Genomic DNA, 116,918 nt, shown 5'->3' with positions numbered 1-116,918 from the left:
GCCCGGTCATATTAAACCTGTGTCGTGTTTCTACATCAAGTCTTTTATAGAGCTTGAAATGAAGTTCAGTTGGAAGGAAAATGAAAGAAATGTATCCAACTAATTTGAGTGACTGCAGTTTCATCTCTTGATCACAGAAAAAGTTCATGACAAAAAAAAAAACTGTCTGAAATGTTTGGTAAGACTTTTGTAACTCCGCCTGTTAAGCACACGGTTGTATTGCTGATGTACTGAAAGTGTAAACTAGTTTATTTACTAACCACAACTCATATACATCGTCTCATAGTTTTTGCACTAACCTGCTGGAAGACAAACAAGTGTCAATAATACCGCTAACCACTAATAACGGAGTTGTAAAATTACCTGTCAATGCTTTGTACATAAACAAGTTACTAAAGTTTGACGAGAAAAATCAAATATATGAATTAAAAAATAAGGGGACAAGAAAATGGTGGAAGCATCATAAATGCCTGTTACTATACAGCAACTACTGTGTATTCAAGTGCAGTTGTTTAGTGGCCAGTGCAAATAATAGTGAATAACTGACAGAGTTGGACATGTTGCATAAGAGTATTTCTCATGAACAAACGCTGCCCAGATAAATGATGGTAAGAACAAACTAGTTAATTGTTAAGTACAATGGTGCTTTTCACTAATCCAGTGTGCAGACATGCTGGAAGAACAGCAGCTTCACATTGGCAGCAAAGCCACTGTTCCAAACCACCTCATGTTCCCTCCCAGGCTGGTTACCATACACCTATGCTAGTTTTGGACAACACAAACTCTAGAATAAGACTCCATAATTCTCTCTCACTTTCTCTATGTCGCTCATGTATATTAGCCCACACATACTGATTTGCACAGATGAAAATGTTCAAGGGCAGACCACCTGGCTATTCCACGCATGGTCTGAGGAAAATCCTCCCGTTTTCATCAATGACATGCAGTGTGCAGAGCGAGCCCTGCTCCGCTCACATATCACAGCCATTAGACAGGTATGTGCTGGGCTGGATCCAGGGCAGCGGCAGCCGCTCCACTCACTGAAGTCCCATTCAAGGTAATCTGCTCCAATCCAACCAACTTCACAGGTGTAAAAATGTGTAACAAGTAAAACCTGAACCATTATTACACTGCTTAGATGGTCCACGTGTGAATTCAGCAGCTTCGAGAGGTTTATTTTACAAGAGCTTTAGTGTCGCACCTGAGGAAGCTTTCAACTTCAAAACATTTTCTCACAATACCTTGACACTCAGCCTCATTCAAATACACTTTCATATTTAAGTAAAAATTAAGTTTTGGTAACCCAAACACATATTTGTTGTTTTAAAATTAAATCTGTTTTTGTCATTGCAGTATCCTTGATTTTTTTTTTAAATTTAGTTCTGTAGAAAGCACAATTTTATCTTCATAGTTGGATGAACAAACAGTGTGCATATGAGGCATTTATCTGGGAAAAAAGAAAATAGCGACAGTTAAAACCTCTTTGTTTGCATAAAATAGCTTTTTGTGGATCAAAATGACATATTCAGACAACGCAGACACTCAAACTACAGTAACACATAATTTTTGAAGAACTAAATGCAAACTGTTGTGTATTGTCATGCCGACACAAACCCGGAGACTTGAGGCTTTACGTATAGGGCTCATAAGTTTTGGTTGCCCATGCATACGATGGCTGAGGAAAACAGTGTGCTCCCTCATTGCTCCTCCTCTCTTCCATTCTCTCTGACAGCTCAGGCTTCATTTTTGGCATTAACAGTCCGATAATGGTTTATTTATGGACATTTACAGGAAATTTGGCAGCAAAAGTCCACAGTTTTTCATCTCATTACAAACTCAATAATAAAAAAATACATGGTCACCCTTGGCATCTACACTTGTTTCCACTTTCTTAATCACTTCAGGCCTTCCTTCCAAACTCACACCAGACTTGAGACTTGGTAAGTTTGCACAGGAATCTACTTTTATCTCTGAAATCTCCAAAATGTAACGATCTGCTATTGCGTGCTTCTCTGGATTTGCACTCTGCCTGTATCTATAACCCCAGGCCATGCTTCTCTTTCAACTCCCATGACTTATCATCTTCATGTTGCTGAATGGAATCCCCGGACATTCCTTACTTTCCATCCATCCACTCACCTGTTCATCATTTCTTAACCAGCTCCCCTGACCCCATTCTCAGTTTTGGATTTACAGATTGTGTAGTTTTCTGTGTTTTGCCATCAACAGCAACCCCTTTCACTGCCCAAAATAGCTTCTCTTCATAAAGCATTCTGAGGGTTTCTTCCCGGCATGAGCCAACTACATTTGCTTGTGCATTTCCTGAACATGAGGGGCTAAGTATGGAACCAGCGACGAGCCACCCCACTGTCCAGAGGTCACAGGACTTGCCTTGATATTTTCAGGGAGGAGACCTAGTTTGTCCCCACCTAGATATCTACTTATGTACTTGTTCCATGATGATAAAGATACCTTAACTTATCTAATCTTATCTTGGTCTGGGTTTATCATGTGTCTGAGATTGATAGTTGTAAACCAGTCCCAGGGCTGATAGCGTTCCTGCAGCTGCAGAAGAATCCATATTTTGAAGCTGTAAGTTTGCTTGCATTTGTTTTCGACTCACAGAGCCTTTGGTTATAGCTTGGTTGGTTATAGTCAAAAGTGCATTTTAATATATTGAGATGGGACTGTGCTTGGGATACGTTATTTACAGTAGCCCAGTGCCTCTGAACAAAACATGTACAAGGCCTTTTTAGCACCAACAAATGAGTTTTTCCCTGCTTCAGGAGCCTCCCTGTTGAATTCCAGAGCTAGGAAGAGTGTAGTTTCTTCTTCCTGAGCACTGAACTCCACTGAGTTTTCAAAGGTAAGGCTGTTAAGCTAACCTCAAGCAGAGGAAGGCTAACCCCAAAATGAGCTTAGGGCACAATATTAAGCAAGGAAATCAACCCTAACAGCATTGCTTAATTTGTAAATCATAAGGTGCTAAGTACATATGACAGCTCAGGGGTGAGAGAGGGGCACAGGTCCCGGAACGTATACAAAAAACAACATACAAATGCCCACTTGCCATGATGTGGGACTTACAAGCCTCCATTTCAAATAATATCCATTGTATCAATGTTATGACGACAATTCACAGTCATTTAGCCTCCTCTGCGCAGCACAGGTGAATGCCCACATCACCACAGGTGGGACTTAGAGTCTACAGTCAGCAATTTGTTTCTCAACAGGTCCAACTTGTAAAACAAACAAAAAAGAGCTCACAATAAATCACTCAAATCTTCCATTATTATTATTACGGTATTAAAAGACTGGCACGGCGGCCTATTATTAGACGGTATGCTCACCATTTAGTTGTCCGAGACACCCCGCATCACGTTAGACCCGGCTTGGCTAGCTGGAGGTGAACCTGGCTAGCTGTGGCGGCGCTAGCCTCCTGCTGCAGCCAATTTTGATCGTCAACATGACCGCTGCAGCTGCCCTCGTCGCCTCTTGTGGAGGCTTTTCTGACTCGTTTTAAGAGTCATGCGACTCTGTCTTCTTTTTGAAAAAACAGCAAATTTAACTGTCTTTTTGACATGTTGGCGTTGAAATAGTAACTGTTTATTTCCTTTCTGCTTGCTCCTCAGAGGCGGCGAATTTTGAAAGGTTATTTGTTTGTGTCAGGGGCGTGGTTGTTGGCATCAGTGCATCAACAGATCTCCGACTCTTTCAAATGACGTTGAATCTTAATAAACAACATGAAATTCTAAGGATTTGGTCTGTAAATTTATCTATACACATTATTGTTGTATTTTAAATATTTTTGAAACGTTTTCATATTTTCTTTTAATACAAGAGGTACCGGATCTGCCCAAATAAGTACCGGAACACAGGGAGGCCAAAATTCAGAGGTGCTGGATCTTGTTCCGGCAGGATCCGGCTCAAATTAACCCCTGCCTAACAGGGCCTTCAAGCGGTTAGGAAGCCAGGGAAGGATTCCACTCAACCTTCAGGGTATAGGCTCATAGCCCTTACGTCCAACCTGGGTATGGTTATGGAGCGGTTAGTGTGTGATAGGTTAACGGATGTGTTGGAGAGGGGAGGGGGGTTAGCTGGGTATCAGAGTGGCTTTAGGAAGGGTAGGAGCACTATGGATGCAGTGGTGAGGTTGGAGAATGAGGTTAGGAAGGCACAGGTAAATAAGGAGTCAGTTGTGGTGGTGTTTTTTAATATTGAGAAGGCATATGATATGATGTGGAGGGAGGGGGGTGTTAATTAAGCTGCACATGCTGGGGGTAGGAGGTAGGGTGTTTAACTGGGTGAAAGATTTCCTGTCCGAGAGGGTAATACAGGTTAGGATAGGGTCTGAGGTGTCAGGTGAATACACAGTGAGTAATGACACACCACAGGGTAGGGTAATTAGTCCACTGTTGTATAGTGTTATGATTAATGATGTGTTTTCACAGGTAGGTGGGGATGTAGGGAGAGCACTGTTTGCTGATGATGGGGCGCTATGGAAGAGGGGTAGGGAATTAGCACATGTAGTGGATAAAGTACAGGAGGCTATAGATGTGGTTGAGTGGGGCTATGAGTGGGGGAGCAGGTTCTCAGTAGATAAGACGCAGACTGTTCTTTACTAGGAAGAGGGATGTGGGTGGTGAAAAGCTTAGGATTTACGGGAAGGAGTTAGAGAGAGTGGGGTCCTTTAAGTATTTGGGAGTAGTTTTTGATAGTAAGTTGACTTGGGTGGAGCACATTAGGAGGGTTGAGGGCAGGTGTAGGAAAGTGATAAATGTGATGAGGTGTTTGTCAGGTAGGGACTGGGGGGCTAGCTGCGCGGCACTGAAGACGATTTGTATTTCGATGGTGAGGGCGGCACTAGATTATGGGTGTATAGTGTATGGGTCGGCTGCTAAGTGTCACTTGCAGGTTCTGGATGTGGTATACAATAAGGCACTGAGGGTGTGTTGTGGGGCACTAGGGACGACACCGGTGGCAGCACTGCAGGTGGAGATAGGTGAGATGCCCCTGGAGCTAAGAAGGAAGCAGTTAATGGTGAGGTATTGGGCTAACCTGTAGGGACACTCAAGGGTGCATCCAACCAAGAGTGTGTTGGATGAGTGTTGGGAGTACAACAGGTGTATGAGAAGTGTGTATGGTGGATGGGAGAAGGTATATAGTGATGGATCAAGGGCGGAGTCTGGGGAGACAGGATTTGGGGTGGCAGTACCGGGGACAGGGGTAGGGATTAGTAGGCGCACGACAGATGGGCTGGGGGTTTACACAGTGGAGATGGTAGCGGTGCTGGTGGCACTGAGGTGGGTGCAGTGTACACAGGTGGGGAGGATGGTGGTCTGCTCAGATTCAGCAGCAGTCCTAACCAGCATCAGGTCATTTCACTCGGGTAGTCGTCAGGATGTTTTGTACCAGGTTCTTCAGGCAGTCACGAGGATAGTTCGGGGGGGGGGGGGGGGGTCAGGTTAGGTTTTTATGGGTGCCAGCACATGTGGGGGTGGAGGGGGATGAGAAGGCGGATGAGTTGGCAAAGGGGGCGTTGGTGAAGAGGACAGTGGAGATGAATGTGAGGGTGAGTAGGGCTGAGGTGAAGGTGATAGTGAGGGAGAGGGTGATGGACATGTGGCAGGGAAGATGGGACAAGGAGAAGAAGGGTAGGCACTTTTATAGGGTTCAGAGGAGTGTGCGGGCTAGAGGGTGTAGGGGTGGAGGTGGGCAGAGGAGGGAGGAAGTAGTGAAGGTGAGGCTGAGGATGGGACACTGGGCTGAGCGGGACTTTGAAGGTGTTAGGGAAGCACGATACTGGGCTGTGTGAGAGCTGTGGTGAGGAAGAGTCTGTAGAACACGTACTCCTGAAGTGTGGCAGGTATGAGGTGGAGAGGAGGGTGATGAGGGACAGGTGGAGGAACATGGGGAGGGGTGAGATCAGTCTGGAGGGAGTTCTGAGGATGGAGGATAGGGAGAGTGTTAGGGTTCTTTTAGATTATTTGAGGGATACAGGACTGTATGATAGGATTAAGTTTAGGGATTATGTTTAGGATTTAGAGGTAGGATTTAGTTGTAGGGGTTAGAAGTAGGGAAAGATGGTGGGACAGAAGAGGGCAGTAATGCTCCATCTTGTTGGTTGCCAACCGCCGTAAAAACTGAAGAGAAGAAGAAGAAGGGCCTTCAAGCTATCTCAGAGCTGGCGGTTGCAAGCTTAAATTCAGCGTAGTGCTTTACCGGTAAAATGAACGCTAACACATACAGGGACAGCTAGCAGTAGGCTTTGAAACTAAAACAGAGCTAATTAGCAGACGCTAGGATAGTCTGGTGTTCTCAGCAAGTTGGAGGATTTATTTCACAGACCTTAAAGCATAAATTAAGACGTTCTTAGCAGTTCATCACCAAAATGTGATATTGCTTAATTCTGTGTTGTACCAAATAAATCGACTGACAAGGAACAACCTGAGCATGTGTGGTCCCTCTACAATTCAGTCCCTGCAAAGCCTCAAAGATCGTACATTATGGGCTGTTTGGATAGAAGACAACAATGCTTCTATTGTGTTATTGCTGGCAATTCTCAGACAAATGTTTTATGTCTCCTTCTCCTTCTCTCTGTACAATGTCATTTTAAGTTAGCATGCTAAATTCAGTATAGACTGTAATTAATCAAATACATCCAGATGACGTTCGGTGTCAGTACAAGGAAGAGTTATGTACGTATGAAATCCTTTGGGTGTTTTTCTCTCATGCTTCCTCTTGTTTATTCTGGTAACAGAAGGAGTGTCCGCCTCCTGACAGCAGGTTTGGAGGACAAGCTCTGAATCACAAGACAGCTGTTCTTCTCTTTCCATCTTTTCATGTTTGTTCTGGGTACTGAATGATTTTCTCTCTGCATCTCTGTATCTTTCTCTGTTGGCAGTTGCTCATGTGATCTTCCTCCTCACCTTTACCCCTGACTCAATCGCTCTCTCGTTGTCTGTCTCACTGCTCATTTCTCAGGTCGCCATGTGGTACAATCCCACAAAGCTTACTTTATTCCTGTAACTGAATGCTGTCATCTCACATTTTATTTATTTTTTGAAAAGTTGTTTCAATTGGATATGGTTCACAACAGGTCTATTAGCCCCAGTAGAGCTATGAACATCAGGGATGGGAAGTAACTTAGGACTTTTAGTATTCATTGTCACTGTACTTAAGTGGATTTTTAAGGTATCTGTACTTTACTTGACATTTTACTTTTCTGAAAGCAGTCAACTATTAATCACCTTTATTTCAGAACAATTATCTGTAGTTCCTAGTCTTAACATTTTAAAAACAGAGGAAAACACAAATAAATCAGTAATAACAGTGTAATAACACTATCATGAATATTATTTCTATTATACTTTTTAGAACATTCAGTTGTCGATACTTCATCACTTGAGTAAATAAGTTGAATCAGTGCTTGTGCTTCTTTCTTTTTTTTTTAAAACAAATATCTGTCGTGTATTTACCACCTGTGATGAACTAGAAAGCAGGTTGTCCACAAATCTGTATTTTCTTCACAAACACACGAAGAGGCAAAACACGAATTAATTAATGGTGAACAAAAAGCCACCTGGAAATTTTGTTGTGTTCCGTATTCATGTTTGTTTGTCAGGATTTTACCTCTCTCTGGAGCACCTCATCAGTGAAAATCGATATGGAACCAATCGCCTCTCATACTTTCACAGACCTTTAGAGTGAAATCTTAGATGAGAGCAGATCCCTGCAAACTCCTTGTCATATTAGAAGAAACGGTCTCACTTTTGGCTCTTGCAGCTGACCCATCCCACATTATCCTCGTACTTTGGGCCATCAAATGCAAAACAGCTTTTCTAATTGGACTGTAAGGCTGTTCTGCCAAAAACATTGCAGAGCGAATCTGTTCCCCCCTCACGTTGCAGCTTTTCTTGCCATCTCATTCCCACTGTGGTTTCTTTTCCTTTCGTCCCTGAAAATGTCAAATCGAGTTTTTCTTACAGCTGACAAGCACGCTAGTTTGTCTCCTTCACAGTTAGGGAGGTGATGGGACGTTTGGAGGACAGTTCAAGCTCATGTTGCTTTGAGTCAGAGAACTGGAGAAGGTGCAATTTCCTGAGTCCAAGACCCAGGTGGGCTCTAAAAATAATCTGGGCTTGCTCTTTCAGTTTGGAAAATGGTTGATTAAATGTACGTGAGCCAAGATATTCTTTGATCCGGTCTTGGGCCACCCTGTGTAGCGTGGTGGGTAGTCCATGGCACTAGCAGAGGACTGGTTGAGGGATCGTAATAATAATAATACTAGTGCCACCGCTGATAAACTCCCTATGTAGGCAGGCTGTTCACCGTATTCTGATGTTGCAATGTTGGTAAGTTAAAATACCCTGCTGTTTGACTGACAGGAAAATATGATGTAATTAGGCATAGCAAGGGAAGAGAAATGATGATCAAACACATGTGCAGCTATATGCACGCACACACACACACACACACACACACACACACACACACAGACTCTCTCTCTCTCTCTCTCTCTCTCTCTCTGGTGTAATTAGCGGCATTTCTTTGTATGGACCTTCATTGTCAGGCCCCAGCCAGAGCTTAGTCAAGAGCAGCATGGCTGTCTGAATGTGGAAAAGCACTTCAAAGCAAGAGAAGACTGGCAACGACAGCAAGATGGCTGGGGAGATAGAGAGGGAGAGGCAGCACATGGAGAGAAACAGGGGAAGAGGAACATCTCTCCAAATTGCACTCCAGAGAGATTGTCAGGAAGGAAGAAAAGAGAGGAGACAGGACCAGGGAGGAAAATTGGAGTTATTATCTCATTTTTACTCCTATAACCCCATCATCTTTCTTCATGTTATAATTTATATTCATTCATTAGGGAAAGATGGGGAGGGGGGAATTAGTGTCTTGTGTCCATACAAATTTTTATGATGAAAGGGTTAGGTAAGATAATCTTGATTCAAGTAGCCAGCGTTTCAAGGAAGACTTGTTTTTCTGTGTATGGTTCCAAGTGGCTGTGATAATACAAACCTTCTGTGTGTACATGCAGTTATTGTTTGTGTGCACATTTTCATCCCTTCATTCATGCTGACTAGTGTGTGTGTGTGTGTGTGTGTGTGTGTGTGCACCTCTGTGTGTAATGAGGCCTGACGTTCGCCATCTTACCCAGAGTGCAGCAGTATGTTCATGATTTCTATCTTAATGCCAAACCTCACCCAAAAAGTATACTTTGTCTTTCAAGTAGTCACAAAGAGTTGTGTTTTCACAGTGCATTGCTTCTTTGTGACTGCAGAGTGCAGAAAGAGCCAGCCATGTATATTTAGTTCGATGCTAATGTCGCTCCATTGCTACAACTATAAACAGTAGGGAAATTGTCAAAAAATGGCATTTTGCAAACTCTAAAGAGCATCATTCAGTATAATCCATGTTCACAAACACTTACATTTGAGCAAAAAACAAATTAACTACAACACTCTCAGTTCACGCGACGGTGAACTAGCACAAGCTATTGTTTTCCTGTAGCTATTCACTTGTTTCCGTTAGCTTCAGGCTAAATATTACTGATATTATTATTTGTAATATCTTTCTGCATTCTGGAGTCAGAAAGAAGTGATGCAGGAGGGAAAAAAAAGCATCCTTGTGAGCTCAAGACACCTATTTGTGAGCACTTGAAAGGCAAAATACACTTTAAAGGAGTTGTCAAGAGTTGCAGCTATTTCATGTGTCATGTTTAATTGCTTGTTTGTGTATTTATTCCAATCTTCTTCAACAAATCTGACGGATATGACAAGAGCTTCCTGAGGGTGGAGTGGTACCTCTTTGAATTAAGTTCTGATGGTATAAACAAGTGTACTCTGGCTTCTGCTATCCCAGGTTCCTCCACGTGCTGATTTTTCAAACCATCTATTCAGTATTCTTTGACTTACAAACTCACGATTTCCTCGTAGAAGTGAGGTCTTTTTTCCCTTTAATTATCTAAAATGTATGTTATAATTACATAATTAAACACTATTTATGGCAAAGAAATGTAAGAGAGCAATTTATTTAAACCGGCCGTGTTGGATATATCAAGTCTGTTCTGCATATTTGTCCATATGATGGAATAATATGAGCCCATCTGTTCTGCTCCATTGTTGGTTTCACATACTGCTGTGTGTTTTTGTTGTTTATTTCCTAAATGCTGTTGCAAGGAAAAAGAATTATTGTGTATCAGATAGTCATCAGATCATTGATTATGGTCTTCTTTATCAAAACCATGTTTTCCCTGCATCGCCAAAACCACACTGCTCTAAATGTTAATTTTGCTGAGGAAAAAAAGATAAACTACCATCGCAGTATCCACGTTTTTTTTTTTTTGAACTTGTCAATTGTCATTATATGCATTGTGAATGTCCACTGGAGGGAGCAGTACACACAGCTGCTCTTTGGCCTCGGATGACCCTGGACCATCCTTACAGTGGTAAATCAGCATCATAGTAGTGTAATAGTTTTACTGAAACCTGCCTGCTGCTCATTTATATGAACTGATCTTCATCTGCCTGTTGATTAACACCTTGTGAAAACATCTTTTACTGAATGTAAGCAATGCTAAGTCATACCTGCTAACACTCCATGATGAGGAAGTGAGCGCTGCTGATGAGGGGTTGGATGACAGACTCCACTGTTGACTCTCACGCCGCCACCATCTGCTCTGCCATCTGAAGACAGGAAACTGGCTGGCTTCATTTTATCTTCAACGTTGGACCAGCCAGCTCAGTTGTTCAGCCCAACAGCCTGAAATGCTGCTCTGATCATGGGTGCAATGAGGCACAGTTGGCGTATGGCCTGAACTCACTGTCATTTATAATTAGTCGTTTTTATAGCAAGAGCGAGGTGTCAGGTTTTACAGTCTGATTTAAAGTGGGACTCTTTATTTGACTTTCAACATATTCCTTGTAGTTACAGGGCTCATTAGTTAATGTTAAAGAAAATGACTGTGACGATAGTGCAGAAACGTCACCAAGAATTACAGCGAAAACTGTTTGCAATTACTTTGTCTCCTTGACTGATTCCAGATGTTGATAAGCTATAACACTGAATGCATTGTCCTTTCTGTTGATGAAAGGGGGCAAGACTAAAATATTCAACAGCTGTTGGACATCCAGAATACATGGATTCACTGCAACAAGTTTTCAACCCTTACCGCTACATACTGTAACTCCTTTGTTCTGACCTTCAATTCACCATATTTGAATTGGTCTGGTTAAGTTTAGGCACAAAACACGTGGTTATGTATAGAAAAAGCTCATGATCCCAGCGCTAATCCCAAGCAGGATTAGGGCTCTCCATTGATGGTTTTTACCTTAACTTTGGCTTACAATCCATATTGTCTGGGAGAGAAGCTGTCAAGACCTTGGATTAATTGTGCTTCCTCCCTCCAGTGGTCAATCATTTCTGGCGGGGCTCACAGCATGACTTATGTCCCAGGCTCCCTGGACCGGCCAACCCGCAACGGGAGCAAGAGGCCTGAGGAAATCTCGGAGGTACCCCACACGTGAGGCACCAGTTGAAGAAAGGTACATTTGTTTGCCAACTGATGCTAACTGATCAGTGTCCTAGTATACCCAACTCATTCAAGTTCTCTATTTCTTCAATATATAGTCAGTGCCAATCTGTTGCTTTCCATCTGGTATTTTTATCAGTCATAACTGAACCTTGGCTCAGAGAGTAGAAAATCATTGTCTTGTTTGAAAAACGTGTGTCTGCAAGGGGCGTCATCACACCCATATATTGTGCGGTTATCTTTTCAGCTCCGTTGTGTAAAAAAAACCTGTCGACCATCTGTATTAAATTAATATTATACATCATTGTGTTCTTCCCTTTCTTTTGCCAGCCACAAACAAAACGCAGCCCTGGAAATGGCTGGCACGCAAGATACAGATCAACCAAGAGATCAGACAATCACATTAACTCAACTTTAGCCTACTCATATTTCCTAAGAACTATTCAAATACCAACACAAATGGGAGTGAGCACACATTTGAATGACTGCTGTTCCTGCGGTAACCTAACTTGGCCCTTATTTTTTTTTCATTTCACGATCAGACAGTTCCCCTTGATCTTCTCATTGAAGTTGTAAACACCGACACTCACTTTGACACAAGTGGGAAGGTCAGTTGCGTAATTTCCAAATTGCTGTGAAACTTGTGTATATAGAGAACATATTGGGCCGTCCAGCTCTGTTCCGAACCACCCTGTTTCATCCTCAAAAAGAAAAATCAGCCAGTTAACTGACATGCTGCTCTGCTGGAGTTTAATGGAATAAGTGTATTTTAAGCTGTGCAGATACATGTCTGTGAAAAACAGATCTCCAGCCAAAATGCACATCAGAACTTTGAGGGGGGATTTTTTTTTCTTTATTCTGTCTTCTTTTCTCTCTTTCTCTCTCTGACAGGCTAATTTTTCTGCTTTTAGTAGGGCAGCTGCTGGTAGTGGTGTCATTACACGCCACTATAGCACAGAGCCCTCTATCACGAGGCTCAGTCGAACAGCTTTCACGCTTGTTGCTGTCAGTATCACTGACAGGGCTTCACTGTGCAAAGTCCTGAAGGCTCATAAATTTTATGTTTAACAAGTCAACCTTTTGTGTCTCATGCCACACTGTGCACTGCCAATATTTGTAGAACTTAGCACAAGCACGGGACTGTCATGATATGAGGAAGAAATATTGTTTCAGTATTGATGTCCTCTTCTGACCCCTGCTTACATTCAAAGATGGAGTGGGCATAAGTGCCCGGAGTCTTAAAAATCACCCATTATGGAGAAGGAGTAGAGTCTTTACTCTCTTTCTCCCTCTCTGTCTTCCACGATCGCTGTTTGCTGCCAGTGAAGACTAATGCAATGCCATCTGCCTCTCGGCAGGACATTCTTTTTTATTTGGAGTGAGGCCCATTTTTCCTGACGCTTCCACTGCACTTAGTGGAGCTGTACACATAAAGGTGTGTACCAGGTATCCCTGTATGTAATGTAGCAGTAACATAAGTCAGTCACATTGTGAGGAGTTGATATGTCATAATGTGTTTGGGTGAAAACCTCATTGACATTTCACTTATGTTCCACAATTTCTCAGATTTGAATTCACACAATTTTTACAACACAAATTGTCAGCTAATACAGAATTAGAAAACATTTATTGATTTATTCTTGCTCAAGCAGAGGCAGGAAATAAGAAACACTTCTCCAGTCGGACACGATTGAGGTCTGCAGGGATCATGAGGAAATCACAAAATTAGCCTGTGAATAGATCATTGTACCCCATCATGGCTCAGAAAAATAGGTAAATATGTATGTCGTCATGGCGGCGTTGGTTTGTTTGTCTGGCAGCAAGATTATGGTTAAACGTTTCCGATTTTCACCAAACTAGGTGGAAAGATGTGGAACCAGTTATATTTTTAGGAACATTAGTCAGTGGCAACAGATATTACATGAGGGAGATGTGTCTGGCACGTCCACCTGGGAGGAGATCGCAGGGCAGACTGAGACCCAGTTGGAAGGGTTATATCTCCATGTTGGCCTGGGAACACCTCAGGATCCCTCAGTCAGGGGCGGTCGATGTTGCCAAGGAATGGGAATTTTGGTGTTCCTTGCTGGAGCTGCTACCACTGTGACCCAACAGATGGATGGATGGAATCAACGGTGTTACCATGATGAAGCACCGAATTTTGGTCTTTCACCATAGAACAGGGAACTGTTGTAGCTGGACTCCACGTGATAAGAACGTTTTCAAACTTCCCACATTTGATGAGAGTCCTGGCCTGAAGAAATCTACAAGCTGATTTTAAGTCATTGTGCTTGCACCACCTAGTGGTTACAGGAAGTAAGTCTCATGCAACAAATTGTCGTCATGCGTTGTACAGCAACATTATATGTAGTAACTGTGTTCCATAAGTAGTGATATTTTTTGGATGCAGGAAGTGATATTTACACCGCATTGCATCCATTTTTGTGTCATTAGACAAAAACAAACTCTAGGTAAACGCTTGGGGCAGATTGAGCTGATATCAGCTGAGCAGACAACAGCAAGAAGCAGATAATTAGCAGAATGGATTCTGTTAACCAGAGAGCATACATTATAGCCATTAAAGTAGCCTTTTGTGAGCTTGTACTCGCTGTTTCAATAAAAATGCACAGTGGTTTTGGTACTTGACTCAGAGATGTTTGTGTTTCATTTGATCAAGCAGCTCTAGACAAGCTCAGGCACTGTGGACACAAAGTATTTACTTCTCCTGTCTCTGATCAAACTGTGCTGAAAATAGAATAACACAATTGACAGAGAAACTGTACGGTCACTGAGCAGCGCAGGAGTGCATGTTTGTCTATATCTGAGAACTTTGCTCATTGACTATTCATAAATGTTGTTGCACAGGAACAGGAAGTCATTTTAAAAGGGAAGATTTCCTCTTAGTTTTATTTTGGGGACTGTTTCATTTGTTTACAACGAACAGTAGCAAGGTGAGAGAAACCATGGCAACAAACCAGACATATACGTATGCAAATGTGCTGTGAGTTCCTCAAGCTCAGTGGGAAGAAATGCCAGTCTCACACCTACAGCTCATAGGGGATGTTCTGTCACTGCAATGAAAGTCTTCCCACGTGTTGATCTCAAACCTGAAGAAGCTCCCAGATCTCTCGACTATTTTACCGACCAGTTTATTAATAAAATCAGGGGAGAGAGAATGAATATCTAGTCATCTTTGCAGTAATAGCAATGTGAGCTTAAAAGAAAACCAAGCTCGTGAGATCCTGGGTTGTACTGTAATTTAAATCTTTTTTTTTTACTTTGACATGGTCACCAGGGGAAGTGAGAATTGAACCAGCAACCCTTCGGCTGCTAGGCTGCCACTCTACCTCAGTGCCATGCTGCCTCTCTTCATAACATAACGCTTAGAGATTAAAGCTTGAAAATGTTGAGTCAGCTTGTTAACATGGTGGATGTTTGTTTCAATGGGGAGGGACAGCTTCTCTTGTCTTTGCCTCTTGAGCTGAATGTGTCTTTATATGGCAGTGCAGCAGTGTGCATACGCGCCATCGAGGCAGGGATCTGATGTCTCATCTCATGTCTCTCATTCCCTTCCCCCTGGCAGTGGGTAACACTGAAGGTCCGCAATTGTCATCACAATAAAAAAATTATTTAGTAAGACAGTAAAAAAGCCTGTAAACCGTCATTTTAATGGGATTGCAAGAAATACAGTGGGTGGCTGTTAAAGTGGGGATGTGATAAAATGCTTGTGTCAGTCTGTCTCACGATATATAGTCATCACCATCGTTAGTCATTATTACTGCGAGAATGTCAAGTGTTTGAATTATACCGTCATGGACGAATGCTACACTACAGAAATACTCTATTACTCAGGTCAGTTCTCATTCTGAATCTGTTCCTACAAAAAATATGTTCGTCACTGTCTCCTGCAAACTACATGTGTCAGATTGTCATGCGCTGTGTGTAATAACTTCCTCTGTGTTAAATTAACAATATTATTGCACACAAGGGACTGCATGTACAGATCTTCTGTCTATTTCTGCTTTTACCCTTCCCCTCCCCTCTTTCTTCTTGCCTTGCGACCCCTTCGTCTCATAGCTCAAGGGAGATAAATCCTGCTGATGTCTCTCGCTTGATCTGGAATTTATTAGAGGAAGATCGTTTTTGCCTGCAGCGTGTCATTCTGCCATTCCAGCTGTCCTTTTCACTTTGCGTTGTAATATTTTTAGCCTTGGTTGGAATGAATTCATCTATACACTTGAATTAATGCACAATTCAGTTAATATTGTGGAGTGCGTTTGTCTTATCAGCTGCTACTGTTGAACATTCACGACAGTGTGAGAGTTGTAAGAGAGTTTTCCTCACTCCTAATTGAGGTTTAGAATGGGTTTTTGTGTGTGTGTGTGTGTGTGTCTCTGTCCACTCTGCGGCCAGCTCTTCCCTGTGTTTTTTTTGCTCATTAAGTACGAACAAGGATCCGAATGATCAGTTTCCCTTTTATGTAACTATAAAACACCAGTATTCCTCTTCTCTGCTGGTGTCCAGCCCTTTTCTTCCACGCATTTGTTTTCATGGTTTACCATTCATTGAGCTCTGAAATAGCCCTTTGCCTTTATGTTGCATATGCTTATCTAATAATATTCAAAGACGACAGCACAATTACCTGGCATCCCAGCCGATACCCCTCATTCTGCTCTTTACTATAGTGCACTTCAAAAAACATCAGTGGACCGAAAGGCTTACAAGCATTTACAAAATGGACAGCTCATGAAAACAAAAACACACACACGGATGCAATATCAAGCATTGACCGAGGCATCGGATAAAATAGTGTATAATAACACCGCGTAAACAGGGATAAAAGAACAAAATAAATGCAGTGCTTTATACACAAATACCGAGATTTTATGGGAACCAATCAAAAGTTTTGCGGTAGCATTCTTCACGTAGTGCAGATGTCGACCAATTTACATCCATAATTAATATTAGTAAGTATTAGCCCCCCGGGGGAGGGACAGAGATGGTTCCTTAAAAGTGTATGAAACCTCTGAGACTGCCCTGCGCTCCTGTCTAAGGGGTCATATTTTGCTACTTTCCTCGTTCAATTACTTCATCATGGTGGTGTGTTTAAAGTAGCAAGTATTTGTCGTAAAAAGCTCCAAGTTGCAGCTCTACAGGTCATGAGTCCAGTCGATACTGACAAGAAGAAACAGGATGTTTGTACGTACCTATTTTTGCACATTGCTCTTTTGCACTTGTATATAGTCTTCTCTGTCATTATGGGCACTATGTGCATTGCCTTGTTCTCTCTCATTCCCTATTTATTGCTGTTGAGTGGCGCACTGTTACGAACAGAATTTCCCTTGGGGATGAATAAAGTATTCTGATTCTGATTCTGATTCTGATTCTGATTCTCCCGCCCCTCCTCCAAAAAAGGATACTCTGTTGTGATTGGCCAGCTGTTTCAGAAACACCGAACCCCTCACCTTAACCGAATCTTGCCTCCCATTGTCCAAAATGGAAACGCCATAGTTGGTGAGGCGTGCCTCAAGACCGACACGGATTCAAATTAAGCCCTTTGTGATGTGTTTAGGGGTGTCAAACATGAACGGCTCATCAAATCACAAGAACAAAGATCAAGCCAGCTCTCCTTAAATAGGCAAGGTTTCTTATTTCACTGTTTGTGTGTAAGTAGGCACATCAGAGACACAAAAATATATATACCGTATACACAAGCACTGAAAAATGTGAGGTTTTTTTAATGTGACCCCTCTGAAATGTGATGTTCTTCAAAAGTTCCATATTCATTCATGCATGTTATCCTTTCCTTTTACACGTTTTTCTTTTCTATTCATCGAAAATTCAGTTACACTTTATTCAACGTTGTTGTCAGCATTTTAGCAGTATTTTGACATTTTGTGTTAGTACATTTGAGAACCACTTCAAATGAAAGGCATTTCCTTGTGTGTTTGTGTGCGAGCACGTACTTGTCATTAAAGCTCATTTTGACTTTTTTTTTCCGGTGATGATGTTAGTATGATGGAGTTGCTTCAACATCTTGTGCCAAAAGAACTGCAGTCTTATGAAACTGTTTAGGCAGAACTAATATCACACACACAAGATCATCTGATGGCTCTGAAACCAAAAAGTTTTTAATCTGATGGGGACCGATCAAGATTAGGACCAGCAAGCGACATGCCGAACTATGGAAGGCCACACACAGACTGTATCACCCTTTTTGACAGACGTTACCAAGTGTAGGCTCACTTAAGAGAGTTTTATTTAGTTTGACTTTGGCGTCCAAAATGTTGGGAGGCATTTGAGAAAATGTTTATTCGCTTTTAAAACTTCCCAAGTTATTATGATTGTTATTTTTTGGTTTGAGAGCTCTCATTTCCTGTGATGTTGGAAGAAAACGAGCTGTCTTTTCATGTGTTTCTCTGACAGTATTTGTGTATTTGTGTGAGAGAAGTACACAGCTTGCGGTTTAGTCAATGGGAGAAGCGTGTTTGTCATAGCTGCGCATGGACAGCATGGTGAACATTAATCTCATGCGTCCTCTACAGATTACATGTACGCGTTAAAGTAAAGGCTAGTGATGCAGCATAGTCACACACACAAACACACAACATGACGACAAGATGACAGGCAAACGCATTACGTCGTTAAATAATTAAAATGATTGAAAATTACAATTATTAAATAATACACACGTACACAGAGACACAAGAGTGCTTTCATGACTATACTGTTTACTCATGTTGGATTTCTCCCACCATGTGATTGGTTTGGGCAGGTGTGAACGCAGCAATCATCCTCACAATTGGACTGAGACCTCGTTGAACAGGGAGGTCTCAGTCCACTTCCAAACAAACCCTGGTGTGGTTTATTTGGAGTGAACGGCATTGGGAAAAGCGTATTACAAGTATAATGTAGGTCGTTTTAGAAGTAACATGATAGTGTAATGAAGGAATTGAATCTGTTTGCTATGAAAGTAACCTGACGTTAAACTATGTTACCGTCCAAAGGGTGAAGTGCGGCGCCAATCCTCTGCTGCATTGATGGCTGAGATGGCGGCACCCCAGTGGCATTACGTGACTTTGTGTTTGTCAAATAATAGGAGAGGAAAATGAGGGAACTCTCTAAGTTGAAAACAGTGCAAGCAACTTCAAGTAACACCTGGACAGAACTCACGCCGACACTGAAGTCACAGAGATGTTGCTAGCTGGCAGAAGACAAAGTCAGAGGACGAGTGCGTGAACAAGCAACAGAGATCAACGTTCTCTGGATCAGTCGCGCTGATCGAATCCAAAGAAATGAATTCACTCATAACGGAGTGTGTTGCTGATGTTACGCAGCCTCTGTCAACAGTAGCTAATGTTGCCATAGCGACCACGTTCATAGATGGATCAGTGGGTCATAGTGACGCTAGGAACTGCAATGAATTAACGGCAATCAGCCGTTAATATCAAAAGATGTTCCTGCTCATGAAATGTAGTCAGTGACAAACTGATACTGACAATATGAACATATTTATAGTTTTACTCACACTAAAACAAAACACACAGTCCAAATCCTCAGACATGTAATAGTTATTTATTGTTTAAGATGATCCATCGTGTCAGAATTACCACAGTTACTTCTATTTATTGCCTGTTTTTACTGACATAACCAAACGATGGCAACAAGAAAGTGAGAGGGAATGTTTTATGAAGTGAATGCACCGCTGAGGTGAATGATGTTCCACTGCAAAAGTGATGATTTGATCAACTTGACAAGTCCAAACCACATAAACCACCAAACACTGAGAAAATGCTTAACACAACTTCCTAACACTGTTGTGCAACTAAGTAGGGACATGACACCCTTACTGGTGGGTCCGAAACACCATCTTCATCATTTTACAGCTCAAGCTGCAAATAGAAACTGTCAGTTTTGGAGTGATGCGAAAACCAGGAATGTTTGCTATAAAAAAAAAAAAAATCATAAAGTATGAAATGTGAAAAGGTATTGACTTGTGGTGTGTGTGTGTGGGGGGCATACAGTCCTATGTGTTATTATGATAATTTAAGGCTGAAGCAACATTATTATTTTCTGCTGAGATGCAGATTCAGAAACACTGGGAGACCAGAATGAGCTGGAATGTTAAAGCGTCTTCTTTCATTACATTCTCAATATGAAGAGGAACGTTCAGCTATGAACCCAAATTTGACTGTAAGAACCCAATAATTCCCTTCAGTCTGCTAACACCCTAGCTCGTTGCCTTAAAGACAGTCAACCTTTTTCCTATCCAAGTCAACTTGTATAATGTTTCAATCATCGTACATTTAAGTCAAAACCCACAAGGATAGCGATGGTAAAATCTTGGATGTGACTGCTGTGAAATTTGGAACTGACTTTCAAGGAATCCAGAGAGTAAATCCCGGTGAGTCCAAAGCGAGTTTCATCGACCAACAGTACTGAAGTTTACTCGGAAATATCTGAATTGTTGAACACACCAACGTAAAATACAGTAGTGAAATGGGCGGCAAGTGAGTTCTGACACTTGCCCGCTGAGGCCTTCCTCATCTGTCACACACCCAGAGAAGCCGGCCAGTCTGTCAGAAAACCGAGAAAGCAATAAACCAGATCTCCTCACAATAGCAAATGCTGTCTCATTAACTGAGGATCAACAAGGGTTTCCTGAGCGTAAAGGACTTCACAATAGAAACAGATTCTACTGTAAATGTGAATGTAGCACGTTAAGAATTTTCTATTCCTTGCTAAGGCCTACTAAAATCCTTAAGGTAGCAGGCTAAGTCCAGCAAAGGCTAATGATATTCAACTGATGAAATATGTGTCATGGAGTTGAGCCTGAAAAAAACGGAGTCTGAATAAAAGCAAAACACAAAAAAAACAACTATTCTGACTGCAGATCAGAAAAGGTGTTCATTCAAGTTTTGGAAGGGAACAAAAAGAGGTGCTCTCCAACCAGTCAGAGTAAATCCTCCCATCCTGTACAGCTGAGCTCAGGTTGTTTAATTGACTATTTCTTTTGTTATTTTATTTTCTGTCTTAGTGCAAAGAAAGGACCTGAATGTAGAGATTAGCCAACAGACGCAGGCAGGAACTGATGATGCTATGATATATTTATATTGTGAATACAAAAAAACAAAAGAAAAACATGCAGGAACAAACAAACTAAACTGAAAGTCTGGCTGGAGACTACCAAAAGATCCATCTTGGCTTTTCTCGTGGACGCGGTAAACACAACCTCAAGAAAAGACAGGAAGTAAACAAACACAAGCGGGAAGTGATTTAGTCATTTAAACAGAAACGGACTACAACACGGAAAAAACACAAAACAGGGGAATCTACCAGCGCACCGTGGAGAAACAATGAATAATATGAATATAAAAACTCAAAAAGTCCCAACTTTAAAGTACATGATTAAAATAATAATAATACTCAACTCAAAATCAACAGCACACCTTAGTGTTATTGGGATATAACGGTTTTTAAAGGCGACTCGTCCACTTGAGACTTTGTTATAACCTTTTCCTTTCTGTCTGTAGTTTTTCAGTTGCTTCCTCCTGGAGGGAGGGTCATCTAGGTAATATGGAGGTGTCTGGACAGGTCTCTACTGAGGCTATTAAGATCATTCTGTTCGCGCTGGATCCACGTAGGCAGGTTTTCTCTCTCATTTTTTTCCCTTTTTCTGACACAGACACATTTCCTCATCTTACGTGAGTTTCTTAGGTTTGTTTATTTCCGGTAAATGACTACATTTCCCACTTGCGTCCTCTCTTTGTCTCATATTGTGACAAGGTTGAGTTCTGAGACACTGTTCACATCAAACAAGCATTTCCATGACTCACATCGGCTAAATGATAATAATAACGCTGTTGGATGGATGGATGGATGTTGAGGTTTGTGGGTGTGTAGGCTACTGTAACTTTACGTATGTGTGACTGAGAACACAAGAGAATACTGCAGGGGGGGGACACACAAACCCACATTCGCACACATTCATATGCCTATGTGAATGCGTATATAAATACACTCTCCCTGAAGGAATCTGTGCCAAGGTGTGATTAGATACGCATCTTTTCAAGCAATCTGGCGCGAGCAGCAGGATTCTGGCAAATAATATTAGTTCTGCATAATTCGTATTTTGTTAAAGCTTTTCCATCTTTTTTGGATTCTGTTTCCATTCATAAGAGCGCAGCCATGTGTTTGTGGTGGTGTGTGTTTACATGCCTGTGTGGAAATCAAATACTGTCTTTGGCAGGGGTGCCATCCAAGCGTACCTCGGGGAATGTGTGTTGTAGCGATAGAGAAAGCGTCTAATTTCGGTTAATGCCATGACACATGATGTCTAACAAGGAAGGGAAAAAAGGTTGGTTTTTTTTGTTTTGTTTTTTTTTATTTTACCCCAAGATAGCAAATTTCGCCCACTGATTTCCTAATCTCTTTTATCTAATCAACGTTTTCCTGTCCTTCAGAGCCTCAAACTGGCGAGCCTTTGTTTTTTTAGATGCAATATTCGTAACTCATATTTTAAGTCACGCTTCTGGGCGGCATGGCTCAGGGGTGGAGTGGCCGTCTAGCAACCGAAGGGTCGCTGGTTCAATCCTCGACCCCGGTGACCATGTCGAAGTGTCCTTGAGCAAGATACTGAACCCATAATTGCTCCTGATGAGTAGGTTGGCACCTTGCATGGCAGCCTCCACCATCAGTGTGTGAGTGTGTGTGTGAACGGGTGAATGAGATGACACTGTAAAGCGCTTTGAGTGCCGCTAAGGTAGAAAAGCGCTATATAAATTGAGTCCATTCTAAAAAATTCAAAACATAGAGCATGAACTGGAAGAATTGTTTGAATAAGTGGTTATATAGAGTACATCAAAAAGGGCTTGAATAAATGTTTGATAAGAGCACTTTCCAATGTTACGGTAAACACAGGGTTGGGGGCGTTGGGGGTGTTGGTGGCGTGCGTACCTTTTACACCAACCTGTCCTAGTTGGGAAGAGCAGCAATGCTTGGGGCAAAAACGTGAACATGAAAATAGATTTCAGTGTGAATAAATGAAAGCTTGTATGCAGTGACAGGTGATCACAGGGATATTCTTTGTTTTCCACCACAGACCGTCACTGTGACTTCGAATGATCGCACGTGTTCGTCTCGCACATCTGTATTCTCACTGCGTATCACACGAACCGCACTTCTTTTAACGCTGCTAATGTGTTTAGGTCTTTTGGGGTTCGTATTTGCCTATAGATAATTAGAACATTTATTTGTACACCCGTTTGGAGAAGAGGTTAAATGTATGAAAAAGTAGCTTAATATTGGTCATTTAAAATACATGTAAATGCTGTGGTCCAACTGATATCCCCCTTTTTTTTTGTTGCAGTGAACTACATACTTGGGTTCTATTGTTGGGGATTCATTCATTTATATATGTGCTTCAATCAGCCTCGCACTGGCTTGTTCTGTAGGTCCTGCTGCAGAAGTCCAAAAGCAAACAGTGGAGGGAGTTACAACATTGTGAGTGAATTCAACACATTTCTGGACGGACGAAGTGACGAGGTTTATGATGTCTCAGCTGAAGGAATTGTCCGTTTTAATGTTCTTCGCCTTTAAGTTTGGCTTTTGACAAGGGCAAACTGGAATAAAGTCTGATTGGAACCATGTTTTTAAGGGGATATACTGCTACCTATGGTACTGATTCATTTCTTTCCGTCAATAAATCAATATTTGCCTGGTTCTTGTTTGCTGGGCAAAAAAAACAGGGGTCGAATTAAATACCCTTATGGAGTCAATTGCTTGACTTTGAACAACAGGAGCGAAAGAGGCTGCGCTAAATAATACTGCATGATGAGGGAAACCTTCCTCCAAACGAACACATTAAAAAGATTAATCATTATTAATCATAGACTATAAAAGTATCAGCACTGGAAGGTGCTACATAGCTTACATTTAGCAGCTGGAAGGAGGTGATTCTGGTCTTCACTATGCCTCGTGGAGCCTTTTCTCTCCTGGTTTCGTGTCTCTTTAATACACCATAATCTAATATGGGAATATGGGAAACTCTACACTGTCTTACAGCTGTTTTGAAATGTTGGATGAGTTCATCAGACTTGACCCGTGACTTGTTGGACTTGCAGCAGGAACTAGAATAGATGTGACCTGGTTGATCCTCACCACAACGACTTGTAACCAGCGTGACTTCCTCCCACCTCGGTTCTTATCAGACCTCTGAGAGGAGGCACAGCCGACGCACTCACCCGCTTTTTGCTGTCAGACATTCTCACGCATTCTCATGTGTGCACTCTGACACACACACCTCCGTGTCACGCTCACGAGCCCGCCAACCTGCTGGCAGCAGTCGCGTTGTCCCGCTCAGCGCGAGCAGCAGAAGGTGGTCGTCTTCAGCACGGGACAGCTCCTGCACCCGCTGGCTGCAACATGGCGACAGAGGTAAGACATGTGTCTTCTTCGCTTGTACGGTGTCTCACTCTCTCACGAGCTGAACCCGAGAGGATTTATTGTTTTTATAATTATTATCTTAAATTACATTTATCATCGGAGATTCCGGTTGAATGAGCAGTAACGTCTGTTTCTGGTCGCACTTGTGTGATGATGATGCCGACTGGACGAGCCTTGTTCTGTATGGGCAGAAGCAGATACTGTTACAATGTCTTCAGTGAGACATGCATGAGCTAATAGAGCTGAGTCTTTTTTCTCTCTCCATTATTTTGTGTTTTAATTTATGTCTTTACCAGTCATTTTATTGTCATGCATGCTTCCCTGTCAATTAGCTGAGATGGACGCTGATGAGATGATAGAGCCGTCAGCACCTCGGGCAGGGACTGTCTGTCTCTGTCTCCTCTGTCATACTTTAACAGCAACCTGACAAGGTTTTGTTCTGGCGTTTTAAAGATTGAATCAGCCTCAGCAGCTGAATATTCTCAACATGACTGGCATTTACATACAGTAGCTGCTGCAGAATCTATATGACAGAAATGCTCTTGGTGTGTCACCAGCTACAACAAACAGCACCATCAGTCCTACCCTCTCCCTTTGTGTCCTTGCCGATGTCACCATAATACCCAAGGCTGTGTTAGTAATAATAATAACGTCAATTTGACGCAACTGTACGTAACCTTACAGCTGACACAGTATCGAAACTCCATCATTGAAGTAGTAATACACACCTGATTTACTTCTGGTGCAGGTGAGCTTTAGGGATTCATGCTTGCTGTATTTGCCTGCAAGATATTGGCTGAATGGCCGTGAATTCATCTGCCAGTACCCCTGTCCAAACTCCATCAATTATATGAACATACACACACACACGCACACACACACACACACACACACACACACACATTCACTGGGATGTGCACACAACTGTGGAACCAGGACAGATTTAGTGTCCAAGGCCTATCAATTATCCATGGCATATTTAATGTGAACAGGCTGCTGCAGTTTGTAACCATCAGCCTCTCTCTCTCTCTCTCTCTCTCTCTCTCTCTCTTTCTCATGCTCTCTCTCTCGCTCTCTCTCTCTGCCCCCTCCATTTTTCTCATTATTCTATATCTACTTTATTAGAGCTCACTCCTTGACATTTACTGTATGCCAAGTGAGCAAATGACCAGAAACAGTCTAAGGTAAAATCTGCTCCTGCTGCAGACAGTCTGTGCTGCATTGATCCATTAACTGCCAGATCTCCCTCTCTCAGGCAGATTAGCTCTGGCTCAGCTAGTGTGGAATAATTGCTAAAGCACAGACTCAAATTCTTACTGAGACAATAATCCAGGGGCTTCCTCCTCTAGTTTTGGTCTGACAGTCTTCCACAGAGTTGTGATGGAAATTTTTCTGGGTTTTTTTTTTTTTTTTTCCAACACTGTCTAATGATTTAAAGACCTCCGGAAAGCGCGAGCTGAGTAAGTGAATGCTGAAAGAGCTGTGAGAGGAGACTAACAACTGAGTGCATTTACTGTGCGTGCTGCAATTGCGTGTGCCCTTTGCGATGTCTGCCCACTGGCAGCGCTCACCCAAGCTGTCGCTATGTGTTACTTGAGTGGAAGTGGAATTTTCAAGCTTTGGAAACAAGTTGGGGGTGGGTATTAGACGATTTGACAAACACCTCAAAGGTGGGCTTTTTATTTCAACATCATCATTCCTGGACATGAGAAGTCATTGCTGCTCTATCCTTTACTTTTCAGTGATGTAGAGCAGTTTAAGCCCTATGTTTCTGCTCAGCTGGTGGCTATTTCTGCTCATAAATATGGAAATGCAACAGTGTTTGTTCACGAGTGGAATTTCTCCAAGAAAATCCTGCATAATACATTTTTCATGACCTCGGTATAAATTGAATCTCATTATCTCATTTTAACGCCACAATAATGGCCGTGGTTGCTACGTGAGTTTTGGAGCATCTTTTATGTTTGTGTTTAATCCATCACGCTCTTAAACTGATATCTTCCTCTGTGATTTGGGGATTTTGTTTATTTGCCTTCAATGTAGAAATCAATTCAAGGAAAAGTCAAAGAAGCGTGGGCGGAAGGAGAAGTCAGACTCTGCAGTTCTGCGATGCAGGGCTTCTTAATGGGGTCCTGTGTGATCAGCGTGACACTTTACCATTGCTGTCTGCTTCTGTTCTATATTTAGATCCAGGAACAGACTGGATTTGAACACCGATCTCCCACATAGGAAAGTAAACAGCAGCACACAGCCAAAAGAAAACATTTAACATTTTTAACAAGGCCACTCTGCCCGTAACATCAACAGCCCGTGAAGTCCCTCAGCATCCATGCTGCACAGTTGGAGGACTTTGAGAGCACATGCCTGTAAGGTACCTGGGTTCTCTGGTTATTCAAGGTGAAGTTAGGAGTGTTGAGGAGTAATTAACTGATTTTAAGCTGCAGATGAGTGCATATATGACTTAGACTGAGTAGGAATTCCCCCTTGGTTGTTTATAAGCAAGGAAGGAAGTTAAAGCAAAGGAGATGGAGGTGAATGCATCCCATGTGTGTTCTTTGTACGTTTCTAGATGTGATTGTTTCCCTTATCAGGTCAAACGGTTTCATTTTTCAATGGGACCAGTGCCAAAATTTCTCTCCCCATACATTGTTTTAATTAACATTGGTAGATGTCGCTTCTTTTTTTTTTTTAAAGACTTTTATATTTCACCATTTTCTTAATAAAGTCTCTTGTCCTTCATAAAAAATTGCAGGTGATAATTGTAGTCTGTCACTGAGTCATAAGCTAGAAATTGAAAGGTGTCTAAGCAGAACCCTCATCTCGTTCAATAGAAACTAAGCAGTTAGCATCACCATGGCAACATCTGATTTCAGTCGTAGCCTAACTACGTGTTCTGAGCTGATTCAGATCGTCTGATAAGACCGCCTTTCTGATGTCTGTTGTGTTTACCAAACCCATTTCTGCCAATATGAATTGTATTTGAACTCTTTTTATTGTTAAAACGCAGTTTCATGTATTACCAAGTAATGAGCCAGGACCCTTTGACTCAACTGCAGTAAAATAATCAAACATTCTAGTGCCTACACACAATTGTATTTATTTCTCCAGAAATAGTACTAAGACCTTGATAGAGGTTTGCACTCTTCAAGTATACTTATAGTCTCACACTTATCTGTTATCATCTGTGGCTATCATATCAGGCCAATCAGTCCATGTCAAGTACCAACTGGGAACACCAAGTTTCCATCTTCGGTGAAACCAGGCACATTGCGATCGAGGTTTCCTGTGACGTCTTCTGTTAGGAACTAGATCGACCCCTGCCTGCTTTGCTCAGCTGTGAGCTGCATGTACAACAGAGGTCAGTAGGTCACTTACAGGCAAACACACTGTGATGTGAGCCCAGCGCATGTGACAGTGAAAGGGAGGCTGGTACGTTTATGACCCTGGGCTGCTTCCAGAACTCCTGTTAGCTATAGTGTTGAGGATATTCTCCTCAGAGCCACATAAATGCTCCTATTGCTCTTTCAATCACATACGTTTTTAGAACTGTGAATAAAGCAAGTGCTGTTCTCTTTCAGCCTTCATTCTTCTTGTCTCCCTTCCTTCCTTCTTCTCCCCATTCCTGACACAAATTATTATTTCAAGCGTATTTTGCCTCAAATCATGTTTAGAGGGGATCACTAATGAACCCTGCTTCTTACTCTGATATATGATGCTCAATCATGTGTAGAAAACTGCTGCTATTAATAGAGTAACTTGATGTTCATCACGATGGTGCAATGATAGCGCAGAGAGGAGGAGAAAGAAGAGGTGGAGATACAAAGATGCCCCCCCAAGAAAAAAGGATATTTAAAGCTTGGGCTGTGACATGAGTTTGGCTGTTAGGAGACAAAAATAGCTGCTTGGGTGCTATTCTTGGTTGTGAGTGATACACCTAAAATAGAGATGAAAAGCTGGCAGTGTACTGGGAATGCTTATATAGCCATGGTTCCAGAGGGCTCATGCATGCAGCTAACCTCACTAAGAGAGCCTTGGCTTTCCTTCAATAAAAACACTACAAAAGTAGCTAACTAAACTTTGGCTGTGATATCTTTAGAGCAATATTAATAATTATTACATTTGAAAAGCAACAGCTGCACGCACGTTTTACACATTCTCTAAACTACATTTAATATAAAAACATTTGAAAATGAATAAAAACCTAATGTCTGTTTCTATTCTCTCAACTCCTCCGTGCTTCTCCTAATCACCGTCCTCTGGAGGGGTGTAATTTAGATCAGCGGGGGATGAGTTTACGCTGGCCCACTTGCCTGCTGCTGTGTGCCTCTCAGGGGAATGACTGTTTGGGTGTAAAACAGACACTCAACATGGAAGTGCTTTTAGGGGAAGTCTTTTTAAGTACCGCAGTTGGGATTAGTGACACTGGAGAGTAAATTATCCCTGCACTGTTAATGATGTTGTAAGAAAGTACAGAATCTATTGATCGAGTCTGAATAAACACTGTGCAGGTCACTGTCAGAGTTGAGAGGTGGATTTTAAACCGCATCTTTTGATAAGATCCTTGCGTGTGACCACGCGTAGGGCTGTTCCATAGAGCCGCAGGGAGGTGAAATCTTATATTTGGGTTGTACATGAAGAAACAGACTGACATGTGCACTTTGGTACAAATATCACATCCTTCCATCTCCTAGGTGGCGCCAGAGAACACACACTTATTACTGTATATATGATGTTGCAGTAAATCACATTAAGACAACACAGTGAATTTTGGTGTTTGTTACATGATTGCTTTCTGTAAATTGCTAGATGGAACTATGTCTTAAATTCAGCTTGTAGATGTGACGTCAAAGAGTAAAAAACAAAACAAAACCTAAAAACCCTTAAATTACCTTTTGCCACCAGGTGGCTCTTTGCGACCCTTGACGGATAAGTGCCGTAGAAAATGGATGGATGGGAGGAAAATGTCTAGAGCCCTCCATCAGGTTTGGTAAGATTTCCTTCATAGGTTTTACTGACAAAAAAACAAAATGCCACCGAAAAAAGACCTCCTTTGTTGTGAGATTCAATTTGACTTTACAATATAAACATGGGGCGGCACGGTGGTACAGTAGTTAGCACTGTTGCCTCACAGCAAGAAGGTTCCGGGTTCGAGCCCTTCCTCCGGCACGGGATCTTTCTGTGTGAGTCTCCATGTTCTCCCTGTTCCTGTGTGGGTTCTCTCCTGGTACTCCAGCTTCCTCCCACAGTCCAAAGACATCAAGAGGGGACGAGGCTGATTGATACTCTAAATTGACTGTAGGTGTGAATATGAGTGTGAATGGTTGTCTGTCTATTTGTTGGTCCTGCAATGGACTGTCTACCCCTCCAGGGTGAACTCTGCCTCTTGCCTGAAAGCTGCTGGGATAGGCTCCAGCTCCCCTGTGACCCTTAACAGGATGAGCAGAAGAAAATGGATGGATGGATGGAACTTAAACATGTTTTACTAACTCACTATCTTTGCTGCATAATTACATTATATAGCACCAGTCCCACTGGACACGACATGTCAACAAACAAAAGATCTATGTAATAATTTATTTTTTCCTTAATGTCATTTTCACATGATTAAATGATAATGACTGTTCTTGAAAACAAAAACATTGCTTCTCCTTATTACTTCAGCATATTCATGTGTTTTGCATGTGTGTATTTTTATGTGTATGATGTGTAAAGCTGCTGTTTGTTATGCACATACTTGCTAGAGGAACATACTGGACTAGAAGCCACTTCTGAACCTATGGGCTCTGTTTGGGAGATTGGCCCTAAAACATATTTGGCACACATTTAATTTCTCTATCTTTGTATTTAGTTCCATAACCTGCAGGAGCTGAGGCACAGCGCATCTCTGGTCACCAAGGTGTTCGTACAGCGAGACTACAGTGAAGGCACCGTGTGCCGTTTCCAGACCAAGTTCCCCTCAGAGCTTGACAACAGGGTGAGCACACACATACACTGACAAACACATACTTGATGCACTACATGTGTAAATATCCTGCAGTTTTGGCTCCGCGAAAAAAAGTAGAATAAAGGTGTCACTGCAGCTTTTATGTCTTCTAGCATGAAAGGGCAAGAGAGAAGCTTTTTATCTTCACGTCATGTTTACCTCGGCTGGCGAGAGATACTTGTGTTTTGTGAGGGTCAACACAGTGTATAGACATCATTAATGTAAATAATTCAACAGCGTCTGTTTGCTGTGACAATTCTATTTTTCATCTTTTGCCTAAAGTTGCTGCATGCATCCATACCTCTACCTGGTTGTTTGCATGTTTGTTTGTTTGTTTGTTTGTGTATGCAAGTAGATCGAGAGGACATTGTTTGAGGAGACAGTGAAGACCCTGAACTCATATTATGTAGAGGCTGAAAAAATCGGAGGTCAGTCTTACCTGGAGGGATGTCTGGCCTGTGCAACCGCTTACATCATCTTCCTCTGCATGGAGACCCGCTATGAAAAGGTAATAAACCAGTACGTATTTAAGAATGAACCAAATGACCTTAATCAGTGCAACTTTTGGTCCAGAAATAGAGCAGTGTTGCAAAAAAAGCTTGAAGTTTTTAAAACCTGGAACCAGATGGATAAAACTCACACTGTTCTTCTTAATAAATCTCAGTCATTGAGAGATATTACACACCTACACAAGCTTGAGTTCCACTCTCATTTCTAGCCAAGCAAGATAATGAATCATTTATATATAAAATGATGTGTACACTAGTTATTAGACATGGAAGTGGGAAAAAACAAAAAACAGAAAAAACAAAGAAGAAGCACAATTTCACTGGGATGCTCTCAAGGGAGAAGTGACTAAAATAAAATGTTTCTCAGTTGAGGAGTTAAAAACTACTGACTAGAAAAAAAGAAAGTACAGTTCCAAAATAACCACCATGGATACCCTCATGCTTGGGGCATACCCTGGAATAGTCAGGCAAAGATACTTCTGTATTCTTGGAAATGTGAAGTTACAAGGCAATACAAGACAAGGATTAAGACAATAAAACACGATGATAAATCTGGAGTGCAACAATAAAAATAATAAATTGAGAGAAGCCCTTACAATAAAATAATGTTCTCAAAGTTAATCATCCTGAGATGATCTAGCTGAGAATTCCATTTGCAAACCAAAAGGCTCTGTTTTGTTTCATGATACAGTCACCGATGATGTCAGCGCAGAAAGATCGTTTGGAAGAAGCTCACTTTCCATTCATGATAGGACAATTTATGTAGCATAGTACAACAAAAATTGTAAAACATACTGTCATTGAATTAATCAAAACTCCATTCAGAAAAAAAGCATTTTAAAAATTTGTTTGCCATCTTGTGGAAAAGGTGACAAAGTATGAGTTTGTACAAATCTGCATCATGACATCAATGTTTGACCTGTTTCAGTGACCTGTTTATTGCAATTTAATCACTGTTCAAAATATGTCAGAAGTCCTTCAGATACTATTCCAGAGAGTCTTGTGAGACTCTCCAGGCTGTTTGTGAAGGCCAGCGTCTGTTTGACGCATACATGGTTATGGAATTTGATCACATCTAGACCTTGAGCATGTTGTTCTACCTTTATAAATTACCACCTCTGCATTTGGGAAGTCTTCAGACTGAGGGAGAGCACTGAAGCTCCCAGAGGAAACGAGCACAGGAAGCAGGAGGATGCTGCTGCTGTGAGGTGGACATGCTAACCACAAAGTGTTGCCATAAGAAATATGCCACAAATATTACCATATTTGGCCTTTTCTCTCTCTCTCTCTCTTTCTCTTTCTCTTCTCTCTCTCTCTCTCTCTCTCTCTCTCTCTCTCTCTCTCTCTCTCTCACACACACACACACACACACGCACACACACACAAAGACACAAAAGCTTTCAATTGTGTGCTCTAATGCACTGTGGCTCTTTGAGGTCAGAACACACAGCTATTTACACCCACTCACACAAGGCATCAGAGCCAAAAAAAAAAAAGGCAGGGAGATACGATCTGATTCTTGCACAATGTTCCCCTCAGCTGTCTCTCCACTCTTTCAAACACGCTCCAAATCCCACACCTGTGTGTCGGTGGGCAAGGCAACTTCACTTTCGGCACAGCCCAAATGTCCGTCTTGAGAAAAGGCGGGTGATTAAACCTCGCCGCTGCTTGTTGCTCACCGATATGGAACAGGAACACACAATCACACACACAGTCAGTTTCGTTAATGCTCTTGTGGCTATAGGTGTATACCTGCAGTCCAAGCATGCCTTGCTTTTCTGATCTCTGTCACCCACAACATTTATCTTTCTGGTCTTGCTGCTTTTTCATTTTTTAAAAATATTTCTTTAGAACCTCTGAGAGCTGACCAAGAAGCTCTGAATGCTTATTGCTGCGTTGAACCCAAGCAGAAACGACTCGGTCTGAGGCTCCTTTCATCTCTCCATCAGTTGCTCGCTAAGATGCTATCAGCCTCGCTGGAGAGGTGTTTATTTACTTGTTTAACTTCATCTACTTGGCTCAATGACAGTATGACTGATGGCAATCAAATATACCCACCCAAGTCGATGTTGATGCATGCACGTTATTTGTGTGTGCTGATAAAAAAAAAAAAGGCCACACACACCAGTGGACCAGATTCACTGGAGCACCAAGAGGCCCTTGATGCTTACATCTCACCCTATCAAAGGACGCTGATTACTTTCAACCTGTCAGAACAGATTTATGTACACACTCTACAGCTTGTGCCTCTTATCTCCTATTTTCTTCCATTATTCACTGTCATATTGTGATTCAGCCAAAGAAGACTAAGTTCCCATGACAGTGAGCAGCAGGGAGAGGACCGGCCTCTTATCCGGACCATAGTGAAGCTCTTGTTCTGAGCTCTCCTCTGTGTGGCTGCTTGCTTCTTCTCTACAATGTTTGGTTGCCGTTGTTGGAAGGTTTTAACTGAAGACATTTAACACAGTGATGTCATAGAAATTCCTGTAAACCAAAACCTCTTATCAAGTCGTGATGCCACGACATTTCTTAAAGTTACATAGCAACGGCAACAATTTCTGTTGCTGTGTATTTTGATGTGCAATTTGAAGTATCCTATGAGAAAAACTTCGATAGAAATGTCAAAAGTTCAAACATTTTTTCGCTTTTTTCAAAAATTACTAAATGTCCGAACCTGGAGAACAAAGACCCCTCTTTAAAAAAAAAAAGACAAAGAGTTCTGATTTAGTGAATCTTTAACTAATGTCACTGACCAGCTTTTTGTGCTGCCAACATCTTTATGGATATTCCCACTTTTTACTGACAGTGTGTTTCATGTCCAATACCTCTTAAGAATAATTTTATCTTGTCCAACAAAAAGCAATTCCTCTCTTCATTTTTCATTGATTGACAGTTCTTTTTCTACTGTTTTTTTTTTTATCAGAAGCCTAGCTTGTTGCAACTCATATGTTGAAAATGCAAGTTTTGGGCAGTGATTCGGATTGTAAAGAAACTCAAGTCTGCTCTGTCTGGTGAATAGTTTTGAAGTAATACAACATATAGAAATATATAAGCTGCCCATACATATCACTGCTGCATCCTGAACTTAGCACCAACTATGACAATGATGTTTTTTTTTGTTTTTTTTTTTCAGAAATACAAATGAGTGTTTTTTAATAAGGATAACTGGTTGGGCCGGTTTCTCTTATGGACATCTGGCTATGTGAAACTGCAGGTATAGCTGATATAGATCTGTCTAATTTAAAGCAAAACAAGCTAACCGCTGCTTTTATTGCTTCTCAATGAGGCATTTTCCTTTTTGTTTGCTCCTCATTCGGCGCATTCTACCCCACATTTCTTGCAGCAAAAGGCTGTTCATCATCCAGTGGGAGACAGAGGGAAGCATTTGTGAAAGTGGTTTGGTCTCCACTAGCTGGGGTCACTACATCAGCAGCTGTGCCTGCAGCTGGAGAAGGCCTTCGACATTCCAGAGAAGTGCTGCGCTGTGTGTTGCTCTATTGTTTTAATCTCTCAAGGCTTGTGTACTGCAGTGACCTTTAGTAAACTCGTGAAGATGATGTGCATGTGTCACGTTTAATAAATCACACCGTAAAGGTTAAACGCGTATTTTTGCAGTCGGAATTAAGTTTTGAAATTATGATAATATTGTGTCCTAGGAGTGATTGGACAAATAGGGTATGTTGCTGTCATTTCTCCTGAATAATTAAACCACTATTTCTTGTTTGAGGAAAAAAAGATGCAGAAGTGCAGAATAATGTAGTTGTAGTGACCTTTTCTATCAGGCCTAGTTTTTGTGAGGCGGCTGATTGACACGGTTGGGCAGATTTGAGGAGATGCATGGCACATCAGCATTGTGGGTGTCCACAGAGGCATATCCAAGGCTGAATAAGCAGCTCTAATGATCCCACTTAAGCTAATAACTGTCATTTTTAGCATGACTGGTCATCAGTCAGTGCTCATTTGATTGCTATCAGCAGCACCCTGGGACCATGTCACAGTTATTTAGCATTTTCTCATACTGGTGTACTCTCCAGAGCAAACTATGACTGTGTATGTGCTGAAGCTATAGAGGCATGAATTTTTGTGTCAAGTCATGCACCTTCACTCTTCCGCTGCTCTGATTTTTGCAGTACGGTGCCAATGCAATCTAAATAAACTGTGCATTTCACATTTTAGAGAGTTTCCAAAGTGCCCGACAGCTAACCAAAGCATAGCATGTAGAAGGAGAGAGCCATCTTTGGAATTGGGGAACTAAAACTGCCAAGTGGAAAAACTTCAAAAAGAGAAAAGCTCTTTGCTCGTCAATTGTAGTAATTCAATTCATGCAACATTGCTTGACACAAGTGGCTCGGAACTGTGTATTAAAATAACTGTGGTACTTAGACCATAATGGAATTACTCTTGAGTTTAGATTATAATGTTCAGGAAAAATAAAGACAACTTGAGAGAGTCAGTATCATATGCTAACTATGTGCAGAACAGCTGCAAACTAATTTCTTCCATGTTCCATTTTTTCCACCCATGAAAGTACAGAGCTGCTGCAGCACTGCCCATGTTTAGCCTCTTCTAGGTGTATGGATATTATATGAAAAGTGAAGGTCCGGAATGTCTGTTCCAATTATTCTCTGCTGCATCTGCTGGTGTTTCAGAGGTTTCATCATGTCTGTGCCGATTCTAATCAAATCTGGATTATCTCTTGATGTGCTTGTGTCCTTTTCTAACCCCTTTCGGCCTTCATGTTTTATTACAGGTGCTGAAGACGATAACCGGATACATCAAGGAGCAGAATGAGAAGATCTATGCTCCCAGAGGTCTGCTGCTCACAGACCCCATAGAGAGAGGGATGAGAGTTGTATCCTTCTGTGCTACTTTTTGCTACAAGTAGAAGAATAGAAGATATAGGCCCAAGCAGTAGTTGAGATGTCAAAGATGCCAGTTTGGCCACCTTAGTAGCCTTGGAAATGCTACAAACATCTGGGTTGGGCGAATGAATAAGAAGTACTCCTCCTCTTCCATAAATTACTGTCAGGGTACCCTTGAAAAAGGCACTTAAACTCCAGCTGCAGCAGAGAAGCTGTTCAATGGCCAACTATCCTTACCGGCAGTGAATTTGTAGCAGGCATGCAGTTAAACATCCTTTTGACTCAAACCTTCTTGCTCTATTCTATCATTCAGTCCAAACAAGTAATAAATGTTTAGGCACCTGAATGTTTTGTTCTTTTATATTTGTGATCAGAGGCATTTTTTCAGCTGGCGTGATACCAGGGCAGGCCTCATGTAGAGGAGGAGGAGGAAGAGCGAGAATGTGTCCAGTAGACCATCACACAGACCTGGCCCAAGCTGGTTTAAAGAACAGGCTCCAAGTCACAGCGCTAACCCACCACCAAAATGTATTAGTCAATACCTCCTGACACAATATGGACTCTGTTTGAAGCAGAGAAAAGGCCACGCATTCTCGCAAACATCTTAGAATAGCCATGACTTTTTCATGTTCATATCATCCGTCCACATATGGACCACATGAATAATGTCCAGCTACCTATGAAGAAATAATCATAAACCACTCTCATTACTGTGTTAATTTTTCTCAAACTTACTGTATCTTAATCAACACCCAATATATTTGGTTGTAACAAGTCTTATTGTTACTGAACCATATGGGATGTATTTATTTGACCTACTGTAAAGGGATGTCCTGGCTAATATGGGATGGTTGGGAACCCTTGTTATGATCAGTTTGATGTTGGAGACAGAAAATAACTGGTTCAACAATGTAATACTAACAAACACTGGACAAAGGTGTTCTGTAACTCAGAAAATATCCATGTCTTGATAGTTCAACCCTGGTTTGCCACAAAAGAATTGGACGTCAATGTTGCGATGACATGTCAATACACATAGTAATTCTTTAAGTCATGTTGTGGAACCTCCAGTTATTCCAGCCCCTTCTCCTGTATCGAAGCATCCTCTCCCTCCTCATGATCCTTAACATGTTCCGTGTTCTCAGCTGGAGATCAGCGTGTTTGAGGACCGAGGCTCAGCCAGCTCCAGCCCCAGCAGCAGCATGTCTTCAGCAGGAAGCAGTGCTCGGTGACTGGAGGGGCAGCGCCAGGCTTATGGGTACCACCACAGGGGCAGTGGGACACTTACCAACATCCGCATGCTGAAACATGAAAGCACCAGGTTCTAAGACCAGCAGAGACTGAGAAAGGCGAGGAGGTGATCAACAACATTTACACTCTCCCTTCTGGATCCTACAGCATACCACCTGGAGAACAGGAGCTGGCTTACACGAACACACATTGGAGACGCAACAGAAGCTCAACAGAACCCACATTTAGTGGCAGGCATGCACACACGCATACACACGCCAATATCCAGAGTGGCTGAATGAATACCTTCACTCTCCAAGAACTATCCAAACCGCAATAATAATCATTGCTTTCTTCCACTTTTTCCACTCACCTTCCCTTCTCTCATTTCATCACATCTGTTTCCATGAGTCAGACAATCGCTGATACCACAAGCTTAGCGCTGATTAGTCTGGACGTCAGCGCTTGATTGTGTTCAAGGGGCTCACTGTCTGTGTCTATCTGCTAAGGCATTGGCAGCGCTGTTGTAAGTCTGTGCAGCCGCTCTTAAATCTGGAAGGAGGAAACCCACTGCTCTCCGGGGAAACCCACCACTCTCCTGTACTGCTAAATGATTGCAGTCGTGTCAGGTGGTTGGGGTCACGCCGCTTTGAGTGCCTGTAAATTGGGCCTGCTGTGGTTCTGCTGGGTTCAGCGCACTGTTCTCATGCATTTGGCTTCATTATCAAACAGCTAACTTAGAGCACCTTGGATTATTTATCGTTCCCATTCACAGCAGTGGATACTGTTGATCCACATCGCAGCTGTGGGTCACACTTCTGCACACACGCACACTATCAAGTACTCTAAGCATACACACTGGCAAAGGGACAGGCAGACACATGCATACAGCTGGCTAGTAGCCTTGCTTTCCTGCACACACTCCAACTCTGGCAGAGATAGACTCGACCTGGCCAGAGAATATCCTCGGAGGTTATAGCTTTGTGCAAGCAAACCCAGGTTTTCCTGGGCGCATGCATGCATCCTTTATCCGGTCTTACCTTGTGAAAGCTTGCTAATCATGAAGTACAGCAAAGATACAGTCTGGTGTATTTATAGCAAAGAGCTGAAACACTCATCACTTCAGCTGCTTGATTATATGTGCAATATATAATGGCAGGTATGTGTATGCTTTTGTTGGAGAGCCAGTGTAGATTCGTTGAGTTTTAATTTGGAATAAACACAGCCATTAAGATCTGGCAATAGTTCCATATTACAAGCTCTTAAACTCTTCTTTTTGTTGTATGCAACTTTTTTGTTCATGCAGCCAAATCTTTTTGTGTAGAAGTACTCTCTCACTAAATTTAATGCAAAAACTGCACTGATTAATAACAAACAAAAAACAATGCAATCAAAGAGTGCAATTAAATGAAAGAAGAATTCAGACAAATGTCCACGTGCGCTTAAATTTAATCTAAGTTGAACGTGTTGCTCATTAGAGACATCACTTTTAGAACAATAGTGCACAGTTTATGTTGTGCCATGTTCATTTAGTCCGTGATCCACAGCAGCAGCACCCTCTAGGGTCAGACCGGCGATATGGTTTTCATTTAACTTTGAATAGATCATTCTAAACATCAACTTGGTATGATCAAATCTTTTCTAAAAGGGCACGGGCAACTAAGTTTACCAAAAGAGCTTTAATTGAATCCGTGTACAGGAACGTGACACACTTCCTGCACTGGGCTTCATTTAATGTAATACAATATCTTTAAGGGAAAATGGTGCTCCCTTTCTTACTCATTTTCATGGAGCTGAACTGTATGTAGCAAAAATGTTGATCCCAGTAGACAGCACACCCACGCAAAATCAAACAAAAGACATGACTTCCTGTATGTTTCATTTCTGTTGCCATAGAATCGCCCCTTCTTTCTTTGGTTTAAGCATTTCCATGTCATTTTCTTTAAGCTCATCTGATAACATGATCCCTTAATTAACCCCGGGAGTGTAGCCCTTTGCCTTCACTTTAGCCACAAAGCTACAAACAAACAAACCCTCAGCAGAACCCCGCTCTTTAAAAGCAGCCTTGACCACAAGATGAAACATCCACTGGAAACTACTTGTCGAATGTTTTACTTTTGATGATTTAAAACAAAAAAAATCTCACTGAATCATTTGGTTCAAACATTTTACTACCTGGATGAGTGAAACGAAGCGACTCAAACACCGACCTGCAGCGGGTCAGTTGTGCTTGCGCTCGGCCTCCTGTGCTTTTGATGCCTTCATGTTTCATCCCAGTAGAATGGATACCCAACCTGGAGCTGATGGACTGACCAGTTTAAAATGACTCAACACTGCCATAAGCGCATAAAGGAGCTTGTTGAACAATGTATAAAGTAAACAAAAGAAGAAGTGCGCTCGTCAGTGGTGATTTACGCTGAGTTTGTGGAGTGTTAAGCAGTGGATTTAATTCCAAGACATCATCTGACTTCATATAAGTTTCTTAACACATTTTTTTTTTAAATATTGCAATATTCTTTGTTAAGTGGGTAAGTGAACGAGAAGCAATGAAATAATGTTGTTGTAGTCAAAGGCTGAAATACTGGAAAGAGATTTTGAGCATTTAGGGAAGTAATCTCACTTTCTTGAGGGCAGTCAGATGTTTGTAACCACTCACATTTATCTGTATTATAATAATCATGAAACTCCTACTCCTAAGATTATTCCGGCAAAACTCTTTTCTGTACAGATTCAAGATAATGATTCTCCATCTCTAGAGACGACAAATTGGCATAAGACATGAATGGCTGCTAAAATTATGAAACAAACTCCATTATACATGGTACATAAAGCTAATTAATTTGCATAGAATAAAAAAGTTTGGAATACTTTTTCTGGATTCTAGAATAAAGTAAAGGGGGTAGAAACAGGGATCTCTGTGCATAATCTGAAACTGCAGCTTAATCAGCAGAAAAAAAACTAAGAGTTTATAAATGGATGTTTCGAAGCGGTTTTGTTGTTTTGCTACTGTATCAGCAGCAAGCTAAATAAACGCGGTTAGCTCTGTCTCCATCCTGGAGTCACAAAGAAGTGAGGCAGGAGGGGGAAGACAAAATCTTCTCAAGCCACCTATTTGTGAGAAATTCAAAGGTAAAATACGCTTGAAGTAATGCTTAAGAGTAGGACATAACCAGCACCGAGCTAAAGGACATTTATTCGTGTGTTATCTGTCTTTTGGTCTTCTCCTCTGAAAGACAAGAAAAATGGGTTGAGTTGGCAAAATATCAAGCTTTTCCTTAAAGGAGAATACAGAAGCGATGTGTTCACACAGATACACATGTAGAATATGTGGCTTGTTCTTGACCCCTGATGAATGAGGACGTGCGCCGGAGTAAAGATGATAAAACCATTAATCTTCACTGAGATGTGAAGACATTATTATGCTGCAGATTAAACCGCTATCACTATCAAGATAACCTCTGTGCCAATAGACGAGGAGATATAAAACTTGCTGTGATGATGATGTATAGTTTGTTTGAGTGTGTAAATTCTCACATGCATGTGTCTCTGTAATGTATTTGAGAGTGCAGCGAGCGTTCAGACAGTCACTAGTAAGTCCAGATATGTATGTCATGCTGTTTATAGTATTAAAAAGTGCAATATAATGTCTTCCTGAAATGTAAAATATGATGTACAGAGTTGGGTTGAGTGCTCTGATGTTGGCTCAGGCAGAGTTTCGCTGTATAGATGATTCATGCTGCATGATCTGTGTGTAAACTATGTGAGAACCAGACAAGAAGAAGTTATATCCCTCATCAAGAAAAACAAAGGTTGCAAGGAGGAATTTATATCTAATCCCAATGCTATTTCTGTGTTTACATCAACATTATTTATATATTAATAGAAACTGATGTGTATTTTTTCGCTGAAAGCTGATTCCGAGCCCAGAGAGAAAACTTTTAACTGTCGGCAAGAGATGAATAAAGTATCTCTTGATGGAAAGAGACTGGACTGTTATGTCAGTGTCAAATCCTTTTTGATTTATGTTGTTGTTTCAAGCCATCCTGTGTCTCAGCTCCGAGTTCATGCCAGGTCGAGGTTGGGTGCTCTCTCTGTCACTCTCTCTCTCTCTCTCTCTCTCTCTCTCTCTCTGTCTCTCTGTCTCTCTCTCTCTCTCTCTCACACACACACACACACACACACACACACAGATATAAAAGCCACTGAATCTCACCTAAACTGTCCGGGTCAAGTCAACAACATGGCTGCATGCATCATGGATCTGCTGGTTTGTGACACTTCAATGCAGTTGTAATCTAGAAGAGTAGTAGAAGAGCAAAGGGATTGTCCTTAGTCGAGAAGTTTTACTTCGAAGCATGTGAAGAAAGACTAAATCTAAATAAATGTGCATTTTGATTAACTAGCATTTCACCCTGGAAGTTTATTCAGCAAACGAAGCTGTTTTACACATCAAGGAGACAAAGATCATCAGAGTGGAAGCAGGAGAATATTCGGTGTCTCCATTTCTAACCCATGTTGAAATTTCACATTGGTTTTAATGCTGGTTTGTTCTTCTTTTTCAACTCCTCTTCTGTCTTGAAGCAACATAATGAGAGCAGTGAGAGTAAAACCAAAGAGTTGACAACAAAAACAGCAATGCCATAAAGCTGTGTAGAGCTGAGGGGAAATTCGGGACGCGTTTGGTGTTTGATATTTCTCCATCGGTTCGTTTCTTTAAGTTTCGAAGAAAACCATGGATTTTTTTTCAGTTATATGTCAAGAAAAACTAAAACTGAAACCTAAATATACAAATGGATCGGTTTAAATAAACCGCTGACAAAAGACATTTAGAACCATAATAGATAATTGGACCTAACTAAGCAGACTTTCTTCATTAGAACGAGTGGGATCCGCTGTCCTTGGTAGTTAAAAAAAAGAAGCTTGGATTTTTGTTAGATTTTAAATCCACACTGATATGCTTTCACTTTAAAATGTATAACTTTCCTACGTTCATGCCTGCTTCCATTTGAAAACTCCAAATTAATTGGTTGATGTATCTCCGGGCGGCACCAGAGACTTCTAAAAATGAGCTCGCGGAACTCATTTGGGTTTTATCACTTCTGACATGTCTGTCTCTGATGTGTCGCATGTCTGTCACAAGTCATCTTTTCATCGCTTGTTAATTCGATATGCAGCAGATAAGCTGTTACTGAGGTTTTAATGTTATCAGAGTTACGTTGGAGCTTTGGGAGCTTTTTGTCATCATCTGGCGTTTTGTAGTCCTCGAGGCTTCCTGGGCCCGCAGTACATGAGCCAGTGAAGGATCTTGTCTACAGCTACAAATACTCAGTGAGAGATGAGGCGTATCAACTCCACCTCATGGTCGCCGATCTTAATTTTCACCGGTGCTCCTCTTCCTCTGCTAATAACAAACAGAACTGCCATGGTCCTGTCTGGACTTTTTCAGTTGTCATTTGTAGTTGTGGACATTTAGTTTGTACAGTCAGCTGTGCGTCTGTGTTGTGGTTTTTGCATTAGTTCTCTGGCTTCTTGGTTGTACTTGTGTTTCTAGTCAATTATGTGGTAATAACATCCCTTTTGTATCTTCGACTCCTTTGTACTTCCTGTCTTTGTTTCCTGCCTTTTTTCAGTGACTCCCCTGTGTCTCATCAGTTCGTTAGGCTTCATCAATCATAGCCCTGTTCCTTGTGTCTCTCAGCCAATCAGCTCCTTCCCTGCCCTCACGTTCTTGTTGCGTCATTAGATTGCACTTTCATCTGGCTGTCTGAGTTGTTTGTCAGAGCTTCTGATCTTCTCTAGTTTTCTGTTATTATTCATAATTAAAAGCTTGAGGTTTTCTTTGTTGTTGTCTGCATTTGGGTCCAATCCTGCTGTAACACCTCCACCTGAAGAAATCACCGTTGGTAAAAAAAATGCCTTTTTCTTGTCAGGCTCTTGGGGAACTGAACTGCTCCCTCTGACTCAGTTCTTGAAATTTATGACATTTGAAATATCCTGTCAAATAAAACTGGTACTCTGGAGAACAATTGCCAGAACTGCTGTATTGCTGCCATTTATTATTGAGGGTATAGTTTCTACATAACACTATTTACTGAGTTTTACATTCTCACGATATATTCTGTATGTGCTCTCTCTCTCGCTCTGAGTTATGGCATATATAAACCCATGATTGAGGAAATGCAGCACTGCAGATTAAAATATGAATGTCTGTAGTCTGAGGGATTTATGTTAGTAAATGAGGTTGCAGAAATGGTTACCTTAATTCGGACCTCTGTGGAAACTACTACAGTTTTACAGTAAGTCTCAATCTCGTCTATTTATACTGTCCTGGTTCTTATGCCATGGATTTAATTTTTTGTAAAAATCTCCGTTTAATTTAGTTCAGAAGGAACACCTTCTAGAGTACTTTTTTCCATGTAGAATATATGGACGAAAGAAAGAGGGAAAGGGCTAAAAATTCAGTTTCACTTGTTCCTTAGTTACCACAAGGTAGCATTAAAAACAATCCATAAAACACACCTCGGTGCACTTTACAGACATATAAAGCCTGACTGAAATACCCTTCGGACCAATTCACTTGCATGGCAGAACTACCCATTGCATCATGAACTTTAAAAAGCAGTGACACCCTGCTCTATCATACAGTGTGTATGAGGTATGACCCTGCCTAGCACTTGGTCTCCTGGCCCTCCATCACATACTTAATCATCCAGTTCTAAAGACCACATCTGGAGCTAACCAAGACCTCCAGGCCTGAGGCGAGCCAGAGTGCAGCCAGTCATGGTCAACACATGCAGCAGCAGAACAGCTAAAGCACCTGGTCTCTGAATTCTGGAGCCCAAAGCCTGGAGGCGAAGGAATGATGTCTAAATCTGCAGATGAAATAATGTCAGATTGGAAGCCATTTATTCTTCCATCTGTAGCTTATAAATCGGTGCAATATAACATTATTGCATCCCTCCTTTTCTTTGTCTCTTCATTAACTCCAGCTATGAAAGTTTTCACAAAACTTTAAGGACTGGCGTTTTTCGGTAGAAACCAAATGTTTAGCAACCTCAACTAGCCAGGTGTCCCTCTAATGCAGGACAGGAAAGCCTTTTGGCTCTACCTGTTATCATTCTGCTGCGGTAGAAAATATGCTCTGGCTTGTTTGTATTTCTGTTAGCCCAAGAGCAAATGTCCTAAGCATCTCTGAGAGGCTTTGAAATCAGCATCACACCAAAAGAATGGGCAGCGACTGATGATTAATAGTAGAACAATGGCAAGCGTATACCTGGGAGACTGATTTCAGATCAGCTCTGGCGTTGGACATTTCTGTCTAACTCCTATTTGAACTCCACATTGTGTCATCATGCCTTTCTTTGAGTTAAGAGCTGACATCAGTTAGCCTCATTATTGAAACATTTCCTATGCTAAAATTTGTTCGCCACACAAAACAGGCCTTTTTCTAAGCCCTTGATTTTGTCTTCTAGGCGGGAAGCAAAGCCTGATGGCCATTTGCAACTCCTTGCTCCTGACATTAGGCTTTTTTTACCTGTCTATAAGCAAAAGTTGAGGGTCAAAAAGTCCTTTAATGTGTATAATCCTTTAATGAATGAAGTCCAACTCATTTCTCAGCTCTCAGTTAAAACATAGAAGACAGTCAAACAGTGTAAATTCATTAAAAAAAAAAAAAGTTAAACTTGTGGTGACTCTTCACTGTGGGCATTTTCAATAATTTGTCAGGAAATATTACATGGACCTTGGCAGAGGTCTGAGCTCTCTGAGTGCACTTCTAGAACGTGTTAGTGTGATGTAGACAAGTTTGTGGAAAAATCCATGTGTCTGTGTGTGGTCATACAAGTTTGTCAGTACTGCATTTGTGCACTTGCATGCACATGCATATAGCATTTATGCATCAGCTTGTATATGTCGTGTGTGTGTGTTGGGAGGGTCTTGGCAGGTGTTTGTGACTATCCATTATCTCCAAGCCTTTACACAAGCATTAGCAAAATGAGTAAGGTTTGTGTCAGTCTCAGCAGCCCATAAATTTGTTCCCCGCCCTGTCCCTGCTGGCTGATGACACATGTCTCTGTCTCGCTAAACATCTTGTTCCAAAATGTTCCTTGTTCCAAATGCCACGTCAGTACGGAACACATTTTCATTAGCAGAACACACGCAGAGCAGTTTGCTTATATATACAGGATACCCACACACTGTAGAAGTACACGTCAATGAGCATGTGTGCTTTCATCCACAGTTATGAGCAAGCACAACAGCAACGTGAACCCCTGGGTCCATATAGTCGACTATCAAAAAAAAAGTAGTTCAAAAGACGAAAAGTCTCAGGTAGACAAAAAATACAAATTCTGCATTTATATACAAAATGTCTTCCTCCTCTTCTTCTTCACTTAGTTCAGACTGATGGATTTTCAGGTGACAGTAGGCAAATAGTAGCTGTGATGGATTTATGAGTAGCGGGAAAGCAGGTCTTTCTCCTGGACACGTGAGATCCTCACTCACCTGAGAGACATTTCTAACACACACACAAATGACATGCTGATCTCAGTATCATCTCACATTTTCCCCAGGATGCCTGTGTGCGTCTACGTGTGTCTACGTGTGTCTGCGTGCATGCGTGTGCGCGTGCATGTGTGTGCGTCCACCTGAAAGACATAAATCATTGACACCAGACCTATTGAGCAGGGGCCAAACACACAAACACACATCAGAGAGGACCAACCTGGCACAGCTGTCAGTCACATCTTGGCAACACAACTGGGGAAGAAAAGTGTAGGAAATGATGGATATTGAATGGGTGAAATAACACACTGGCACATACACATCCACTCACACAAAGTACACATAGAGTGAGGTCGGTGTAGCCCTCACGGGTAATTATGTTTGATAGCTTTAGCAAGCCACCACTTCCATCTCTCTTAGAGTGTCTGTTGAAACGCATGCAGTGTAATATTAAATTTTCTGTTTGGTCAGGCCAAATTGGCCATTTGGCTGACCTGAAGGAACAAGGTAAGGAGTATACACCGGAGATCCTCAGAAGGGTGGAGTACTGCTCAATAGAGATATTGTCACATGTCTGGATATTTTGAGGACTGATTTACGATGAAAGATCGAGTGTATATGAATACATTAAAAATGAGCTTGCATGAAGCATGTGATGGTTTCAACACAGCGGCGCCTTTATGAATCCAGAGTTCATCTGACAAATTGCTCTCTGTGTCTCGAACATTTCTACATATCAAATTCCCTCCACTTTCTTGGGTCGAGACAGACTCAGACGTCAATGAACACATTTTTGATTCTTGTTCCAAGTAAATAACCCCAGTCGACAACACAGTTCAGTACCAGAGTTCATAACTTGTGTGGAGATGTACAATCACATTATTTGTGAATGGACAAAAAAGTTGCAAAAACATAAATATTCTCAAGCTTACTTGTTTTTTTTTTAAAGAAAGTATGCTTCAAAATTGAACCACAGTTGTAATTTGCAGGTAACATCATGAAAGGATCAACATTTTCACACTTTTGTGTCCTCATCAGAGTCAAAATGTACAAACTTAAGACAAATAGTTCATGTGGAAGTTCTCTAAGTGGAACCCTCAGGGATTCTTGGAGGGTCGAACCTGTCGATATGCAGAGAAACATTCCTTTTCACCAGGAACCTTTGTAACGTGGGTGCACATTTCCTTCTCCCAGACCATCATCTTAAAATTCAACTGTATCTGACCTGGATGTTACCAGAAACTAGTGTTTTGAACATTTTGTTCAGAACAGTTGAACCAGTGTGTGTGTGTGTGTGCGCGTGTGTGTGTGTGTGTGTAGCAGGAATCACTGTGTGCATTCACCGTTGTATCCTGTATTCTCCCTCACTGCCAAAATATTGTTACTTGCAGCTGTTCTATTCTGATGATGTTGTTGTGAGTGTGATGATTGCTATTAGGTGGACTGGTGGCTTTAGAACATGAAATTCTTGACCTTTTGTTCTCATGTAGATTACAGAGATACCTCTCCTGACACACTCTCCCCCTGTCGGTCCCCGGGAGCCCTGAAGAAGGCCCCAGGTAGATGTTCAAACTGCTACTGTAATCTAATCATCTACCGGAGTGGGGAGGCTGCCAAAAAGAAAAGCAAAGGTTTGAACACACACACACACACACACACACACACACACACACACACACACACACACACACACACACACACACACACACACACACACACCCATGGTTACAGTCACACGTATGTGAGACCCTTCAGAATAACAGCCCATGTGAATGTTTCCGTTCAGTTCCAACCACAAGCCCATTAGTTCAGTCCTGTCAGCTGGAACGCTGAGTCTCCTTTGTTTAGCAGGAGGAGAATAATGTCTTTTTGGAACCGGTTCCTGTGCTTTGCTCTCATGCTGGTGGTTCTTACGGATTTCTGGGGATTTAGAATAAAGCCATTTGAGGATCATGTCATTGTTCGGAGCGGCATCGATACTCAGGGAATGGAAAGTCACTGAGCTTAGGTGGAGCTTCAGCATGTTTGGAAAAGATGATGGGAAGATTAATGTGTAAATTCAAAATCACATGTATGTGTTGTACCATTTTTATCAACGTGAGCATCTCTACAATCTGATGCTTGTGGGAATATGCATGGTCTGCAATTCCTACTGAAATATACCAACAAAATGAGATAAGACGTGGTGAAGGGAAAATTAGAGGGAGTCACTCGGGTAGTGGACCGCGATGTGATGAGTTAGAAAGTGGAGTTTAAGGGATTAAGCGGACCCCATCTCACAGTGAAAGCCAGAGAGGAGCTCAATTATGAGTCAAACACACCACTGGCTACAGCGCAAAGAGCTGAATTCATTAGCGGCACGCTGCAGCTAGCATGAAGAAGGGGACACACCACCGTGAATACAGAATGCAAATGCATGCAAGCAGTCACGTAATTAGAGTCCTCTACGCACGCACACATTACACAAGCACAGGCAGACACACAACAAGTCAACACAAGTGTTTAAATTCCAGGGAGACATCTGTAATGAGGACTGAGTCATTTGGATCTAATTATGGGTAACCAAGTGGAAAAGAGGCAGTAAATCAACTCAAAGTGATTTCAGTAAAGAAAACTCAATTCCAGTGTGTAAACTCCCCTAGCCATATATTTAATTAATGTTGGTTAAAATGGAAGCACTCAAGTGATTGTGCATCATAAAACATTGCTGAGGTTTCTGTCTCTGTATTTGATGAACTCCCAGTTGCCTCCCCGTCTTAACTGGAGAGCGTAACAGCAGCACTCTACCGCCATCCTGTGTCCTCCAGTGCAAAAAGGGAAGTTAGAATCGCTCTCATTCGCTGACCGACAGCTCTCAAGCATAGGAATTTATTCGCTGTGTTTCTTCACATCTTAATTACACCAAAACCTACAAGAGTAGCTGGGAAGCTGACTTTTCACACGCTTTATTACTTCAGCGTACCAATACATGAAAGCAAACATATTTCATTACAGGTGTTGCACCCAAAAGTTTTGAGCAAATGCACCAGAAGCATCATGGTAAAAAATGTGATGTCATTGCATATGAAATCAATCATTGACATCATTGTGTTAGCAAGCATTATTGTAGCATTATTACTGTTGTTTAAGGGACCTTATTTTTCTCCCTCTCTGGCATACCCATAATATCACATTCTCTCTCTCTCTCATTCCTGTTTCCTGTCTCTATTCACAATCTCAAATGACAGCATTCTGTTTCCAGCGACGTCAAAACACAAACTACTGTAGCTGATTATGCGGATGTAAGTAATCCTGACCTACAATTATAAATTTGATTGTTAACGAGTATAACACAGCAGACAAACTCTGTCATGTACTTTCATAAACTTATAAGTGGCCAGGATAGTGAGTAGTGGTTCACTCAACAGAGTTGCAGGACAAAATAAAATGCTAGCTGTTTGTCATTAAAGTTACATTTCCTTTACATTTAAAGGCAAAGTTTTAAGAAGTGGGTCGTTTTAGTCCCAATAAGTAAATGAACACTGAAAGAATGCACTGTAAAAATGCTTACATTACAATATACTCAAATTTAAGTTTCACTTAATAAAATTAAATTGAAGTGTACTCGTTGTAAGGGTATGAAATTAATTACAGGTAACTAAAAATAAAGGAGCATGAAATGCATCTTGAAAAACAGGCATTTGTCAAACATGTATTAGTTTCTTTTTCAGATTAGCTGGATAATTTTAGCTGTGATGACCCTTTAAGGTGATTTTCATCAGTCAAGAATTGGGTTAAAACCAAGTGCTCCTGTTTTGCCAGTGAATGTAGTGATGATACGAGCATGGAGCTCTCCTTCAGACTTAAAAATACCACCTACAAAAACAAAACCCCACGCAATATGAATAAAAACAAAATAATATTTAAAAAATACTGTTGAAATTATAAGGCTGCACGGTGGTGCAGTGGTCAGCACTGTGGCCTCACAGCAAGAAGGTTCCTGGTTTGAGTCCCGGCTCCGGCACAGGATCTTTCTGTGTGGAGTCTGCATGTTCTCCCTGTTCCTGTGTGGGTTCTCTCTGGTACTCCAGCTTCCTCCCACAGTCCAAAGACATACAAATGGGGACGAGGCTGATTGATACTCTAAATTGACCGTAGGTGTGAATGTAAGTGTGAATGGTTGTCTATCTCTATGTGTTGGCCCTGCGATGGACTGGAGACCTGTCCAGGGTGAACCTTGCCCCTCGCCGCTGGGATAGGCTCCAGCCCCCCCACGACCCTTAATAGGAATAAGCGGAAGACAATGGATGGATGTTGGAATTAAAGAGAAAAAATGAAAATTCCTGAAAAATGAAATATCTAAAGATTAAATAGAAATGTAAATATCCATCCACACATTTTCTATTCCGCTTAAGTGTTAAGGTTCGTGGGGGGGCTGGAGCCTATCCCAACTAACATTTGGCGAGCGGCGGGGTTCATCCTGGATGGTTTGCCAGTCCATCGCAGGGCCATCAGGAGCAATTAGAGGCTCAGTATCTTGCTCAAAGATACCTTGACATGGTCACCAGGGGAAGAGAGGATCGAATCAGCAACCCTGCAGTGGCTAGATGGCCTCGCTACCTCCAAGCCATGCCGCCCTTCCCAAGAATAACTTGGGAGGGGCAGCATGGATTAAATGAAGTGCAAAAGACAAAAAAGGTCTGCTGACTTTTAAAATCATTCAAATAAAACAATCAGAGAGTGGAAGTGTCACACGGTACTGTATATCTACTAAATATGCATCATGGCTCTTAGGCTAGTGTAGAAGTCACTGAAACTGCACTGTGCTCATATTTCCTCTAGATGGCCGTAGCTACCAACTCCAGACCAGAGAGTTACAGAGACAGCATATTTGTGAAAAATACTTGGGGTTCTTAAACAGTCAAAATTTACCAACAACCCCGAAATAAAGTATTTCAGTGATTCCAACTTGTGAAGGGCAAGTCTAGAAAAGAAAAAAGAAAGAAAGAAAAATCAAGTTGCTGTGACATTTTGCATGAAATTTTGAGTCTATATAATAGTTAGGCAAGAAAAAAGTTCTCGTGCAACTCTGTAGGTGCATGTTGCTCAGCCAAACTCCCCCCCCCCCACACACACACAAATATAAACACACACACACGCACACACACACACACACACACACACGCTCTAATGCATAAGCATTGCAGGTGATTATTAGGGTAAAAATACACAGCTCCAGACATCTGATGACAAGTATCGTGTTGTACAGCACGTCTGGTATAGATCCGTCTGCCACATCACCATAACTCATGATCTCAGTCCAGTAGTCTCAGGTCACAGAATGTTGCTTTACCAACTGATTTTCTTGAGCAGGCTTTTATATTTGAGCCGCATTGATAAGCCATGGATTTTAAAGGTTATGTTGGAGTTGACTATAGATATCACTTACACCTCTGTACTCGCCTGTGTGGCGCACGGGGTGGTGACATGATCATGTTAAATCTGATTTAGTGTCTGAGTGTCAGCTGTCCTCTCTCTCTCTCTCTCTCTCTCTCTCTCTCTCTCTCTCTCTCTCTCTCTCTCTCTCTATATATATATATATATATATATATATATATATGACAGTTTGTAAGTGATCTGGAAGTGTGTGAGTTGCTGAGGCTCCTGAAATCAAATCTCCATCCCTGCAGAACTCCTCACCTGTTACCTATAAACACTTTATATGAGAGAGGCTCATATTTATTTGTGTCATCCGTGTTCTTCCCACTATTGTCTGTATCAGGCTATTTCTGGATTTCTGTCCTGTGCTTGACACATCAAGGCATATCAGTTTTGTAAATACTTGATTCTGAGAGCTGGTCTAACCCCCCCCACCCCCCACCCCACCCCCGACTATAATCGGCAGCCCAACCCGCTCGGGCATGCCACCAACTGGCAGTGCCTGCAGGCTGCCCCCAGACTTTGGAGCAATATCAAGCAGAACGGGCCCCTATCCCAGCAGCCAAAACCCAACAGATGCACAGCACTGAAGCCCACATCACAAAATTTAGGGGGGGGCTAACATTTGAAATGTTCCTTCACACATAAACACTCATATTCACATCTAAATATAAACTCAGCCTGGGACTTAGTGGATGAGTGGAAATAAAATCTGGTGTATCAGTTTAATCTGCAATGATTTCCAGTTACCCCTGTAGAATCTGTTGCTAGAAGGATTTACCTTTTACACTTCATTTCACGTGTAATGGAGCCGAGGACTCACCACTGCAGTTTCTAAAGGACAGTCAATGTAATTTTTTTTTACTGCTATTCATAAAAATCACTCTTTAGTCACAGTTCTTATTAGTTTTCATTCTTTTAGTTGCTCATTTTGTTTTCATATTGTTTCATATTTGATACTTTCGTCTCTGAAATCACAAAATTGTTATCTGTGTGTTTTAGGTTGTTTTAAACAAAATCCAAAAATCTGATGTATCAGAAAAATATACAAAACGGGTAATTTTTGCGAAAAGATATTCGTTTTTTGTTTTTTTTAATCTGTAAATAAATTCTCCAGTTCCACAGAGTTGAACCTTTCTGTCAGTTATTTGATGGTTCAGGTTTGACAAGTTAAGTCCAGTTTTAGTCAAACAATGTTGATATTTTAGTCAGTCAAAACTGAACTGAGTTTATTTGTCGTAAACCTTGATGCATCTCTTCAGGTTCTTTAGGCGGCAGATTTAGACTAAGTTTTAGACTAAACTGGGAATTAGATTTCGTCACATTTCAGTCATTTGTAAGGAGCTGAGGAGAAACCAGAGTCGGAAGGAGTTGTATCTGGTGGCCACAAAATGAATCTTTTTTTTCTTTTTTTTTTTGTCTGCATGACCACTCCAAGCCCCATAGTCATTTATTACAGTCAGCTTTAGTCTGGTTTTAGTCGGCAGAGTCAGAAAACCAAACTAATAATATTTTTGACAACATCGACTCAAATTTTACCGTCCTCCTGTACTGTATTTTATGGTGTTGTTAAGATGCTTTATGATCTATTTTGTTCTTCATTAATTACTTAGTGTATTCTCTAGGTACCTTCATTACACTAAAACTTTCCCCCTAGACCATCGTTAAAAAAAAAAAAAAAGTATTGGTAGAGCAACTCCTCGAATCAATTTGATCCTGATCCAATACACCAAATCTTATGGCAATGAAAGTGAATGCTTTTTATTTCAACACTATTGATCCAACAAAAATCAATATTAGAAGTAATAAAAGAGTAAATGAGATGTGCAAAGACAATAAAAAGCCGCTGCACAGTGATTTACTGTCATTTTAAGATGTGTTCGTCACTGCCTGCTATTTTGATATTGGCTATCAGCTCCAGCAACACACCTGTCACCGTCAAATAGCATATTCATGTATTCTAAAGCAAATTTGGAGCTATTTTTCTTTTTCCTTCTTTAGACAAGATTAAGGCCATGCAGTCATCATGCCCTATTGCACAACAGTACACTGTGCAAACTTAGGGGGATGCTCAGGATGAATATATTACATTTTGTTATGGTTCTTTTATTTTTCTCATACGAGCACAACCTCTTTAGCACTGCTCTCTTCTGTCTCTGCAGCAATATAGTGGATGTGTTCGGTCAGAGAATGAGCATTGATCTTGCACTTTAATGACAAATAACATGAGACACACCCCTGGATCATCTCTCCCTCCTTCTCTCCCTTCCGCTCCATCATTTTCTTATACGCACATGCACACACTCTTCACACCTGAAAATCACATATCCACAAATCCCATCTTTGTCACGCAGCAACATCATCCCAGCTAGCCTTACATGGGAAATTGGCCGAAGGCAACATTGCTTGTTATGTTTGGAGGAATGACTTTACCGTCAAGGCAGAGAAGAAGAAAACAAATAGTCACGCAAATGCATGCACACACACATACACACACACACATACACACACACACACACACACACACACACACACACACACACACACACACACACACTGAGGCACATCCTGCCCTCGTTCTGCAGACCAATGCTGGCACTACGTCCTCGGGCCTGCCTTAGCTGGTGGTTTGATAAATTGGCCCTTCATCTCGTCTATGTGCATTGTGTCAGCAGGGAGTGTGTGTGATCTGCATGTGTGTGTGTGTGTGTGTGTGTGTGTATGTGTGCCTTGGTACATTGTCTGAGCTGTGAAGTGTCACTGAGTGCTGCTGTCACAGCTTTTGAGAGCGTGTAATAAGCGCCCATTCTCCCTGAATGAAAGCACATCCATAGACTAGTGAGAAACTGTGGCATTTCAAGAGGACTCTGGATAATTGAGCAAAAAAAAATCCATAAATGTACAGACACACACACACACACACACACACACACACACACACACATATACATATATATATGTATATACACACACATATACATATATACATATATATATATATATATATATATGTATATACGTGTGTGTGTGTGTGTGTGTGTGTGTGTGTGTGTGTGTGTGTGTGTGTGTATGAAGGGGGGCATAGAAATGTCACACTTCTTGGGCTAAGCTGTGCTGTAAATTTGGTTGCTCTGGGAAGTGTTCGCGGTCCACAGTGGATTCATGCCACTTTTGATAGATCAAGGGTGGTTATTGTTGGCTGAGCAAAGCATTTTGGCTCTAAACATGGGTTTTCTGGGCGTTGGACTGTGATTCATGTCTTTGTGATGTTGTCTTGGTTTGACAAGGATTCAAAGGCAACTGTTTGTTTATCCAAATTCCTTAGAAATACTTTCTATTAAAATAAGGTTCTGTTTGCAGCAATTTGGTTTGGCTGAGATAACAATTCGTACAAACTGCCAGCTCTGAATACTTTCGTGTCTTCTGTCCTAGTGAGAAATGTTTATGTCAGTCATGACAGGCTCTGTAGCAATAATGGATTGACCTGTGTTGGACAGACAGAGAGCTACTACATCATTGACACATTTATTTATTTAGCAGCCATAAGAATATTAAAACAATCACTGTTCGGGATGCTTTACTGTATCCAAACAAAAGCATGCTGGGAGGTAGAACTACCGCTATTTACAACATCAACACAGTTTTCAGGGATGGGATTTTAATCACTGGAGATTTCCTCTGACAGGACTATTTAAATTTGAACATTTAATTACAGATTTGAAGAGCTAACTAACCCTGAGACTATATCACACAAACATCTAATTACATTTGTTTAATTGTCAGCAGGATTTTTCAAAAAGTAAGAAGGAGTGCGATGGAGAGAGAGAGCTAATGTTACAGGGAGGGAAGTGATAGCTGTTGGAGGATTTGGATCAAGCTGTAGATCCTGGATCTGGTTTATATCATTGGCAGGATTTAGATATCAAAGATATATATATATATATATATATTTTTTTTTTTTTGCATATATCCTGGACAAATTACTCTCAAATTGCTTGAGTCCGTATGAAATGATTGATTCAACTTCTCCAAATCATCTTGATTCGACTCAGAATCAGTGATCCAAGTGACCTCATTTCAAGTAAAAAAATGAGGATATCATTGAGAAATGTGAGCATGTTTTGATTAAACTAGTTGAGGCCAAGTATTTCAAAGGGTTACTTCATCAATAGTAAGGGTCTTAGGGTCAGTGGATGTATCAGTGCTTCTTCCATGGGACACTTAGCATTGCACTTACGTCATGCACCAATAAATACTTTCCCAAAAATAATCGATATCCATTTCCATGCACTCTACATTTGTGACATTGTTGCCAGACAGCTGTTTCTTCAGGCTCTGCATTTCTTAACAGCAGATCCTCCTTGTATTCATTCGCACTGGGTTACTGTGCAGCCTTTCATTCCATTGATAATTTGAATTTTTATTTTCTTTAGTGGGTGTTTACTTGATGAGAAAATAAATACATTTTCCCCAGGACCCCCCCCCCCCCCCCCCCTTAATGTTGAGCTACAGAACTGCTGTTGCTCCTGGCTCTCTGCACAGAGGACACACTGACCCACATACACTGAAGGTAAGTCCCCTTCAACGGATAATTACCACAGCCCTGCTTCAATACATCCATAATATCTCTTTAAATAAAGATAGTTGTCAAGCTCCAAGAGATGGAGAGTGATCGGTGATTCAAAATACCTATTTTTTTTGCAGGAAGGCAACAAAAAAGTGTGACTTAAACATAATAATAGGTTCATATTCTGTTTCAACATAGCCTCATTGCCAGAAGTATATGTTCTCTTGCTGGTTTATTGGTCCCTCATTCACCTAAATCCTAGCATGCTTCCGATTTGTCTGCGACCTCTTGTGGGGTCCCGACCCCAAGCTTGGAAACGAAACTGCCAAAGGTAGCCTGATTATTTCCACCAGAACTGTAAAAACATGTTTATCGCCTGTTTTAATACAATCACAAATCATTTAAATTGAGATTCTGCAAATATTCCAAATCAATAATATGATTAATAGCAATGTTGTCTTTTTAAATATCAATATTCAGGTCTCATATGGAACATTAGTGTGACGATGGCGATTGTTTCTCACCTGAGAAGCGTGAATAATTAATTAGTCCCCTACTAGCGATGAAAACACCTTGAGAGAACGATAATGACGTGATTAGGGTGATGAATTCGGGCGCTCTCTGTATCCCTGTTCATTTTATGTAAGACGATGTTTATGTGGGTGCTCCCTACTCACTCGACCAGTGCTCCCACTCACTCACTCACTCACTCACTCACTCACTCACTCACTCAGCAAATAACACACACACACACACACACACACACACACACACACACACACACACACACACACACACACACACACACACGCAAGCCGAGAGCGCTTTCTGTCTTTCATTCATCCCGGTGGAGGCTGCTCACTCACACCGTCCCCCCTCGTGTCTTCCCCCCGCCCCTCCGTCCCTCTCTGGTTCTGGGGTCGCTTACTTTGTTTGCTTTCTCTCCTCCACGGTGCCTTCGGTGCAGGAGAGGTGCCGGCTAATATCAACAGAGCTCCGGGTCTCACCTACGCGGTACTACGGAGGGAGGCGGACATCACGACGGAGCAACAAGAGGGAGTTGTTTTTTTTGTTTTTTTTTAATTTTTATTATTTTTTTTTAGAGGAGAGGCGAACGGCGCGATTAATAACAGGAGTAATAAATCAATTGAAGTCATTGTGATGGAGGAGTCCGCTTAAGTTTGGACGGATTCTACTGTACCAGTGCGTTGAAGGATTAAAGGCAGCCGGTTGGCGGATGGTTGTGGGTTTTGTGTCGAGGAGTCAGTGCCTCTGCGCAAGGTGAGTGATGAACGGAGCTGAACGGGACACAGTTGACTCAACAGATGAATATTGACCTGGTCTTAGGAGCAGCCTTCAAGCTGGCAACTGGAAGTTTAGACATGATAAATCACTCGATATTTCTATGGAGTTCTTGCAGGGGTGACGAGTGTCAACTCCTCTTCCAGTTACATAGCAGGAAAACAAGTTTTAGGGTTCCACTACCGATTTATGACATTTTCAACCAAAAAAGTTTGAAGGAGGCACACATCGTATTGTCATTTCTCATATAAGCCGAAATTGGAGTTTACAATCGGCTCATTAGATTCGTTTAGTCTGGTTGTTGAGGGAGACTAGTAGTTTTGGGCTATTTGTATGTATATTATTGATTCATCGTCTGACATTTGGATCATGTAAAAAAAGAAAGAGAGATTCCTCATGGCCTGATATGAAAATATCCATTGTCCAACATCTGTTCCAGAATTCTCATTTGTATGCCATTATTCAAATCTATTCGGATGATAATGTTGTGGATTTTTGTGTGAGTCTGTACCAAACAGAGATGTTCTCCGGAGTCTGTAAAACACCATCAGCAGGCTGGGATATCTCTGCTGCACCACAATAGAATTTGACTCACATTTGGCCTTTAGAAAATATTGTATCTCCTGCAATTTAAAGATTGCACAAGGACATGTTTTACAACTTTGCTAAAATGTCAACACATTGTTCAATTCAAGGTTCTCTCTCTCTTCTTTCTCGCAAGTGTGAAAGGTAAACGACTGTGTTGGCTGTCGCTCGCTCACATAATGATGATGGGAATGCTGGTGAGAAGCAATTTGATGTTCAGTGTCTTATAAGGATACTTGACTGCGTGTTACCCAACCTACAATCCAAATATTTAAATATATTAATGTATTTAACAGTGCAGACACCGTAAAGACCCTTTAAATGAACAAAACTGGAAGCACAGATGGTTCTGATTTGATTAAAATGATCATTTGATGATTTAAATAATGATCTGGTGAACATGCATCAGTCGTTTCTGCTGTACGTCTCATTCATCATTCAGACTTAATATGCATATATATATATATAGAGAGAGAGAGGGAGAGAGAGAGGTGTGTGTGTGTGTGTGTGTGTGTGTGTGTGTGTGTGTGTGTGTGTGTGTGTGTAATTTAGATTTGCAGGGCTTTCCCTCATGTTATGTTTGATTGCACAGTAAGTCCAAGCTCCCAGCCATCACAAAGGACTCTGAAACAGGAAAATGAGATGCTGGATAAAATATGGATTAGTTTTCTTGACAGTCATTGCATCTGGTTTCACTGGCTCTGATCCATCTCACAGAAAAACCGTCTGACTGCAAGTGTTTGTCACTTTGGGAAGAATGTCCCATCAGCTTCACCAACACACGGGGTGTCTGTGGCAGCATGATACCAGTTTATGGTCTTTTCACTGCACTCATCTGCCTGTCACTGCGACTGACACACACACACACACACACACACACACACACACACACACACACACACACACACACACTAATCCATAGACAGGGTATCCATAAATATTACCAATTCAGGGACATTGAAATGAAGTGCCATCCAGTCTTCTTTTATGTATGTGGTGTCCTCATGTGCATCATGTCACTCTTCAGAATGGGACTTTTTTTAATATATCCGGTGTCCACTCTCTTTATTCTCCTGGTGCAATGCCGGCTCTGTTTATCCACCGTAACGACGTCTGAATTTAGGCCTCATGCTCTGTTCACATCCAGTTATTGATCACAAGTCATCACAATGGTTCGTGCTGGGAACAATTCTGCCTTCAAGTCAAGCCACTGTAGCAGACAGAGCAGCGCAGTGTCTCAAAGCTAGAATAGAGCAGACATATGCACCTTGATAGAGCTGCATCCAACTTCCTTTCATGCACCGACTGTCCGAAATATCAGTTATTTGGTCTATAGAATAGTAAAACATATCGCAAAAGGCCGATCACAGGCAAACCCACTCTGACTGTATGATATTCACATTATATTCTGTGGTTAATGTTTCCATTTGAGAGGCTTGAACCAGCAAACTTTGAACATTTGAAAGATCGTCTTATCAACAATTAAGAACTGGTAAAATCAGACTTATCACCTGATAAATGCAAACCTATTTTCACAAACTTGGTGGAGATGTTAGGCGAATGTGCAAAGGAAGAAACTTTGAAATACTGGGGGGGGATCTGCTAAAATGTATTATTTTAAACAAAGTTTGCCTGAGGTCACCTTGGTGGAGCTCCCCAAGTGCCCTCTAGTTCTGAATGTTTCTTTGACAATAACTGGCTCTACTCTTGTGAATCTGTATGTACTGTAACAGCTTTCACTTGCTCTTCGGAAGAATCCTTCAGAAAAAAAATGAAAGAAGTTCGTCTGTGAGCCGTCTCCAAGTAGCCTGTTTCGTTCTGCTCTTGTTTTTCTCGCCGTGTCTCATGAGGCGTTGAACTGCAAGCGGGGGAGAATCTGATTAACCAACTGGCATAATTTACTCAGTCCTAAAGGGAAGACATGTTGTTCATAAAAAGTGCTGTCTTCCCTCCTGTACATACAAATAAAGCTTGCACGCGAACAAAGTAAGACATGAAGCCTGGCACACTACACACGCACATACACAAGCACACGCACACACACACTCACGCCAAGGGCAACAACTGAGATGATCTTGAAAAGAGGCTGCTGCTTTTTTTGTAACAGGATGTGGATTGATTTTGTATTATGGATGTGTTCACAGGTGTGCCATTCCCATAGTTTCTCTGTGTGTGTGTGTGTGTGTGTGTGTGTGTGTGTGTGTGTGTGTGTGTGTGTGTGTGTTGTGTTTTCCCCCAGGAGTGCTCCATAGCAACAGGCAGCATATCTTCTTCAAATATCTGTTTCTAACACACCATATGCTATGACCTTTCTGCTGACTGTGTGCATGTGAGGCTTTGCATGGGTGCATCTGCATTTGTGTCAGTGTGTGTGTGTGTGTGTGTGTGTGTGTGTGTGTGTGTGTGTGTGTCTGTGTCTGTGTGCATCAGTGTGTGGGCTATTTGACCTTTTTTGGTGTACATTCATTAATAGCAGCATAATAACTAATATGGTGCCGCCTGCTGTGGCTGCTGCTGTCTACACAATCAAGATATTGAATGCGTCTTTACTCATAGGAGCATCATCACGCCAACTGGAGCTTTCTGCGCATCTTTTTCTCTCTGATTAGTTTGATAAATGATTTTGATATGCCATAGTCATCTGGCCGTTTATCTTTTTTTAAACCCACTTCACGTCTTTACAAGAGAGACATCTTCAATATATATATCTTAACACGGTTGTCATGTTATGTTAATATCAGTGTTAGACTAATAACTGGTTGCATATTTCATATCCGGACAGAGCAGACAGAGCTCTTTAGAAATCAATTTTCTTTTGCTCCATCACCATGTTCGGAAACTGGCCTGCTGCCAGATAGGGAGGGGAAGGAGAGAGGGATACTGTGGGTGCTGGGAGTGCATTAGTGAATGAGGAAAGCAAATAATATCAGATGTAGCATTCGCCAATCTCTCCGGCGAACAGAGCTGAATGAGAAACACGTTAACAATCACAAACCGAGTTGGAGAAGCACGTGGGTGTTGAGGCTAAAACACAGGGATTCCTTATACTTGTCTACAAATATCATTAAAAGGTTTATGAATACACTCAATTATTTTAACAATGTAAGAATGTCAATGGAAGCAACTTAGGTATAGCCTTTGTGCCTAGTTTCTTATTTATACAGCCTGCACGGTCATACTCTATATCATCCACAGTGGTGTGTGTGTGTGTGTGTGTGTGTGTGTGTGTGTGTGTGTGTGTGTGTGTGTGTGTGTGTGTGCGCGCGCGCGTGCGTGTGCGCGTGTGTATGTGAAACCCTATTCAGAGTTCAAACTAATACATATTTCTATTCCTCTCTGTTCATGTTTGTTTTACATAAACAGTATTGATGTGTAAGCTTCTCTATGTGTAAATTTAGGCACTAGAGTTATAGAACTCACAGGAAATACCTGCTGCTACGATTGTTGAAGCTGTTTTATACAGTCTGTGTCTGTTTCAGGAAGAAGGAATAAACAAAGAAGTCCCTTATCAAATTCAGGCTTATATTTAGAGCAAAATATTTATGTCAGACAGTGAACCGAGTTGCACAGGAGCCACGTGACTGATACAGGCAGCAGTCTGTAGCAATAAAGCTGGTTCGCGACTGTGTAATCTTTGATTCTGGGATTTTTGGATCTTTGTTCTTTTTTGAATTTTAATTGATTTGCATAAAATAGTTCAAAGTATTGCTCCTTAATGTTCTATTTTTAACAAGGAGCTTACTTCCATGAGAGTTGATTACCAAGAGTGGCATTGATTGCTTCCTTGTTCTTGTAGCTCTAGTTTCCTGGAATCACTGATGTTCTTCAACAGCCAAGGAGATAAACAAGCTCCAAATCATTCCCATTAATTAAACAACAGTCACACATCAGAAAAAAGAGCTATTGGCAAACTGAATAAATGAAATATGAACCATGTGGTATCATCATAGCAATCTTGAGGATCAGGTTACAACATCAAGTTTTTAATGTGTAAAACATCGAGGCTGCTCAGGAACAGCCAGAGACGTCAACAGATAATAGTAAAAGAGCAATGCTAATGTTAGCATCTACGAGAGCGAGTCGCTAATAAGTTCAGAAGGGCAATCACCCATCCCCCATTTTCTACCACTTATCCTGTTAAGGGTTGCGGGGGGGGGGGGGGCAGCTTTTGGGTGAGAGGAGAGGGTCACCCTGGACAGGTCGCCAGTCCATCACAGGGCCAACACATATAGACAGACAACCATTCACACTCACAGCCACACCTACAGTCAATTTAGAGTATCAATCAGCCTCGTCCCCTCTTGATGTCTTTGGACTGTGAGAGGAAGCTGGAGTACCAGGAGAGAACGCACGCAGGCACAGGGAGAACATGGAGACTCCACACAGAAAGACTCCGAGCTCAAACCCGGAACCTTCTTGCTGTGAGGCAGCAGTGCTAACCACTGCATCACCGAAAAGGGCAAACAGTAAAAGTTATTTTTAATGTGCAAGATGCTAGAAAACTGCAAGGATTATTGAAAATGTGTCTGGTTTGTCATCTTTCTGTGACAGAAATAGGAATCTAACATTTAAATAACAGGTAGAGCCAATGCCTCAATCAGTAGAACAACTTACCTGGATGATGTTTTTTTTTATTTTCTAGACCAGGAGGATAATATAACATAGCCAGAAACTTGGGAGAAAGCTTTTAACATTACATTGGGCAAGACATGTTTTGTTGTGGCACAGTATGTTGTGGCAATATCAGATTCGGATCAGGTCTGTGTCCCCTGGCTGGATTAGAGTCCCTCATTATTCAGCCCAACTGCCAAGTAATAGACACATCCAGCTCAGGCTTAGGTCCAGCATGTCTTGGTTCTGCGGGGGTTCCATTGTGTTCCAGATAGTGTATTCCTGGCTCAACTATATCTCCCACGCCAGAAAACCTACGGTAGCCTGCAAGGTTATTCATTTAATGATCCTACATTTATCAACGTTTGCCTTCAACACAGCACTTCATTGAGAATCAAAAGAAGAGAGCAATCCTGATTGTTCCCTGCAGGGTACTTGGTTTGCATAAAATTGCTCAAACACAATTAGAAAACAGGAAATAATTGTTCGTTTTCATGAACTGTGGGAGTCCTGCGGTGACAAACACAGAGGGTCATGTCACAAACACTTATCTGTTTAACAGAGGAGGGTAAACATCTCTCATCCGACCCTTTATGAGAGCCAAACCACCACTCTTGACCCAAAAATATGTGCTCTAGCTCATGGCCAAAGGCGACCTCCAAATAACAGGATGTATACATTATACTGTATGTGTATTTATTTATGGTTATAGTGTGACAGTAGTAAGGAGGAGTGACTCTGAGTGAGCGCTCTCCTTGGTGCTGAAACTGTTGCAGTGAACAGAGGCTGACAGTTCACTGTTGGTCCTCGCCCTCAGGTGTAAATAAACTGACAAATTAAAATAATCCACCCGGTCTGGAAGCTGTCAATGGTTGCGACGGGGTGTGTCACATCTCTGAGAAGCACACAACACTCCCTCTTATTCCTCAGCTCATCTGTCTTATCTCACATTGACAATAATAATGATAAAAGACTGAGGATATGACTTTCATCCCTTGTCGCTTTTCTCCCTATTCTGTATCCTCTGTGTGTCCTCATAATGTCTGTTGGGATGCCCATTGTTGTTGCCATGACAGCCAGCCAGCCAGCTTCTGTGCAATGTAGATTGAAATGGCTCATTCAAAGCAAACAAATATCATAGTTTTGTTTTGGAGTGATAATACGAAAATGAAAACATCAAAAAAGAAAACATCTTAAATTCGAAACATTTGACCTTTAAAGAGAATGTACTGTCGTGTGTGTGTGCAGATAGCATTTGACAGTTGACCCTTGTTTGGTACTTTGCTTCCTCAATTTGGTGACAAGTTAGCAGGGTGTTGTTGTGCTGCTGCTGCTGCTGCTGATTTTACCTTTCACACTGCAGAACACAAAATACTAAACCTTGTTTCTCAGATGCTTGAATATACGTGCATTACGTTTGCGGTCAAAAAGGCAAACATCTAATGCTGAATTGTTTTTCTATATAAAAGACTATAGTTATGGCCAAGCAAGCAGAAATAATGAAGAAACACTGTAAGAGAAAATGTTGCGAACACGCACGCGCGCACACACACACACACACACACACACACACACACGCACGCATCAGCAGAGGATGCATCAACAAGCTTTTTCTCATGCACCTCTGGCTTATTGTGAGGATCCCTGCAGCTATACGTACCAGCTCACATTTAAACAAGCGTACACACAAACTCTTAATACTCACAAAACACTTAAAATTGGAGCCCAGTGACAGACAGTTGATCCCACGAGAGCAAGCAGAGAACCCGAGTGTATCATTAACTGTAGTCAAACTATTTATACACCTGCTCGACAGTCGAACCACCACATTTGACGTAAGTGGGAGGTACTCATATGAATTATACGTTGTGATATTTGAGCTGGTTGAGCCCTTTGTGCCAACTCACAAGGAGCTTATTTTTCTCATTAGCAAGCAGAGAAATTGTCATTTTGCTACTCAGCGGCTCACAGCCACATAGATCCAATAATGGAGATGAAGCGAGAAGAATGAGAGAGAATGGAGAGGTGCTGAGTGAGGAAAGTCATTAGAAAGCAGTACTTGGCTTGTGTCACTTCAATTGTTACTTCAGTTGTTGAATTTAACACCCGATTTCTCCTTTTTGTTTTTCTTTCCAATATCTTTTAAATGTATTACTTTTATGTCTGGCTCTAACGTAGTGCATAAGTGCATGACGCCTCAGGGAATGGGTTTTTTTTCTTTCTCTCTTTTAAATTGGTACAATAAATATATTATTCGGAAAGAAATATTTCTCATGATGGATTTTTTTGTCTGGGTCAATGAATTTACGTTAATGAAAATATTGAATTAGAATTTGAAGTGCTTTGATCGTTGTTTCCCTCACTGCCTACCCAAGGCAATATGTATGTATGTATGTGCGCGTTCTAGTGAAAGGACAAAAACACAGACAGCGAGTGGTGCCAGCAGACTATATTTTTGAAGCATGGGCTTTTGTGCAATAACATGATTAAAGACCCCTTTTTATTGCTCTCTTTCTTGCTATTGTTGGATCCTCAAACCATGCTTTGACATCAAGGTAGTGCTGTATAATACCCTTGACAATGACTGTGGATGTCAATACCAACCCCCCCCCCAAAAAAAAACAGAGCAGTGTATGTTGTTATAATTGCACTTTGACTTCTACAAAGAAAAAAGGACATGAACTCCTGGCCCAAACAGGAACCATTTGAGAAAATCTGCTACATGATAAAAAGTACAATTAAGAGTCTGATGGAATATATAGACCCCAATAATTCCAGCATTGCCTCCCCCATATGTTTGAGTAACATTACAACCTCTATTTGAATTTCAGGCTGCCTTTTGTCTCCCCCCCATTAACTCAGTTTGCCTAAGAGTCTGACACTGAACACACACTTGCACACAGGGAGGTGGAGATGTGCTCGGTTAAACTGGGAAAACCGAACTTTTTCAGGGATAATAGTCTTCACCCTGTAATGAATCTATATTGTGGCCTAAAGCAGTAGATTTGCTAATAATACCATCAACTAATGGCCCAGAGAGAGATTTTATCACAGCACCCTCATGAATAAAAGGGTCTTAAAAAGCCTGTGAGGTTATAAAGCCTGAATAAATTAAATGAACGGAGGTGATGAGAAGATAGTTTGCCCTACAAACAGCCTTGCCCTGGAAGAGCACCAGTGGACAGTTCCACTACAAGTGGACAGATGATTTTTCTTCTGAACCATATGAACTCAACAAAGGAACAACATGAAACTTTTGTGCTGTTATTTTGTGCAATTTTTATTCATAATAAAGGTGTGAAATGTGGAGGAAGCGAGACATACAGCGCTTCAGGGAACATAATGTAAGTTTGTTGAGGCCAACCAAGACATGAGTTTTGCCACAGGTTCCCTCATTCAGAAGCACTTGGGATTGTTACATTGGCATCTGTAACAGACAAATCAAATTACACATTTTTTCTATCGTATCAACTAATGAACAACACTTTTATGTTATAAACCAATAAAACACTTAATGAACTACACCTCAGGCAAAGTGTAGTTTGGTCACTTATTCATGGTCTCTTAAGACACAGTTGTTGTTTTTTTTAAATAACAAGTGTGGTTTTTACTGATATATTTAATCCATAGAACAACACGATAAAATATCTTAAAGCGGGACTTCAACCAAATTGTGTGTTTTGTCTTTCAAGAACTCACAAATAGGTGTTTTTTTTGGTCCCCTATCACTTCTTTCAAGCTAGCAGAAAGAGTCAGCTGTGTACATTTACCTTGAAGCGAATGGCTTCTGATGACTGATGACAGCAAATCTGTCCTAAAGCTTAAGCGCATTAGTGATCCACCTCTTCTGTATCCAGCTGCATGCTCAGTAATTCACAAACACATTGATTTGACTTAAAAATGTAGCATCGAGGGTGACCAGCTGGCTTATTCAATCTATCCAACTTGCTTGCGCTCCGACACGCTCAGTAGCTAAACGAACCTCCACAAGTGTGCTTAAACTTTGCAACATGGCAAAGGCAACCATCTTTACAACAAATGTAAGATGAAATGTTGACTTGGCCATGACGTCACCTCCAGCCTGTGGAGTGAACTGGTCAAACATCAGACTAAGCTGAAGAGTTGATCGTGTTTGATCCCCAAGAGCAGCAGCAGCTAAGGTGTGCGGCACACTTGGAAATACAGAAGATTGGATTTGTTGTGTTTAAACTTGAATTGCATTTTATAAAGTAACTAAAGTAACAAAAAAGTATGGCGTATTTGAGGATGACACGTTGCAGTGTTTGTCCTTTCTGTTGAGAAAGTAAACTACACAATTTTATAGCATCGTATGAGCATTCGCCACATTCAGAATGAATTTTTGCCATCACTGACAATGGTGCCATTCTATAAAAGTTATAAAGGCACCTTCATCACCACTACAGAGAAGAAAGAATGAAAAATAACTCTCAATGCACATAGGAGCATATTCACACATCTCAAATACCATGAATATTGAGCAAGTACCCCTCAGAGGTAAGAACGTCTCTGACTTTTAGTTGTATTGCAATTTATTCCTGCAGTCAGGTGTATAATACAGTAGCTTATCTGTTCTTCTTTCTCAAAAGTGGATAAGTCTAGCCTACACTATCCCTCGTGAATAATCCCTGCCCTGAAGGCCATATTTCTACCACTGGAGGAGAGGGAGAGACAATCATAGAGCACCGCCTTAGGACTGCACGTGCTCCTGTTTCACTCACATACTCCAGACAGAAGAACATGGATGTAAAATAGAATTAAGCTTCATCCAAACTAAAAGGTTTCCATTTTAAAATGCACTAGAGGTGTTTTTGTAGCTTGAAAATGGACACTGCAAACCTGTCTGCTGCCATTTTCATTTGAAAACTCTGCTTTGTTGTGCTTTGTTCTTCTAAACACAATGGCACCAACGCTGGCATCCTGAATGAGCCTTATCAGTGATCACATATCGTCCCCTGGTTCGTCATGACACCTGTCACATGGCTCTTTCCCATTAAAAAAAAGAAATCACCAACCTCAGCTTTGATGAATATTTGTTAGCAGTAGTTAGTTGTTCTAGACAAAGAATGTCTAGACAGTACTGTGAAACAAGGAGGATCGCTGATGTAGGTGGTGTTATGTTAACTTTGGATCGCAAGGAAAGACACCTGAAAACTGCTAATGCTGAAGGGCTATCATCACATGATGGTTCAGTCGTCATCCGAAAAACCTTTACATGATTATGCCTCCAGAATACATCAGAACAGAACACTAAGCCAGAAGTGAAGCATGTTGTCGTCAACTAAACACACACTTTGCCACAACCGCCTGTTATGATTTCCTCCCTTTGTGTATGTGTGTGTCTGTGTGTGTCTGTGGCTGTGCAACCATTGTCATTGCTTCCTCCGGTATTGGATATTGCTCCATTAATATCAATATGTTGATAGATATGTTTCAGCTGCCTTGTCCATCACTTCCACCTTGTCATTGGTTCAAGTAGAGAAATCTCTTGCCTTACGTATGCTGCTTCCTTTGTCAGGACGGGGAGTCACTCTCAAATGATGCTCACGCTGTTGCCTGTTGTGTTAAAACTCTGCTTTTAAATAAAATTGTATCAGTGGGGATGTTGCCAACTGCAAAAAATAGAAAACACTGACTCAGTGGGAGGTGTGTGTGTGTGTGTGTGTGTGTGTGTGTGTGTGTGTGTGTGTGTGTGTGTGTGTGTGTGTGTGTGTGTGAGTGACCTGACCTTGGCATTAAGTGAGATTGTCTGAGACTGTGTCTTCTCTCAAGAAGACAACACTAAAATTATATATCTGTGTCACATTTTTTTTGTAGCTTGTATTTTTATATTACTCATAATTATGTGTTTGTAGTCTTGCTATATTTGAATTTGGTTGCAGTTGGCTGTGTTTAGCAAGAATATTACAAAGCAAGCTCCTGTGGTGACACAGAATGAGTGTGGTTTTGTATTCAGACTCCTTTGAAGACTTTATTCCCTCTGTGGAGCACCTTTGATTACTATTGTACAAAAGGGAGAGGATTGTTAATCTTGGAGAAAGTATGGGGGATGGAGGGTGTGTGTGTGTGTGTGGGGGGGGGGGTGACAAGGGGAAGATAATATTCAGAAAGATTAAATTTCCAAGAGCAAAACAGAAATGTGTAACGTCTTACATCAAAGTGACAAAGCAGAGTGCATTAGCGATGTATACGGCTGCATATTAGTAACCCTGCAACCCTTTTTGTCTTTTTAGTCTCCCTGGTGGCTCATTAGACTGGTCATTGACTCACAGGCTTGTGTCAATATGTCACTGTCTTACGCATAATTTAACTGTTAAAACAGAGCGGCGCTTTATTTCAGATGAGATATAGAAACTCCAAGAGAGGCAATGGTAGAGAAAAGGAAAGATTGAGAAAGGAGGGAAGGAAAATGGGAACTGTTTCTCTTAATTGTACCCGATAACATCTGTTCTCGAACTTGTTCTGCACTGTACATTTTACAGAGGTGTTTTAGGGCCACAAGAGATCTGACAGTGTATTTGTTCACTATTGCACTAAAACCTTCGGTACAGTAGTATTTAGAGCACAGCTATCTTGTTACAAGTAATCACGTAGACGAATTAATATTCAAAGCCCAGGAGACGCAGGCCGTGTTTATTACAAAAGTCTAGGGGCCACCTCCAATCCAGTGCCAGCTATTTAATGAATTGTGAGCTAGAGGCTGAGATTTCAGGGAGAGCTCAGAGTTCACATCCATGTTAAATACTTGATGTGGTCTTAAAAGAGAATCCGCTTAAGGTTCACTCTGTCTTCAGATGCCTCCGGCATTTATGCTCCCACTAAGACTCATCTAGTTTTTGGTTTGTTTTTGTTTTTTTGCAATCCTGCGCCTAATTTGACTTAAGGGCTGTTTTTTTTATTTCATGTCGGTATTATCACGTTCATCTCCGTCCTGGTTTGAACTGTTTGATGTGTTGTTTTGTCTTTTTAAACTTTGCTTTCTTTCATCATATATTTTCGTGAATCCACACAATCCTAACCATTGAAATCTCAAGAAGAGTTTGAAGAATTTTCGCCTTATGTTTGAATGTTCACAACAAACCAGTCAACAATCCACATTTAAAGCTGCTAATCTATGTATTTCAGCAGATATGCACTTTGAGGACTTTTCTGTTCTGGCAATGGTTTCGGTTGGACAATGAGATAGAGACGAGATGCCATTTTGGGTGGAATTGAGAAAACAGTGACGGACTCTGATTCCCTGATAACTTCGGGGAGGGATTTCCAGAGCCTGGGAGCCCTCAAGAAAGTTATGTCCTTAAAGCTGTGAAGGTTATTCTTGGGGGGTGGAGAGAGGGTCAGCAGAGGTGGATCTGAGGAGCCCAGAGGGTTGATAGGGTGAGAGGCGCTCTGTGAAAAGGCTATGATGGTTGTTGACCAGGATTTTGTGGTTGATCCAGTATGACACAGGTCAAACCAATGGGGCGCTTTCGGATTGGGGTGATGAAATGCCAGGATTTAGTGTGAGTTAAGAGTCGGGGGGGGCCTGCAGTTTTGACTGGTTGGAGTTGTCAGAGAAGTGATTTGTCCAGTTGAAAGTAAATGAAGGCATGTTCTTGATGCGGTGTGAGAGGGAGCGGGCTTGATCTTGGTGTGTTGTGAGGGTGGTAGAAAGAGGATTTGTCCGTTTGGTGGATGTGCGGCTCAACTAAGAAGGTGGATTCAAGGTTTACATCCAGGTTGTGTGTCTGGGACAAAAAAGAAACTCTGACATCATCAATAATGAATGCTGAGGGTTTTTTTTAATTTGAAAAGTGCTGATGAGAAGTTTTGTCATTGTTGATTTTAAGGGCATTGAGTTACATTCAGACCTGTACTGCAGCAGGTATGGTTATTCTTAACTATCTTTATTTGTTTAAAGGCCTCTCAAACGTTCCAGTGTTTTTATGATGTGGGGTTGCTACTCTTATGTTCTTATGGAGAGGTTCTGCTGCCCCCCCCCATCCCAGGAAAAGGAAGGAATGACCTAATCAGTCTCTTTTTTGACACTAAACAGGCTGTGGCCAATGTCAGAGAGGAGTAGATTGTTGGGGAATGTGGTTTTAAGGTAAACCTGAGTATCATCAGCGTATAGCAGTGGAATTTGAGATCGATGTACCAGAGAATCTGACCAAGAGGGAGAATGTACAGTAGATGATGAAGGGGAGTGCAAGAGATAGAAATGAGAAAGAGAAATCTCTGATGTGAAATAACCAACCAAAACTGGTCTAATCTTGGAAGGTAATTTAATGTTCAAACAGGATCCCCATAGCTCACCCTCAGACCCCGAGAGAGGAAAGTGACATCAGCCTCTGCTCACATATGTTGCCTTGTATAAACTCTACACGTTACACACTTCCACCACCATCATTCAGTTTGTGGTGACCTCTTTGTGCATCAGAGTAAAAAAATAAGACGCAAATTACACTGTCACTCTCGTATGCTCAACTTTTTTACGTCCCTTAATCAAACTCAACTGTCTGCTGATACTAAATACATTACATAACTAGTTTTCTTCATGCTGGTTTCAAAATTGATCCTCAAGTTGCAAATAAATGTAATTTTATTAAACAAGACATCAAAAAAATGACAGGATTTTGCCCAAAATAGTGTGAATAAAACCATTGTACCTCTAAACCCATGAAACATGAAGATATCACCATCCGTGCAGCAATTATAAATGTCTCCTTGCATGTCCTCTTTTTACTCTTCCCCTCTCTCATTATGTCCCACTATCTGTCTCTCCATCTTTCCGCTTTGTTGGACCTGCCATTCTATTAATCTCACCAACAGATTGCCTCTATTAATTAGTCTACATCTCCCATCTTGCGTGTAATAATCACAAGTAATAGAGATATTAGGAAGATAAGGATATTTCCGCAGTTGCACTCAATTTTAATTAGCTGGAAGATGATAAGATAGCCACTCTTCTGCCTGGCTTGAATCCAGACAAGGTCTTTTGTTTGCCACAGAATTTTCAGGCCACATATTTCTGAACAATTTCATTTTCAGTGTACAAAAATGTTTAATCTTGTCTCACAAGAAACTTCAAATATCAGAGGTAATAATGCAGCCATGTCTTTAGAGGAAACCATCTTGTCATGACTTTTTACCAATGTATATTGTACATAAATAGCATGAAAATAAAGTCTGTTGCTCTAATTTAATTTTAATTTTAATTTTTGGAGGTTGTACTGTAGGTTGGCCAAGATAATGGAGGAAGTGTCTATAAAGCATGTCTGTAGTTAATTGGAAGGTCCAGGGTGCACTAAACAGACAAGGAGAACAGGCGGGGGTAATTACCAGTCTCCACATTGTGTGTTAAGGTTTGTGCCCGTGTGTGTGTGTGTGTGTGTGTGTGTGTGTGTGTACATGGAAGTGTTGAGTAAGTGGATTGGTTAGAGGTAATTATACGCTACACTTGAGATAAAGAATACCAATTCCCATCCCTACATTTCCCTGCTGACACACAGAGTACATTTTGTCTGGTCTCATCACTAACTCTATGATTCTCGGTACATGTCCCGTCGTGCTGCTTTAAGGGCTCCGGCCCTTCAAAGTTACTAGACCTGACCTCTGCAGCATCCATGTATGTTAGGCTCTGAAACATTTTTTTTGCCCCAGCAAAACACCCCCTGTCCTATATCTTCCTTGGGGCAAAGATCTCATCCAGTTTAATGGTTGCTGTTCTTGGACCGTTCCCTAAAGACCCGTTACTCACCCTAACCCTGTCAGAGCACTGCCTACAGGGCTCACGTAATGAAGAGAATAGAAAATTGAAGACAGAACCCCAGAGCACATCATTAAACCATTTTCTATTATGGTACTATGTATAAAAGCAAGAGGAAACACTGCTGCCAGGTTGTTAAGAATACCCAGTCCCTGCTCCCAGTGAGACACTCAGGTCTCCATGGTTTTACTGGTTGGGCAATCCAAGCACTGATGAGGTGTACAGACACTGTTTCTTACCAGGAAATCTTGCTGGGGACCTTTTAACAGTTTACTGTCCGTCTGAGACTCCCAATCAGAATTGCTCCTTGTTGGAGATTTCCTGTCTAGGGTTCAAAATCCCTTAAACCAAGGACCATCATAGTCATAGTAAATACATGTTATGTTGTGCTAAATACATCTTACCACCATCTGATACTGTATCCAGTATTAAACTTAGATGGATGATGGACAATTTAAAAACAAGCTCAACATCTATACATCGTCTATTTAGACAGTCACCTCACAGCCTTGATTTTTTTTTTTACATCTACATTGTATTGATGGGATTGCTAGTTCCATCCAGCTAAATGCAGAAATACCTCAGGCCCATCCGTGATGTGTAACATGAAGGTAGCAATGACTGTTGCAGCTGCACTAAAAAAACAACACACATGACGGAATGCGATTCTTTTTGCGACTGGCCTTTTTTTTTGTCCTTGTCACACAACAGTCATCCAGCCATTTACAATGACAGAAACTCCACAGAACCAGAGCCGTTTTTACTGTGGGGCCACGGAGTTTAGTCACAGTGTTACATATCAATGAATTCTTCGCTACTCTTAAACACTTGTTGCCAGTGGAAGCACAGCACAACTTCCTGTGTAGGCTTCACTATTGTTTTAGATCATTGACAAATTTCCTGCGTGTGAAATTATTCAAAAATAACTTAAAAAAAAAAACTTTATTCATTTGAGTACCCTGATCACATCCACTGAGTAACTCGTTCAGAAATGGACTCTGCATCAGTGCAACCATGTCTCCACCGGAACCCTCTGGGGTATACGCCTTGCTAAAAGGCAATTCAGTAGTTGCAATGAGGGTGGGGCGAGCACTGCTTCTCCACTTTCCCCACCGAGATTTATCACTACCTAACTGCCACTACCTAAAGGTTAAGAAAGCTGAGCTAACTGGGAAGTTGCAGGTTCCCATTTCAGAGTCCATTAATGATGTGGAGTTGTGGAGTATCGACTTGTATACTCATCTATAACAATCCAGCATTCTTAGCCAGTATTGGATGAATTCAATAGAGGTATAGAATCAGAGAAGTACTCTAGGTATAGAGCTGATTTATACAATACAAGCAGGGAAGCTTCTGTTTCTACCTGGTTGGAAAGTTTTAAGGAACAGAGATGAGTGTTCCTAAATGATTCATAAAATGAAGGAAAAAATATCAAAAGCGTATTGCTAAATAAAACACAAAATGTGAAGCCAGCGCCTCAGGCAATTGTTTCCAAGAATGGAGCCAAAATCATCCATGAAGGATGTTCCGACAGAGGATCAACATATTTTAGTCTGAACTGTCATGATGAATCTGTCATTGTGAAGGATTTCTGAATTGAGATGAGACACGTGCCTGCACCACACACACACACACACACACACACACACACACACACACACACACACACACACACACACACATTTTATCCCATGCTGAATTTTAATCACATTCATATTTGCGTATGTTTTGGTGTGTTTGTTTGTGTAGTCTCAGATGAAGATGAAGTCTGCGGGCGTCGTGGATGGAGGCTTGTTCACAGAGAGCTATTGCAACATCTGCAATGCCCAGCTCATCTCCGAGTCCCAGCGCACCGCACACTATGAGGTGAGTCAGCCTCCCCTCAATTTGGAAGAATTTTTGTCTGGGCTTCCTCTTTTTGGCAGGAAAAATAAACACAAACAACTCAAGAGTCAACAAACTCACAAAGTAATGTCCACACAAAATAAAAATTCTTGCTCAGATAAACTGCTTTTAGGAGCAGATTCCTGCACTTTGCATCAGGCTTATTTGTACCAACAAACAGTGCTCATCCATTATACATAGACCTAATGCAGCATGGTAATGATAGTGAAACACACACACACACACAAAAACACATTTGTTCTAATGGAGTCTACCTCTCAGCAGAGTCCCTAAGAGTAATTTAATGAATTGCCATTAAATAATCAGCTCTGCGCATTATTTAACAAAATCTATGTCTGTGTGTGTGTGTGTGTGGGGGGGGGGGGGGTCCACATCACATACATGAATGTGCTTGTGTACTCTGTATCAGGGTCATTCTTGATTACAAGGCACAACTGGGATTAACGAGCGAGCTAATCAGGACGAGACCCTTATCAGGAGAGAGTTAACCAAGGACAGTGTGTAGGTGTGTGTTTTCGTACATGTGTACACTGAACACATTCACTTGACGGGAAAGATGAAAACACACAGCCTTGAGAGTTGTGCTGAAAAGTGGGTGAGCCGAGTCCCTTCACTGCTCTCACTAAACGTCACCCATAGGAAAAGTGATTGTGTGGAGGTCAGTGGATCAGTGGAAATGTTTCAAGTTGTCACGTTGCATTATAGAGCTGATGAGGATGAACATACTGGCACTGAACCTTTTTTACACATTTGATGCTGAATAATTTACCATGAAAAAAAAATGGGCAAACTAAATATGCTGTAAAATGAACACCTAGTTGATTACCTCCACTGAGCAGTTAAAAGGAAGTTATTCAGGAGCTGTTAAACGGATGCTGTGTTCTTGGAATATGGCCTTGAACGATGTGCATAAATCAAGTGCAAAAGTATCCTCACTTCATCATTCTAACCTGTTCAATATTTGTGAGACAAGTTGTCACAATCAGCATTTGAATTGTTTAAGCCAAGAATTTACCGCTTAATTTCTCCAAAGTGATATTATTAATCAGTGGACATTTAACTGAATGTTTAGGGAATCTGCGAAAAGAATAACATTTTTTTCTTTTCCAAGCTGTCATCAAAGACATCAAATTAAGACTGGGTGCTCCGCCATGTTACATCATGTCAAGAAGTAATAATTATGTGATAATCTGGCACAACAGTGTCAGCTCAAAGCATGAAAATATTGCAGAGTTGGATGTTGGCATGAGACCGTAACAGATCTGTTCGGTCTTGACGATGGAACGCTGAGTGAGATGAAGCATGTTTGGCATCAACTCAGGGACGACGTGGCAGATCTTTTTATTTAGCTGTCCTCCATCCTGGTTCCTCCAATTTGACATCACAAACCCAGAGAGACGAAAAAAAAAAAAAGGAGAGACAGAGGGGACAAGCATAGTCCATTAATGTTGGGTGAGGACTGAGGGTCAGTGCTGGGTAACCATGGTGACACAAGGCCTCGCTTTTAGTCAGTATCCCAGAGCCATCAACTACATGACCACTTATACACCTACTGTATGAACACACTCTCTCTCTCTCTCTCTCTCTCTCTCTTTCTCTGTCACTCACACACACACACACACACACACACACACACACACACACACACACACACGCTCTGACAAAATGTATTAAAGTAGTTTGACAAGTGAGGAGGCATGGGGGGCGGCTTTTAGTCCCAGGGGCAGAGGATCCAATCGAAGCACTGGAGCAGCAACTTCAGTGTCTTGTCATAGTCTCCAAGTTGATTTCTCTGTGTTCTTCTGCCATGATGTAGAACATTTTCTTCTTAATCCCTAAATCATACAGTCCTAAAGTACAAAGTGATTGATCTCATCCATCTTTCCTCCTCTGTGCTTCCTCCAACTGCTCTCCTCAATCCTTAAAGGCAAACACTTACAGATGATATGTTCATGTGTCAACACACCTTCTCCTGCTGGATTTCAAAAATTATGTAGTCGGGGCGAGAAATGGTCAGAACATGCCATTAGAAATAATGTGTAGATTGTGACAGCTGCACTCATATAGAACCAGCCTGAAAATATTCACATGCAGAAAGATATTCACAGTTCTTTAAAGTTAAATTCAGAATCGTCTAGGACCCCTCAATGTCATAGAAATTGTGTATTTCTACTTTGTATTGGGTTAAAAGTTCTTCGACTAAGGTGGATAAAATCAAAGAGTGAATGTATTTATACATTACATACCATAGGTCAAAACCCCAGCAAAACTCATGCAGAACTTTATTGATAAGGAATTTTAGCTGGTATCCTCTGTTTTAGCTCTCTTGTACCTCAGCTTCCAAATCCGTCTATAAAGTCAACAGCTGGTCTGACCCCAGGGCCTCGGCCAGAATCGGGGGGTGAATAGTCGTGCATTTGTAGTCAGAACACTTACTGATAGCAAAGCTGACAATCACAGCGCCAGCGTTGTCTATATACATAGATGTATTTAGACTAGACGAAGGTCACATTTGTGCAGAATGTTCTAATTCGGTAGTACTGCCTAGTGCCCGGCATTATAAGTATGACTGTGTACAATTATCGGGCACAGATGTTCTGGGGGAGCTGACTTAACCTCATCACACAGCGAACCTCGTTACATCTGTCATGGACATGTCCATTCAAAGTGGTCAAGTGTAAACCATCTCTCAGTCTCCAGCCTGTTTCTTGTGTCTGATGAATTTCTTCATCACACAAAATTCCTCCACATTTATTATTAATCTTTATACTTCATCTGTTCATTCAGCAGGGCCATCGTTCAACAGATCCAATTTGAATATAGTTTACTTGGCTATAAACTTTATCCACCTTGTGCTGTAGGTGTGAATATTTAGTTATAGGTTTTTAGTTTTGGATTCTTTTAGTTTTGCCTTACCTTGAACTTCAGTATTTCTTGTTTTCATGACATTGTGATTTTTAGTGATATGTAATACCAACCAATCCCCATCTAAACTTGTTTTGTCATAGTTCCTGTTTATTACTGACATACTCTTCTTCCTGCATCTGATTTGCTGTGCTCTTTAGTTCCTGCCCTTTTTTTTTAGTCTCACCTGGGTCTCATCCATTGGTTAGTCCTCATCAGCCACAATCTTGTTTCCAGTCTCTCTCCCGCCCAACCCTCATCTTCTCACACCTGTTTCTTGTTGTGTCAATGGTGCTTTCTTGTTTCAACTTCCTGTTATGTCTTTCCAGTGTTGAGTTTGTAGGTTTTTGTTTTGATTAAATTTCCAAGTTAAGTTTCCCGTCTCTGCATTTGGGTTGTGCTCCACCTCCACCAGGTGCACATTGATTGTGACTATGTAAAATTAGCTCACTCCCCTGATTGAACGCACTCTCACTCTATATGCATGTATCTTTTTAGTGTGATGATGTTTTCGGTCCTCAGTTCTTTTTAAAGATCAACAGTCGTGAGTGACATGGGACAAACCCTCAACACACTTCTAATGATGTTGGATAATCATGTGTCATCGTGAAGGTTATTCCAGTGATCAGCAGCTCACTGCATCTTTTGATGTTACATTTTTTACTTTTATGACCCTGATGATGGCACGATGGTGTAGTGGTTAGCACTGTCGCCTCACAGCAACAAGGTTCCAGGTTTGAGTCCTGGCTCGAGTCCTGGCTCGGGCACGGGATCTTTCTGTGTGGAGTCTCCATGTTCTCCCTTTACCTGCGTGGGTTCTCTCCTGGTACTCCGACTTCCTCTCACAGTCCAAAGACATCAAGAGGGGACGAGGCTGATTGATACTCTAAATTGACTGTAGGTGTGAATGTGAGTGTGAATGGTTGTCTGTCTCTATGTGTTGGCCCTGTGATGGACTGGCGACCGGTCCAGGGTGAACCCCACCTCTCGCCTGAAGGCTGCTGGGATAGGCTCCAGCCCCCCGTGACCCATCACAGGATAAGCAGTAGAAAACAAATGGATGGATGACCCTGATGAAGCACATGAGCTAACAGTGTAATGACAGTCTAAAGACTTTAACTGTGTAAAGTTTTTACCTCTTTAGCACTATCTGTGTACAACTTGTGAATTAGTCACAGAAAGTTTGGTTTTACATTACCAGAGGCAAGTGTTCAACAGAGTACAAGAGAACCCAAAACTTCCATCCATCCATTCATTTTCTACTGCTTATCCTATTAAGGGTTGCGGGGGCGCTGGAGCCTATCCCAGCGGCTTTCAGGTGAGAGGCGGGGTTCACCCTGGACAGGTCGCCAGTCCATCACAGGGCTAACAATATAGACTGACAACCGTTCACACTCACATTCACACCTACGGTCAATTTATAGCACAGGTGTCCAACTGATCCAGTAAAGCGCCGTGTGGCTGCAGGTTTTCATTCCAACCGAGGAAAAGCAACACCTGAATCTACTTAAATCAATCAAGCTGTGTCCACACAACTCATTGGTTGGATCAGGTGTTGCTTTTGCTAGGTTGGAATGAAAACCTGCAGCCACATGGCGCTTTACTGGCTCAGTTTGAGACCCCTGATTTTGAGTATCAATCAGCCTAGTCCAATCTTGATGCCTTTGGACTGTGGGAGGAAGTCGGAGTACCAGGAGAGAACCCACGCAAGGGAGAACAAAACTTCCATTTAATGTAATATTATCTATTAATTTTACTTGGAACTAGGTGCTTCTGTATTTTGCGTGATAGATGTGTTCCCTGGCTTCCTGGGGCACAATCTAATACCAATTTGGAGCATGTGCAGATCCACACCTACCCTACTATACATATTAACTCAGACAGCTGAAGCTGGCCCAGGGCTTTAGTCATGTAGCCGGGGGAAACATGTCTGCTTGCATCATCAGCTGAAACCGAGGTGAAAGCTCGGAGGGAGTTGCAAAGGTGGAGTGACATTCATCGATTTTTATTTTTTTCTCCTCTTGGGCCTCCTGATAAAATAGTTTCACTGACTCTGTCTGTCTGTCTCTCTATTTCCTAGAGTAAGAAACATGCCAACAAGGTGCGTCTGTTTTACATGCTTCACCCTGAAGATGGAGGACCACCTTCCAAGAGACTGCGGCCAGACAACCCAGTAAGCTCCCAGTAGAATTTCTCAACTACACTATTGTACTGGTGAACATATCTGTGGGAGTATGTGAATGTACAGCATGTATTTATGTCCTTGACCACATGTAAACAACCCGAGTTGACCTCCCTCCATCTAATCCTCTACTAGTCCACTCTCAGGCTCGGTCATGGCAGCCAAGTGCTCCAGGGAATATTTGTTTGATCTGCTGTTTGCATTTGTGTTTGTGCACCTTAATTCACCCAAGAGATGATGCCTGGTGTTTCTGGTGTGTGTGTTTGTGTGTTTTGAATGTATTGGCTAGGTTTGTGTGTTTGCATTTTGTGGGAGTGTGTGTGTGTGTGAGAGAGAGAGAGAGAGAGAGAAGCAATGAAACAACAATAAGTAAAAGACAGAAATGGAAGAAGTGTGAATCTAATGGACTATTGTGAAGAAGGCGCTCTACCGTAGAACACTATGTGCCCCATTTATCTGGTCCCTCGATACACACATTGTGTCAGATTCACACACACAATACATACAGCACACACTTTGAGGACACAGCTGGTGGAAAAATAAATCAAACTGGCTGAAAATTCTTGCTGCACCAGAAAGAGAGAGAGGGGAAGAGAAAGAGACGGATCGAGAGGAGGGAAGAGGTGGAGCATCAACTGAAACAATGTGCTGTCGGAGCCGAGACCTTGAGCCTTTGTTCAGGGCCAATTTCCTCAGCGTGATGACAGCCTGCTGTCCTCTGACAAGAAAACTAAATCTAAGGTACTAAAATATTTTATGCGAGTGCTTTTGCAACTAGATTGGACCTGAGTTGACTTAATAATGAGTTCATAACCCCACATTTGTGAGCCTTCTTGTCCAAGTTTGTAATTCTTTTGTTCTGTCCAGAAAAATGGATCCTGGATATGTTGGCTTTGCCTCAGGATACAGGCCCCAGGTATGCTGATAGGTAGTAATGTTTGTCCTCTGTTTGAATAAGCAAAATTTGAAATGGGTTTTCAAATCCAATGTCAAATTCCCCATTAGATCAGGTTCATCTTGTTAGAACTTAGGTTAATTAACATTTGATTAGATTTTGAAATTGATCTGGAACTGGATCTGATGATGTCATTTCACCACGTTAAAGCTACGCCTCACAGATTTTTAATCCTTCTACTAAGTGGGGTAGATTAATGGGTGGGTCAGTGCATCTTATTACTGAAAGTCCAACTAAAGATTGACATTGTTTCTCACGTTGTTCAGAGGTTTAGGGGTGGCTGGTCTTTTAGAGAGGCTGCTTGTGCTACTCCAATACTCTTCTTGTCTCACAGAAGCAGTCCTTGCTCTGGAGCCTCTTCTAGGTCTCTCTGTCTTTTCCATGCATCTGTTTAGCATAGAGAGAGTGAACCGCATATTCTTCTTCAACGACAGAGCTCTTGGGTACTGCCCCTATATCTGCATGATGACAAATGAGGGTGTGTGTACAGGTCTAGTACTTCCTCTGTTTGGTCAGCCTACCTGTGTTGGAAAGACTGAGGGAAATGGCGTGATGTCACCATATGCCATTTCTGACTGTCAGGTGATAAAATGCAGCCGTCGACTCCACATGTGATGGACGAAGCATGTGGTTGTCCAGTCTCTCCCAGAGTGGCAGAGTGGGTGGGGCAGTGACCAGGACAGCTTGGTAAGGTGAAATGGCGATTGCATAATTGGGAGGAAAAAAAATAGGGGAAAGCAAAAAATAGATAGATCCACGAAAAGTCTAATGTCCATTCCAGTTGGATGACGTTGGAATCTGACAGGAACAAGACTGAGTCATGCTGTACTGTGTGACATTTACATTTCTTATTCAACAAGATGAACCATTTTTCTTGGCACAAGCTGTAGATGGAGGTAGAAAAGGATGATGCATGTGCACCACATTGCACACATATGAAATTGGCACGTCAAGGGTGCATGGGTTGACAGAAACAGAAACACACACACACACACGTGTTGTAGAACTCCACACACCTGCGTCTCCATCTGCCTCTCTAAGTGAGTAAGATGTGACTCAGCCCCTCCTGGCTTTCACCTCATATGGGACACTAAATACACATACTGTAAAGACACAACACACACACTCACCCACACACACACTCGCCTCACCTACCAAAGCATAACATACTGTGAGCTTCATAACTAGTGCCACCGTTTACACAAAGATGTGTGACATTAATTATATGAAAATACTGAAAAACTGATACACACTTCTCTAGAGATTAACTTTGTCACTGCTCAGTTTGGGATAAACTTTTCATCTTTCATGCCTTTCATCCTTTTTTTTAACACCCTAGGGAAGTTTTGCACATCTTTTCCTAGCACTTCATCTTGGTGTTTTTTTCTCACTCTGACTGACAAGGTGCAGTCCAATGGGAACCATAGAGATGTGTTTTCTTTGCACAGTGAATGAAATGCCAATGTCAGTGTAAACCGCCATGCCTTGAGCTTTTTGCGGCTCTTTGTGTTCGTGTGTGGAGGTGAAAGTGTTCTCCAATGCAGAGAAAGTAGGTCGTAAAGGTGCTCCCAGATGAAAGGAGGGCTGGCTTGATGTGTTTTTCTCCCGTACCCTCCACCCTGCTCTCCCTCTTTCAGTCTCTGTCTGTTCAGATACCTGCACTCAGGGCAAGAGATAACAAAATGCGTTCTTTCCTATTCTTCTTGAATGCTATATTTGCATTGTTTCTCCTTTCAATTTACACTTTCAACGCTTCTTCAAACTCCAAATGAGAGCGTTGGTTTCTCTGCGCTGCTTCATGTGTATATTTAGCAATGTTTCCCACAGCGCCTCAACACAGCCGTAGAAGCAAGAGCAGAGAGAGAGCACAACAGAAGGAGAGGAAGATAAACACAGCTAATTAGGAGTCTATTGTTAGCATGAGCAGGATAAAGCCACCCAAACACAAAATATTCAGAGATACAGACATCGCTGTCAAGCATTGAATAAACAGGCAGCATGTGCGCGCACAAGCACCGGAACACACACGACAATTAGGTTGCATGCAAATCAGCCTCAACAGATGTGAGAGGTGAAAATTTAAGGGAGTGCAGCTAGAAATCCAGAAATCTACAATGAAGAGACAGCGATGAAGGAAAACAGTGAGTCAGAGAGATGCTGTTTATTGTTGAAAGTAGTTCAGTAGAATGGCAGCTGTAATGAGCAATGTCAGTCACCCACACACACTCGAGATTGTTTCCAACTTTCCCTGCACTGTCACTAAATCCCCGGTGGAACGCCGAGCACCAGGATTTGTGTTGCCGCCTTCCTCTTTCAAGTAGATGAATCTTTGTGTTTCAGTGCCTTTCCCGTCGACCGTCTCTTATTGCTTTGCAGAATGTTTTGACAGGTGCGACTGCTGCAGAGTGTCGGCTTCCTCATCCTCAGTCAAGAGAAAAAAAAAAAAACGTGCAGTAGTGGGACACTGCAGTTGATTTTCCTCATACCGGTACAACAGAATAGCAGTAGAACAAGCAGCAGCCTTGCTCATGGGAGACAGGGAGTAGGTGAGGAGGAGAGAAAGAACAACAGGATGATTAGTGAGGAAGATGAGAGCAGCAGCAGTAAGCACACATTAGAGAGGAGGTGAAACTGAATGGGGAGAGATGGTAATGAGGAGCAGGGGGAATGTATGCAGAGACGGGTGAAGCGATGAGGCATGGAAGAGGAACTTTTCCTGGGAGACAAGAGGACGGGAGAGAAGAGGAACGAGACAGGTCCTTGTGGGCTTTGTGGCTCCCATGGCACTGTCATGAATAAAGTTGGAGGGAGATAAATATAGATTACAGGGAGAAATAAATATGCACACAATTCATTATCTTTCTTGAAACATTACAATTAATTTGTAGCGAAGGAGAGTGGAAGTGCAGGATGTTAACATGATCGCAGCAGGGACAGACACGGGGGAGGAGAGGAGGGAAGGCTGGAGAGGGGGAGAAGGGGGGGTGCGAGGGGCCTGCCAATACAGATAAATATTTCATCCTACAACACAGAGAGTCACTGAGACTGGTGCCCAGAGGGGGAAGGAGGATGCAGAGAGGAGGGAGGAGAGAGGAGAGAGAGGAAGAGGCTGAGAGTGAAGGGGAAGGCAAAGATGGAAAAAGCAAGTGAGGAAGAAGTAAGAGAAGAAGGAAAAGAGAAAGAGAGATGGGACAGCTGAGAGACAAAGCCAAGCCTGGAAGGTAAAGGTGTCCTTAACGCTCACATCCACTGTCCATGATGCTAACCAGGGCTGACACAAGACTCACACACACACACACACACACACACACGCATCTCGAAGACACACCCACACAACAGAAATGGTGTTGCAGACGTTACTATTATTGTCCACGCTCTTTCCCCGAGATTGAGGATTCTCTCCTGCAACTTGACACCTGGACTACAGAGGGAAGGAAAAAAGAAAGACAGCAAGAAATAGACATGAAAAAAGAGAAAAAGAAAGTTCAGGAGAGGCAGAGACATTTAGAACAGAAGCCTTTAAGAACAGACAGTAAGAAGACAGAAAAGAACAGCTGTAGAAGTAAGAGAGAAATACTGCTCCCCAAACTGGTGTTTTTTGTTCATCATCTCTCTCTATGTGGGCATTCAAGCGGTAAAGGGTCAGATTAGGAAAGTTGCAGTCTATGAGCCAAAATATAGTATAAATATCTGAAAGCATTCCTTAACTTTGGACATTTTCAGCAGGTTTTGGTGAAAGTTTGCTGAAAAATGCCATAGTTACGTTACTAATCACCATCAGTAGTGAACAGTGCTATTTTCACATCCCTTCATCATTTCAAACATGCAGCTGCTATATAAAACTCTCAGTATTCTGATGTGCAGGAACAGAAAGCCGGAGAAAAAAATAACGCTCTTCTCGTGTCTGCGTATGTGCATGTGATCTTGTGTCTTTGCGTGTTTAGAGGATGTGCATGTATTTGTGCAATCATGTCAATCAGACAGTTGGTCTTTGTTTGTGTTTTCCTCCGTTCCCATGGGGAGCAACTCCCCCTCATCATTAGTAAAGAACCAGCAGCGGCGAAGGGGCCTTGAGTGTGTGTGTAAGTGTGTCTGTGTGTGCGTGTGTGTTTGTTTGTGTGTCAGTTTTCAATTTCTTCTGTCCCTCATCCTCTATTCATCTTCTCCTCGCCTCCTCCAGGACTGTGCAGAGACAGAGGTGGACAGAAACAAGTGCTGCACCTTATGTAACATGTTCTTCACCTCGGCAATTGTCGCCCAGTCCCACTACCAAGGGAAAACACACGCCAAGAGAGTCCGCCTGGTGCTAGGAGAGACACCCAACATACCCACAGCCATGACCAGTCCTACAAATACAGGTGTCCGTCACACTAACCCTTTTCTTGCCTCGCATCCAGATTGTGTAACTGCGCTCACCTTTGTTGTTGTGGTTGTGTGTTTATTAAAGTCTTTTTCCTGCAATTGAAGGGGCACAGTGCTCAGGCAGTAAGCTGTGTCACTTTGTTGGTTTTCTGCTGCTGCAGGAAATGGTCTGCTCACCACTTTCAGGTCTGCACTGCATTCATGTCACGCCAAAAACGCACCTCTGATTCATGCCAAGCCCCTTTGTGCCTCGACTCCTCTGCCAACTGATCTGAAGGAATCGGACACGCACCTAAAGCCCCTCGCACCACACTCCTTTGATCTTGTGGTTTAGATCCCCTAAATAGGGCCCATCTTGTTTGAGCCACGAGTGCTACATGAATGTTGACAACCAGTTCAGAGCAGCCAGTGCCAGATGTTTTCTCTTGTTGAAGGGTCTGCAACTGTGTTGTCATGTCAGTCTTGAAATTGAGCGATCCCTTTGCAGATCCAATACTTCATTGTTCCGTCAATAACACTTTGGAGATGAACCCTTTCAGTGCCAGCAGATCAATACTTCTATTGAATTCCCGCGGTCATGTTTACACACGAGTCCAAGTTGTTAATTTGGTCATAAACACTCTGTCACACACATTTACATCAGCAGGCATGCAACCACCTAACTTCAGGGCTATTTTCAGTTCAAATTTATATTTAAAGCGGATTCAAAAAGCTTAACCATGCACCGCTTATAAAAGTCTCGCTTGTGTATCAGATAAAAAAAAAAAGTTTCTGAGAAAATTCAAGAAGTAAAACTTAGAAGGTGACAAGAGCCAAACATTCATGTTTACAGGTTTTACATTAATAAAAACATCCCTCTCAAATTAAGATATCCTCAACATGATTTTTTATTCATGCTCCTGATTGTGATGTTATAAATGACGGTGCTGGTGGGTCGTCTCCAGAGGAGCTTTACATAATGTGATTCAAATTGGATTCAAGAAGGAAAAAAATTCACAGCTATAAACACGCGATTGCTACAAACACGAAGTGTCATAATCAAGCCTCTGAGTGACTTTTGCTAAACTTTGGCCTACTTTGGAGAAGTGTCGCTTCTGTACATCCGCTGCCGTGGCATTTCCATGATTATGTGACAGTGGGACCTGGAGGAAAAGAAAGATGAAATAGAGACGGAACAGACGAAGAGTGACCTGGGAGAGAAGAAGAGGATTTCAGGAGAGATTAAAGTCAAAAGTAGCCTTCATGATTACTCGGAGATGAGCGCTCTGTTGTGGACACACAGCCATGCTGACAGGCTCGTGCACACACCCGGGCGCGGCAGAAACACATGCACGCACACACGCACGCAATCATTTGGCACACACAAGCAGGAAGCATGAGGACATGTGGACTCCAACATACATCCATAAATATTAGAACATATGAAGGTAAAAGCAGGAATCGTGTGTCAGAGAAGCCCTTGAGAGGTGGGGAGCAGACCGTGTACTGTGTACCTGTGATCCTCCCCACAAACATTCACTATCACGCATTATCACTCTGTGCCCTTCGCTGTGAAAAACACTTACTTCTGCTCCAGCATGCAGGGATCACGGTCAGGAAAAAGGAAAAGGTGGGAAAACAGAAAAGAGAGGGAAAAAAAACATTTAAGACAATGTCACATGTGCTATCAGGTCCTTGAAAACACAAAAACACACACACATACACACACAGGAGATTTTAATAATCATCCGAGATTCATAGCTGAAAACTGAAACGACAGCAAAGTTGGAGGATTTAATTATGAAGAGAGGTGAGAGGGTGGCAAATGCAAGTAAAAGCAAAGGGTATCTGAGAGGGTGTGGCTGTTGAGATGAGAAGGGACACGAGCATAGATACAGTAACTATGTGAACAGAGCACAAAGACACATGGAGTGATGAGCAACCAATCAGCTTGCAGGGCTACAGTCAGGTCAACACACAAACACACCTCACATCCATGGTTACTGGACAAAAATTTGTTGTCAGTGAGCTGATGGTTGCTGATAAAGAGGCGATATGATTCATTTGTGCTCGTTTGTGAGTGGTGTTTTGTTTGTGATTTAAAAAAAATTCCTGAACGTGTGGTATTGTCGCTGCCTTGTCGATATAGCTGGAGAGTCATTGACATTGTAGGTGGCGGATCGGCACATTTGGACATGCCATCTGGCACTGTAAGCTTTCTCACACAGTTTGGCGATGGACCTAACACCCCCTCTCTGTGTCCAAATAAACAGTCTGAGCAGAGATGAGTCCTCTGGTAGATGTATAACTTACACACAGTCCAGTCTATTCTGGAGCTTCATTGATACACACCTCTTCTGAAGTGTGTGCCGAATACACCACCTGAACGCCCACATGCACACAGACACATGCAGCCAAACACACAGACATAGTCAGTGCTGCATGAGCCACAACCGCATCCCCCTGGTAGCCTGTTGGCTATTAATGGGCGATCACCATGGTAACCAGTGTCATGTCATGAGGAGCAGGTCACCTGGAAGTCTGCCATTTCTTTTTTTTCCCCTCTCAGAGAAGAGAGGAGAGGAGAGGAGAGGAGAGGAGAGGAGAGGATTTAGGTAGAAGATGCAGCAGGAAGGTTCTGAAGTACTGCCCATGAAAGCCACTTGACGGCCGTTAATGGCCTCCTCCCATGTTCCACAGATTGGCCTTGAATCATCTGCTCTAAGTCTGAACTTTCAAATGTCTGTGTGTGCGCTTCTCTGTGAAATAGTTGCATGAAATTCAGAGTAACTTTACAAGAATGCACAAGAATGTCATTGACATTTGAATTCATATTAATATGCCCAGTCACTCTTTTCCCCTTCTCATCTTCCCTTACTTTTTTTTTTTTTTACTGCATCCACCTCCAGATTCTTCCCCTTCCACCCCGCTGCCCGCAGATCCCACTGCTTGCCCTCCTCATCCCCCCACGCTGCCCTGGCCCGTGGCGGTGGTCGGCACAAATGGCGGAAGAGAGGCAGGGAAGTACTGCTGCCTGTGCGGAGCCTGGTTCAACAACCCGCTGATGGCCCAGCAGCACTACGAGGGGAAGAAACACCGCAGGAACGCAGCCAGAGCACGCCTTGTGGAGCAGCTCGCAGGGAGTCTGGATGCCACAGAGAGCACAGGTCAGCCTCTTGGCTTCCCTGCACCTAACACAAGCGAAGGGAAAGTGGATAAGGGGGGGGGGGGGGGAATCACATTTAACATCTTGTTCGTGTTCCTTTCACTGCAGTGTATTTTACAGATATAATACTGAGGTAGATAAAATTAGCAACATTAGCCTGATGCTATTAAAACTGGCCTCTGCACTTTACCAGGTAACTAGACAGAAATGGAGCAGAACGACATACACTCCCCTCCAAATGTAATGGAACAGTGAGGCCTATCCCCTTATTTTTACTGTACACTGAAAACATTTCAGTTTGACATGGAGAGATGAATTTGAGACAAAAGATTAACATTTCAGCTATTATTTCCAGGTATTTATTTTTTAGATCTAATACACAACTTGGAAGATAGTATTTTTATAAAAAACACCAATATTTTTAGGTAAGCAAAAGTATAGGAACAGATTGACTTAAAGTAGTTTACAGTGAATACTGAATATATAGTTGCAAAATCTTTTGCTTGCGATAATTCCATCCAGCCTATGTCCAACTGACATCACCAAACTTTTGCATTCTTCTTTTGTAATGCTTTTCCAGACTTTCACTGCAGCCTCTTTCGGTTGTTGTTTTTTCCGGGGGGTTACTCCCTTCTGTCTCCTCTATAGCAGGTACAATACATGCTCTATGGGGTTCAAGGCTTCTTTGTCCCAAACTTTGTCTCAGAATTTTTGAGGCTTATCGCTGTTTTCCAATACTTGTGGAGGGGAGTGTAGATCAGGCAGGTCATGTTGCAGTCCTGTCCACTTTACATGGAGACCCAGTTCTCTCCTTCTCTATTGGCAGACGTCATTCAAGGCATCTTATTGAAGCTGCTTCTGTCTGCGTTCTATTCTTGTTTTGTCTGCACTTGGTTTGTCATCCCATCTCATCCCACTGACTGCACCTACTTGCACATTCGCAGGCTTTTCCAAACCTGCTTTAAAAGCCTAAAGATCCTGTTCCGTTAAATTAAGAGTTACCTCAAGAAGTCTAGTATCGTGGGCCTATGTAGGATCTTTGGTGGCTGTCGTAGAAGCAGCATGGAGCACAGTGATGATGTTGGTGTCTGTTTTTTCTGTCTGGAGCTTTTTATTCCCATTAATGCCGATGGGAGCCAGAACTGATAAATACCCATGTTTACTTTGAATAACTCTTGTCCCACTGTTCTCAAAAGCTGGGAGTTAGCAAGTGTTGCTGGGGCTTTTTGGCCAGCAGGAAAGGAGCCAAAGTCACTTGTGTTGTCATTATTGCCGACTCTGCTCTGTACCCCCTTGGGTCCTTTCTGCTGCTGCTGCTGCTGCTGCTGCTGCTCTGACTTTGGCTTTATTTCTGACCATGGAAAGACAGAAAGTTCCCAGACCAGAATCATACACCCAAATTAAATGCAATACACCAGTTATTAAATTTCCTTTTTGTCAAGGATTGAAATATGCATTCTGTTTAAATGAACATGTGTTTCTGTTAGGTAACTTCAGGTCAAACCCTCCCCACATAAAGAATTCTAATCCTAAAAATACCTGAGAGCTGATAATTACCTTTTAAATTTAGATGGAGATTTGAATAATTTCACAATTCTACCATCGTATAAAAGCCTTGAGGTGCACGAGTGCATTACAAGCTTAGGAGGGGGGGATCTCAGGATAGATAGTTCAGCAAGTGATCTGGGTTTGAAGCTTGACACGTTGCGGAGTAAAGGTCAGCAGGTGTCAGTCTTTGCTCCTCGCTAGTGGAAATATAATGCCAGATCCCTGGAGTGCGCTTTTAAAAGTGCTTATAGGTTAAAGAGTGTTAAGGGCTGATCTGTTTCCAAGTCAATAAAATGAACACTCATCCATCATCTGTGGCGAATGTGTCTCTCTCTCTCCAACTGAATCTCCATATCTCAGTCCAGCTGAAATTTTGACTTGTTCATCATGTGTTTGCTAACCAATCCATGTCAGCTGTCTGTAGTCTCCTCTTATTACAATTCACACTTGTTAGGGTGTCGCAATTTGTACAAACGTCAGAGTCATAGGACCACCGTCGGTATGCTGTGCACTGAAGAGAAAACACGCCACACACACACAGGCAGAGAAGAACATTGATATTTTTGTTGTGGTTAAAAAAATATAAATCCAACACAGAAGAACACCATGGGGGGATTGGAGTGTTGTTTAATATTAATAATTGGTCAAACTGAGATGGTTACCGTCACATTTTAAGTGCTGGGCTATAATTACTATTCTATCTGCCTTTTAATTCCTCTCCCACACAAACACTTCCCTGCACAATTGTAGCAGTCCACAGATCACATGCTTACATCCAAGCTTCTGCCAAAAGAATATTCCAGTGAAATTATTAATAGTATATTTCATACAGAATCAGATATTCCTTTTTCTCGCTCTTAGCGAGGGACATCATCAGCAGGCACATGAGCGCTGTGCGACACCTCTACTTCACACACATACATAAACAGAGCGCCACACACACAAATCCTCTGTGAGCTGAAGCCGTGACGTTGGTTGTGTGCTCCAGGTGCCGTGACACAAACAATCATCTCAAGAAGCCAATCATATTAAAAGCATGAGTCATGTTGCCGCCTCCACTGGCTCAGAGGCTTTAAGTGGTGTCATGTTGGATATCGTCCTCCATCCACACACACTGTGACCCAGATCCCTCAACTGCCACTGATTTTGGGGAACATTTGTATCCAAATCTCCGAATGTAGCTACAAAACACATTTGAAAATTGTCAGTATACAATAGGAAAGAAACAGGGTTCTCTTTTATGTAGTTAAATGTTTACTCTCACTGAAAGAGTGTTGCTAAATCTATTAGCCAGCTTCCTTTCACGGGCGATGGACTGGTCCAAGATCTCTAAGTGAGCTCGCTGCTGACGTGATCTATTACATGTGCCATCAGTCAAGTGTTTGTTCCGGGGCCTCTAGTCTCAAACACTTTGCTAATCTCAGTCGACGGCTCTATTGTCAGCTGTCGTTTGTTCTCCGCTGAGATATTTTCATTGGTGAAAAATTCTCACATCTGATTGGCATTTATCACCACTTCGGGTGTGAAGTCACAGGTGTGCGGGGTATAATCTCAGAGGGAAGTTTGAATTTGAGGCGGCAGATGAGTGTGTGTGCATGCAAGTGCCATCTTTTTGTCCTCCTTTTCCATTTATGGAACTGTTTCATTCTAAGTACTGTAAGTTCACTGCATTGTGTTCCAACACTTAACCTGTTCATATTAGATATGATGTCAAATCAAGTACACTTTGTTCCAACTGTAGAGCATGTTATATGTTGTCTATGTCTGGTCTGTCTTCTAGATTAGCTCCACTAATTTGCCCCAAAAAACAACAAAAAAGCAAAGATAATCTGCTGAAAAAAGTTCATTTTCCTGCCTGGATATGTACTAAATTGGCACGTATTTGCAGGGGTACACATGGTGTCGGCCAAAAAAACAAAACAAACACAAAGTAGTCGCTGAAAAAAAAAATCAACCAGCATTTTAAATTCCTTCCACCTGCATTCTGTGAAGACCAGCTCCTACTGTTCCTCTAACTGGATCTCACTGCCACATGCTCAACTGGTCAAACAAGCGGTACCAAGTTTAAGTTCACTTTCTCCAGGGTCTGGGGAAAAAAATCAGCCCTTTACCACTCAATATGTTGCCTTGCTTTCTCAAATATGGATAAATGGTTGAAGCATATGAAGTTACTGTCCTCTTTTTATTCAAGAGTGTGGTATAGCAGTTTGAGAGCATGATTTGTTGATTTCATGTTCAGATTTTGCAATATTTTCCCTCAAATCTCTGCCCTTGCCCTCAAATAGCCTCTGCTGCACTAAGATTTGCCCTGTTTCTGCTCAGACTGTCTGCTTGCACTCAGATTTATTGTTGCTTGCACAGATTTCCTGCGCTCGCACTTCAGCTCATGCCCCAGTGCTGATTCTGCTCACTCACAAAACTTCTGCTCTTTTTCTCTTTTTCCTGCACTCTCAGAGCAAAAATCCACTGACCAATAGGAGGCCATGTGTTGTGCTGACCAATGAATGATTCCTGTCAGCTTGTGGGCGTGTTCACTCAGCTTCTTGGAGTGTCCCTACAGACGGGTACTCTGTTTTATGCACTCTGGACCTCCAGGCCTTTATTAAATGTACTTCTTAAGCTTTTCTTACAACATTTGGAATAAAAGGACAGTTAATTTATACCTTTTTCTTTATTATAATAGCTGCATACAGTAAAACTGTCCTTTGATTCTAAAAGTTATAAAGAAAGCTTCAGTACATTTAACAAGACCAGGTAAAACTCAGTATATAGCTTGAGTCCTGGTCAGAGAGTCAATATGGGACACTCCAAGGAGTCCATTTTATTGGTCAACATTACACCTGGCATCCTATTGAATGGTGGATTTTAGAATGTTGTTTCGCCAATGATCCAAACGGCAGAGTTTTGAGGGAAAATACTGCAAAATTTGAATGAGAAATCAATCAAATCTGCTCTTGAACTGCTGTACCACACCCTTGAATAAAGAAAGGAAAGTAAATGACCAATGTTGCCCTGCACCCTAGGGAGCAGAAGTGGATGCAGTACCAGGGCTGAGGATAGTGTTAGCATGGATGCTAGCCTCTCCACTAGTACTGCTGGAGCAGAAAGTGTCAACACGGACTGTTTTTGATCATATATGTGATGAGTCTGCTTGAACGGCTAATAACATTGTCATGTCTTCATAGGGGGGACCAAACTTTAGGTTTATTGTACTGATTTTTTTGTAGCAGGCTTGCAAAAAAGTAAATTGTAACATGAGTTTATCTGTTGTGGGAGAGGGGTACACTGCAGGAGGTTGAATGTTTAAGGGGTACACTGGCCTAGATTGATATTCTCCTACGGTACATTGCATCTTTTCACACAGCACAATGATGGACCTTGAGGCAGACGGTACTGTTAAAAGTGTTTATTAAGCTGCCAGGCAAGAAAAGACCTACTGTATGCAGAATCCCAGAATGTGGTGTTTTTACCGGAACAGAGGAAAATTCTAAAATTTGGGACCAAGCATTTGGCATTTTAGTGACACATTAAGCTTGCCGCTGTATAAAATGAACACACTTGTGATTTTTTTCAAAGCTTAAATACTTCTTATCATGTGCATCATAGACAGTATGAGATTTTTGTCTTCTGCTGCACACATCAGTGGGAACGGTGTAATTTAACACTAATTTTTACATGAATCAGCAGGGTGGCAGTAGGCGGTAAGGAACGCAGCCTCTGTCTTTTTTACTTCCTCATAGGAAGTGATATTTCCACCAGTGTCTGTTGTACATATTTGTCTGTTTTGATGTTAACAAGATTGATGACTGACTCTGTGTGATGTCTCATCTGTCATCCTCATTAGCTCCCCACGAAGCAGGTGAATTATACGCGTTCGACTGTTCCCTCTCTCTCTACAAACTGAGGCTCCGGAGTCAGATTGTTTCCTACACAATACCATCCTTTTTGTCACCCACCCTTCCCCTTCTCCCTTGACGCTCTTGCAAGTGGGCCATATCACACAAACTCTCCTTGTCACTTAAATCATCATTGTTTCTTCCTTGTTGGATTTTCCTCATGGAATAGCAGAAGGAGCACAGGGGAGACTGTCATTATTTGTCGCTGCTTGGTGCCAAAAAAAAACAAGACACCATGGAGATGGATTACATTGGTAGATGAGGGAGTTGCAGTGGGAGTGGCTAGAGATGAGGGGCAGAGCCAGGATGACTCAGTTGTGTCTTAACGTAAATCACAACAGGGGTAGAAAGCTCTCAAGACAGAGAGCCGGCGCATTGTCTCTTCTCTCTGGAGGAGAATTAGTAGCAGTGAGATAAGCGTCTCAGACTGGAGTCTGTGTGCGTGTGTGTGTGTCTGTGTGGGGTGAACCCGAGAGAGAATGAAGAACCAAAGCAGAGAAAATTGTGTGTAATTGATGACTGTGTCATATTTAGGAGACAGGGCTGACCTTGTCTCCCCTGAGATGCTGCTCAGTGGGAGGGTGTTGCACCAGCAGGTTTACATACATGACTTATACATACAGTACATAGTAGCTTAATATATTCTGGGAACCCACAGAACTGTCCCTTTTGTACCATCATGTATCAGAAAAGTGGAAGTGGAAGTTCTTTTCCTCACATGTCCATTTTGCTCCCTATCCTTGTTCATTTTCATGCCTCGGCGCTGGAGGAAACCATGTTTTCAGGTTGTCCATTGGTACCATACCGTACGTTAATGTAGTGTCTTTGGAACTCCTTGAGAGAAATTCTGCAAAATTTACCACAAATATCCACTGAGACAACAAAGATGAACTGATGAAATTCTCGGTCACTTCACTAGAGCACAATGTTCGTGGGGATGTAAATTTCGGGCTCATTTTTACAGACATAACACAGAGACCATGGCTCAGTATTTCTAGAGGTTTCAGTTGTTTTTGTCCTGCCTTTAGGTGTCATCTCCGCGTATCAGCCCATTTATTTCCCGTTCAGCCACTGGATCATCATTGATGACTGATTCCTGATGTTTTTTGGCCACATCACTCACGACACGACTAATCTTCAACTTTTCTAAGTCGATGGGCTCTGCCTTTTGTCCTCTCCTCGGAAAGTTGTTTTTCTGATAAAATTTTTTTTTTGTCCAAAACGGATGTTCTTACTGTTACTGTTACATTCTCTGACAAACTAATTAGTCCCTCTGTAAGTCCTTCAGAAATCTCTGCTTGGTTAAATTCCACTTGGATTCAATCTGACTCTTGCCCAGTGCTCCGCAGCTCCCTCTTAATTGTGATTTATTCCTGTGAGACGTACTGTCGAGCCACTGCTGCGAATGCTGGTAAAGATTGCATCTCAATAGGCTTTATTTCTGGATTCAGTGCATTTCTAAATCTTGCAAAGCACATGGTAAACTAATGGTGCTCAACAGCACACGGGCTATGGGGTGGTAAGAGGGCCATAAATTCTGATCCTTCCTTCAGGGTGACTGAAATTAGAAAATGAATACTTCACGATGACAGTCTCAGCTGTAGATGTCCCAATGGTGTGGAGCACCAAATGAGAAAATTGCTACTTGAGATGAGCCATATGTGAAATGATGTACCATACAGAGACGGTGGTGTTACAGTGTGTTTAAGCCTGATCTCCTGTGCCAGCTTCTTAGTATCGTCCTACTATTTAATCACAAATGTTCCTGTGACACTAGATTACAACTGCCATTGCTGATCATCGCCTAAAACTCCTCTCACAGTTGAAACCAATTGCAGTTAAAGCCTGGTAGAGCATCCAAGAGACCAGAAACCATGATCATGACATTCAAAAATGGGTCATTAGTACTAATTTAACTTGGGCGTCCTGCAGAACTCACAGGGACCAAAAAAAAAAACAGCCGTGGCATTTTGGACCAGACCGGCCCACCACAATGAATATACAACACTCTCACCCACCAGAGATTCTGGGCCATATGAAAAGAGATCACTCTGTGCCCCAGTAATACGAGCCAAATGTGTTCAGTTACTGTAACCAAATAGTGTGTGGAATAAACAAAGGCCATAGTGATTAACGTCTGATATTAAACCAACTCTGGTTATGTAAATTACATGAATTCTCCTGTAGGTGCTCCTGTCCGGGACAACTAACGTTATGGAGTTGGTCCCTGAGCAACTCATATGGACACCTGTTCTGTAGAGGATGGATTGAAGGCTGAGGTTGAATTTCCCAGTGTCTATGTACAATGGCAATAAAAAAAACATCTTCTTTTTGAAAGTTACTGTGTAATTTAACACCATGCTCCAGCCTCTTCTCTAGTCTCTCCTCGCTCCTCATTCATCTGTTCTCACTCCACAATGTTTTGATTTTTGGTTTGCTTCCAAGGTTAGGTCTGATAGAGTCAACTCTATAAAATGCACTTTCCAGGAGGATCATGGTCTCACTTTTGATTCCAACAACGGTCCAGGTGGAGTTCATGTTTATAATTCTGATTTGGATCAAAGTTAGAAGTTCCGGAAGCAAACAAGTGTGAAAGAGCCCAATGATGCTTCTCCTGCAATGAATACACCTGAACTATCAAATAATGTTGAATATGCTTACAAAAATGGTGCTTTAGCTATGGCAAAGACTAAAACAAGGCTCCTGTAAAGAACATAATAATCCCAGGTTTCTGTGCACAGAATGTAGCTCATTACTTTTTGTCAAGCATTTAGGAGTCTCTGTACCAACGGTGCCAGCAATGCCAGAAGGCTCCGTACATTAAACGACAGCCAGAAAACAGCTCCACACCCACTGCCTTAACTCATCTCACCCCCTCTTTTCCCTCTCGCTGGCATCCTTTTTGTGTAATTAACAAGGCTTAGGACACCCTCACAAATACCGCTCATGCTCTCTCTCTAAAAAAAAAACCTTTTACAGCCCTGCCTGAGATGCTGCTGCTCACGTCGTGCACACACTATCCTTGCATGTAATTAACATGGATTAGGGCACAGCGTGGTCTTACGCCAGAATTGCTTTACTAACTAAAACAAAGTGTGTGTGCATGTGTTCGCGTGTGCATGCGTTCAAATGACTGGCTGAGGCGCCAACTGCAGCATATTGTAGATCAGTGCCACTCGGCCAGGCAGCGGGGAGGAGACATCAATCAGAGTAAAAGCAGGGACGCTTCTTTTGTGCGTGTGTTTGTGTGTGTGTGTGTGTGTGTGTGTGTGTGTGTGTGTGTGTGTTAGTGTACATACATATATTAGCATAAATCACTCTACCATGGGCATATTTAATAAAGAATAGACCATTTGTGTAACCCTTGTGGCAGTATGGAATAAGAGCGATGTGACACAGGAAGACAGACTTATCACAGCGTTCTTTGCTCCAATTAATAGACTTTCTTTAACGATGTAAGAGAATTATTGACATTTTGGTAGAAGAGGATGTATTATCTCTTATTTTTCCCTTTCACACGTTGTAGACACACTTAATAGCGCCAAATAAATGCAAAATATCAACATTTAAGCCGAGACAGCACTTACTCCAGGCAGATTTTCTTCTAAACAACCGCTTGTCCTTAATCACCCCTGAAACAGACAGAGTAAATTGGAGACAACAAGGAGTGGATATACCACATTATGCAGTTCTAGTGTAGTGTAAATAACCTCCCCACAACCTCCTCTAAATATATTACAACTTCATCTCCCAAAATACTTCACCAATTACTGCCACTGAAGGTCAAAAGGTGATTGAATACACAGACAAATCATAAATCTCAAGGACAGTAATGAAAGCAGAGAAAAGGACACAAGCCGTTTCAGTCACAATATTAGAGCCAAGCTTGTCAAAGAATGAAAATAAAATGGAATATTTGACTTTTGTCAGACAACCCTTAAATGTCAAGGTCTCCCGATGGAGTAAAGTTGGTTCATGAGAGAAAACAGCACCCCCCCCCACCACCACCACCGCCATCCACTCCTCTTACTGGGTCGACGAGGTCCATTGCTTTAGTGTGTTATGTTTATTTAAAGACTGGATTGTCACAGTATATTTGAGAGCTAAAAGAACAAGAAATAAATCATTTTATGCCTCACAGGGACCTTGATCTTTAACCACCCAAATTTTTTTTTCAGGTTGAAACAGCATTGCTTGACATTGATGGAATTCTGGTCTCTGGTTATGCGCTGGAGTGTTGACGCACTCAAACAACAACAACAGCTTTCCTTCTCCTTTTCATGATTTATACTGTATATCTTTGATTTTCCACCAAATCAATCAGATGGTCTTACCAGAGGAGAAGGAGGCAAAGGCCGAGGCATAGAGACTTTGATGGTTCGCAGTGGTCCAACGCTGCACACCCAAAGGCCACATCAGCAATAATGAGCACACCAAGATAAACCATAGGTGCTACGTTCACCTGTTCATCAAGGGGGCGGACCTGTGAGAATACAGGTGAAAATCACTGCCTTCCCTCTCTCCAACACCTGCTGTAAATTTATGACCATTCATAAATTATGACCAGCCCAAATCGTTTTTGTTATTTAAACATTTATTTAACATCCCCAAAAATGATCTTGCAGCCATGCAAGGAGTCCAGTGCCCCAGGTTGAGAACCACACTTCTGGAAGAATATCCACTTTGATGTCATAGTCTAATAAAGGAGTGTTTCTTATAATGATTCTAATGACAGCAGTATGCATTTTACATCACTGCTTGATGTAACTCAACATCTACACTATCCTCTCCTCTTCATCTTTTTATTCTCATCACTTTTTTTCCGTGAAGGAAACTATTCAGTCTACCTAACCCCCCCCCCCCCGCCCCCACACCCTCTATCTCTCCATTCTGTCACTATCTCCAATCCATCCGCATCCATCTATTTTTGGGTGTTCATCTCGACCACCTGCAAACCCTCTAATTAGTTCACATCTGTTTCTGAACGGCACCATCTCAAGCACACACTCACCAGTACAATCCAAGTGTGCACCGACAGCAGTACACACACACACACACACACACACACACGCACCCTACTGCACTGCTGTTTGTCTCTTCGTGCCCTAATTCTCCTCAACATGGTGAAGTTCAAGCTCGAAAGGGCACCTTCACACACACACACACACACACACACACACACACACACAAACACACACACTAGACAGACGAAGGCAAAGATCTAAAAATGTAACCGGCTTTCTGCTAATGATTAGTAGGATCAAATCTTTCTCCAGATGCAGTCTAATTAGGAAAATTACCCTGCACTGCAGAGTGAAAAATAGGAGGCCATTTGATGTCAGTTGAATTTTTTTTATTGTTGCTGGCCTCACTGCTGCTGAAGATGATGATGCAGATAATGATGATGACAGCTTTAAGGATTTTTATGGTCCATACGTCTTGAAAGGGACCTGACAGTGACTGTACGTGTGTGTCTCCAGGGCTTCGCAGTAGTTACTCCTGCAGTGTCTGCAGTGTGGTCCTCAACTCCATCGAGCAGTACCACGCACACCTCCAGGGCTCCAAACACCAGAACAAGTGAGTACAGCAGTTCATCAGAGTGTGCAAGTGTGTGTGGACACCAAAGTAGTCAATTGATCTGAGTTTGGTTGAAGATTGTAAAGTGAGATTTAATCCCCCTTTTTTTTTTTTTTTTTGCCCCAACAGACAATGTGTATTATAGGGCTGGACTATATGCCCTAAGAATATGATCACAACAGATTTTTCCATATTTATGTATTTCCAATATTCCTCCCAGTTTATAGTTTGATAAGGCTGCCGGTTTGAAGAGTATTTTAAGAATAACTGAAGCTGGAAGAAACCAGATGGTTCAGGAGATCAACTTTCCAACCTCTTTTTCCCTCTACCTGATCTTGTTTGTCAGCAAGATTATGCAAAAGTTGGCAGCTGATTTTCACCAAAGGTATGGAATGGGTAAAGGAAAGACCAAGTAGCTTTGGGGGGAGGTCAGTCATAGGAACTAAGAAGGAAAAGACATGTTGTTATTTGTTTACACTGTAATCTACTCCTCCTGTTGGGTCGACCAGATCCATGTCAGCCTTGGTCAGAAGTGCCTATAGAACGGGGTGATGAGCTTGAGTTTCTGTTCAACTGGGATACCGTGGTGAGGTGTTGGTTTCAGTAACTGGACTCGAAATGCTCAGGTGTTTTCTGAACTTCACCTTTCCCAGCCTGAAGACATCTTCAGTTTTGATTTTGGTCTTAGCGCCACCTAATGGTTACGAACCTGATTTAACAAACGTGAAAATGACCGTGTTGTATTCACCTTGTGTACCACAAAATAATATAGATTACGTGTGTTCTCAGGCCCCACCTAGTGGATGCAGGAAGTGATACATTGCACCACAGAGCACACATTAGTCTACTTTGTCAAGTAAAATCAGGCATCAGGTTTCACCTCCCACTCACCCTACAGAATAGCTACACACCCCAACATATGGGTGGATGCGAGGGCCTGCTCATCGCTGCCTGCAGCTTCAATTTGGACTCAAGCACAAAATTGCCAGAGGCTGAAAGTTCACTTTGGTGGAGGTGTCTAGTGAATATAAGATGCCTTTGCGACAATCAGCTTGAAATGCTTCATTTACTGATGCCTGAAAGCATAAATGGGAATTCCCATGGAGCATGCATGGTCCTCTGGGAGTTCTTACCTCGTCCAAGTCCAGCACAGAATCCCTCTTTTTCCTCAGTGCACATCGTGGAATAAGAAGAAGCAGTATTTGTTGTAACCTTGCTCATTTTTGTCCTTTTTCATATGAGGCAATGGCTGAAAAGATGACTCATTGAAAATATTAATTTTGTTTCTCATTCTGGTGGAAAAATGACTGACAACAGAGCCCAACAAGTCAGCCAGTCCAGTGAGCACCGGTAGAAGTCTCAATATGTCTCATCCACCTGACTGGCAAAGCTTTAATAATGATAATAATACATTTTATTTAAGACGCCTTTCAGGACACTCAAGGTCGCCGTACAAGGTTAAAAACAGGGCAAACAGTGCAAAACAGTGCAAAGCAAACAAGCAAAATTTAAAAAAGCAACAATCATTTTGGAGCAGAGCAAACTACACAGATTCATAGGCCTGTCTGAAGAGGTGGGTTTTGAGGTGTGATTTAAAAGAGTCTATGGATTCAGAGCTTTGAGACGCACACAAGTCGTAGCATTTCAATTTGGTCTCCTACAAATGAGACTGAAACAGAATTAAATACAGCATATATGCTGTTTTTGATTAGGCTCTCTATCAAGCTAATGGGGAAACATGAAGGTGTCTGGCAATTCTCAAAAGGTTTATACAGACTGTAACTACAACGGTTTCACTATATTATCTGCTCTTGCAGTGCTGTATTCACTTGTCACAACTAAAGCACGATAAAATGGTTTTATGGCTCTGTTTAGGGACCCAGAGCCTCGGATCTACCAGCAGATGGGACTGTGATATGGAACAGTTACATTTCATGCATTTACCATGAGATAGCTGTGAGCATGGTTACAGTACAGGCAGTGTGTGTGTGTGTGTGTGTGTGTGTGTGTGTGTGTGTGTGTGTGTGTGTGTGTGTGTGTGTGTGTGTGTGTGTTTTAAAGCAGCGTAATGAAAAAAAGTGTCTTATGAAGGGTGTGTAGTTTTGGATATGTCCTTGGAGATACAATAAGTTTGTTGTTGTAGTTCTTTTGTATCTTATTGTCTTTTCAGAGAGTCGAGCCTCTTCAGTTCAAATGTCTGTTATTTATCTACCCCAGAGCAAAACTTGTCTGTGCTGCACACACCAAACTTCCACAAAGTTAACTCTTAAGCAGAGGAGTGGTGGGCGTAGTGAGAAAAACAATGGAGATAATGAGGATGAAAATGCAGGCTGTGAAAGAGGAAGAGACAAAAGAGAGCGTAATTAATTAGGATTTATTTGGCTTTAACCAAATGCTAGTGTTATGAGAATCATCGTGTGTTTTATAGACTGTGCAGTGAATATGTTCAAGTAATAGTCTTGTTTTTTTTTTCTCTTGTCAGAACATTATTTTGTTTGTGAAAGTTTGTACAGTAATATGTCGGCCGCTATAGTTCTTTGTACAGAGAACAAATAAGCTAAATTGATAACACAGTCGTTTGTCCCAAGAGCAAATTCTCGAGAAAGGAGAGAAAAATTGCTTCAATATTTCATTGCATTGTATTGTGTTGTTTCTACATTCAACATGTTGGAAACAATCACAGTATTTCTTCACAACCCCAGTTTAGACTCACGTTCACACACTGATGTGCTGGTTGGCCCATCAAGAGGAAACAAGAACCGGAGACCAGACAGACCCGGACATCAGTGGATCTCCTGACCCACAGACACATATTTAAATTAAAATTAGCCTTCATTCTAGATTGAAAATAATCTGATTGATTTAAATTAGAAATAATCACATGAGGACAATATGACTAAAATTGATATGCATTTAGACAAAGGACCAGAAGACAAAAATTCTGAAGTGGTACATTCAGGGTCGATGGTGTTAGTCTTTGACTTAAATGAGACTAAAATGTGGACAGTTGTCTTTGGTTTGGTATGGTTTTCTATAAGGTTAAACTAACATATTCAGACCTTTCGTCAACTAAAACTTGACAACAGAAGCAGGATGAGGATGAATGACTTCGTTTGACGCATGACTAAGGACTGAATTAATGAATAGCTGCCAAAATTAACACCAATCTTGATTTGTGAACCATCACGCTGAGTCATTTTTGCCTTTTAGGACATTGTAATTACATTTTAAGACCCAGGAACAGAAAAAAATACAAGCTATTTCTGTGTCATAGAGGTCAAACTGCCTTTGGTATCAAACCACATTAAAGGGCCCAACATCCAATAACACTAAAACCTGCAGTGTGAGCAGAACGTTCAGGGAGTTGAGTGTGATTTGCTGGTTCAGATCAGTGTTGCAGAGGTTAACTGGAATCTGTCTTTTGAAGCTCTAATCAAGAAAAAAAATACATTATTTTTAGGATTGAGGAACTGATGAAATGAACAAATGCTATTTTATTTTAGAAGAAACATGTTCTATTACATTTGGTAAAATATGAAATTGAGGTGGAGGAAAGAATATTCTTAAATGAAATGATGCAATAAACATCTAATACAGCTCATTGTGAGTCAGCCTGGATACGGCTAACTGCTTAACTCCTAAGATATGACTATTGAAATGTATATTTCTGCAGCGAGGCTGTAATCCATGGCAACAACATTGGCTCATAACTCTCCTCTTTGTCAGTTTTACTGTCGTTAGGCGGAAAAGAGGGCTGACACCCTGAGAGAGTTGTATTTATGAGAGAGAACGAGAGAGTAAGCGAGACAGATAGACAGGAGAGACCGAGTCAGACAAATGGGCAAAGAGATGCAGCGAGACAGAATGGCAGAGGCAAAGGGGAGAAACGTACTGACAGATAGACAGTGAGAAATGTAGTAATTCAGACAGAAACAGGATGTATGAGAGACAGAAAGGTGCAAAGTGCAGAAGGAGCTACAATAACATTGCAGCAGAAAGAAAATCTCATTAAATTGAACTGAAGGGTGGAGCCAAAGAGATAAGAAGCAGGTTTTTGGAACGGACATTGCAGTGAATCAAGCATTGCTGACAGAGACAGGACTTTACTGCTTTGGATGGATTGATGGAGGAGCTGGAGGATAGAGAGCAGTGAGCGATAGCTGGAGGAAGATTTACAGGAGAGGCGCTGGTGGGTCACTGGGGAGGGAGGAGGGCGAAGTCCCTCATCTGCCTTATCAGACGGACTTACAGGAAGTGGTTTTAAGGGGTGTAAATTTGAAAGATATGTTGAAGCCAAACTAGACTTTCGTCTTATTTCAGGACAGCAGACTTCGCTGAGAATTGTTCAAGATAAAGCTGACCGGTTTCTCTGAGCCGTTTAATAGCTGTGTGATATAAGAGGATGACAGAACCTCCACCCAAGTCTCAGCCTTTAGACATCATCCCCATGGCCTGAAACCACACTGTTACATCAGGGGGAACGCCAAAAAGCAATCACCATCCTTACAGCGTTTTACTTTTTTCTCCACTCCTCTTGAATCTGCTTGTGACTTACTTGCCTATCAGAAAGAGAGAAGGGTCGAATGGCCATGCGCACCCAGTGTGTACACTTGTGTTCAAAAGAATAGCAGTGCGTTTAAAAATGTGAGTAATGCTCATGATCCCTATAATAGTTTTTATTTCCATGCATTGAGGACACTGCACATTATATTCTAAATCCAAACATGAAGGAAAATGTACCATTTTTTGAATTACTTTCCAGAAAATGAAGAAAAATGAATATTGGGCTGTTCAAAAAAAAATAGCAGTATTTGCATTTTTCTTTACAAACTAAAATATTTACTGTATAAACTGACCTTTTTTTTTAGGATTTAATGTTCCTGTGAATCATTAAACTAGTATTTAGTTGTATAACCACTGTTTCTGAGAACTGCTTCACATCTGTGTTGCATGGAGTCGATCAGCTTCTGGCACCTGTGAACAGGCATCCCAGCCCAGGATGATTAGATAACATTCCACAAGTCCTCTGCGTTTCTTGGTTTTGCCTCAGAAACAGCATTTTTGATGTCACCCCACGAGTTTTCTATCGGATTAAAGTCCTGGGATTGAGCTTGCCACTCCATATCTTTAATTTTGTTGGTCTGGAACCAAGATGCTGCTGGCTTCCTGGTGTGTTTGGTGTCGTTGTCTTGTTGAGACACCCATTTCAAGGGCATTTCCTCTTCAGCATAAGGCAACGTTTCCTCTTCAGGTATTTTGATAAATGCAAACTGATCCATGATCCCTGGTCACCCATCGACTGATAAACTACCTGCGGCCCTTGGACACAAAAAGAGCAACCTTACTTTCATCAGTTGATGTGTTCTTTCGCAAATTGTATCCTCTTCAGCGCATGCCTCTTTTTTTAACAGTGGGACTCTACGGGGCCTTCTTGCTCTTTGATCACCCTGGAGCTTATCGTTGGCTGAGTCTTTGGCATTCTGGCTCTTCTTCGATCCATTCGGATGTTAGTCTTTCGTTTTCTTCCACATCTCTCTGGTTTTGCTTTTCCATTTTAAAGCACTGGAGATCATTTTAGCCTGGCGGCTTATCATTTCCTGCACTACTTAATACGTTTTTCCTTCTCCAATCAACGTTTTTATCAGAGTACTGAACAATGTTTGGAACGATCCATTTTTCTCAGGTTTTCAAAGAGAAATGCAGGTACTGTACATTTGCTGGCTTCCTCCTTAAATAAGAGCCACCTGATTCACACCTCTTTTTTCACAGAATGAATGACTTCAATAATTGAACTCCACACTGCTATTACTTTAAACACGCCCCTTTAAATTAATTGTTAATTGACACAGACTTAAGAGCATGCATATCATAAATTTTGGGTCTTGTGGTTTTCTATGATTCTACTACACCTATTGGTAAATTGTTTGCCATGTAGTAATATAATTTCTACCTAAAACAGTGCTTGATCTGGTTAGTCATTTTGAACTGCTATTATTTTGAACACAACTGTATGTTTCTTCCTGGGGAAGAAAAAAATCAGCACCATTACCACCATTATTTTGCATAACGTCTTAAATATGGATAAATATTTGTTACCACCTCAACCCAAATGCATGACAGCAGAAGTACAATGCTCTTCCGACCGTTGAGACCATCTGCGTCGGGGCTTCCAGCGCCTTTTCTGACAGAGCTCGTCAAGTTGGGACGGCAACATGCAGAAGCGGTGTACCTGTTTGCATAGTCCTACCAGCAACATTTGCATTTGTGGCTGGTCCAGCCATATTTGCTGAAGAATACTGACTCAAAGTTTGTTTATGTTTGTGGCAAAACATATTGACTGGCAAGCATTTCTTTGTTCTATTTGGATACAGAAAACAGTCTGGAGAAAACAGGTTTTCTTAAAGAAAAGAAGAAGAACTATACATATTTGTTTTATATCAGTTTGCAATTCCTACAGCAGCTGGTGATCTACCAGAATGTGCTTCAGTAAAGGCTTAGCTACAGAGCAAATCTATATTACTGTATCTTATAATAATGCACAGGTACATATTCTGGCTTTTCTCTTCAATAAAAAATAAAATGAGCTTTATTTATGTCTAAAATTTCTGTGAACAAAAACTGACTTCTTAAAGATAGGGTCATATGTTTGTATGTAGCATGGTAGTCATGTTATACACTAAGACCCCATTCAGCTTCAATTATATCTGGAAATTGCCTCCCCTATTTTTAATGCTACACTGCAGTGAATGCTGGGTAATTCCTTCAAGCAGTGTCTGCAGAATTGCAGACTTGCAGACGGTGTGCATGAAGTGTGAAAAAGTCCATGAGAGAGCCCTGAAAGCACAAGCGATTTTACAGTGCCGCAGCACTGAGCCCTCACAGACATATTGCAAACGCACACAGAATTTACTTCAGTCTGTGAGAGTGAACGCCGCTCCTGGAAACAAGTCCTGCCAGCTCTGTTACACTGCTGTATCGATCCTCCTGTAAACATAGAACAAGACAGAAGTTCCACTTCACTGCCTTCACTCAGGTGAAACCAAGTATGGTTACATGAAGTGTGTTAGAAACCACTATCACACTTACACACACTTTCCCTAAATCGCTGTTTGGTATATTCTGGTCTTTGCATCTCAAAATAAAATGGAGACATGATATGATAGCAAGGGCTTGTCGGGCTGTGTTGTGGAGCACATTTGCGCGAAGCATCACTTTTCTGCTGACACAAGAGTGTAAACACACTCAGGCATACACTTGAGAACCCCGAAGGCACTGTGAGTTTAGGGATATGGGGCCATAAGGTGTGTGTGTGTGTGTGTGTGTGTGTGTGTGTGTGTGTGTGTGTGTGTGTGTGTGTGTGTGTGTGTGTGTTTTCCCTTTAAGAACAAGCTACCAAATTAAGGTGGTTTTGCTGCACAGATGTGACTTAGATTGTGTTTAAATGTAAATGCATCTCTCAGGTGTATAGATTGTTCCATTCATACCGTGGGGGTGGACAGTAGCCTGTTGAGATACTATATCTCTCAAGCGCAATACAAGTTGAGCTCTGCGGTTACGTCCTATCTAGATTGACTATGAGGGGGTGTAATTTTTGACAAAAAAACTCCTTCAGCCAATCAGCGTAAGACAACATGACGCCATCACCTCCCAAATCCAGTCAGGAGACCGATTAAAATGTCACCTTTACAGAAAAACTCCTCTACTACACCCTCTTGTTCTTGTTTAGTTACAATTTAGAATTCTTCAAAAACTGCTCTCATAGCTGTGTTGATTATACTATTATTAACATCATCACAGTTATTCTCTACTCCTTTGTTGCGTTTGTACCATCAAACAGCTATCAAGACCCACTTATAACACAGCATTTCACAACATTAACCAAACATTGTCTTTAATTTAAGTACCATTTTTTTTGTTTATTCTCTCTTTTCTGCTGTCTCTGTGGTGCTGGTACGGTGCTTGTACTGATGCCGTCCCCCCCTACCACATACTGTTTAATGGTCGTGGTCATTAAAAAAAAAAAAAAAATCTTTCTACAGTATGAGATCAGGTTTGAGCTCCCAACCCACCTTTGAGTGTGAGTTTGTGGGATTTTGTGTCTTTTTTCACACCCAGGACTAGCTTGGCATGTGGGAGAGGCTTTCCAGAGGACATAAAAAGCTGACAGTGGCAAGGGATTAGCTCACACCAAGGACACACACATTAAAACCGTGTGTATACCTGTGTGTATGCGTGTGTGTGTGTGTGTGCGCTTGTGCTGTGCGCACGTGTGATGTTTGACGTAAGGGACGTGTCATCGTAAAACAACAGCAGATTCCTCCCTCCTTTAAACAGCTGGATGTTTTATCTGTCAACCCTGCTTATCGGCACCACGCATCTGTTTGCTGCACCGTCAGCTGCGGGTCATTAGAAACTGCAGACTCCAGACCAGCTGCTGTAATTGAACCTGTACAGGATGATAACAGCAGACATAGAGCTCGACCAACTTGGCAGAACGTTCTCTCAGTTTACAGTGGGATTCACAAAAAAAAAAAAAAACAACGCTCTGGCCAGCAGACAGGGACATATCACCTGACCAGAAAACAAAACACATGAACAGTAAAATCCTCACCAACACAAGTAGTCTTTAAAATTAACAGCTAGTTTTAAAATGGAAGTTAATGACTGAAATAAGGGTGAAGCCATCAGATGTTTTGATGATTACAAGCTGTTTCCGCAGGTGAGAGAGGGGACACACAAATAAAGTACGTACTAAACCCTGTTTCATGAGGGGTGTAAGTGTCCTCAACATATTTACCCTCACTGCCAGATAAAGGAAACACACGAACATGAACCTGCATGAGTGTATACTTAGCGCCTCGCTTGAATTTCTGGCATCCGCAAAGACCAGAAGATATTTAGATATCAGTGGAACTATACTGTCACCTTTATAGCACTCCTTTTCCACTGCAAATTTCAGTACACTGAAAAAGCCTTTTGCTCAAATCTGCCAACGCCTCTTAAATATTAAAGCGCTGATTCGCAGGTTAAATTTTCAGCCGAGGTGATTTAAAGTCAAGGAAGTAACTGAAGCGGTGACAAAATTTCATCACATACATTTAAATAGTTCTTTAAATAGAAGAGCCCCGACTGCTCGTCGTGTCTGCGTCCAAGATTTGAAGCACCGGAGGCAGGCTGCACATTGCAACGTTCACCTGGGTTTTGCAATTCAGTGCCGCTACTGCAGGGTCATTTGATCCAGGAGTGAATGCTGATAATTCCCACAGTGTCATTCAGTTCATTGCACAAGACAGCCACCACAGTCACCATGCCCACGTGTATTAAAATGTTTGATGACCATCACTAATCTCCACACTTCTTCGTCAGAGCTAATAATTATAACTCCAGATCACCATGGCTTTAAAACTCAGCAGACAGGAATAAAATACTACTTAGCCACTCTTTAGCAGCTAAAAACTTGCTAACATCTGGCTTTTGTCTGCAATAAGAATAACTTTCAGTCAAATGACCCTGCAGTGGACAGAGTCATTATCCGCTTCGACCGGCATTGATGTGAACACAGGAGACGGCTTAATTCGGGTCTTTCTAGTTTTATCTGTTAATATTTCTCATCCATTTTCAGCTGTTATGTTGCATGTCTAAGTTTAAAGGGGCGCCGATCTGTGTTTCGGTTGATTTGAATATCTCCTAGCAGATTTAAATCTTGACAATCAGATTAGTTTTATAATGACAGCACATTACTACCAGTTTTGAATTATCTGCAGTAAGTCTATTATATGGATCCTCCTCTGTCTGGTTCACTGTGGTCCATATTGACAGCATCTCATTTCAAGCCTAAAATGTGCTATTGGATGGGCCATAGTCACGGTACAGGATATCCTCAATCATGGCTTTTATGTTATGAGCAGCAAATTTTATAAAGCCTGGAAAAAGTTGTTTTTTTTCCCTATATTTCATACAAAAATGTCACTACAAAAAACACGAAGTGGCTCCACAATAGAAAACAGCACAACAAGTCAAGCACTTCTATCTTGACGGGTTGTCAGCTTGGTTTTCCTGCTGACCAATGACCCTGCTGGCTTTAACTAGCCGTAGAACATTATTATCACTCACCGGAATGTGGGGCCTTTGATTTCTGGATGCTTTTTCATAACATGATTCTGACCTCTGGCCTCTCTTTATGTGCGTAGTCTGTGCTCGTGTGGGATGTTGATGTTAACGCAGGCCCCGAGGGTATGAGGGTACTGTCGGGGACAATCCATTTAGCCTACTCACCCTGGTAATTATTCAGCATCAGTATCAGTGAGGACATATACACAAACACACACACACACACACACACACACACACACACACACACACACACACACACACACACACACAGCTAAACTAATGTGCATCTGCAGCAGCCTGCAGTGTGAGAGATTACTGTGCTTTACTGTAGAGTAACTTTGGATGCAAATGGTTGAGCTATCGACCTGCTAATAGGCCAGCCTTGCTGTGTGGTTGCGTGTGTCAGTTTGTGTGTGTGGGTATATGTATGTGTGCACGTGTGCACATTCTCTCCTGCTGCTGCTGGAGGCAAGGTGAAAGGTTAATTCAGGACTGTCGCTGGTTCTCACATGCCTCCTCAGCCACACTTGGACACACACTGGCACACACACACGGCACATGGCAGAGGTCTTGCTCATATCACCCAAAAGATGCTTGTCCTTGGCTTCCCTCACACCTTCTGTGAACCAAAATCACACACACACACACACACACTGGCTTACTCACAGGCCTAAGCTCCTCTGTCTATGATGTTATAAGGGGGGGGTTAGAGGTGTCACGCCTGTGTCATGACTCACAACTTTGCTCCCATAGCAACTGCCGGACCATATTCACCTGGCACACACTCTCTCTCTCACACACATACTGTACACACACACACTCACATTCTCACAGGGTTCCAAGGTGACCTTCATAAACACCTCTGATACAGAACACGCTTGCTGGCCTTTCTCTATCACACACTCTCTCATCATCATATATCTCACATCCTTCTTGTATGGCCCTGGGACAGATTATTGGACTCCTTTATTCACACACACACACACACACATACGACTGAACCCACACTGATTATGACCTTTACCTTTACCTTGACTCTGTGAACTCATCTGCCCTTGTCTTTCCTCCCCACACGTGGCTCCACTTTAGCCTGGTTCTCCTGATTGAGACACGAAATTCATTCCAGTGTTTCACAGCTCAGAGTGTGTGTGTGTGTGTGTGTGTGTGTGTGTGTGTGTGTGTGTGTGTGTGTGTGTGTGTGTGTGTTAGATGCGTGATGCATCATGTCTCAAAGCATGTACGTGTCAGTCGACAAATTAAGGTTGCAGTACATGTGAAAATACTGGGTATGAAGCTAAATATTGTCCAAAATCCTGAATGTTTCCCTGATCATGCAATATTTTCAACACTATATGTATTTTCATCAAATATGTTCTAATTTAAAAACGACAAGGTTAAAAAATGTAATTTCAAAAGGACGGTACCTGATTATTTAATATCCAAAAATATTTTCTGATGCTTTGCAAATGTGAGGTCGAATAAATCATCCATCCATCCATCCATCCATCCATTTTCTTCCGCTTATCCTGTTAAGGGTCACAGGGGGGCTGGAGTCTATCCCCTTCAGGCGAGAGACCGGGTTCACCCTGGACGGGTCGCCAGTCCATCACAGGGCCAACACATAGAGACAGACAACCATTCACACTCACATTCATACCTACGGTCAGTTTAGAGTATCAATCAGCCTCGTTCCCTCTTGATGTCTTTGGACTGTGGGAGGAAGCTGGAGGATCTGGAGAGAACCCACAGAGGAACAGGGAGAACATGGAGACTCACACAGAAAGATCCCGTGCTCAAACCCAGCACCATCTTGCCTTGAGGCAGCAGTGCTAACCTCTGCACCACCATGCCACCCCAAATAAAACATATGTCACTATAATACAAAAAAGTCCAACAATTTTAAAATGCTTGAATATTCACTATCATTATTCCTGTTTTGTTTTTTTTAGTCTAAATCAGGGGTGGCCAAATTTTGTCACTTTGAGGGAAAACATGCATAGTATTATAAATTAATTGTAGGTCTATTATAAGTACTTAATGAAGTATCTACATTTTTTTGTTATAATGCCTACATGAATGTTGACTTTTTTTTTTTTTTATTGAACCTCATATAAAATTAGGCCCCTGGCCCCACTTTGGGCACCCCTGGTCTTAATTATGTATTAATAATACAAACACGATCAACAGTTGAATAGATTTTGCAAAAAAGGCACTCAAAACCTTTCAAGTATAATGGTTCATAAAACACAGAATGTAATGCATTCACATGAAGCATGAAGCACATGAAGCATGAAGCAAACCCATTAATAAAAGAAATTTATTGATGGATAATAAGGAAAATCCTGCTTGCGCACATGGCTAACGGTACATGAATGTACGCAAGCATCACTTTTAAATCAAGCTGCAGAGAAGAACAGATCGAGAACCGTGTCCATTGCTGTTGTTCATCTCATCACAAGTTTATACCTGCCATTCAAACACATCTTGAGTCCCCACTTGTGATCAAACCCTGCAGATGCCCAAAATGATTCCTGTCTGCGAATGTGTTGTTTTAAACTGGCATATTTATGTGCGTAAGCTTCCAGTCATAAAATCGTTGCACTCTGGTTTATTGTCTGGTTCACTCAACAGATTGAAGAGAACACAAGTCATGTGGCTCATATTCTATGGCCTTGGCAATCACCAGAAGAAACAAAAACAAGGAGGAAATACGTCTTTACTTATTTTGCATGTCGAGAATAGAACTTCAAAGCTGAGAATTAAGTCCAAACTTGCCCTGTGAGGCAGCCAATTGTACTTGACCACAAAGACGTGAAACCATCTTGTCAGGCTTCAACGTGCGTTTGTGTCTGCTTCAGACAAATCTGCACCCTTTCAGGAGATACAGTTGTGGTTTAGTCGAGGTTAAAGTAATGCTGCTAAAGCATCAGCTACTGTACTTCAAAAATGGATCATCACTTTCGACGCGCCTTTATTGTTGTCGGTGGAAAATGCTGCAGGATGTGATGTAACAATGCTGTGTGTTGCATTCAAGACCAATGGAAACATCTCAATCCATTCTCTCACAGTCACATGATACTCTGACTCTGGTACTGAAATGTAGCACTGTTTAATTTCACATCAGTCGGTACCCGGTGGTGCCAGTATGATTCAGTTGGTACATTTAAAAGTACAGTGTGTAGTCACAAACACTCTTTTTTACCTTATGCTCAAAGGGGTATTTCAGTTTATTTTTGTTCTTCTTATCCCAAGCTCTAATATTCTTCTGCGCTCCACCATCATCATGAAAACACTAAATGAAACAATAACTTTTGAAGAATGGTGCTCATCGCTCCTGTAGATTTCGAAAGACTTGTAGAATCGATGCCAAGTAACAGTGAAGCGGTGCCAGCACCTTACTCTGCTGTTTTTAATTTGCTTCCTAAAAGTCCCCTCTCAGTCCCCCCCACCCCCCATGGACCTTTATCTTGTTGTCCTTCACCCCCCTGGCACTAACTGTCCCCTCCCCAGAATCTTTCCCTCCCACGTCTCGGAGAGGCGGAAGTGTTAGATGAATCCTGACAGAGCAGACAGGGTGTAGAGGGCACTGTTTTAACAGCCATTACCAGGATAGGTGTTGACAGCTATGGTGCCGGTGAACACACCCCCCCCCCCCCCCTCTCGTTCTCTCTCTCTCTCACTTCTTCTCTGCACTGGAAGTGCATGCGTGTCCAAACACTCCAATAAGGACATGGTGGAGGAGCGGTGTGATCAAAGTGGGTGAATTTTTTGTGCTGTTTGCAAGGATGTGGTGTGTTCTTCCAGTCCGATGGCCACGTGGAAGAGACACACATCTCCTCACTGTATGTGTCTGACTTCATTAGACTCTGGCAGGTAGAAGCAGACGCCTCTAACTGAGGTGAAAAAAAAACAGTTTAAAACCACAACATTAAAAAATAGGCACAAGCGTGAAATTGTCTCACTAACTATTGCTACAGCAATACATTTTGGAACCTACAAATCCGTGCTACTAGGCCACCAAATAAATGTGATTAAAATGCTTAATTAAGTGTGTTTTGATTAGCGTGAGCTTAACTTATCTCTTTGTTTTAATTAAGTACAATGTTTTTGCCTCTGGAGTTGCTTTGCGTCATGGCGATAAAGCTACAGAATGCATCCACGGCAGCTGTCATCATGAAAAACAATCAGCAGCTCAAGATAAAGGCCAAAAGCACAGTAATTATCGCACCTTAAACATGAGGGTTTATGCCTTTATCTTTCTCCTTTGTTTTAATTTGGGAGCGAGCCAGATAGAAGGCATAATAGACGGCTGTAATTATGAGAATATTGTGAAACAGGATTATTGGCTAATGCTTCATACAGCCGTCATCACTAATAAAAGGAAAATATTTTCAGTGCTGCGGAGGAATAAAAGCGATATATCTGCACATTTGTATTACCAGCAAGGTTTTGTTTACTTTGCCATCATGCACGAAATTCAGAATGGTGTGAGACATGGATTTACAGGTAAATGAGATTACTTTCCAGGAAGGGAGCACGTAAGAAACGGAATGCACCCCGTGGGTTTTATACCGCCTGTGGCTGCAGAGCCCTGTGTTGTCAGATGTGTGTGTGTGCGTGTGTGTGTGTGTGTGTGTGTGTGTGTGTGTGTGTGTGTGTTACTAACAAATTCTTTCCCATGTTTTGTTTTTCAGCCTGAAGCAACACCAGCAGTAAACCGCAGAGACAGGCCTCTCAAGGAAGATGGAGAGATGAAGACAGAGTTTAGTGGAATGAACAACTTCAGAAATCATGACCTGTGTCAGACACTGAAGAGCGTGAGAAATAGTGACTCCAGTGTGTGTGTGCCTGTGTGCACACGCGTGTGTGTGTGTGTGTGTGTGTGTGTGTGTCAAGGGCATCCGTGCATACTTCCGTAGTGTGCACGCATTGCACTTTGTCAGGGTGTTTATTTCTATGTTTGATCTAAAAATATATCTATGAGATTTATTCAGCACCGAAGTGTTTGACACAAGTTCCAGACAGCCGTCAGAAGAGTCACGGCTGTGTTTCGCCATACAACTCCGGTGTGAACCTAAAGCTGAACTGATGTCAGTGTGTTGCCCAGAGTTTAAAGCTGAACTGATGTCAGTGTGTTGCCCAGAGTGTGACTAATCATCACAATGATCGTCATAAAACAGCAGTACAGTAATAATAATAATAAGTATCTAGCTGCCCCTCAAGTGTTCTGACAGTGATCCGAGTCAGAATGCAATCCTGTTTAAACATGCATTCTTACACAATGATGCTAGCGGTGGCACATGCATGGCTCACTCTCAGATCACTTGAGACCTACTCAGGCCCAGGCTTTCCAATCCAAGGACACGGAAACTCCCAAGCACCTCAGATTGCATGAATTTCCATAACTTTAAAAAGTTTTTGTTTTTGTTTTGTCTGAATCTTATGTTGTCTTTCTATGTAGTGGATTGGTGTCACTTTATTCAAACGACGGATGTGTCATTCAGTTTCTTTTAAGCGAAAGCTGGAGATGTGGCATGAACACAGTACAGGAGGCATCAGAGAAGAGCAGCACAAAGACTTTTGAACTCCTGCTCTGATGTGCAACTTTGAGAATCATTAACTGTTGAAAACATTCCTACAGAACTGATGTCAGACGCAGGCCAGAGGTCACAACATTTCTCTGCTCTGTCGAGAAGGGCAACATGTAGACTACTTTTATTTTTTCTTTTGCTACGGCCAGAGAAAAAAACATCAAACCATGTAGCAGCCAATGCACAATACAACTGATGTACTTCAATGCATGCAAAATGTAAAACGTTGCATTCACTTGCCTTTTTTAAACCTATTGCTTGCGCCTTTTGGCAATAGCGCTGCTTTCTAGTGATAGCTTCGTAAATGCATTACTGAACATGCTCCGCGTCTGAACAAAGAGGTCACCTTTTAGTCCTGAGCTGGCTCTGTTTCACCACTTAATTTATTTATCAATAAAAGTTACCTTTTGATACGTAGAAAGCAGTTGCCGCTGTGTAACTCCTCTTGTCAGAGTGGCAGTAAAGTGAGTTTCAACAATGGTTTGTAGCACCTTAAGACAAGCAAAAAGAATAGACGCTCTACTTTCCTTTGCTGGCACTACGATCAGCCTTGACTTCTCTATAAACTGAATAAAGGACTGAAAAACACAGCACTCTGCTCAGCTATCCTCTGTAAGTTCTTCTCAGATGAGATCTGTTTTATTCTTGCAGTAAAAAAAAAAAAAAAATCTTTTATTTTTGTTCACGGTGAAGAAAGTGAACTTAGAACGACCTCGTTAGAAAGTGTTTTTCTTCTGCAGACATACGGATGAGTTCATGGGTTTTATGCAAACACACTGTAATCTTAGCGATGCCGTGAAGTGAAATAGTTCAACTAAGCAAAAGAAAAGTGTTTTGTGTAAATAAGCAGTAGCCACAATTGAAGTTTGTGTATTGAGAATTACAAGAGTTTTGTATTCATTTTGTTTATCTGCACTGAGCCGCAGGGTGATAAGGGCATTGTGTTCTTATGGATATAATTGAGATTTACAAATCCAGAGAATAAAGTGTCTTTGAGTGTGTGTTTTGGATGTTTTTGAATGGATAGCCATCAGAGAGAGTAAACTTATCCTGAGGACCATCGATGGACCAAAATTTAACTCCAAGGAGAGGAAGGCAGAAATTTGTGTAACCGCTCTTTTCACACTCCACACTCCAGAGACAGTACCTTTACAGCTACACCTGACATGTGACTCTTTCACCAGTGGATTCAATGCAGGACTATAAACTGTTGAAGTGTACTGTCAGAAAAACATCATTTTCAATGTGCATCTTGAATCTTTTGATGTCTTTTTACATCGTCTCATTTTTTTTTTTTATTATCCCGCAGCACCGAAGTATTCGCAACAGCATCCGTGTCTTTCTTTGTTGATATCACAGCGCGTAGAGAATAACAGTGCCATGAGTCACATGTTTGAGCAGATGTTACATATGATGGAGATGTATTTACGGGCAGGAAATGTGTGGTATGATGATGCGGGTGGGTGTCTGTATGGGAAGCTGTCAGTTGCACTGACTCGCTGTGAGCACACCTGATGATCAATACACTGGATATGATAACTAGATCTATTTATTGCTGCAAACCCAGACCTGTCTTTGCTTTTCTCTGTTTGTTTTCACCACCACATAGACAGCACAACCTCGTGTTTTTCACTTGAATCAGCACATCGTCTCAATTGTTATTAATCCTTTCTCTGCCAATGCAGATGTTTTTTTAGCGACATCTGAGAAATTGGTCAAAAGTAAAACATCTGTCGTTTCATTTTGTGGCGCAAATAATTGCCAGTAGTTTTGAACAGCTCGATAAAAACGAGCCAACTCCACGCAAGTCATGCATATAATCTCAATGTTTCAGAAGCAGAACTGTTTCCGCCTTCAAGCCTTAGTCAAGAACGTGAAATGTCTGACTCACCCGTTTCCCTGATGTTCGGATTCTATCATTGTTGTGTTTTTCATGGTCATCCCACCTCCAGAGGGCTCCTTAAGATGTTTTGTGATAACTTCCTTTGTGGTCTAGTTAAAAGGAACCGGGTGTGTCATGCTCTTGGAAAAGGTTTGAAAGCCGTAATGTTGAGCTTCATCTCTGGCTGGTTTCATGATTTCTAGCATGGATTCAGTCTTCAAGGAAAATTCAACATTTTGGACTGTGTGTGACCTCAATGAACTGTTTTGTGGAGGCTGACAATGACATACACCTGACTTTTCACTTTCCAGTCCCATGCAGATTGTTTTCAACTGCTAGTTTCACCATTCGACCCTGAAACAAGTGTCCCCGCGTCAAAACCTCCATGTTGTTGATGCATCGTGAACATGAATTCAAACTTCAAATTTTACATTTGCTTTTGCATCCTTCGACAGAAAAGGTTAAACACTGCGATGGAGAGTATTTCGTCTGAACACCACTGAAGGCTTTTCTCCATAAAGGATGTTTTCACTCTTCAACTGACTGACTTCGGCTTTGACGTCATAGATGGTGGGAGAGTGATGCTTCATCCAATCACCAATGAAAGTGTTTGTGTGTTTCCAAACAGTTTCTACGGCAATTTTTTTTAAGATGGAGATGAAGATAAGAGTGAATTTCATTCCAGCAGGATAGAAAACACAGTTCTTGCTCAGAAACGGAAGGTGATGCATATCTGAAGAAAGCGTGCAATGCATTTTATTCTAATGCAGTAAAGGAGTTCATTTCCCTGCTGTTCATCTAATTTTCTCTAACTCCATTACTTCCTGGAGTCAATCAACTTTAACAGTTACATGTATATTCCACAGAAGTGATTTAAATCCAGCAGGGAAGTGGTGGAATCTGTTATAGAAGGAACCAAAATGTGGAGAAATTTCAAACATGGGATGGTTTTATTGTACAAAAAAAAGAAAAGAAAAAAACTATCTGCAAATGAAATGCTGTCATTAAAATTTAAGGATATTTATTTTAATAATCTCAATCTTCACGGTCGCCTCATCTTGTCATCTCTTTTCCCATTTTCTGTCTGAACCCAAACATCACACAACCCCGCAGCCATGGTTACTGTGTAGTTTTATGCACAATATGAAGAGTTATGAAGCATGAGATATAAAAATCCTGCCATGTAAATGAATACTGTGTTTCTGCATTTAATCAACCACTTACACACGTGGACTAAATGGAGACGGCCAGCAGGACATCACAGCTGTTTGTGATTCTCAGTTCGAAGCCTTAGGTTTGGCTAGACAAATAAAAAAGAGGGTGGGAGGGTAGGCAGACACATGGACAGGTTGCTATGGCAGCAACATGCTGTTAAACACAAGTTAGTCATGCTCTTAATCATTTATTGCTTATCTTTAATCTAAATGAGACCATGAATTGTAAAATGAACATAAAAGACACAAACTGGCAAATGAGACCGACAGAGAGGAAATGAATAGAGTGAAAACAAAAAAGGGTCATTTTCTCATTGAATTCCATTTGCAACAAT

The 116,918-nt window shown here is 41.7% G+C and overlaps 2 protein-coding genes across 4 annotated transcripts; both read left to right on the top strand.

The window, feature by feature from the left end:
• Positions 1 to 23,822: 23,822 nt before the first annotated feature.
• LOC147247525 (golgin subfamily A member 7B-like) lies at positions 23,823 to 40,543 on the top strand. Its single transcript, XM_086181083.1, has 5 exons — positions 23,823 to 23,965; positions 29,823 to 29,948; positions 30,313 to 30,465; positions 35,217 to 35,318; positions 36,474 to 40,543. Exons 1-5 carry the CDS (start codon positions 23,954 to 23,956, stop codon positions 36,558 to 36,560), a joined length of 480 nt encoding a protein of 159 aa, XP_086037209.1. The 5' UTR covers positions 23,823 to 23,953; the 3' UTR covers positions 36,561 to 40,543.
• Positions 40,544 to 55,951: 15,408 nt separating this feature from the next.
• Positions 55,952 to 116,698, top strand: LOC147247524 (zinc finger matrin-type protein 4). 3 transcript variants are annotated; one of them, XM_086180954.1, is made up of 7 exons: positions 55,952 to 56,326; positions 73,059 to 73,175; positions 78,199 to 78,291; positions 83,436 to 83,613; positions 86,506 to 86,763; positions 97,687 to 97,783; positions 112,591 to 116,697. In XM_086180954.1, the coding sequence occupies exons 2-7, from the start codon at positions 73,065 to 73,067 to the stop codon at positions 112,610 to 112,612; spliced, it is 759 nt and encodes a 252-aa protein (XP_086037080.1). In that variant the 5' UTR covers positions 55,952 to 56,326; positions 73,059 to 73,064; the 3' UTR covers positions 112,613 to 116,697. The 3 variants fall into 3 exon arrangements, with proteins under 3 accessions (XP_086037080.1, XP_086037082.1, XP_086037081.1); XM_086180956.1 differs by lacking the exon at positions 73,059 to 73,175 and having other exon boundaries at positions 112,591 to 116,698; XM_086180955.1 differs by lacking the exons at positions 55,952 to 56,326; positions 73,059 to 73,175; positions 78,199 to 78,291 and adding exons at positions 78,671 to 79,041; positions 79,168 to 79,216 and having other exon boundaries at positions 112,591 to 116,698.
• The last annotated feature ends 220 nt before the right edge of the window (positions 116,699 to 116,918 follow it).

This window comes from Aulostomus chinensis, chromosome 16 (assembly GCF_037954235.1).
Source record: "Aulostomus chinensis isolate RoL2024-O1b breed Wild chromosome 16, RoL_Achi_v1.0, whole genome shotgun sequence".
Lineage (NCBI taxonomy): Eukaryota > Metazoa > Chordata > Actinopteri > Syngnathiformes > Aulostomidae > Aulostomus > Aulostomus chinensis.
Note: the sequence above shows the minus strand (reverse complement) of the source record. Positions and strands in the feature narration are given on the sequence as shown.

Coding starts and splice junctions, on each gene's coding strand:
- LOC147247524 (XM_086180954.1), top strand. CDS start 73,065: ATGAAGATGAAGTCTGCGGGCGTCGTGGATGGAGGCTTGTTCACAGAG. Junction 73,176..78,198: donor AGCGCACCGCACACTATGAG/GTGAGTCAGCCT, acceptor TCTATTTCCTAG/AGTAAGAAACATGCCAACAA. Junction 78,292..83,435: donor GACTGCGGCCAGACAACCCA/GTAAGCTCCCAG, acceptor CGCCTCCTCCAG/GACTGTGCAGAGACAGAGGT.
- LOC147247525 (XM_086181083.1), top strand. Junction 29,949..30,312: donor CCTCAGAGCTTGACAACAGG/GTGAGCACACAC, acceptor GTATGCAAGTAG/ATCGAGAGGACATTGTTTGA. Junction 30,466..35,216: donor TGGAGACCCGCTATGAAAAG/GTAATAAACCAG, acceptor GTTTTATTACAG/GTGCTGAAGACGATAACCGG.